The sequence below is a fragment of the Erithacus rubecula genome, assembly GCF_903797595.1.
Source record: "Erithacus rubecula genome assembly, chromosome: 1".
In the NCBI taxonomy this organism is placed as follows: Eukaryota; Metazoa; Chordata; class Aves; order Passeriformes; family Muscicapidae; genus Erithacus; species Erithacus rubecula.
In genome coordinates this window covers 11077703-11221881 of record NC_136658.1, presented here as the reverse complement: position 1 = coordinate 11221881, position 144179 = coordinate 11077703, and the positions used below count along the sequence as shown (strand labels likewise).

General features: G+C 37.3%; 2 protein-coding genes across 2 annotated transcripts; one reads left to right on the top strand and one right to left on the bottom strand.

The window, feature by feature from the left end:
• The first annotated feature begins 26389 nt into the window (after window positions 1-26389).
• Window positions 26390-72902, top strand: TMPRSS15 (transmembrane serine protease 15). The gene is made up of 25 exons (XM_079315813.1): window positions 26390-26466; window positions 28177-28319; window positions 29982-30026; window positions 32224-32265; window positions 32581-32622; window positions 34538-34657; window positions 40800-40908; window positions 43661-43770; window positions 44616-44753; window positions 45235-45387; window positions 47645-47747; window positions 48183-48333; window positions 49512-49653; window positions 52829-52918; window positions 54175-54300; window positions 54775-54906; window positions 57125-57235; window positions 60074-60206; window positions 63715-63810; window positions 66992-67041; window positions 67482-67656; window positions 69181-69362; window positions 69571-69666; window positions 70554-70693; window positions 72302-72902. The coding sequence occupies exons 2-25, from the start codon at window positions 28211-28213 to the stop codon at window positions 72455-72457; spliced, it is 2751 nt and encodes a 916-aa protein (XP_079171939.1). The 5' UTR covers window positions 26390-26466; window positions 28177-28210; the 3' UTR covers window positions 72458-72902.
• A 1250-nt stretch (window positions 72903-74152) lies between these two features.
• On the bottom strand, window positions 74153-102123 carry CHODL (chondrolectin). The gene is given in 8 exon segments (XM_079322810.1): window positions 74153-76696; window positions 80638-80740; window positions 82050-82133; window positions 82498-82545; window positions 86244-86401; window positions 87120-87319; window positions 87321-87433; window positions 101950-102123. Coding segments are annotated over 8 exon segments (882 nt in total). The 5' UTR covers window positions 102041-102123; the 3' UTR covers window positions 74153-76611.
• Window positions 102124-144179: the final 42056 nt, after the last annotated feature.

Sequence of the window (144179 nt, the reverse complement as noted above, 5' to 3'; positions counted from 1 at the left end):
ATAACTGCAAATTAACCCCAAAGTTTTTTTCATCTTCATTCTCCTACATGAGAGACTGAGAGAATTATCTCAGGATGTCCAGGAAGCGAAAACAAAAATCATGGTCCAACTATCACCCTCTAAAAGGACAATTCACTCACTTTTTTCTCCTGGAGATGGATCCAGGACTCTTGCTTTAATCATGTACAACATAAACCATTCTGGGATTGTGATTATGTCTTATTGCTGCTTACCCAGCAGATTTGGTTTCTCATTCATTTGATGAAATACTGTATTTGTTGAACTTACCTGTGACAGTTTGGCTGGGTGCTGAGGCTATAAAAACTGCTTACCTGCACTTAATAAATAGCATTTGCAGTCATTTTACAAGTATCTTGGCTATTTCAGTCTTGCCTTCTGAATATTGTGGATATGGAACAAACAAATCTGAATTTCCCTTTAAAATTTCATCAAAGGCATAGTTCTCAAAAGTCACTAGTTTTTTGACAGTCCAGGAGTGCCATCCACAGGATCAAATTCATATTTTATGCCACAATGCCTTTGATACTTTAGTTGGGAAAAAAATAGTTTAAAAGAAAATGAGAGAAATCTGCAATTTACTTTTGATACCTATGCAATTTACTTTTTTACCTTTTATATCTTTAAATATTTGCACTGTAAACAAATAGGAAAATCTTTCTTCCTGCTGAAATTGGATGACAAGCAAAGATGTGATTTAGATCTTTAGGTGGTTGATAATTGACTTATAACCATTTATTTTAAAAAAAATCATGATACAATAATAACCTAGCTGTGGTTTTGGGGTTTTTCTAAGACTATCCTGTTATATTGACACAGAACATATTTCTTCTGTATTCATTGAAATCTCTAGGGAAAATACTCCTTTGCCCAAGGAGAGCTCATTGGATAATAAAACCAGGAAGTTGTGCAGGTCTGGATTTTCTAGTTAAGGTGATAGTATTAAAGCAAATTTCCCAAACTAAGGTGACTTTCTGAGAAACAAATTATTTAATAGAAAACATTTCTTAATGTATATTCTGTTATTGAGTCTAACACTGCCTTGAGAAACTATAATGAGAATAAAGAAATCTTGGCAATTTTGTAATATATAGGAGGAAAAATTTCTCCTCTCAAGTAGAGGGGAATTTGCTACTAGAAAGGAGCACATTTATTAAAAATTAACTGCATAGAAACTATAAACCTTTCAAAACATCTGTGAATTTTTATTTCCTTGAATGCTTTCATAATGTGAGTCCACATAGAGAAATTATTTAAAACTACAATTGTTTCAACATGAGAAACCATTGAAATGCATCTTCATGATATCTTTGGCCAGTGTTAGTAGCCACAGTGACAAAATCATGTTTTGGTGGGGAGTAATAAGTTATTTTGAGTTGTCCTCTACAATCACTGGCATAGTTCTGGAATTTCTGGCCTATAATTTTTGTGAGCCTTCTGCCATTAGTTGCAATGAAACAAAAGATGGACAGCTGTTCAAGGTCTCCTTTATGGTCAGGAGGAGTTTTTCTTGTCTTTTTCTTTCCCTATTCTCTATCCCCAGCACTGTTTTCTCTGCCCACTCACTCCAACACACTTTCTTTCCTCCCCTCTGTGCCATTTGTCTACTTTACTGCCTTTCCTGTCCCTGCTGAACATAAGGCTGTGCTGCTATGATGTATGAAAAAATTATGAATGACCTCAAGTCAAAACCCACTGAATCTGTTAATTTCTTTGACCTTGAATGTACTTTATCTTGGTACAATTGCTAACACAGTAAGTGTAATTATCTCCTCTCTGTCAAAGTTTTTGCAATATTCTATGCTTTTTGTGTAGCTTGGTCAATCATATTTTCTTTCCAGTCTATAAAATGCAATCCAAAATGTTCCAAAGCAAAAGTGATTATGATCCACCTATCATTTTGCTTTAAGAAGAGATTTGGTTTGATTTGATATTTTTGGGAAAGATATACCAGGGAAGTTAAAGACCAATAAGCAGTTCAGATGCCCAGTACAGCTTGCAAAATTAACCTTCCATGATTAATTAACCTTCTGTGCTCTCAGCTGAAAGTAACATTGAATGGGTTGGGATTACTTAAGTGCAAGTAAGTCCACATACATATAGAAATAAAGTTATTAGGACTGATGCAGAAGAATACAGTCCAGACAGTTGGATTCCCAGCTGAAACTGCAGGAATGGGGTTTTCATATTGGTTTATTAGGCAGGAAGGGAGAAGAAATCCATATTGGACTCATAATCTTATTGTACAGAGCAGTATTCAGAATATCCTCCCTGAAAAGTGTGACCTAGAAAGTTATGCTATTTTTATTTGTCAGACTTCTGGTTACCATTGCACAGGTCAGTGCTTAAATAATGCATCACTTAAGGGCTATTCTCTCTCTTCATTTCTTTTGCAGAGTAAGTTCTGGTACTATGGGGGTTCTTTGTTTATGCTATTAATATCTTTAAAGTTCACACCTGAAAACTGAGAATAATCCAGAAGTGTGGAGAAAAAGATATCTCAACAGTTTCAAGTATATTTTTTTCTATGTTTCAGATACTTCAGCTTTTTATTCTTCCTTCAAAGAATCTCTATAATGTTTGCTTACTAAACTAATGATTCCTAATATCTAATTGTTTCTATTTACCCCTCTGCAACCTTATTCTTCCATACACCAATCTATGAGAAACTCAGGTTGTTTAGAAGTATCAAGATTTATGTCTTGTCATCAATATATTTTAAGAAACCAAAAATGTACCATTTTCTGTACATTTTCTTGTGTTTGTCATTATTGACAGTATCATAATTGGCCTGAAGTTTTTTACAGCTGTGGAGTTCATTCTGTATTACCACAGTATTCCTGCAATGGGACTTTTACCAATCACTAAAGATGAAAAAAACTCCAGTGATTTAAGTCACATTTAACAAAGATAAAACAACCATTTCCAGAAATAAGTGCCTCCTCCAGGATCAAAGTGGGAGGCAAGAAAAGGAAAAATATAACTTTTCATGGATGCAAGACTTAAATAGAAGGTGCTGTGAGGTACAAGAAAAGTTGTGGCTGCTCCATCCCTGGCATTGCTCAAGGCCAGAATATTGATCTAGTGGAAGGGGGTTGGAACTGGATTATTTATATGGTCCCTTCCAACCCAGGTCACTCTATGGAGATTGTGTAGGGGCTAAGAGAACAACATGGCTTCTACTGTGACACCAGTACCCTCTAAAATGGTTTGCTATCATTTTGACATCCAGAACATAAACACTGAGAATTCTGCCACCCTTGAGTTCCTAAGCAAGTCACATTTATTGCCTGATCAAATATTGATGTGATGAGAGGTCATGCTGCTTTCTGAAATCCCATTAGCAACCTGTGTACTGGGGGAGAGCTCTAACATTCTTTTTAAATTTGACTGCTTTAGAAATTCTTGTCTAAGATATCTATAAATAATACATACCTCAGGCCTGGCCTAAAAATATCAAATTCACTCTGAGCTGCTGGTCTTGACTGGAAACAGATTGCAAATGGTGGAGGAGGTATGATTTGTTCAGACTTCTTTTTCAGGACAGCTCACATTACAGAACAGAAGTGCTGATCACTTTTGGAAGTTCTCATTTGAGTGTTAATCTTCAAAACTGGCCTTCCCAAGCCTGACAGGGGAGATATGCCTATTGAATTTTCGGAAGTAAGGGCAGGGACTGCTGGTGGATGGTCTAAGGCTGCAAAGGATTGTCACCTTTGTTCACAGGCTTTGAACCTGAGTAAATGAGTAGGAAAAGCTTATTTTTTAAAAAAATAAGCCCACTAGACCAAGGACAGATTTATTTGCTCTACAGGCAGTACAGAGCACAGTGCATTATAAGCATGTTTAACAGGTTGCTTGGGAACCATCTCAGACTTTTATAACATGATATGACAACCTTTGCTCAAATTTGTGCAGTACCAGCCTGGATGCAGCTGTTCCAAGGGCTCCTTATCTTGCTTTTCCACCTGGTCTATGAATGCAGCAATCATTAACAACTTTACTGATCCCATGGCTAGCAATGATAATTAATAATTAAGTTAATATGAACATTCATAGTACTATTATTTGTCCTAATCACAATGCCATTTGTGCACCAGAGGCATGTGAGGTCCTCTTTCAGTGAACATAATTGTCACAGTCCATCTGAATATCTCAAATGTAGGGAACAATGGCCTCTGTAAATTAAGCTTTATTTTATGAACTCATTAGCCAAAATAAAACCAAACAAGACAAATATTGCCTCAAATTGCCTTTGTACAGACTCACATGTCTATGAGCAAAATGGTTCCCTAGACAATAGTGAGAACACTCATTCTTCATCTTCCTCCCCTGCATCACTCTGGGAAGCACAAAAGCCTTGGCATCCAGCTGCTTCTGGAACTGTTTCAAAAGCTTTTTTCAAAGAATCATGCCATCATTATGGTTGAAAAAGACCTCTGAGATCCCTGAGTTTAGCCTTTGACTGATCACCACCTTGTCACCCAGACCATGGCACCAAGTACCATGTTCAGTCGTTTCTTGAACACCTTCAGGGAATTGTGACTCCACTGTCTTGGGCAGCCCATTCCCATGTTTAACAACCCTTTCAGTGAAGAAATTCTTCCTTATGCCCAACCTGAATCTTCTTTGGCACTGCCTAAGGCTAAGCTTAAGGTAAGTCAATGTATTTACACTTTCCATCTTGGAAATTTGGTCTGTACCACATCCATTACTCACTGGATTCTGAAGACCCTTCCAGACAGTTGCTATGCATGAGGGCAGGAGGTGATATCTTCAGGAGAGGATGAGCTGATAATGTCTGCAGAGTGACCTCTACTCCTTCCCATGTATTGCATCCCAACAACACATTGTTCTGTTTTGATCAGAGGTCTCATCCATTAGGTCTCAGATCAGGCCAAAATTGGAGCAGGAGTTATGCAGGCATGAATTCAAAACTTCTACACATTAACTCTTGGGTATTATAAGGTTTTGGGGTTTTTTTTATGCAAAGAAAAATTCAACAGGATACTTTGTTCTTCTCTAGATCATGTTAGGGGTCCTGCATGGTCTGTTTTAGCCTCAAATGCTTTGTAAGTCTAAAGGAATGTGACATAATCACCAACCTCTTCAAAGTCAAAGACATTTAAATACACTATTCTATAACTGAGGTATCATGGCTGGCTAAGGAAATTCTGACCCAACAAAATTGGAATTACAGCTGCTGAATAACTGCTCAGAACTTCTGTGAGAGGAGCTGTAGGCATCTACTGATATGGACTATGACAACATGCATTTTCTTCATGGACTAATTACTTATCTTTATAAGAAAAGTCCATCTTTCATATTCCTTATTTGGAAGACTCTCTCAGAAAGAAAGATTTATTAGAGACAGTTTGTACCTGTTTGCATCCATAAGGATGAAAGATTACATGGATTACTTGGATTTCTTCATTGGATGATTTTGATGGGAGTAAAAAAGGAAGAGAAAAGGGAGCGAATGTTTTCCCAAGTTAAATAAGAGAACTGAAAATCAATATTCTTTTTTTCCAATCTGAGCTGATTTATTTTTCTGTATTCATTAATGATGCTATGTACTAAATTTTCTCTCCTGAAGACTTTCTTCAAAAAGATAATTTAACATAATTTTCTGCATGTACATCTTCTGGGTACACTTAGTCAGGAGAAGGCTGATTGTGGAAGCTGTCCCTGCTGCTTTGCTAAAGTTACAGTGTGACTTAGTAAAGGATATTTTTTCCCATTCTTTTATTACGTATTAGCTTTGGAAAAAAATCAACTTTCTAATATAAATTCAAGTGTTCTGGTATTGCCTTAATTTTTCTCCTAGTTCCTAGAAAACATCAGAGTCAGTTGGTATTATAATCATTACCCCAGGAACTAAAATGGGCATTATTTATAGATGGAAGAGATTGTTTTCTTCCTGAGGCTAAGAAAAATTTTTAGGACAGCCTCAGGTAACCTGCTTAGAGCTATCAGCAATATGTTTTTCTCGTGAGTGTTGTTTGCTCTGTCCTGGGCCTGAGAAGGGCTGAGCTGGGATCCCACTGCCCAACCTCTCTGAGCTCCAGCTCTGGAAGAGCCTCCAGGGAAAGGATGCAGCTCATGGCAGCTCCCCCCCTTTCTCTGGGAACAGAGGAAAGGCAGGTGAGGCAAAGGAAAATCCATCAGCACCATCAGCATCCTTCTCCTGAAAAGTCTTTGGTATGCTGATGTCACTCTACATCTCTCTGCTTTGAGAAAATTGTCACAACTGGTTGTAGCAGTGGTAGAAAAGATAAACATAACACTTCAGAGGCAGAGATAACTTGTAAGTCTTCCTGCACAGCTCTTAAGTTTTTATAGTCAGTGAGGTTTTTTTTTCTAATTTACTGTTTTGAACTATGTGTCAGTGTTTTGTAACTCTAATAACTACTGCTTCATTTGCATTTATGTTAAGATTTTTATTAGGCTAACAGGAAATTCTTGGCTCCATGTTTAATGCATATTCCCCTCCACCCATCACCTTATTTTTAATGGTGTTCAGTGCTATTCATGCACCAGGTCTGTGCAAGGCAACAAGCAAAAATTTTTTTAAGTCACCTATTTTTTTTGCAAACCCTGATGCAAAATCAAGGTGCAGCACAACATTCACAGTAAGCGATGAAGATGGGAAGATGAGTACATATGAAAATGCAGAAGAGCTTACATGTGGAACCTCCAACTATAACAACTATAGCAGACTTCACCAGCCTCCGTTACAAGAAAAATTAAACCCTAATTTAAATGAAGAGTTAGAAAAATGTGCAAGTAGATGCATTAGTTACAAAGAGGCTCTTTGTAAGCTGGCAGATATTTTTCTTCTTATTTTTCTCCAAATGCCCCTTTTGACCATGTCAACAACATCTGAGATATCAAGGTAATTTTCCAGGTGATTTGTGGCTATTTAGCTCTAAATGCTTATTCTTTAAAGGTTAAGAGAAGTGAGCTAAGTTTCCCTACTTACTGATTATTTGATTTGCAGTCTGTCAGTTTAAAACCATTTAGCAGTAAGAAAATGAAATAGAGTAATTATTTATGAATTTTCTTTCTCCTCATAGCTTCTGATGATGGTCCAGCATTATGAAAACATCCAAATGGAATTTGTTGTGGAGCTAAAAGTCAGTGAATTTCAGGACACAGGGATCTTATCAGAAGTGTGCTGTAGATGTGGAGAGGGGGCTGGAAGGTGACAATATAAAACTTCTGGACATGCACCAAGTTGAATTTTGAGCCTCATCATTACCATGCAAAACTTGTGCTAATTTAATATCAGATCAGATTTGTCTCTGCACTTGTGAGACATGCAAGTGGTGCCAACACAGAGTTGACAAATCTAGAGGGACTCTTTCTGTTATCCAACAGGAAAGTTACAGATTCCATACCCAAATTCTTTAAGAAATGGTGATGTGAGCAGGACTGAGAGAAAAACAAGAAACAGGCAGATGTAATCAGAGTAAAACTGGATTCACTGATCTTTATCTAAGAAAATGCTCCCTAGAAATGTTTTTTTCAAGAAGCAATCTAATTTGGCAATTAGACTGTAGAAACTAACTAAAAAGGACTATCACTTCACAGACAGGTCATCCTCATTCTTGTAATTAGTATCTTTTTTGAAACCCATGTGACTGCATGAGAGTTTCAGGACCATAATTCTTTACCCAAGACAGCTATCATTCTCTTCTGCCTAGAAATAATGATCCACACATAAATCTCCTTTGACATATCCAATCTTATTTCCCATCAACAAGCTGTTGAGCTTGGATGGACTTAGTTAAAAATCCTGCAGAAAAGACTACACTAAATTGTGCATAAAATCACCACCATGCTGGAGATGTACCACCCTAGAAATCCTGTGGGATATTTCTGGGTTCTGTAAACATGAAGAAAAGAATTTTGAAGCTTTATTTTTCTGTGCTGAAATCTTGAGTGATGCATTGTGCCCTCTTCACACAACTGAAATTGATTAAATACCAATATTTACATACGTACTGGTAAAGCAGAATCTAAGGAATGCTTATTTCATCTTAATGAGTGCAGTGCTGAGGGTAAGAATAATTGCTAATAAAAAAGCATCACTATTATCTGAGAAAAACTAGAAACAGCTTTTACTCCTTTTTTAAATCTTTTTTAAACTGAAAGTTTTCAACAAAAATAATCTAAATTAATTTTTGTTGTTCTGCTACTGTGTTTTCAAGGATTGGAATAAAGAATTTGTCATAAATGTGTGTGTTGTTGAAAGATCCATGCCTAAGGAGCTTGTGTAGCCATCTGGAATGCATTGTTTTTCCTGGTTTTTAGGAAGAGGCAATCTTTTTATCAAGAAGCAGAATTGTTCTAGCATAGTCTGTGTGATCATCAGTTCCCAAGTGAATAAAAGAAAGAACAAAATTACTTTGGTAATTACTCAGAGACCAAATTGTAGTGCTTGAAGAATAAGTAGAACAATTTCTGGTAACTGCAGCTTTTATTAGAAACAAAGTTTGTTTGCAATGATTTTCTAAAATTTCATAACTGTAACCATGATAACAAATCAGCAAAAATGTCTCTCTGGAGTAGGAAATCAAGGCTGCCATATTCAGAAATAGAGTTTAATGTTTTGTTTTGTTTTTTTTTATGTAAATCAACTGAGATCTATAACTTCTATCAAAGTTGTATAGGCTGGGTATTGTCAAACCAGGGTGAAACTAAATTGTGGAAGCATCAACACAAAGCTGTCATGTGTACATGATTTCAGTGGTTTGTTAACTCCATCAGAACATAACTCTGGGAATGTTTCGTGTGTTTCCCCTATCCTGAGCTGTCAGTGCAACACTAAGAGCAGCAGAACAGTTGCACCCTGCAGAGATGCACCCTGAAACCCTGGCTTCTAATTCGTGTCCTTTTTTCCTTCCAAATAAAGGAGGAAAAACATGGGATTTGGAAAGAGCAGCACTGCCCTCCGGTGGGCAGACTGGTCCTTCACAGAGGAAAGACTCGGTTTTCTTACAGATGTTGAAATACTTAAAAAACTGTGCCTGAAACTGTACCCCCAGCAAAACATATGTGCTTGGATTGAAACTTTCAAGGGAAGGTCCAAATATGCACAGTGAAAGCCCTTTTATTTTTGGAGGGTTTAGGGGAAGGTGTGCATTGTGGTTTTTTGTCCTGTTTTTTGCTTTAAAAAAAAATAAATAAATCTCTAAAATACTTCTATGCAAGATTAGAAATCACTGCAAAATAGAAGGGGAGTACATTTATCCTTTGTCAGGTTGTCAGTAAAGGCAAGTTTGCTTTCTTCATGTCTCATTTAGTGTTTTAAATTTTCAACCCCAAATGTGGACTTGTCATTAATCTGATTAGAATAAAATATTCTGCTTTTTAAGATCTTCATCTGTTTCTTATTGGACAGATCACAACAAAGACTAACTCAAATCAACGGCAAAAAATGTTTCTATTTGAATTTAATCAGAAACAGCAAGGGAATAAAATGTGTATATTTTAAATTTGCATAAATACAACTATGTTTGCATAGAAATAATGTTGGTAAGCAGTTGTTTCTGCTGAAATACAATTCTTATGAAACCCTTTCACAGGCTTGTTTCCAGGTACCAAACCACTGATAGCAGCTTTCTGAGAATAAGATTTTAAAAGCTTTGCACTCACCTTGCAAAGCTTCCTTGTGATAAATTTGTATATAAGACAGAATCAGAAGTCTGCTTAAGTCAAAACATTTGACTGAGCCAATATAAAACCTTTGCTATCATAAAATTCTGGACTGATTTGGGTTGAAAAGGACCTTAAAGATGCTTTTCACTATTCCAGGTTGCTCAGAGCTCCATCCAACCTGGCCTTGAACACTGCCAGGGATGGGGCAGCCACAGCTTCTCTGGGAAACCTGTGCCAGTGCCCTACCACCCTCACAGGGAATTCTTTTTTTAATGAGATTGTTCTGAGTTAATTGTTTATAAAATGTCCATGTTCTAGCTTCTTTGTTTTCCTAACATCCATGTGTCATTTGGAATGCTTACAATGACCTGGAATATTTTTTTCCATTCTTTTCCAGATATTTGGCCTGGGAATATGTAGCATACTTGTACTGGTGGATTTGGGGGTTTCAGCCAGCTATTTTTTATTTTTTTCTAAATGCATTACATGGTGAAAGTCCTTCTAAAGTCCTTTAATGCTAGTATTTTAAGATTAATTTAGAGAGATGCTTGGGGCTTTTAAGTACCTTAAGAAATACTTCCTCAGATCCAATTAGCTGAAAGCATGTGTTTAACACTAAGTACTCTCTAAACAGGAATTTTGCACCCATATTTGAGCTAAGGCCTTGACCCACTCTTGAAATATTCACTTCTCTAACCATATGAATACGGCTGAAATTTCTGATAAACAGCATTTGCTGCTTTGCTGGATTTATTGGCACATCTTTACTTAAAAATTTACCTTTCATGCTCCAACTAATTTTCTACCCTAGGATAATCTCTCTGGCTCAACAGGCATTCCTCAGAGGGAGGACTTTTTATTTCAGTTTGAGGCTGAGTTGACTTACCAGCTCTGTGTTAGCTTTAAGATGAGTTTCCATACATTACTGAATCAGTGTTAAAATTATGCATCAGGTTTAATTTTCTCCTGTTGATTTTCCAACTGCTGCAGCAATATGTTTCCCTCAACAATTAATTTGTTTAGTATTCATGAACATGCAAATTATTTTAAAACCATTCTCAAGATCATCACCGTCTCACCTAAACAATTATTAAAACATGAGGCTAAACTTCATTGGTTTTCTAGTGGAGTTATTAGTTGAAATAATGTAGGGACTTAAAATGTGGCTTTGATTCTTTTTGTATGCTGAAAAGAGTTTAAAACTAAGCTGACTCTGATAAATGCAATAACTCTATGAGATATATATATTACAGTTTGTTAGAAAATTACTTTTAAACATTGCTACTTAATTAAATATATCTTTTTTAAAGCTGTATTTGAATATAGATTTAAAATACTATTGGAATCTGAGATATTTACATTTAATTTCAGTTTTATTTAACCACTATAAATATGTAGTGCAGTAAGATTAAAATGCAAGTATGATTTTTCCTATATTTTTATAAATATAATCACTATTCTGTGATGTCCTGGGGCTTTCTCTACAACCAGTGGTGGCTGCAATGGTGATGTCAGTGAGAGTCTCCCAATTTGAGTGGGCTTTGGATCAGGCCTGTTGGCATCAACTTCCAACCATGAGCAGCTGGATTTATAAGAGTTAGTTGACACAATTCCTAAAAAAATGGTGGGCTGTTTCTGGAGAAACATGCACTACATCCCTAAGCTTAGCTGATACTTCCAGATATTAGAAGAGGCAGCTTAATGATCTGTATCTGTCCATTTTGGGTGATGAAAGGGACATATCTCCCTGCTATCTAAATTCCAATATAAGGAAAAAAAGACCTAATGAAGCTGAACTCACTGCTCCAGGAAAGAACATTTTAGTTCTATTATTCTCCAAAATTGCAAGAGGACTAATACAGCCTGGGGAAGATTGTAAAATGAATTATCCTTAGCTGCACTTTTCCTTATGGCCTGATTCCAAAGCAAAGCACTTTCCTTTCACTCCCTATGAATACCTTTGCTGTCATCCTTTGGTTTATTTTACTTTAGGGACATGATCAGCTTTTATCTCCCATTAAAGATCCATTTCTGACTGCAGGTAACAGCATTTGAAACCTTTTCCCTACACTATCACTTTAGACTCTTTGTGCCATGAAATTGGTACTTTTTTCTTTTTCTTCTTCTTAGTTTGCAGATAGTGAAAGTTGATGCATCAGCCACCTTGATGTTTCCCATTGGACACTAAGAAATGACCAGACAAAAACCCAAGACTGGATGAGAACAACACAGCAGCCAAAAAAAAAATCCACAAAAACACAAAAGCAAGAGCCTTTTTTTCTCAGCTTTTCATTTAGCTCATATTTTATATTGATTCCAAACCAGGAAACTGATTTTTTCTAAAACTCCCCCTTTTTTTAAGAATTGAAAGCTTTTCAGAACTGAAAGTTTCAGTTCTTAGCTAGAAAACTCTCTTTAAATTTTTAGAAAAAAAAAACCCCTCTAACTAGTTTAGTCACTTTGCCTACCTTGATGTCTAAGGTCAAGGAAGCAGAAAATGATTCAGAGTGTTGGCAGGGCTCCCAAACCCTAGTTACACATGTAGTCCACTCAATTGAGCTTGAAAATAGATCCTGAACTTGTCTCCCTTATCCATAGTACTTGACCTGGTGTGTCTTCATCAGCACCACAATCCTCTGGATCACCTGCCTGGATTTGCTTTGGTGTTTTTAGGCAGCATGAGGAGGCCACATGCCATTCCTGTGAGCAGTTCTGTGGAGTGCAGTGAAGGGTTAATGCTCTCTGCCCCCTCAGTCATGTCTGGCTTAGCTGAGCCAGCTCAAGGAGCACCATTTTAATCTGATAGAGCCTAATGGCAAAAAACCCCTCTCCTTTAGAGAACCCAGAATGTGCTTAGAAAGCATCAAAGGTTGTGTGACTCAGAAAAATCTGTTAGGGGTACAGATCATATGGGCTTTGCCTAAATGTGCACTTAGCCAATAGAAGGATGTCATACAGCTGGAAAGAAGGCATTTCCCACTCACATTGACATAGTCTGATATTCTATTACACATTATCACAGAATCAGAACGGCCTGGATTGGAATGGCCCTTGCAGTTCATCTAGTTCCAACTCTCTGCAGTGGACAGAGACACCTTCCACTAACTCAGAAACTTTCAGAAGTTCTTGAAAAAGTTATTTTGAGGTACCAGGAGCCTACAATCTGTGTACAGTAACCACTCCTTATGAAAGAGGACTTTTAGAAAGATATATCTTAAGGTATTTGAAAATAGACTGCTATTTTATTTCCAACAGGTCCCAAAATTATCACTGCTGGTATGCTGTTCACTGAGCCCAGTGGATATGCTACAAATGTCTGTTAAAAATTTCTAATATTGGCTTCAATGCACAGTGGAACATGACAGTGAAAGTTAAACAGAAGGGATGGTCTGTGTAAATCCTGCACAAAGCAGAAATCCCAGCGGTTCGTGCAGTAGTATAAAACCTGATCAATGAGAACTAAACCACTTGTTTTCTAACATAGAAAAAGAAAACTGTTTTATTTGTCTGTGTTAGAATAGGAACACTGTGCAGAGAAAAAGATTTAACAATAAACACAGTGGCTGCCTCCTGTTATTGAATATATTGCTTCTAAAAGGGTGGCAGATCAAGTAGGAAGTGTGATTTGTGACAATATTGGTCTGACTGTGAGTTTTGTTAATGCAGGGCTTCATATCTTCTTACAACTTTTCAGAATTGAGTGTTAGTTAAGAGTTTCTTTCCCTGGAGATTAAAATTCCCTGTTACCTAAATAGTGGTAAGTATTTGAAAAATCACCTTCACCTTTGCTTTTTCCTCTCTTTACCTTGTCATTTAGTGTCACCAACTGTGACCAATCTGAAAGCTTCATATCATCAAATGAGATGTAGTGGTTATCATATCTTCATTATGATTAATATTTATTTGCTCACTAAATTGTATCATTTGATTAAGTAATATTCTTTTTATCTATTGTACTGGGTCCAGCTAGGGTGTAGTTAATTTTCTTTATAGCAGCCTGTATAACATTGTTTTGTAATGGTGTCTGAAGCTATCTCATATTTTGGCTGTGGCTGAGCAGAGCCAAGGTTTCCTCTGTTTCCCATTCTGACTCCCACAGTGAGCAGGGTGGGGCTTGGCAGGGACAAAGTGAGGATATTCCATGCCATGCATCATGCTTAGCCATGAAAAACACTGCAAAGGCTCGTAGATAATTTTGTCAGGGAGATTTCATGGAACCTTTGGAATTGCTTGCCATGGTTTGGAGGCTGTGGTGTCAACACGAGACCAATGGCACCTCTGGGTGTGTGTTTGTCCCTATCCAGCTGTACTGCAGATACAGCTTTGATGTCAACAAAGTCACATTCAGGAGGGGAAATTTAGAGCACCCTTTCCCAGATGCCTGCAAGCAGGCTCCAGCATTGCAGGCAAATGCAGTGCTCTGACAGGTTTAATTTATATACAAGATTTTAGAGGTGAATGTGTTTCTCATTTTTCAGCAAGTCAGAATAAAATCATAGAATGTTCAAGGATTGGAAGAAACCTAAAGATTATCTCCTTCCAACTCCCCTGCCATGGGCAGGGACACCTTCCACCTGGACCAGGTTGCTCAGAGCTCCATCCAGCCTGACCTTGGACACTGCCAGGGATGGGGCAGGCACAGCTTCTCTGGAAACCTGTGCCAGGGCCTCAACACACTCACAGGGAAGAATTTCTTCCTAATATCTAACCTAAATTTCCCCTCCTTTCATTTGTGCCCATTATCCTATCACTACAGGTTCTGATGAAATGTCCCTCAGATTCCCAGTATATACTCACAGTTTATTTCAAGAGCTTAATAGTGTTTGACAGATACTTTCTTCATTGTAACATGCTAAATTTCATATTACTATAGAGTAAATAAGCAGTTTCTTTAGGAAAGAAAAATTTTAATAATTAATACCTGAATTACTCATAGTTGACAGAATTGTTCTTTACCACATTTTGTCATAGTTTAGTCTATGCATTGTGATGTTTCCAAAATTCATTATCTTTTTTTTTTTTTTTTTCCCCAATTTTACATTTTCTAATATTTCTGGTATTGATTCTACCTGTATTGTATTTTTCTAGTTTTCTGGCATAGCCTTCCAACACATTCCCTCTTTAACTTTCATCTTACCAAACCTCACTTTGGACAGAATGCCTCCTAATTCTCTGTATTTTTATTTTATCTCTGATGGTTGAGGATTTTAGTTATTAGAAATTAGGTAAAAATTCAGCTTTTGTCCTTTATTTAACAAAAGGTTTGTCTCCATTTCTGTGATTCCTGACTGACCAAGTATATTTTGTTGACTTTCCTAAGGGTAAATGCTATTATCTACCTCATCTGTTTCAAAAGTGTCAATTTTTTTGTGCATTTATATGAGATTGTTTAATAATATATTTTTAACAAAAATATCTCTAAACATTTTAATATCTCTAACATTTTTTTCACATAATTCCTACCCAATAGAGAACATATAAAACTATACAACAGAAATAAATTATATTTATAATTCCATGATCCTTTTGCTTCTCAAGTGTTTTGAATTTGTTTAAATATTATTGTTTGTAAACTTCTACCATTGCACCATTTCATAGGCATTTCACTAGCCTGCTTCCCCCTGAAAAATTGCCTTTTTTCTTTGTATTTCATTCTTCATGTGTTCTCATGTGACTGCAGTGGAAATCATTTTTGTGGGAGATTATTCTGTTTTCAGCCTCCACGTACTCTTTTTTTTTTTTTTTTTTTTTTTTTTTTAATGCTGCAAGAATACATGTAACTACACAATCTGAGTTTTTTATTAATGATTTCATTTTTCTCTTGGGTAAACTTGATCTCAAAGATAAAATCTCCAAGATAACCAGCAAGAACAAATATTACTGGAGGACAGAAGAAAAATTCAGGATATTAGTGTCCCCAAATGAAACTCTAAGCTCATTGAAGAAAATCAAACATGTTATAGTGTATGAAAAGATTTTACTTATGAAATAAGAAAAAAACCCAAGTTGAAATAAACCTAATTAAATTGTAAGTTTTGTTCATTTAGAAGCATTCATCTATCATGATTATTCTTTCTTACTTCTGGGAAAGAAATAGAAACTTGATAGATGTTATAAAATATGTGGGATTCATTCAGTATTTGCATATTCTGAATGTTGTATCTGTGTTGCTTTGTCAACTTAAATCTCTAAAAACTTGTTAGACATAAGAGTCCTTGTTCTTCCAGAGCAAAGACTTTCAGGTCAATTTACAGCAGGCTAGCAGACTGTGCTAAAAATTTTTATCCCCAAGACAATAAGTCTAATAACTAAATATATATGGATTTTTTTCCAGTTGGTTGTAACAAGGAAATCTTAAAATAGAGTTGTACACTAATAATGATTGCTAAAATTATGTTTTCTACTTAATATAATCTTATAATTTTAAATTCAAGTTTAGTGTTTTGTGAGTTAAACAATTTAATTTTCTATTTATACCTTGAAGAATTGACAGAGGTATGAGAGAGGGAACTGCAGCCTTTTTTAGCAATAGAATTTCCTACTTGGTTCCACTTCTGTAATCTTTCATCAATTCTACATGTAAATGAGAAAAAACAGAGATCTCAAATCCATCTTTTGGTCTTGTATTTAACAAGACATAATTTTAAATTAATTCCAAATGTATTATTTCTGCAAAATTATGGAAAAATCAGGGGGTGTATGAGCAATATAATGCTTGCAGGGTTTTGACTTTTCTATTGAAATAATTGATATATGTGTTAGCTGGAAATGTTAAAACTCTTGTGTAATTGTATAGTGATAGATGAATACAAGCTAAAATGCAGATATATTTGCAAGCTTTAAAATATTTTTGTAGAATTACACTGAATCATTTCATTCTCATTGCCTATCCCTTCCTTCCTACAAGAGTAAAAAATATATGAAATCTGAAATATTGGTCACTTCTCTAAGGGTTTTGTAAGGCTTGATTTTTGGCATCATTCTATTTGATCTATTTCTAATAATTTCTATGCTTTTCCATGTTTCAGACTGACTTAAAAGACCAAGTTTTTTCTCTTTATATTTTTATTTGCTTTTTTTCTTTTTCCTCCAAAGCATATGAAATCTGTCAGGGTTGATTTACATTAGGATATAAATCCTTCCATGCAGTCTAGTCCTGCGTCTCAGTTTTCCAGTTCTCATTGGTTTTTCAGTGGCAATTCCAGTTTTTAAATGAAGACAAATTGAGTCTGAAGCCATAAAATTTCAAATATCATTGTTAGTATTTCCTGTGTGCTGCTGAGTTTGATATCAGGCATTTTTTCCCAATTTAGATAGCCATTAAAATAAAGAAGTTGTTGTTAGATTCAACAACAGAGAGTTATAAAACATTCTTCCATTCAGTGTCTTGGGAACATTTAAAGAATTTTGAAATAAAATGTGTTCTCTTTGTCATACCTACAATGGGTAATGAGAAACTATTTGAACACAATGACCAAAATTTGAACTCCTGTTCAAATAGAGGAGCCCAGGTATTTGAATCTTTGAGAAAGTAATTACATGCTTAGTTGCTTTCAAAATCCAACAGCATTTCCCTCATTCTTCTGTGTTACTTGTCAGCTACTGCTAAAAGAATTATTGTGTTAAAAATAAAAATAAGAAACCAATTGTATATCACTTTGTCTATTTATCATCTTGTCAAACATCCAATTTAAAAGTAAATTTGGTTCAAGAAGTTAAATGAATTATCATAGAGGTCTGGCCTGAATATCACTCCACATGCATCTAAAAGAATATAAATTACCTTTAGCTATTTTGAGGGTCATGTAAGGAGGACAAAAAAATAGGAGTGACCAATCATTTAGTGCTCTACCTTGAGATACTTGTGTTTCCTGGTTTGGGGAATCTTTTAAGATCAAGTACTATAGTTTCCTTGTCACACCTTTCCTGGAAAACCCACACATAATTGTTGTCTTGCTGCTATGTAGGTGTAAAGGGATTTTTCAAAGGATTTTGCACTGATATAAATATTTTTCAAGTCAGGCTCAGCTTCTACTGAAAGCTGCACTACAGATTTCAAAAAGAAAGGAGCAAGGCTGAGGCTGAATGTTTTTGGAAGGATGTATAGAAAATTTTTCACATCAAAAAAATGTCATGCTGCCAATATGCTTTGGAATATGTGTATTTAGAGAGTAAGCTTATGCTCACACTTGACACACTGAGCACTGGGTAACTGCTTATCAGTTCTCTTTTGCAGCTTCTCTGGCCTCAGCTCTCACCTCATTTTGTGTGCTGTTTGGGAGTGAATTGCCAGGATTTCAGATTGTCTTCCTCCTAACTTCTCCCTTTATTTGACTAATGTGTTTCTGACCCACCTATCTGATTTTCCTTTGCTATGCCTGACATGGACAACAAAAAAGTAACCACATGAGGTGGCAATGAAAGGTATAATAATGGAGAAATTTGAGGGTTTATTTCTTATGATCTGCCCTTCAGAATCTCAGTTAACAAAGTTACATCCATAACACAGATACACATGAGAACAAATGTTTCATAAAACTAGATTGGAGTTCGCATACAGATTTCCAGAATAATTCCAAAGGATTATGGAAAGCTGCTTTTGTATTATTGATTGTATAAATTAGCATAGAGATAATTACTTCTGTTCTCCTTACTTCTGTTATGCATATATCTATGGTTAGGATTTTTCAGGGTCGTAAGAAAAGAGATCAGTTTAAATATGAGTTGGTCTATAAGAAACAGGTATTTAGTAAGAGGACCTGGGAATTTTAAAGTACTTAAATTTCAGAGAAACAGTAAAAAAGGAGACAAGAAAAGATGGAGAGAGACTATTTACAAGTACCTGGAGTGACAGGAAGAGGAGGAATGGCTTCAAACTGACAAAGAGTAGGTTTAGATTAGATATTTAGAAGAAATTCTTTTCTTTGGGGTGTGAGGCACTGGCACAGGTTGGATGGGGCTCTGAGCAGCCTGGTCTAGTGGAAGGTGTCCCTGTCCATGGCAGGAAGGTTGCAATGACATAATCTTTAAGTTCCTTTTCAACCCAGACCAGTCTATGATTCTATGAGTACTGAGAAGTTGTCCTTCTATATGATCTCCATTTTGAACTTCTTTTGATGCAGAAGTGAAAATAGCTCATAATCCATTTCTGCCCTTTCCCAGCAGATTTTTTCCTTCGGTTTTCTATCTCCCTCTCTAGAAGTCTGCATTGGGAAAAGGCAAAAGCACTCTAGACATCTGAAAAGACTTGCCATAAGAAAGCTGATTTTCATTTCATTTTGATAGGGCAGGGCAAGTCTGTAGGGGTGACAAAGTGTTTTCCCACAGAGAGCTAGTTATTAATGCAATGTCAGGGTTTAAGTATGTTTGTGATAGTCTGGGTATTAGATGAATTATCTGAGCACAACATTCCCTCTCCTCTTATGTCAGCAGTTTTTTCACTCTGTGCTGGAGACTGAACAAGCAAAGAAGTAAAGCTGCCCAATAAGGCTACAAAACCTGTGGAGCTGCAGATATGGATGCAGCATAAGTGACCTAAATTTTGAATCTGTTAGATTTCTGCCCTGTCAATGGCCTTAAAAATGTCTTTAAAAATTGCCTAACCTGATGTTTCACTTTTATGGCTATAGTTATAATCATAAAACCCTTGACTGTTGATATTAAATAAGTTGTCATCTTTCTCTGGGTTTTATCAGATTAATAGAGTGTTTGCCTTTATATAATTTAAAGTATTTTAAAATCGTGTCGTATTATTTTATCATATAGTTCATAAGTAGCATTATAAAACTAGAGTTTAGAAAATAACATGCAACTGATTTTATTAGTTTCAACTGAGTAATCTCATTTGTTACTTTTAATTTTGCATTATTTATTTTACTTAGGTGATTAATTTCTTTGCTGCAGGGTGCCCATGATGTAGTAATCTGTTAGTAAAAGTGGCTAATGCTCACTCTTTTCCTGAATCCTGGATCATACAATTTCATCAGTTTATTCATGTAGCAAACCAACCAAATTCAACTTTCAAAACTTCTATCAATCCAAAGAAAAAATTAAAGTGAAATTTTAGAATTATGCTGAAAAAAGAATAAGAAATCAACAGAAGAAGAATGAGAAAGAAAAGTAATTAAATGAGGAATAAAAGTAAAAGCAAGTGAAGTCAATGTCTAGAGGGCAGTTTGCAGTCACAGGACGTGCTTGTCATTAAGGGGCATAGAAACAGCCTGGAATGAACTTCATAATGTTCAACCAAGGTCAACAAGTCCAAAGTCCAGCATCTGGGCTGAAGTAACTCAGTGTCCCAGCACTGACTGAGGCTGACAAGCTGATAGGGATTGTCTAATTGCTGCCTTCAGATATCTGATGGATGACAGCAGAGAAGGCAAATGGACTCTTCTCAGAATTGCAAAGGGAAAGTCCAAGAGGCAGCAAACACAAATTGCAGCAGCTGATAGTCCAATAAGAGAATCACCATGCACAGTGTTTATGGAGTCTTGCACCTTGGCAGCATTCAGATCTTGCCTTGCCATGGCCCTGAACAGCCTGATCTCATTTCAATTTACTGTCTTGAGCAGGACATGGGACTAGACTCTTCCATAGGTCCCTTCCAGCATAAACCACTCTGCTTCTGTAATTCCTGGCTGATGGCAAGCAAGTATTTGCACACTGGTAAATTCTGCTCCCTTCAAATTGAAAGTTTACAAATGAAAAATGTGGAGACATGGGTCCTTATGTTGTTTTATAACCAGCTCATGCTAGTACAGACTATAATATTTTGTAAAGAGATTAATGCAGAAACTCACTTTTATTTACTGTCAGCTCAATGTCCAGGGCTTGCCAATTAATTATTGCTACCATGGCCTTATTGCCAGATAAAATTGTTTAACAAATGAGTTCAATTGTGGGAGTCCCAACTCCAACTTGAGACTACCCATGCTAAGTTATGTCTTTGGCCAGACTGCAATCAATGTGTGTGAACTGATCCCCTGGGCTAATCTTTTCACCATTAGAACACAAATTCAGAATTTAAAATGCAGTAGCATCTCTGGGTAATAGTGTTTGTCTTTTATTAGTGATATATAGTGTCGATTATACAAATAGGGAAATTATGCAAAATATGACAGAGGAACCCAAAGTCCATCGGCAAAAAACTCCTCAGATTTGTGATTAAAAATATTTGATTAGGAATAAGAGAGGAGTAAATTTGTATTCTTTCAGTAAGCATGGGCAATTGCAGTGACTTAACCTTGCCTGTCTGCCAGATGCCCACCCAGAAGATTCCTCATTGCCCTCCTCAACAGAGCAGGGTGAAAGTAATTTAGAACTATCTCCAAGTGGTGCAGGGAGATGGGGACTGAGGGTTTGGCCAGTCCATAACAGCTCTCTGTTATGGACTCTCTCTCACACATCCTTCCCCTACTCCCTGCAATGGCACAGCTCTGCTAGGTGTGGGGTAACCTCGTGTGTGCAGCTGAGCAAAGTGAGTTTTTAAAGGCATTGTCAATTTGTGTGATAGAGTCAGTGTTCAGAAAGATGTAGAAACCTAAACCCCTTGAAATGAGGGATACTAAAATTAATTCTGAGAAAGCACAAAAAGTTACAAAAACACTACAGTGCCACAGTTCAGCAGTGCTCAGCACTACAAAGGTGATCTGGTCATAAATATACATCTATATCTACACACATTTGTATTCATATATGTGTGTGTCTGTGATACACAATATATAAAGAAGCAATTCCTGCTCTATCTAGCATGATGACCCAGAGATCTCATCCATTTCCAAGATATTGTCTCAGTTTGCTCTTGCTCTGTAAGGGCAGTATGATTAAGCTGCAGTGAATTTTGTTTTAAAAACTTTGGTTTAAGTAAATAGTTATTTCTTTTTGGTAAGGTGAAATGCTAGCATATTGCTTTCATTGTGGTATGATATTACACTAAATGGAGGATCTTACTGTCAGGATAATATTTTGATTGTGATTTAGTGTTTTAAATCCAATGAGTTGTGTGGCAATCCTTTCAAATACCATGGTTCTCAAAGACTGGACAGAGAACTGCTATTTCATCCAAGAGGCTCATTTCAAGACTTTCTCATTTTTTCCCAATTTATATTACCTCAATTTCTGTCAATCAACGGACAGGTAGAGTTTTCTCTTCCAAGGATTGACTCAGAAATTTTCCTTTCCTTTGACAGGAAGGAATTTGACTGGTGTGCCAGCCATTCTCCACAAGGAAGAGTGACATACCACAAATCTGAGTTTAGCACTCTGATTGAGTCAAAAACAGTAACTCTCAGGGCACAAAACATAGAACTAGTATGACTTTACTTTTATGAAGCTCAAAAGTTTTGACAAATTAAATTTATTACCAAATGGTTGTACTCCCACAGTCATGTTTAATTCACTCTTGCTCTGCTAAGGCTGCAGCTCTGGCCATTCACAGTGCTTTAGCTTTATCAAGGACTTGCATCCCATGGCACATTTATGCCTGGCAAGAAAACACAAAACAAGCATGCATTTCATAATGTCTTCTCTGATTAGTTCTCCAGTTCTGTGGTCAAAGAACCATGCCTTACACAAAATTAAATTTGTGCTGCTGAATTACTGTTGCTGAGCTACGGCACACTGCTAAACAATTTGTTTCCCAGTACTTTCTTAATAAATAAAATTACTTATAAAGGAACTTTTTAAGCAGAATGAGGAGAGATACAGCTTTCACCATCCTTTTAATTGCCCTTGTGAGGAATTAGGAAAAGAAAATTATATAAATAATAAATTGGGCAACAATATTTTACGTTGTCACTTAAAAATATAAAATTACAATAAATAGTGTGAATCTAGTGACCAACCTTACATTTCTGTGGGTTTGCTTGCTCTTTATCCAACACACAATCTTCAGTGCTTCACCTCTGAGTGGATTTCTTTTCTTCTTATTTGCCTATCCTGTGCATGATTATGACTGTTCAGGAATGTTGTAAAAACCTGTGACAGTGAAGTTTTATGATGTAATTAATTTACAAGCATCTCCTATAAATATCTGCTCGTGTGGGTTATTAACCTGCTTCTCAGGCTGTGTGTTTTGTCAGTCCTTAATTCACAGAAGTCTTTGAGACAGAAATGAAGCTGAAAAAACCATCTGATAAGAAATATATTCCTCTTAGTAGCTATGAGATTTTCTTTGCTACTCTGCTTGCAGTTTTTGTGTGTGTTTGTCTTGGACTGCTTGTGCTTTCTTGGTTATCAGTCCGGGAGTTGGAACGAGGTAAGTGGCCAACCTTCAGCTACAGACCTTTAGGAATTCCTCAGACTTTGAAGGCAGTGCTCTTACAATTGCAATTTTATGTTTTTAATGCTTTTTCAATGCTGTGCTTTTAATGCTGAGGGCAGGAGAAGTGGTGTTTTAGGGCTTATTAAATGTGTTTTCCTCTCCAGAAAATTGATAAGAATTAAGTAGGGGGAAAAAAAAGGATTGGAATCATGTTCTGAAGCCATATAAAATAGTTTTTATGGTTTAGGCTTTGAGAAAGTCCCTAAGATCCAATCCAAGCTATAAAGCTTTGGTTACTCCAACATGTTCATCAACTAGGGAAGGTAATATGGAAAACTGTGAAATTTTGCCTTTTTCTCCATGTATGAATTTTGAGTCAGAAGACAAATAATCCACTGAAATATTAATAATTCCCTAGAGTCTGTGAAGCCCATCTCTTGACATCTATTAATTTTTTATTTAAAAATATTTTTAAGTCATTTATTGGTGTGAGAGAGCTCCTGCATCACACAGTCAGCTGCCAGCCCCATGCAAAGCTCAGGGAAAGTCACTCTTAGTCTTGATCCAGGGCTTGGAATGTGATAGAAGAAGCTACTGATACTCAAAGCAAACTAAATTAAAATATCAATGTTTCATGAATTTCAAATGGAATTAAATTTTGGTTAAGGAATCTTCTGGATATAAGTGAACTGGGAAGGCCACACCTGGAGGACTGCATCCAGTTTGGGGCTCCAACACATGAGGAGGGATCTGGAGCTACCAGAGAGAGTCTCAAAGTGATTTTTGTGACTGAAGAAATATTCTGCTATGTTGATGAATTTGCTGCTTTCATTAACCAAAAATCCATACTATTCCATTTTGATGACTAAATTTTCATGAAAACTAAATTTTCAGTAAGGCTTGTGTAAAAAAAAAAAAAAAAAAACAATCAGAAAACAAAACCAAAACCAAAGCAAAACAAAACAAAACCAAAAAACAAAAAAAAAGCAAAAAAAAACAAACAAAAAAAAACCAAAACCATTTTGTCAGAATATTGTTTGCTCCTTCAGTTGCCATTTTTTGTTTCCAGATTTTAAAAACTGCACCTCTTACAGACTTTCTTACCTTCTTACCAGAATGCTATCATGCTCCAGTAAAATAAAAAGGTGTATCATTGAATCTACAGACAGGCTTTAACTAAATTACTTTGTTTTCAGAAGATAAATAGGCAAAAATTTATCCATGTACAAATATAATTATAAATTATTCTAAATTATAGTTGATATAATTTTAAAAGGCTTTTGCTATTTAGAAATCTTTTTTGAACGGATTTGCAATTGTTTTAAAGACAAGCTTTCAACATATCCATACAACAGTATTTGCCTTCCTGTGTATCTCTGTCTCATGTTAGACATAATTTGGCATATAATTGTATCCTTTATGCACTTGCAGTGTTGCTGGAAAACAGCATCTAAAACAAAATTTAAAGTAATGAGAACTAAGAGCAAATAGTATTCATAAAAATATTATTACAGTTGTAAGTGTTGTAAACTTCAAAAAAGTCTGTATTTTCTTCAAATTCAGGACTAGGCAGAATATCTCTGATTGCAAAGTCATAAAAAAAAAAAACCTTAGAAGTAATTGTATTGAGGATCTGTGTGAAATAAAGTCTAATGTAATATTTTTTCATTTATTTCTATATAATTAAAACATCTTTATTTTTAATTATCCAGCTGAAGCAGATGTGAATACTCATGACTATACGGGAACATTTAAAATAGTCTCTGGCACATCTTTCACTCCAACCTTACAAAACAGTTCATCAGCTGATTTCAAAGTCCTTGCCTTTGATGTTGAAAAATTGGTAAGAACCTATCAGCTTGTGGTTAATTCAAGAGTATTTGTAGGTACATTAATTCCATAACATTAACTGTTGTTGATGTTTATTTTCTTTCCAAATAAAGAAATATTTCAGGTCCTAAGCCTGGTCAGAACTCAATATATTCTTTATTTGAGAAAATCAGTGAATCACCAAAGAAATGCTTTTCTTATGTAGTCTAGCAAAAGTTATTTAGTACTAAACCCATGATTATAGCATGAGAATGTGTGTATTTTTAATTCCTATGTTGGTTAAATATTTCTCCTTTTCATATAGATACAAAATATCTTTCATGAAAGTGATCTGAAATACAAATTCAAGAGATGTGAAATTTCCCAGTTCAGGTAAGTACAGCTTAATTTAACCTTGAAAATAAATGTTTAAACTCCTCATATAGCTATTTCTCCCAGAAGTACTTACCTTGATTTTCAAAACATCCTTGGGAGCCTCTTATATTATTCCTTTCACACCTTCCAAGTGTTACTGTGCTCAGTTTGACACCAGTGTATTTCCTTGGGCAAATTTCCTTCTCAAGCTGATGTGTGTCCATGCTTTGACCAAACCAGTGGGGCTGAGCCCCAAGACCCACTCACACAAATTCTGTATTTCAAAGAACTGAAGTATTTTTTTTTTGCCAAGGTGCTGTTTGCAGGGTTGCCAATCCTTGCCATCTGGAAGAAATTTCAGGTTAGAGATATCCTGGCACAAGCCTGGAGGCTCAGGAGCTCCTATGTCCTTATGGATCTGGACTCTCTTAATTCATCCTTAGGGCATTAACAACTGAGGCTGTCACCTGACACCAGGAAAAGCTGCAGCCACTCTGTCCTAAAGATTCCATAAAATTGAAAGTAATATCTTCTTCATTTATTAAAGCTTATTTGACCTCATTTTGATTATCCTGGGGCTGTTCTACTGAAGGCCAGCTGACAAAAATGCCCAGGTTACACAACCAGGTCTGTGGTGTTAATTTCATCTGCACTGTTCAGCAAAACACATGCAACACTATCTCTCACTATTAAACAGTTCCAGAATCCATCCTGTCCAAAACATTCTAATCAAAATGGGAGCTATGTAGTGGTGGTTGTGGTTTTCCTTTTCTTTTAATTATTGTTGATTTTTTTTTTTAACAGGAAATCTGAAGATGGCCATGGCAACTTGATGTCAGAGACTGGGTAATTGTTTATTAAAAAGTTTACTGAAAATATGGGCAAGAGGCAATGCTATTAATTTAAACAGATTTTCTGTGGACTGTAAATAGATTAAAACCAAAACAAAAACCCCAAACATTTTTAGAATTTTGATAAGGACCTCTAAACAGCATGAAGCTTCAATATGTATCTTTTCTCTAAAAACTGCCTTTAGGATTAGATGAAGAAAAAAAAAGATAATCTCTGGGACTGTCAATTTAGAAGGAAAAATGGAAGAGTGAGATAGGTAAGAAATTCTCTAGAAAGGAAAAGATATAGGTTTGTGCTGAGTTTGCTTGTGTAAAACGGCGTCAGCTGGGGTCAGATCTCGTGTCATTACCAGAAACTCATGTTTTAAATCAAGAGAGGTCTGATGACACACGATGATAAGCAAGGACAACACAGAGGGCAAAAGATTAAGACTCTAGCAGCACTAGAAGAACCCTGAGAAAGGAATGGTATAATTTGCTGTCTCATAGGTGAGTCCAGAAAATTAAAGTACACATTATATTAAAACAGATCAATAGTTCTGTGCTGCCACATGTTCTTGTGATACCAATGTAAATACATAAAGTTAATAAATATGCAGAGGAGTTTAGTTTCTTTGAATAATTGTCCTTGGAAAAAAAAAAAAAAAACAAACCACACAGCAAGATATTGGGATATTAGCTGACCATAAACAGATTTGAATTGAAGCAATCTTTTGATTGGAATAGTGAGGACATAACCCTAGCTAGCTAGAAAGCAGAGTATGATGACTGTATGAAGAATTACACAGCAGCAGGCATAAGCTGTTTCCAAAGTGTTGTCCTTTGAAGGTAGAACCTGCCAGGAGATTTGTTTTCTGCACTAAGAAAGGGACTATTCTCATCAAAATTTGGGCATTAAAGATGGAGACATCTCTGAGCAGTTTGCTCGACACTGTTTGTCAATTCTGGGTTTTCAGTTTTCTCATCTGGTCAATTTAGATGCCTTTTTTTTAGGAGAAGACCAATTATACCAAGAGCAGCTTGTCTTTTTCTATCAACCACAATGGGAATCTAGATATCTGCACTGTAAATAAGTGTGTTGGGCAAAACTCATTCCACTCCTGTATCTTGACACAGAAATCACAGAAAATGTGATGCTTGTGAACGTTGGATCTGGCTTTTAAGACTTCAGCAAGGATTTGTCTTCATTTGTGCTTTGAATAACTTTGTCTCAGACATTACTTCCTTTTCATTTAAAAAGTCTTTACCCCTTCAGGCAATCTGGTTGGTATTTCACCCTTGAAACGCTGCTGCTGAGTCACAAGGACAGCAATAAAAGCTTTTGTTTGCTCAGCATGGGCCAGAGGTTATCAGAAATACACAAGAAGGAGATTTTTTTCTGCATATTGCAAACTACAAACTATGCTCAGCAAAACGACAGGATTAATCATGCCTTACAAAGAGCACTACTGAATTAGTTGCAAATGGATAGTTTAAGGATAAAAAAGTTTACACCTAAATTTAAGTGAAAAGAGAAAAACCTTTATCTTTGGCAAGTCTCATACTTCAGTATTACCTCACTCTAGCTACAAACATAAAACTTCATAATAGGTCTAGAAGAGATGGGAGAGAGCAAACAGAAAACACACTGGATAAACTTCATAGGAGTTAAATGCAGTTTAACCACAATTTCTAAATGTCTCTGTTTTCAGCCATCACTGTTTCCTTGTAAGAATCCAGGCAATCACATAGCAGATCTGCAAAAATGCAGAATCTACAGATGTCATTTGCTTTATAGAACTGGCCACTTTGTATTATATTTTGCCATATGAAAGTATCATAAAATTTTCATAATACTTCAGGGTTCACCTTCAATATTTTAGGGCTAAAACTAATAGTCCTGTTGAACAACAGTAAAGCTACTTATTTAATTTTCCTCAAGATCAGATCCACTGCAGCAATTGAATGTTGTCTTTTTATTTTTTTCCTGACATTCAAGCAAGAGTAGATAAAGAAAGAACAAAGTTTCTCCAAGGTTCAAACTGGCCTGATGACTTAAGAAATGTTTCTTTATGTCATCTTTGCCAGCCAATATTTATAAAAGAATCTGCCTTTGCCAATAGAACCAGTGTTAGAATGAAATATTGTCTAGATGATAAGTCGTATAGCAGATTTATTTCATCAATGTGAATAACTAACTTCTCTGTTTTGTATTGCTAGTGTGGTTGTGATCCTCACCCTTTGTTTTAACCAGATGGTAACAGTTGAGAAAGTGAAAAATGAGCTGGTTTTGGGTGCCATTGCAAATAACCCTAATCCTACCAAGACTTTGAAAATCGATGTGAACAGCATACAAGTCACAGGTAATATTAGTAAGTTGTTTTGTTTGAGTTTTTTGTTGCTTTTTGATTCTACAAATCCTTGAGAACTACAGGTAGCAGGAATGAAAGCTTTGGCTCCCAGAGAGCAATTGGATTGTTACTTTTTCTCTTGGGTGTCCTCCCTCAACTTCACATAACTTTCAGTGGCAGCTGAAAGAGCAATTTACAACCTTTTCTACTAGAAAGTGTGAGCCAGCTTTGTGTACATTCCCTAAGGAGGGAGTAAAGGTCAAAGCAGTGATTTCCCACTGAAAACCACTCATTTTCACTTCTTATGAAGCATAATATTTGTAAATTTTTAGCCTTCTAATTAAAGCAATTAAGCACCAAAGGTGTTGTTTCATAAGTAAATACAGTTGTAATTTTGTTCTGTTAAAGAATAAGAAAAAGGCTCAGATTCACAGTGAGTAAAGACTGATTTATTGAAAATATGTCAGGAAGAAAAACAAACTGCCTGGGGAGAAGTGCACCCAGGGAACTGGGTCCATATTCCTGTAGAGCTTAGGTAAATGCAAGGGGAGGGGGGGGGAGGAAAAGGATTTTAAGGACAAGGTAGCTTTAAATTCTGCAAATATACAGATATTTCATGTAGGTACTAGAAAATTTATCAAAGCCTAAATGGAAGCCCTTCAAGATGAATGGGAATCCTTTTTTTTTTTTTTTTTACTTGAATAAAGCTTCAAAACAGCCCTTCACTGAGGATGAGGTTAAAAAACAATCTAAATTCTTTGAAGTAGAAGGTGATTAGCTGACATTTGAAGACCTGCTGGAGTTACTGTTAAGTAGAAACTGAGGAGTGGGAATCTGGTGTGCCATGTCTAAAAGCTGCATTTTTTGCTAAGTACTTCAAGTATTCAAAGGCAAAATTCAGAGTCTGGGCATATTTAGTTCCTTTTACTACTTGTTTATTCCAAATTACTGCACAACACTGTGAAAATTGATTGCTCATTATGCTTCAAAAGTGCCACCAAAAAATAATGAAGAGCCTCTTAAAAGGTTCATCCATTGATGAAATTTGTAGTCAAAATTTTACTTCTGTGGATCATTTAAATGCCTCTTTTCACATGAGATATCACTTGTCCATTCCACCAGGAGTGCTTCAATAAACTAATGGTAACTAATTAACAATCACAATCATATGTGGCACTTTTGCATGTGTATATCAATATGTTCTGCCAGAGATATTCCTATTTCAGAGAGGAAAAGAGGTGTCACACAGGTGTGACTTGCTTGAAATGTGTTTTCACAGTGATTAAAAGTAAACTATCCCAGGTTAATTTTAACTCATTCATCTCTTCTAAATACTGTTCTCTAAGACACAGGTGCTCTGAAAATCTCTATAAAATAAAAAGCCTGGAGAGAGATTTTCCAGCTGAAGATATTCTATATCAAATGCAATCAGTAGGGATCGAGGAACTGCAGTGGTTTTGGAGCCTCATAAACTCAACTCAGTTTTGGGATCTTTCCTCCTTGGGAAGATTATGGAATTTGAGAAAAAATTGGAATAGGATGAGGCAAGCAGGACACTGACAGTAATTCAATGAGAAATACTCACAGCTTATTTCTTTTTAATCTTTATTTCTGTCATCTAAAAGTAGATACTGTACTATAAAAGAAGATTACAATGAACTTTCTTTCTTCCAGTAGCTGCTGAAAATCCCACTACAGTGATGCCTTTAACCTCTTCAGGTCAGTATATTTCACAAAAAGGCACTGATTTTTGTTACCAGTGTAAGATCAAGGAAGATAAGACTTTCTGTTCAGCTCACATAGCTAAGTAAAGCTGCCCTGGCTGCAGCTGGGGCTTGATTGCCAGGTCCAATCAGTGATAATTAGCTGCTTTCACCATTTCTGACTGTTTGAGAAAGCAGCTGGTGATCTGAAGTCTGTACAAAATCCATAGGAGATTAATTAGGGCATTCAAACCAAAAGCTGAGTCCAGCTGAGCTGCAAGCTGAAGTTTTTGAAGGTTTAGGGGGGTAGATCAGGCTGGGGGATCCTGCTCTCATGCTGTGGTTATTGATTTACTAAGCAGTGTTGACAGACAGATTCTTCTTCCACTATCCCGGGAAGTTTTACAATGATAAGACATGAAACAGACAAAACTCCTTGGTCTTACAAACCTGCCAAAAGTCAGCCAGAGAGATAAACAATAGAGCAAGTGCTTTATAGCACTAGGTGCATATAGTCATATACAAACTGCATGCAAATTATCACATACAAACTCCCCAGGGCAGGGTGCCAGACCAGGAGCTGAACATCTGCCCTTATAAATAAAGGAGAAAAATATTTACTGATATTCTAATTACAGCCATAATGAAAGAGTTATTATTAATCTGGTTACAAGCTTGGTAAAGTGCATAGTCCAAAGTGTGAAAGTACTATAGTCTATTCCCAAATATAGAGTTTAAACTGACAACATCCAGGTTTTTTTTTCCTATCTGTCCCTTCTTCTGGTATTCTATCTTAATTCTCCCCTGATCCTAAGTTCAGTGTTGCTAATCATCCTCAAGCAAAAATTTGGAGATTGAGGGAAATTCATAAGGAAAGGATAAGAGAGTTGGGAATTGTTAGCACCCAAGGTTGGAATGACAATATTCCTGGTGTTAATTTCTTCTCCCTTGGTCTTGGGTCTGCTTGAGGTAATATTTGTATTTTTATTAATATTGTCTACTTCCTTATTCTTTCTGTTTCAGTCCAAATGTAATGATATGCCCAAATTTACACCTGCAGGATGCAGGGTTATGGCTCTGCCGACCCTAAAAACATCCTTTGCCCTCTCAGCCTGTTACTCTACTGAGATTTGCTACTAATTGTGCTTATATCACTGCTGTCAACTTGTGCATGCACTTTTGGAAACGTCTATAGCAACCACAATTTTTCAGCAGTCTTCAAGATGTAGTTGATAACTGTTTTCTTAGAACTGTTTGCTCCTGCATGCATCTATGTTTTATGTCTTGGAATGTTTAATTGCTTCTAAATTGGTTATCCTGTAGCAAATGTAGAGACAGATATGCTGGCACATGTGTGTGTGTGTACAACTCTTTGAAAACCTGTGATGGTATGAATTAAGCTTTTTTTCTCTGCAGTAGCTGTGAGAGCAGTCCATCTACTCCCTGCTCTTATCTCTCTCTGCCAAAGAAACTATGTCCCTAAATTTGCTGATACAAACCTGAACAGCCTAGTTTAGCTTAATTGTATTTGCTAAATAAGCATGCTTTGATCCAAAATTGGTGGGAAATCCTCCTCTGAGTCTGTGCACTAGATCTGGGAGAGCAGGAATTTCTAGCAAATGTAAGTTGATGATGGCCAGTGGTCAGCAACTTCTGCCCACAAAACTGGTGAGTGACAAACTACAGAGAAAGCCTTACTGCATCTTACACTTTATTCCTTCAGGCTCTCCATCTTATAAACTGAGGTACAGGATCCAGTACCTACAGTGACATGGGAATTGTTTTCATCTGAAGACATCATCATCCCACTCACATATTTGAGTCTTAATTTAGAAAGTAAAAATAGTAAACAGAGATGCTAAAGCAAATTCAAAGAGGAAAAGAAAAAAGACTTTTGGGAGCAGGAAATACCAGGTGCATCCTCAATGAAGTGGAACTTCTGTTGCAGCAATCACAAATACACATTCCAGTTTTCCAGAATGATTTGCAATTTACAATCCCTAATAAAAATCTGCTAATTTACCTGGGTATTTGCTCATGTGTAAATATGTACACATACAATTATACATGTATACATCTGTATGTAAATAGACAATTATTAGATAGATTTGAGGTACCTAATTGATTTGTAGAGCAATGCTATTTGTCAGAAAATGTACACTTACCTTTTAGTACAAATATTGAAATTGTCATAACTTTTCTTGTTTCAACAGATCCCACGACTTCAATTGCAAGCTCCCTGACACCAACTTCAGGTCAGAACTTTTGTAGGGGAAGACAAGAAAGCATTGCTCCTATTTAGTGGGGGGAAGGTGGAAGGAGGAAAGAAATCTTTTGAAGTTATTGAAACACTTGGGTGTTTCACATCATTCTTTCCTTATGTTATTGTGACACTTGGGCTTCAGGACCAAGCCACTCTAAGCTGGCACTACCACATCATTACTTGGAGTGTGGGGAGCAAATAATGCAGATATAAAAGATTGACTGCTGCTTAATTCTGCCCAATCAACCACAGGGGTGCTCCCAGAGAAAAAGAAGTAGACTTTTAACTCTGAGTTTTGTTTGTCCAGATTCAGGACTACTCACCACAAGCAAGTCCTCAAAAACAGTGGGTGAGTAACTCTGTGTGTGTGGAGGAGCAGGGAGGTTATATAGAACAATCTGGGACTGCAAAATTGCACTGCTCATGTGCCTCTCCTCACAGCATTCAATCCTTGTGTTCCATTCCTGAAAATTCAGGATATGAATGTTTGCCTTAGGCCAAAAAGACCTCTTCAAAGAGAAGAGAATTCTAAGCCTTTACATGCTACAAAAATTCAGCATTATGCATCATGATGCACACATTGACACTAACATTAGCTGCTCTTTTTTTTTTCCACATTATTTATTGACTTTTATAAGGGAAATAAAATAAGAAAATTGATAGCAAAGTATGAGTTCCAATGGACAGAAAGCTGAAGATGTTTGAATCTTTGAAAACATTCTCCAGCCTTCTTACATGGTGAAATACATATGATATCCACGAGCAGTCTAATATGTTCAAGTCTCATTTCATTGAATATTGCACCTAGAGAACACTTTAGGGTAAATTGCCATTTAAAAGAGAAATCAGAATGTTTTACTAGGAAAAGTTGATTTCTTGCAATCCAGGAGGTGGCAGTGCTGTTTAGTTTTCTGATTGAATAACCCAAGAATTGATCACATTGTATGTAAACAATGATTTCTTGCCTGATGGGCTTGTGCAAAATCTCTTCCTGGGTTATTGGCTGGAATTTTTGCTCTGGGTCTAGAATGCACAGTTTTGTCTCTGTTTGTCTGTAGAAATTCATTCACTGGCCACGAGTCACCTCCAGCATTTTACTGGAGTATGTTTGGTCCATTTTAATTTCCAGTTGGATGCAAAATGCCAAATTTTTTGGCTTTATAACATTTGCTCTGCCAACACTGAGAGTGTTTTGTAAAGCACTTTGAAATGCTACAATACATCCATACCAATGTCAGTCTGGGGCACACAATGCAATATCATACTTAATCTGATTACAGAACTAAAAGCTCTATGGAAAAAAAAAATTTAAAAAATGAAATTTTACACATTATTATTTTTCCTTCTTGCATCAGAAATGTTGGCCTTTTATTTGTAAGCATTTATTGAAATAGAGACAAGGAGCTGTATGAATAGTTCTATAGAGTTAATGCAATTTTAAGAATTTTTAAATTAGAAGTTCTCCAAAGCTTATTTTAGCTGCATGTTTCTGTTCATCTTAATGCAAGGACCTACTTGAATTAGGCAGATGTCTAAGACCAAAACCCTCTGAAGAATAAAAGTGTTTGTTTGCAATAGATGAACATTTATGCTCTAGGAAAAGACTATTAGTAAGATCTATAATTTCAAGGATCTTCCCATGTATTCTTCTAACAGAAATTTACTCTTCAGAAATTTACTCTAACAGAAATTTACACATTCAATTTGTAAATATAAAAATAATATGGTTTCTGATAATTCTGTTGTTTCAGAATCTAGTCTCAAAGGCTCTTTTTTTTTAGCATATGCTGGTTAAAAAATCAGATTCCCTAGCATGATGAGGTACAACAGTGTGATGTGTTAAAGTAATAAATTAAATTGTATTTACCTAAACCCAGAGATTTTTTTCGCTGTTATTTAAAGCAAACTACAGTTTTCTCACATTATTTGAACATAAGAAATTGGAAAATGTCATTTATTATATTGCATAAAGTAGTTTGTGTAAAGGCAAAAAAAAAAAGGAATTCACAGACATTTTCTTTCAGCCTTACTTCAAACTTAGCTTCAAAAAATATTTGACTTCTGAGAAGTCACTCTATTCTGTGCCAAATTTATCTTTTTAGTATGTGATATTTCATTCCAGACTTCTAAAAATGCAGTTTTGTAAAACACAATAGAGTAGTTGATTTGATTTGTGGTAAAGCAACCAGAGGTAAGTCAATTTTCCTTTGTAGTGAGACTGCATTATTGCTGTGCTGTTATTGCTCTCATCTTTATTATTCCAGCTGAGTGTTTGCCACCTGCTGAACTCTGTGCTGATGGTGTAACCTGCATTAGTGAAGATTTCTTTTGTGATGGAGTCTCAAACTGCCCTGATGGTTCAGATGAATCTGAAAAGAGATGTGGTAGGAATGTGTACTCCTGTAAATCAGTGGTTTTAAATATGCTTAACAGTGTCAGAAGTTTGTAAATAGTTTATGGGCAATAAACTGCACAGTGAAGTTCAAATTAATTCTACTAAAAATAATAAGAGTGATTTTTATAATCTTTATCTTGCAAGAGGAAATAATGTTTTGTAAAATTCTCCCTAATGAAGAGCATGCTTAACAAATAATGAAATGTTAGTCTTTCTGTTTTAATATAAAGTTACAGAATTTGTTGCTTACTATAGAAATATGAATAACATAATATGTAAATTACAAAATAATATAGACATTTAACATGAAGATTTGCATCAGTGATATCAAACAATGTTCAGACCAGATGACTTCCACAGGTCCCATTCAACCTCAGCCCATCTATGATTCTGTGAAACTCCTGACCTGGAATCCCATTGGAGTTTAACACAAAGAGTTTTTATCCTGCAGTGCAAGTCAGTTTGTTTGCCTTTGTCTTACCTTTGAGTACTGTGTCCATTCCTGGGCCCCTCACTACAAGGAGGACATTGAGGGGCTGGGAAGGGTCCAGAGAAAGGCAATGAAACTGGAGAACAAGCCATGTGAGGAGCTGGGAGGCCTCAGCAAGGAGAAAAGGATGCTCAGGGGCACCTCCTCACCCTGTGCATCTCCCTGGCAGCAGGGGGGAGCCAGGTGCAGGTCAGGCTCTTCTCCCAGGCAAACAGTGGCAGGATGAGAGAAAGGAGCCTCAAGCTGTGCTAGGGGACATTCAGGTTGAATCAGGGGGAATTTATTCACAGAAATGTTAGTCCAGCATTGGAATGGGCTGCCCAGGGAGATGGTGGAGTCACCATCCCTGGAGGTGTTCAAGAAACCACTGGCCATGCTCTGGTTGACAAGCTGAATTCAGTGACCTTGGAGGTCTTTTCTAACCTGAGTGATTCTATTCTATGATTTCATCTGACTTCCTGATTTCCCCAAGAAACTTTTTGTACCAAGTGCTCCATGCCAAACTCCTCTGCAATTTTGCTGGAGAGGCATGTAGGTTAATGCTGCCTGCATTGCTCTCCACAGCCTCAGCTCTCAGTTAAAAGTCTGTCAAGGTGTCGCACAAAGAGAACATTGGAAATATGTTAGGAGTACTGGGAGCAATTACCCCTCTGAGTTTTCTGTTTGCTTGTTTGGTTGTTTTTTTTAAATATAGAATTTGGTGCTAGAATTCTGGAAATCTTCTTTCCATTCTGCTGTGAGAAGAGGAAAACAGTGAGGGCAGTCTGTCTCAAGCTTTCAGAAACGTGAAATGATGGGTTCTAAAAACAAACAAGCAAGTAAAAGACCAATTATGTTTCCAAAGAACCTGAAAGCTTGATCAAGAAGGTTTGTGACAGGCTGAACCTCTCTGTCATGTGTAATTTTCTTCAGAAAAAAAAAGAAAATAGAATTGCAGATTCTCTGCCCATTAACTACATTTTTTTTTTCTGACTGCAGTCAGCTAGAAGGGAGACTTGGCTAAACATTTTGAGGAAAATATCCATCAGTAGTATACTTCAGTATACTACTGTAGTATATCCAGTGAAGTTCATCAAAATGTCTGCCTATCATAACAGCTGCATATGGCTAGATCATAATAATTATTGTCTCTCTTCTATAGCTGAGGAAATCAGAAGATTCTAAGGTTCAGCTAGACCTTAGTTCCATGGAAGGCATTAGGGAACCTAACCCCAAGAAGTTATTCAGTCATTGATTTCTACTAACATGTTTTTTGAGACAGTGATCTTATCAAGGATATTTCTTTCTTTTTTTTTTTTTTAAGTATTGTTAAGTAAGAAAAATGTAGACCCTTGTATTCATAAAATAATATTATAAATCTCATAACATGAATGCTTTTTACTTACCATCATAGAATCACAGAATGGACTGGGTTGGAAGGGACCTTAAAGATCATTTCATTCCAACCAGCTGCCAGGTACAGGGACACCTTCCATTAGATCAGGTTGCTCAGAACTCCATTCAGCCTAGCCTTGTACACTTCCAGGGATGGGACATCCATAGTCTCTGAGCAACCTGATCCAGAAGTCTTTCCTAATATCTGATCTAAACCTATTGTCTGTCAATTTGGATCCTTTTCTCCTTGTCCTGTCACTCCAGGCCCTTGTAAACAGAAAATCTCCATCTCTCTTGTAGGGACCCTTCAGAGAAAGGCCACAATTATGTCACCCCAAACCCTTCTTTTCTCCAAGCTAAATAATCCCAGCTCTCCCAGCCTTTCCTCCCAGCAGAACTGCTCCATCCCTCTGCTCCCCTTGGTGTCTCCTCTGGACTGGCTCCAGCAGGTCCCTGTCCTGACTAGGTCTGAATTTACAAGTTTCATCCACATTTTATCAAAGATATTACATTCATACCTGTTATATATTACAGAATTTAATTGATATTATGTATTGGCAGAAAAAGACAAAAATAAGCTCAAATACTTGAAATCAAAGCTGTGTAGACTCAGCTGTGGTCTTGGAGGCCACTCAGTGGTTTAGGTTGTGAATTGTGCTTGAGCAGAGCTTTTCAGCTGAGGCATAGACTCATGCACATGGCTTTTGGAGGTGATTTGTACATCTCCACAAATCTCTACCAAATATAGTTTGTGAATGTTTTTCCCTTTGTAAGAGAGGATTATTCCTCATTTCAGCACAAATGAGCTGAAAATTTCAAGAATGTGCATACTTAATAAAGGTAGTAAGTAAAATAAGTAAGTACAAATAATAAAGGTAAAATTAAAAGTATTAAATAAATATTAATAAGAGTAAAAATAGACAGTGTCATAGGGAAAACAGCTGTAGTTACACTCCAGAGAGCTGAATAATTTGTCCCTGTTCACTGATTCCTGGCATTTCCAACCAATTTGGTCAGTTACCCCTTGTGCAGCAGTTTTGGCTCCTAAACTTACAGAAGTTCTGGCTGGAGGACAAATTGTTGATCCATGCTTCTTATACTGCATTTTCAGTTTTTTCTATCCAAAACCTCAGAACTTCTCTAATTGTATGTCGTTAAGTTTCTTAGCAGATTTTAGCAGTGGAATGAGGAGTAAGAAACTGGATGCACCTTTGGGATACTTGCTAATTTTTCCACCTCTTTAATGTTTCAACTTTTGTCCCATTCCTAGAGAAACTTAATGTGATCACATGAAAGCTAAAATTGTTTAGGTTTTCAGAAGTTCTTCAGAGTTTCACAGTGAGATTCATGACCAGTTCATAATTTATGCTGCAAGTGCTCTTCCACACAAAAGAGTTTCTGCCCTCTAAAAAACTTAGCTTGTTTTTCATTTTGATTATTATTCTATTATTTCTGATTTTATAATGCAATTGGTCTAAAAATATAGGATTAAAAAGAATAGTCCTCTTCTTCCTGCATTAGAGAGAATTCAGTAAAATCTCAGATTCTCAGAAGAGATTCAGGCAACTGAACACCTTGGGTTTTTTTTGTTTGTTTTATTGATTAAAATTATCTTGAGAGGTTTCTTTCTGACTCTGCAATGCAGTGCAGTAACAAAAGGCTTCACAAAAGTACAGCTAGCAATTTCAGCAAAAGGGTCTCTAGAGAAATGTGAAGTCTGAACAACAGCTACTAATAATGACTGGCATTGCTGTAAAGCATCCACGTAGCACTTATGGTACAGGGAGGGAGACTGGAGGCTGGTCCCAGGAGGGGGTTCTGCAGACTCTTTGCAGTTATTACATGTCTAGACTATCATTTTGTGATTACCCACCTCCCAGCATCACTACAGCACTGAGAGAGATTAATCAGAAAGTAATGAACTGGCCTTTGGCAGAGAAAAGTCCTGTCAAGTGAAATATGTGGGCTTGGTTTGAGCAGCTTGGGGAGCTTCTCTCATATTCAAGGCTAGCAGGATGAAATCCCATGTATGGAACATTAGCAAATAGAAGTGGGCAGCAAGATACATGCTGGGGCAAGAGTGGAAGTGATTCCTACAAAGGATATGTCCTATCTCCTTAGGGGAACTGCAGCTTTCCTTTGGGCTCCAGGAAGAGGTCTGAATGGAGTAACTTCCATGTCCCTGCCCATCTCTGACCACAGCTGCTTTCTCCCTGCAAGGAGAAACCACTGGGATGTTCTCTAGGGAGAGGCCAGTCCCTGCTCTCTTCCTGCTCATTCCTGACACGTGGAGCACTGGCTGTTTCTAGAGTGTGGATGATACCCAAGGACCTTTTCCAGAGTTTTGCTGACCTGTTTGAATTTATTCACTGTCTCATAAGAGATAAGGAACAAGTATAAGAGAACAATAAGATAAGAATAATCATAATAATAGAGGGCTGGAGCATCTCTCTTATGAGGAAAGGCTGAGGGAGCTGGACCAAGCACTGGAACAGATCACCCAGAGAGGGTGTGGAGTCTCCCTCACTGCAGATATCCCAGAACAATCTGGATGCAATCCTGTGCCATGGGCTCTAAGTTGACCCTGCTTGAGCAGGGAGGTTGGATCCACTGTGGTCCCTTCCAACCTGACCCATTCTGTGATTCTAACAGAAATGAATTAGCAAACATTTGTAATTGATTTTATTAGAACAGTATCCTTATCTATTTTATAATCATAAATACTATAAGATTCCTTTTAGATCAGATTATGTCTTTCTTGTTAGCAGTACCACTTTTTCATAATCTTCATTGATAACAAGCTGAGTGCTTTCCTTCTCACACTGTTTTTCCTCTTCTCATTGGTAAGGACAGGAAATATGTGAATTAAAGTGGAGAGAAAAAGTACTTCTCTAACAATACTTGGCTCTAATGTTAATATAGAATAATAATTATAACTCCTGGACCTTTTCTCTCTATGTATTTAAAAACCATGTGTTCGGTTTTCCTCTCAAAGATTGCAAAAGGGAATATGTTTCTATTTTAGCCCATGCATTAGGCATGTTGGCAAAGTTCATTCTGCACAGTCTTTATTTACAGTGCACGGCTACCTGAAACAAAGCTTAATTTTTATCTTATGTTTTCTACAGTGAAGGCAGAAATAATTTTACACTTACAAAATGAACACACAAGGAACCCCAATTTATTCTTTTTAATATCTTTTTCCAGAGGAGAACTATGTTCAATAAAATTCCCAATTAATTTTCAGTATGATTGGTTATTTCTAATTTGGACCATCATTATAGGTGTGATTTCATTTCTGAAATTAAAAGTTCTCTATAATTTCTGCTCATCTGCTTCAAATCTATGAACTTGTCCTTACCTCTCCAGATAATTATGTGTGGTACTGATTTTTTCCTTATATGAAAGCTCTATGATACTTTTAGAACAATTGAAAACATCACTACACAAATTCTTAACAAAATATTCAAGAAATGAAGCAAAACCTTCAGCAGTTCTTCCATGACTTCTGAAATAAAAAATCCCTACATGAATTATCATTTCCAACTTGCTGAGGCTTAAATATACTTTTTTTTTTTCTTTTTTTTTTTTTTTTTTTTTTTTTAAGTGAAGAACTTTCATAGAATGAAATACCAACACCAAGGAAAAAAAACTAATAAAAGCCCTTTGAAAAAATAGATGATGATAAATGACATTTACCTCAGCTGAATGAATTCAATATCTGGCAGGAAACTTGGGAGATCCACTTATCTCTTTGAGCAGTCAGTAATATATAGGAAGCTCATAAAAGTAGAGACAACAATAGTCAACCATATTCCCTTTTGCATTTATTCACATGATATTAAATTGTCTCTGGTAGTACAAACACAGTTTTCTGATTTAAAGTAGTTGTAGATAAAAACTGATAAGGCAAGATCCTGTTTCCTCATAAAAGTATAGAGTAAAATGAAAGAAAGAATTGAATTAGCTAAATTCTGCTGCTGGTTTTGAATTATTTGGATTGGTTAAGACTGGTTTGGATTAGTTGGATTGTGTCTAATTTGAAAGTGTATTTTCTGTAGTACTTTTCTTCTGATATAGTACTTTGAGATCAAATAGTGATAAAAATTAGAAGTGGGAATAAGTTGAAGTGTATTTTACTTTGTCTTCCTATTGTTGCTTACAAAGCAGTTCCAAGGTAATCCATGTAAACCAATATCCACATTTTGACTCTAATTCTGTTTTTCAAATGTCATTCTGACAAATGTTCTTCATTATATCTTTACAGCTGCAGTTTGTGATGGAAAATTCATGTTGACTGGTTCCTCTGGGTTTTTTCACTCTATGAATTATCCAAAGCCATATAATGAAAACATTGTTTGCCAATGGATAATAGTGTAAGCCATTTTCTAATAATTTTATACCTAACATTTTTTGATTATGAGGTGATCTTGTTTCCTGTACAATAGTCTCATGCTGTTTGCTTTTATTCCCAAATGCACCAGCACAGAAAATATGTAATACCATTTTCTCCTTCATTTTTATGTAACCTTTCCTTAAAAACCTTCATGCATGAACTCCATAAATATATCAAGAATTTTTCTACTTAGAAAAGTTCTTAGGTACAATCTTGGGAAATCTTATGAGTTATATACATCCAAAGGAACATAAGTGTAAGTTCAAAATAAATCACATAACTCAACATAGTTAAATAATTGCAAGATTTTTTTCAAAATATTATATTAAATAGTATTCTTCAGGTAATGGCTTTATATGATGTAAGTCTTGCTTACCAGAAAGAATTTTCAAGAATTCCCTTGTCTTTTAGTTGTTAAGGTTTCATCTGTGAGTTGAGTACCTGTGTACCTATGTAATTTAGGAATATATTTTAGAATTGCATAGTTATAAATTAATATAATAGCACCAAATGCCTTTTAAGCCTTAGGAACAAGAGGTGAAATTTTAGTTGGTTTTTTTTTTAATCAGGAATATATATCTACAGACAGGGACTGATTTTGACTCTCTAGGTTCAGTTCTTAGGCCAGGGAAAAAAAAGACAGCCACACTGTATAATAAAACTCATCCAAAAGTATGTATCTAAAAAAATTAAATTTTTGTAAGTTAGACAATCCTAAAAATCCCTCCTATGACTGCCAATTCAGAGCTTACTGTTTAGAAAGGCAGTAATTTCATTATGGTACAATTCAGTGTAATAATACTTGTTCTTTGATTCTGAGAAGTAACAATTTGGCAGAAGATTCCAAAGGAGATTAAGAAATTGCCTTTAAAATTGGAAAAGGTTTGGACTTCTCATTCCAAAGGCTCCTTTGAAAGTGCTAGGCTTTGATTTTGTTTAGAACTTTCATCTTCACCTTGAAATCCTGGTTCTCCTTCTGTTTAGTACATTTTTTCCTTCTCATATTCAGTGGTACTGTACACCAGTAATTACTGACAACACCTGGCTTTAAAGTACAGGGGTGTCCCAGGAAAAGAAGAATTTTTTTTTTCCTTCAGAATGTGTCTGCCTTGTTCCTCATTTCATGGCATTGCAGAATGTGAGCACAGTAAATAAACATGGCCCAAGCAACCTCCTTCCTTCTAAACTGTTAATGTTCCTCCAAGTGCTGCTGTAGCTGCAAGAAGCATTGTGTTAGGTAGATTTCTATAGGTATGTAGCTGATAAAAACTTCATTTTGGAAAGAATCATGAGTAATTGCAAGTATTACAGTAGAGGTTCTGCAGATATTTGTAATTCCAGATTGAAAAATGAGAAAAACAACCATCTGAATTTATTCTTCACTTACCTGCTTTAAAAAAATCTGTCAACACTGAGACTAAAGGCCTAAGAAATTCAAAGTGGCACTGAAATTTTGTCTTTCTTTCAAACAGAGTTGTTTCCATGAAAGAACCTTTTGGGTTTTCCAGCAATCTACATTTTTTATCATCCCTATAAAAATGTGTTGAAAGGCAACCTATAATACATCAGAGATTAGATTTTTCTTGTGCCTGCCTTTGTCTAGAAATATTTCCCCATTACCTTTAGGAAGATCTTTTGCATTTTCATGCCATTTAACTCCAAATGAAGATCCAATCTCTTCTCCTTCTTAAAAGAAATATGTTCAATATTTCCCTGAAAGTTCAGCTTCCTGAACCTTTCAACTATATGTTTTACTATTTTCAAACCAAGAATATTTCTGCCCTCTAGGGAAATATAAACTAACATCAATTTAAAAGGCAAAATACGTAAGTTTTGCTTCTCTACTAATCATTACTGATAAGCATCAGCATATTGCTGTTGAAAGCCCATTTTCTTTGAGTCTCTCAATTAAAAGAACAAAAACACATAGTGGTAGCTGAGCTGATAGTGATAGTAGTGTTTTAGAATTTGGACTACCATATGCATCTAGTGGAAAGGAAATGGAAGAACAAATTAAATACAGATTACTCATAGAGCATAACTGCAACAAAATAAGGCCAAGAATTTTTGCACTTTATTTCAAGTGACTTCTGTCATTAATCTTTGTGTGTGATGGTTTGGATTTATAAAAATTTCCCATAGCATGGGTTTGAGATTAGCAAATCTGCATGCAAATCCTGTTTTTGTCATAAAAGACAGTGTTTTGGTCTTTTAGGAGAGAGAGATTTTGATATATTGCTGTTCATGTTGATGTCTTGATACTATTCCTCTGGCTTTGGGAAGTCCACGTGAGCAGTGAGATATCTAAGAGTGACATGCATGAAAAAGTGATTGCAGTTCAATGAGATGCAGAGAACAGCAAAACCCAGCCAAAAACATTTAAAAAAAAACAAAAAAACCCCAAAACAACAAAAACAAAACAAAAAAAACCCCACCCTTCTAGAACTGATTAACTGAATATCACATTCTAGAGCTCAGAATATTCAGTTTCTAGAATATACTTAACTCCAGTGCAAAAATGTGTGCACACACTGTTATAAAAGGTTTATCCCCAATTCCTTTGGCAATTTTGCAAGCTAAAAGTTAGACTAATAGATCATCTTGATTAATAATCTTGAGTAACACAATTTCGTGTTGTTTCTGAACTTATAATTCAAGCACTCAATTACTTCAATGACTTTACTGAAGTAAAAGAATAGATTTTCAGGTTTTTGTTTCTCTTGTTGCCTCAGAGTGCCTCAAGGGTTGTCCATTAAACTGAACTTCACTTCTTTTGAAACACAACAATATGCAGACATACTGGATATTTTTGAAGGATTAGGACAAAACAAGGTTTTAAGAGGTAAGTTTATTTTTCAGCTAATAATACTTTTCCATTAATAAAATCTAAGTGGTAAAATAAGCATTTTGAGTTATCAAAAGCTGCACATGTATGTCTAAGAGGAAGACTGAACCTGTGTAAAGTTACCCTCTTAGACAATTAATCTCAATATACTTGTCTGCCCTTTAATTTGATCAGATAAAACCCTTATATATTATGAAATTTATGCTTATTTTTTAAGATTTTATTTGAAAGATCTTGATAATTACATCAGCCTCGTGGTCTTGTGGGGTCCATGTTTCATTGGAAATATATTGTCAGTTTCTGTAATACCACACACAGTAATATAAAAGGAACTGGTGGGAGAAGTGCAACAAAACTTCCTGGAGAGCTTTACAAATATGGCATTGCTTTCCTCTTGGAATACTGCTGATACTTTATCTCAGTCTCTGTATTCTACTCTGAAAACTGAGATTGAACCCATTTTTCACAAGACTCAGCCTGTACAGCTGAATTCCATCAGAGGAGAAAAACGTACTGAAGATAGATTATAGCAAAATAAGATATATTATTATTTATCCTTATTTTTGGAAGTAGGTGGAGAATGGGAATGAGAAATGGCAAAAGACTAGTTAATGTCCATACTGGTGGATGTGAGAGATGAAATATGCAGAATATTTATATGTCAACCAAACAGCTAAATTCTTCAAGGGTTTGAAGCTATTGTAGCAGGATCACAGTAAAACAAGAGAGCCATTCCTTAAAACTCGATAAACTAATCCACTGTACTTTTGTGACAACACTGGAAATTTTAATGTGCATTTGATTATTTGCTTTCTGACTGTATGTTTTGTTTTTTTTTTCAGCTTCTCTATCAGGGACCAATCTTGAAACAATTTACATTTTTTCTCATGAGGCTACAGCACAGTTTGTGTCTGATTATGCAGAGAATTATAATGGCTTTAATGCAACATACACTGCATTTAATGCAAGTGAACTAAACAGTAAGTGTTCTCTGTGTGTATGTGTCTGCATCTGTTTGGTTTGTTTCTTTTTATCCCAAAATTTTTGTGAATTTACATTTTCAGTTTGAGGAAGCGGAGGTAGAAATTGAAGCAGCATTTTCTGGCCTCTGTCGAATAACTAGCTCCACTTTGAAAAATTCCATACTGGTTTAAAGATCAAATAAATTATTTTAATGAAGCCATTCACAGGTTTAGAAGCCTGTACCTAGCAGTAGGGTAAAAGTAGGAAAAGTCTGGATGAGGTGAATCTACAGTAACAAAATGCAGCACTACGACTCTATTTGGTAATTGGATAAGTGAGGTTTCTTTAGCTGCTAAATTTGGAGCATTGCATCAAGAGGAAATTCAGTCACTGTGGGCTGATTTGCAAACATATTTAAAAATTAGCATTCCTGTGTAATTCTGAGAAAATACTTACCATCTCTGTCATCTTTTATTTACTAGAAGTTCTTATTCACAGATTATGAAAAAATCAATTGCACTTTTGAAGATGGCTTTTGTTTCTGGATACAAGATGGTGATGATGATGATTCAGACTGGGAAAGAGTTCAGGGTCCTACCTTTCCCTTGATGAGTGGTCCTGAATTTGATCATACATTTGGCAACTTGTCAGGTAAGATCAAAAAAGTGGCTTGAAGATTAAAGAAAAAATTGAAAAACTTGATTTAGCTTATATCACTGCATTATGGATTCTTCATAGTGGTGTTACTAGGATGCCATATTATTCTGCCATAAAAATATCAGGGCTACCAGACAAAATGTTTTATGCTACTGATTGCCATCTTGTGAAATATACCAAAACTAAAAGAAAAAAAAAAAAAAAGTAAAATTATTTAAGTGTGAGGTACTAAAAATTTCAATGCTATTATTACACCAAAATGCCTTAACTGAGAAAAGAATTTGTATTGGACAAAAATGTTATAGGTCAAAACCTTGTTGTTGAACTTGAGGGGAAAAAAGTACAATTGCATTATTAGGCAAATAGCTTCTGTTTCATCCCTCTCTACTGCTGGCATACTCATGGTTGTCACAAAATAATTTTGATTTAAATAAAGCTGACCTACAGTTTACAGGGGATATCTGTGTCCCCAGTTACTGCACACAGACACACCAACTGTGCCAACACACAAACACTCCAGTAACTGTAACATTTAAATAACTTAATTGGAAGCGTGGTCCTATCAAAAGTGGAATTTATTTAAAGAGAAAATACTGATAGGAATTAGATTTTGAGTGTATCACAAGTCCTTATACCAGAATTAGACTCCATAAGTTTTTTTTTCTGCTTCAACAACAAAGGCAGCAATCACTTTTTCAGCTGATTTCTCAGTCCAGCTAAAACCAGATAAAATACAAACTGGATTTTGCATTGGCTATATGTATTTTATGCAAGATTTGCATAAAACTTATTCAGTGACAAATAAGTGGAAAAATTGCAAATTATTCTGAAAGAAGTTACTCCCGAGAAAAGAAAAATAGTATTCTGCACTTTATCAGAAAGAAATTATTCATACCTCTCTAAATGCACATTTTCTAAACAATCTTCAGAACAGTTTTGTCTTCCTACTTGGCTCCAAGAATGCAAATCAGATGAAATAATGCAAAATTTGTTCAAAAAAACATTTGACAATGATTTCTCACTCTCAAAAATATTAATCTATTTTAAGTATTCTCTGTTTCCAGTGCCAAATCTAAGCTGATATATGTAATGTTCCTATGTGCAATGCTACTATTGTGTTGCATATTTAAATTGCTGTGACCTGTATTTTGAGTAAATTGCATCATTAATATCAAGCTATTACATTCTGTGAAACTCTTCTTTTTTTGTTTTTTTGCGCTCTTGAAAAGCGAAGACCTTAATATACATTCAAAAATTGATTCTGAATTCTCAGGGAAGTGATGAAAAGCAAAACTGTCCCTTTCATTATATGAAGAACTTTTTTCCTTAAGTTAGACACCATGTATACTTTAGTGCATGCTCTCAAAGTCAATAGAGGAAATTGAAGACCTGGTTCAGATTTCAGAATATTTTTCAGGAATTTTAGCCTCCCACATGAAAAAAACTTGATAGTCTGGAAGTATAAATAACAGAGTACAGTGCATATAATTTATTTCATATCATTATAATTATATTGATTTTAAAATTATATTAATATATTTGCATATATATGTATTAGATTATAGATAGAAAGACAGATAGAAGAAAATGTGAGATTACACCCATTATTTGAATAGAGCAGCAATTTTATTTTAAAGCTTACCTAAGTTTGCATTTCTTATGACAAATCTCAGTGCTTCTGTGGCCTGGCCTCATACAGCAACAAGAAGTTCACCTTTCCAGCTGTAACGAATTTTTTCAGACAAAGCTACAAACTCAATTTCACAAATAAAGGGGAGTTTTGTTTGTTTATAATGCCTCACCTTGTTATAAAATATTCACATAGTCATTCTGTCACCCTCTCAGCACACAATCCATATTTCTCACTGTGGATACAAATAACAAAATGTCAGGAAATTCTTCTGCAAAATCACAAATTATATCAAACAGGAAGACATTTTTATAAACTCAGGAGAGTTGCTGCCTTTGCTGAATATAAGGCAGGGTTCCTGCTGACTTGAGATGGACTAGTTTGCCATTGCTCATCTAGTTCTGAGGAGTATCCAAGAAGCTTAAAAGCTCAATTTATGTCATTGAGTGATGAATATAACTTGGGGTAATTAATCACATTTATTGGGTCTGGAATCTTCCAAATCATGTAACACTATCTGTTTTTGATGTTATTTTAAATGTAAAAACTCTTATTCAATAAGTGAAAAAATAAAATAGAAAATTCTTCTGTCCTGGCTAAAGTGTGATCTTTACCTTGCAGGATTTTATATTTCCACACCCATCGGCCTAGGATTCATAGAAGAGCGAGTCCGAATTCTCAGTTTGCCTTTGGTCCCTTCAGATACATATTGTCTAAGCTTTTGGTATTGCTACACAGTTCCTAAACCTGTGTTTTGCTTAAGAATATACCCAAAGTGCTTTCTTTTATATAAAATATTAATCCCACTCAGCATGCCAGCCTGGTTCTGTTTGGATTTCAACAATCAGTCTCAGTTCTGGGCCTGAAATTTAACTCCTTCATAACTCTGCCTTTTGCAATTAAGTATAATGTATTTTCTTTTTCACCCTGTGACCAATATTAATTTCTGTATGGTATTAAGAATCCCTGAAATGTCTTTTGCTGTGGAGCTTAACTAGTTCTCTATAATTCTAGGTGTAATTTAAACATACAATTAATATTATTTTAATGCTCTCTTCGAATGAATCCTAATTTCATAAAACATTATAAATTAAAGAGTGACATTCTTTCATGGATTTGACTTTGTTGCAATAACACCAAAATGCTTTTCCCCTTGTAGGTATTTCATGTATGGGAGCAATGTTTACCGTTTGAGAGTCAGCATAAGTGATGAGCACGGTCAGGAAAAGATCATATTTGAGAAAGAAGGAAACTATGGAAACAACTGGAATTATGGACAAGTAACTTTAAATGAAACATCTGATTTTAAGGTTTGTTAAGCCACTTTTTTTCGTTTTTCATTTATTTTAGCTAAACTGATATCAGAGTTTTCTGTGAAATGAACCCAAAATTCCACTGTTCCAAAGATAATACTTATTATCATTTAACAATGCCTGCCATCAAATAAATGTTAGCATGTAGAAGATTGGAATCCCCATTTGAATTCTCACAGCCCCTTTTCCCTACTATGGAATTTAAAGTATTAATATTTCAGAAAACAGAAAACCTGATCATTGTCAAGGAACAAAGAATGGGAGTTTTCCACAGAACAAGAGTGCTCAAAGCTTATCAAAATCTGCTGTGGAATATAAAATCTCAATAGTGAGGGTGATGGGAAGCACTTAGCCATGAGGAGATTTAAATTTAAATTGCTTTAGATTGTGAATCAGTATTTTCACTAATTACTTACAGATTAACCCACTGAAAGCGTGTTGCCCATGGAAGTGGTTGTGACACCACATGATTAACAACTGACTTGGCTTATATGAAAACAAAAGGAGGGGATTTATTCCAGACAATTCTTTCAGCACCTCTCTTTTGAAAACAATTTCTTTTTATAGGTATTTGGCATGGTTGGCCCTGCTACAGTAGTTTTGATTGATTTCTGGCAAGCACTGCTAGAAAGATGCATTTAACATCTGAGGAAATAAATGCATCTGTGATCTGGCTTCATCAGATTTCCATGAAATATGTAACCACATATGATCTCAGGAAGATTGCTGTACCTGACTGTATTTCACCAGCACTAATTCTTTGTTTGCAGGATTACTTTAAATATGTAGATATTAAAGAACGGTAAAGAACAAATGAGAATAATTTTAGTTTTTTGTGCCATTAGTTCAGGAGAAGTTTAGGCTGATGAGCAATGCAGAATTGTTTCTATCATAACATATATTTTTATATAAAGCAAACTTATTGAATATTTTTAAATAATTTAATCATTTAAATAAAGAAGCTACTGCATTCCTTAAATGACGCACTCAGTTTGCATAGTGCTGTTCTGTTTTTTGAGGAATTCTGTCTCATCCCCAATGCCTTCCCCTGAGTGTAACACCAGCATAAATTACAATGAAAATAAGAGCATTCAAGGAAAGACAGACTGGTACAGTGTAGAAAGCTGAAAATGGTTTATGAAATTGCAAAATTCCAATTTTTTTTCTGAATTCAGGTAATTTTTGATGCCTTTAAAAGGCGTGGTCCCAGTGATATTGCCGTGGATGACATTGGCCTGACAAAGGGAAAGTGCAATGAAGACAATTATGTAGAACCAACTGTGAGGCCAACTGCTGCTACCACCCCTTTAGTTCCTAGTAAGTAAATACTAAATCCCTGCTGATTTCCTATTGCTGTATTTGTGTTTTCACAAATTTCCTCACAAATTTTCAGCCTCAGTTTTATAAAAACCTCTCATCAGCATTATAAAGTTATCTTTGGGCTAACACACTAAGATTGAGTTCCCTGCCTCTCCAGACAGGTTGATCCAGACCCTTCCAGCTGCAGAGTGTTTTAGAGGAGAGCACAGAGGTTTAAACTTCCTCAAAACATTCCAGTCTCACAAAGCTAAGCAGGAAAATCTCACAGCAAGAAACAGAGAAAATACCTGTAACTGTCCTTATAAATATGGATAACTTATATAAAAGAGAGAAGAAAGATTGTATATGATGTTAAACAACTCCAAGCACGTTTAAAGCAAAACCCAATAGAAATTTAAATAGAGCTTGTGGAAAAATCATTAAAATATCTGATGATATCTTTGCAATTTATTCTGAAAGAGGATGAAATTTTGGAAAAATATTTCTACAAAAGCCTTATTCAGGCATGTCTTCAAATCATTAAAACAAAGACTGAGTATTTTCCAGGAGTGCCTCTTATTATATTTACAATGCCTTTCAAAGCACATCTGGTTTCTCTCTTGGCAACTCTATAGTAAATAAAAATGGTCTAAAATTAAAATAATAGTAAGATTATTCTGACTGACAATATTTGCATTGTATTCATGTTGAAACACTGTACACTATTATTATTATTCTCTCAAATCTGTCACCTCCAAATCTACTGCATCAGGACAGATAAGAAAAAAAACTAAATGTAAGAGCAAATGTAGTTTTAGAACTCCATCATGAGACACAGGGAGGTAAAGTTCAGCAAGGTGTGTCTGTCAGCAAAATTAAATTTTAATAACAATAGTAATTTCAGTAATAGTTTCTCAAAATGAGTTTTGGAATTCAATAGCAGTTTTTATTAAAGTAATTTTGTGGAGAGATGCTGATGCCTGCCCCCTCCAGCTAACCTTCAGGTGCTGTGGGTAAACACACCTCACAAGTTGGCACCAGACTAATGGTTACTGGTAGAATAACCCCGTGGTAAATAGCAGCTGAGTGCTTCTGAAAAATACCAAAGGAATATCAAAATATAGATCTATAGATACCCAAAGCTTGGTCATAAAATTTTAGCATTCAAAAAAGGAACATGGTAATATGGCTTGTAATTCCTTATGATAGAGATTAAAGAGATGCATGATACAAAAGGACAACCTAAGCTGTTGCTGGGGAAAAAAATAACTTGTTTTCGTAATTTTGTTGGGACATGCTACAACATGCTATCTATAAACTGATTAAAAAAGAGTGAATATTATCCATCATCTTCAAAGAAGTATGAAATCACTTTGATGAATGTGTGCAAGCTTACTAACACTAATGTCACGTCCATAAACAAGACATAAAAGAATTTGAGCTGAGTCAATTTCTTTTACTAGAATTAGAGCTTCAGTACAAGTCACTGGCATCATTCACAGTGCCACAAAAACTCCTTGAAATGTAAAAAAGGATATTTTTGATGGTGGCTAGGTAAGCAGGATTTGCTTTTGTCTTTTGTAAAAGATTGTCATGTTATACTTTCATGTAAAACAAAGATTGCTTTCATCTTCATGTTAATTTATAATCTGTCCTTTAACAAAAACAACAGTGTGGAAAAGACAGTGCACTTTTCACACTTCAGGTATGTCAATAGGAAATGAAGTTTTGGCCAAAGAACAGAGATACAGCTCATGTATCATTCCTAAAGTGTTGAGAAAAATCATCTCTTGTGCTCAACCAAGATTGTTGGCAGTGATTATGATTTGATTCTGTAATGAATAACAGCTGTATGAATAACTCCATGACAATTTATGTTTAAAGATCACTAGAAATTTTTAAAACATTTTTAAACAATATTTCAAGACGTGACTAAATTCAATTTCTTCTCCCCTTTTTCCATGCTAGACAAAGATCACCACTAATGTATCTTACATGTATTAAACACCAGATCAAATTTCACATGCTATAATATTCCATTTTAAAAAAAGCAATATAATCTTTATCTGTTGTTCATCATAGTTATAGAAAACAATCCTTCTTGTGAGCCATATGGCTGAAGTATAATATAGTTATTAGTCAAGTGAGATTGTTAACAGTTCCTTTTCCTTCCTGAGAGTTCAACTTTTCTTGCCAGGAGTGATTCAGTGATATAGAAAGTTCTGGAAAACTTGTGAGGGAATTCAGGTTTTTCTTGGTTTGGGGGGTTTGGGGTTGGTTTGTTTTTGGGTTTTTTTTAACTTTCTCCCAGTGAGATTTAATAGGACTTGTAGATTATGGAGTCCCCAACCAAGGGGCTCAGAGTGTGAGATGCTGTCAGACATCATGAAATACAAATTTGATCCATAAGGGGTGGGGAGGAGAGAGTTAAAATTTAGCCAAAGTCTGAGTTTAAAAAAAAATATAAAAAAAAAAAAACAAAAACAAAAAACAAAAACAAAAAACAAACAAAAACAAAAACAAAAATCAAACCACCAAAATAACGAAGATAAAGCTGTTTTGCCTTAACTGCTATTTCCTGAAGCAAGTGGAGGGCCACTGTTCATTTTTGAATGAAGTAATTGTGAGCAACAAAAGCAGGAAATCTCCAAAGTTCATTCTCATGGTTCATTCAGTCATTCTGATGGCTAAAATGAAAATAAATAATATTTCTTAGCATCAAGTAAAGGTTTTTGAACACAAAGCTGACAAATTTGTGATGTAAACTGCCATCAAAATTATATATTGATACAGAATATTGAATATATAAAGTACAGTTTGCTGTGTTCATGTGTCCACGTTGTGAGTACATGTGTATGTGTGTACACGTATCTACAATATTGGCTTTTACAGAAATTTCATTAATTTTTACCTGTAAGTACATATACATCTTAATGACAAAGGTCTTTCCTACTGTCACACTTATTTTAAGGAAAAAGCAAATGACTGTTTTAGCCATTAGCCAGGTTTGGCTGTTAAAAATTTTGGGGTCCTGAAGGAAACAAACAGTAAAAGGGGTTTATGTTTTTTTTTGCTGAAAGTTTACGTGCTAGATGACAAAAAGAGCTTTAGATTTATCATTGTTACCACAGATTAAAAAATTAAGACAACAGGTGAATTATATTCTTGAAATGTTTTGTTTGTTTTTTTTCAGGTGACTGTGGTGGGCCAGTTGAACTCTGGGAGCCAAACAGTACATTCAGCTCTGCAAACTTCCCAAACAATTACCCTAATCTAGCTTCTTGTAAGTCATTCTTTTCCAAATCTTCAGGAGAAGTTTAACCATATAAAAATAGAGACACTAAATCTGCTTTCCCAACAGATGTTGTCAAGCAACAAAAAAAAAAAATCTAATGTTTATACAGTGGGATCTTCTAACTGCATTTTATACAGTACTGAGAAGAATCTAAGGAAACACATGCCAACTGATTAAAATGGGATGAAGACAATCATAATCAATGGAATGGCTCCAGACAGGCCAATTCCATCCTGCCTATTATGTCAAATGTCTTTATGTCAATGTAGCAGCACATAGGGTGATGAAAATCCCCATTTTACCATAACCTGGTGTATTTGCCAGGTTAATATCATCACTTCTGCTGTTAAATAGCTCAAGTTTTCTAGAGGCAAAGAATATGTGTATGCATTTTGTAACGAATCCTCTCTCTCTACTGGGTGTTTCTTAACATTCTAGTGAGAAGACATTGTTATTCTACTGACGTTACTCGATTTAGATTAAACGAGAGCTGGAAAAAGTGAATGCTTCAAGGTGGTCCAGTATGTCTTCTTGATGGATAAAGCAAGGAAGAGAGCTTTGTCATTACTTCTTAATGAAATTTTAATTTCTTATTCCCTCAGTCCTGGGAAATTGTACTGGGATTGCAATCATAAGAGTTGTCATTTCGTGTTTCTGTTCCGCTTGAGATATGGCTCACATTTCCAGGATTCATTCCACAAGTTCCCAAATGAGATTCCTACTAGTGAGAAAATACTTTTCACTCCATGAAAATATATTTTTTTTTTTCATTTTCTTGCCAGGATTTCCACAGCATCCACCCTTAGATTAAATATGAGATAGTATAGGCTAAACAGAAGCAAAGGGCTGTTTTAACTTGAAAGACAGGTTTCTATGACTGATTATAAAAGTTATCTTACTATCAAATGAGACTTAAGTGACAAGACTATTTGTCACATTGTCACAGCCAGAAAAGAATGAGCTTTACTGCTTTGGGGAAATTCACAGCTGACATGAATGATTAAAAACCTATGTATGTATATAGTAGAAGCCTAAAATTAGTTAAAAAAAATGTTTTAAGAGCGAAAAATTATAGAATTTTGGATCTTGACAGCTTTTAAATACAAGATGTAAACTTTTTAATTTCTTGGGTGTCTATTAACAATTTAGGGAAATTTTCCCCCCAAAGCCCTTCAATATGAAAATGGCACAGTAAATGTAATTACTGAAAAGGTGATTTTTGTGTGTGTGTTACTATTTTCCAGGTGTGTGGTACCTGAATGCTGAAAGTGGAAAAAACATCCAGCTTCATTTTCAGGATTTTGATCTGGAAAGTATTTATGATGTGGTTGAAGTCAGAGATGGCAGAGGACCAGATTCCTTACTTTTGGGCAAGTAGCAGCAGTGGGTACTAAAATGAATATAATCAGACAGCTGGAGCAAACTGATGGATACAATATCAGGGAAATTAAATTCCTCTCATTTCATTCACAATTTTTGGGCCTCTGAAATTCAGAGAAAAAATTGAGAAAGCATACTCTATGTGACATCAGGTTTCCAAAACATTTACACACACTCAGCTCTCCATGCAATCTGTGTGAAATTAACTTCTCAGTAAATCAGAATGTTTATATCTGTGGACAAGCAGATGGATAATCTCTTAGCTAAGCCTTATTATTGTTCTATGCTGATTAGTTTTGGGGTCAAATCTGGTGTTGGGGTCTGATCATTGCAGTCTGATATCAGTTAAGTTTGGGAGAGCAGCTACATCCCTAAGGTGGCAGTATTCACTTTTGAACCCAAAACATTTTGAAATGCAAATGAACAAAATAGGTTGAATGTACTCATGTTTTCCTGGTGAATAGCTGTCTACACAGGGAAAGGCCCACTGCCAGATGTCTTCTCTACAACAAACCAGATGACAGTGATCCTCCAGACAGACAAGTCTTCAACAGGAAAGGGGTTTCTTGCAAACTTTACTACTGGCTACCATCTAAGTAAGCATCTGAACTTTTGTATTTAAGAAGTTGTACCACAGGCCAAATATATTTCAGAAAATGTGGAAAGTGCACAGTGACTCTCAGCACTTGCTCAGTAAAAAAAGGCAAAGGTTAGAGAGAAAAAGGCAGGTTACTCATCTGTACTTTATATTTCCTGGCAAAAAAAAAGTGATGGATTTGTTCCTTAGCGTAATTGGGGCAATGTCTATATCATGTGCAACTCTATGATATTATGTGTAAAATTGACTCAGTACTTGGATCAAAATATTTTCAGATGTTAAGAGGGCAAATGCTAACTATTTCCTATAAAAACCTTAGGAAAAAATATCACTTTGTAAATCATTTCAGTGTGCCATTAAATCATGTTTAAATGCATTTGTAAAATATTTACTATTGATAACATACACTAGAAGAAAAAAGTATATGTGGTAACTCTGATCAATATTTGCAATATGGTTATTCTTGTATCTTTTAAAATTTGGTCTCTACTGTGTGAATCTGGAAAAACCAGTCTCTTAAATATTTAGACAGAAGTGATTTTGGTTCCAGCCAGATCCCTTCTGAAAGGCTCTTGATTTTCTTGGGGACTGCAATTAGACTTGTCACTCATAATTCAGCAATCAACTCTCCAAAATATGCAAAATGAAGCATAATGCATATTACATGAAAAAGTACTATGCTTAGCAGGACAAATAATTATACTATCACTAGGCCAAATCTTGACTGAATTAATTAGAGGCTTTGTATTGCTTTTATGGAAGTCTGACAGGAAAACAAAAAACAGAGAAAGAAAAAGCAGTATGTATTGAGAGATGTGTGAAGTACCATTCTCTTACCTGAAGAGGAAGTCAGCAAGGATCTATGTTCTTTTTCTTACTTTAACTCAGAAATGGCAGGTTTCTCCCAGCTTGTTCAATCAGGGGCAGATTTTTTATGGATTCACAGTAGTAATAATAATATTAGTTTCTTAATATTTTTAAAAATCTTCACCTTTGGTCTATGTTTGTAAAATTAACTCTGTTTAATCCCACTGTGCAAGACTGAGATGTTAGTTTATATGTCCATATGACAACTTTTCTGCTTCTTGTTCTGCTTTCTCTATCACATTCGTTCAGTCCAAAAACTCTCTGCCTTTTTTTTTTTTTTTAAGCTACTTCAGCATTTTTGCTGGGCCAGCCTTGCCCATATTTTGCAAAATGAAAATTAAGCTTAGCAAGGCAGAATTCTCAATTATGCTTCTTCATGATCTTGGCAGCCAAAGGACAAAGACTAATATCATTAGCATGAAGACCTAGGGATAAAAGAACTGTCAGTAAATAAATTAACTTTAGAAGAAAAGCAGATTTTTCTCTGTATTTTACTTTTTTTATGATTTTTTTTTTTTTAAAGTAAGAATTATTTGAACAGAAATAATTTTTGGCAATATACAATATAATAAAAACACAGTCAATTAAGAACTAAATTCTGTGGAATATCTGTCATTTGTTTTGGACATTGAATGTGTGAAAATCTAGTTCAAGCCTTTTAGAAGACTTCTAGATAATTAAGTATTTCTGTCAGTAAGTCCAGGAAGGTAAAAGAAACAAGTTTATGATGGAATTTAAATTTTGACTGTATATTTCCTGTAATACAAATGAAGCCATTAAAAATACACTTTGGTTACAGAGAGAATAGTAACTTTACATTTACTCTCTCCCTTATTTACTTTTATTGTATAACTGATTTTGAAGTAGCTGAATCCTTCTTTTATGAATGCTTTCCTCATTTATTCAATTTACTTTTGTCTCTTCCACCTTTCCTAACAAACAGGTTTCAGAAGGAGTCTCAGCTCTCATTGCCTCTTTGTTCATATGCTTGACTTGACAGAGTTTAAGGTCTCTAAAATTTGTGAAAAGTATGAACATATAAAAATTGAAATCATTAGTCCCTTTTGACAGAATTTGATTTTCACTGCCATGTTTATCACTTGCAATGGAAGAACAGTACTAACTGAGCAACTCTAACCAGTGCAGAAGCTACAAGACAGAGTACCACAGATTTTATTCTTAATTAGCTCCTATTTATCTGAAAATTATCTTTATTTTGAATGAAAGATGGATTAAAATGGAAATTCATACTATCTACACAGTTTTCTTCAGGTGAACTGCAAGATCTCCTGTGAACATCAACCTTCCTCACAACTACAGATTAATGTTCCTCTCTTGTTTCCCTTCAGGGGCTTGCAGAGTTGATGAGCATCAGTGTGGTGGTGGGAAATGCATCCCACTGCATAACCTGTGTGACAATGTACCTCATTGTGAAGATGGCTCTGATGAATCAAAGTGCAGTAAGCATTCCTTCATACAAAGAAATCATAGAATCATTTAGGTTGGGAAAAACTGTTGAGACCATCGAGTCCAACCATTAATCCAGCATTGCCAAGCTCGCTGATAAACCATGTCCCCCAGTGCTACTTCTGCATGTCTTTTAAATCCTTCCAGGGGATGGTGACTCCATCATTTTGCAGGTTGATATGCCTGACAGCCCTTTTGGTGAAGAAATCTTTCCTGGTATGGAGCCCAAGCCATGCACATTTGGCAGGAATTGCCAAGGAAAGCAGCCACAGGAGCTCAGCTAGTGTAGGATGCTGCAGATGCATGCACAGCAGAAACTCATTGGGTTTGTCAGGGCCAGCAAAACAGTCACTTTTCCCAGATAGTATATGTAATCTGGTGAAGAACTCAAAAAGGTAGGAAGCTCCTCTGTGCTGAAAACTGTAGTTGTTTATAATGGCTTCAAAATTAAATGGAAACTCAAAATACGCTTTTCTTCCGTACCCATTTCGTCTTTCCAAATTCAACTGGGTTTTGTTGTAATTAATGCTGTAATTAATCACAGCAGTATAAATTCTGCAGTGCAGGGTAGAGGATAAATGTGTTCTTGGTGGAAATTCCCAAATAGTTTTGTGGGTGCAAAGTCAAACAGTAACACCATGGGGTGAATGGACGGCACAGCTCCAAAAGCAACACCCACTGTTCACTGCTGTTCCTTACTTCTCTGGTAAAGTGGTTCTTTCCAAAATGCATGTGCACAGTTTATCAATTCATTTCACACAGCAGGGAAATGAGATTCTCTAAAACAATAATTTAAATGTAAGACTAATGCTAATATCGTGTTTGGCCTAGCACAGCTGTTAAACTGCTCTTTCTGACAACCTGCTTTGGAGAACCAACAGAAGATTTAAAAGTAGTCTTTAAGCTTAGCACAGTTCCTTTGTTTTAAAGAGCTCTGCTAGGCATCAGATACGTTTTTAGCTTTGTGCTGACAGTCCATTGATTTCAATATTTTTTTACATGCATATACATAAAAATATACATGGCAGAAATACATACAGATATATGGATGTTTGAAGACACAGATTCACTCCTCAAATTATGCCATTGGCTATTTTGTTGCAAACACATTCTTCCTTTAAAATGCATAGAATAAAACTCACTTCAGTTTCCTCTTAAGCAAAGAAAACTTGCATTTTTTCCATTCATTGCTGAAGAAGATCTAAACAAAACAACCATCACCTTGCGATTAACACGATGTATATTTTCCCAAAGATTTATTTTGCCACTGATTATTTATTACTTCATAAAAAATTACCTCACATGAAAAGCCTGGAAGATTTGTTTCCAAAACCACATTTAATCCAAATCAATCTATGTCTTAAAACAAAAGGAAAATTCCATTAGAAACTCTCACATTGAGTCTTTCCAGTGTCCAAGAGCTTTACTCATTTTCCTGAAACCAATTTATCAGAAGTTGCAATTTGAACTAGAAAAACTAGTTTTTCAAATCCCCCAATTTCTGAAACTTGCAGGGACTGCAAAGAAATGTCAGAATTCTAAACTATATGATATCTGAATTAAGCTGTCATTGAATCCCCAATGACTTTATTAATCCTTAGCAATAATGTATTTAGAGAAGAACACAGGTCTGATGAGGGAAAGGAAAAGGAGTTACAGTTCATGTTCTCTCAAAAAGAGAGTGTCAAAAGTAATATAGAGACACCTAGCAGTGCATATAATTACACAATGTTTAAGAAGTTCAAAAATTTAATTTAATTTAATCTAAGATTTGCCATTAATTAATCATTGTATATCACTTCTTTCATTCATGCACTCCAGATGTCACAGAGGCATTTCTAAAAGTCTAAATTTTTTTATTTTCTATTGTGGGTGCTCTTTGTGAAAGCATTTTGGTGGAAAAAAAGTTTTTTGCACAAGATCTTTTTTTTTAAATATTTTGGTAACCTATAAATGTCAATTCCTTGCATGCTTTTCTCTACTTCACCATGGCAATACTGTCATCTACCTGAAATGCAGCTGCAGCTGCTAAGACATATATGAGACTCTGTTGACATTATATTTAAATTTAATATTATATTAAAAAATTCTTATTTTATATATTTGTGCATACATGACAATCTGTTGGTTTTATAGCTAAACTTCCTTAGTCACTATGCAAATAGCATAGGGTTTTTTACCAGTATGTCAATGAGTTTCTGAATTTTTGTTCTGAATATTTTCTTTTGGGAAAAATTTTCATAGAAGGACTGGTTTTCAGTGAGCTTTTATTATTAGTGTGAATGTTTTAACTAAAACTGCAAAGAAAACAGTGAAAACTCATAGCAATTGGAACTGGAATTCTTTTGTTTGCTTGTTTGGTTGGGTTTGTTTGTTTGTTTGTTTGTTTGTTTGTTTGTTTGTTTTGGGTTTTTGTCAACACTCATTTTAATCTTATTTCCAGTCAAGTATTACTGAGCATCATGGAGCTAAAGCTTCATTCATTATTTGGGAATTATGTAATGCTGACTCAGAAAAAACTGAATTGTTTATAGTTTGTGAAAAATGTACTGTTTATTGTCTATTATTGTCTATTTCTGAAACATTTGCAAAATACAAGGTATGAAACTCTCCTGTAGCAGAAATATAGGAGATAATAATAGCATTTCCTTCCTGTAGAAAAAAATTAATGGAAATGCTGGGTTTATCACCTCTGTAATGCATTTTAACTCTTTTTGTGTTCTTCATTGTCAATAATAAATGTCTTTATATTACACTTCTGTTTTCTTGAGGTGGGGGAGGAAAGTGGTTTGCCACCCATCTAAAATGCTTCTGCCCTTTTCATTCTCCAGTGAGGTTACTCAATGGCTCTGTGAGCACTGAAGGGCTGGTGCAGGCCAGGATTGGGGAGTCGTGGCATCTGGCATGTGCTGATGGTTGGAGTGGAGAGATTTCAGACAGTGTTTGCCAGCTGTTGGGCTTGGGGTGAGTGATGAATATTCATCATCCTTTGTAACTTGTTTGCAGATTTGTTGAGTGTATATTGGCATGTTCCTCCTCATTTTACTGGTGTATTGTCCAAAAAAATGGCAAATGTATCTGTCTCTGTCAAGTGGAGTGCTTGGTGTGCCAACCAATTTGAACGTATGGCAAACCCTGTCTTGATGACATTCAGGACAGGATTGATGACTCTGAACATGGCAAGCTGGGCATGAGGATACATATTGGAGAACATTGGGAAAGTGTTGTGGATGCATCACTCTTTTATCACTTCATGTCATCATTTACATCTTCACTTGTAAGGAGGGCTCAAGAGTAAAGCTGGAGCCAGCAGCAGCCTTGGCTGTTCTGATTCTTAGTGCTGCTGCTCATTCCAATCAGAGATAACCAATTGGATATTCTGCTGCTGGGCTCCCAATACATTTCATACTCATGATTAGATCTGAGCTGTTGGGAGAGAAATGGAATTTCTCTCAAGGTAGACTTAGAACAGGGATGGAGTGGGGAAGGATATGACAAAAAAATAGACTTGGCTTTAGTCACCATTCAGAAGAAATTTCAGGGGACACATGGGTATTGTTGAGTACAGAGTGTTGCATTTCTCAATCTATTGTAACATTTATGGCCTAAATTTTGGCCTTACTCACATCATGTGCTACTCCACTGCCATCCACTGAATAATAATGAGCTTTCCTGCAGTGCTGAGGTTTTTAGGGAATGTCACTCATCCAACTAATAATCAAACTAAATTCTAAGCTTGCAATTCATTATTTTGGACTCTGACCAAAGAAAGATGCCTAAAAACCCACTGCTGATAAATTAATTATAGCAATCACAGAGTTAGAATGACTTAGAAAAATATACAAGTGCTATTTCAAAAATGCTTCTAATTGGATGAATGTGTGCTGGTTTCTTGGGTTTTTTACTTTTTTCCTTTGGGTGCATACTGAGTTTACATGAATACCAGCCACATTCACAAGTCCTGACTGTAATTTATCTATGCATGCATGCAAGAACATACAAACTGTTTAAATGTGCTCCTGGTTAAATACCTTGTTTTTTAGAGTGGCCAGTGATTCTTTCTCCCCCTGCCCTGCTTCCTTTCCCTTCTGGACAGAAGTAATTTTGTGGTCTACTGATTTAATTGACATATTTGATAGGTTTGAAGAAATTTTGCCTCCCATGGTGTTCTACCTTTAAAAATTACTTAATGCTTTTCCTATAACATTCTTCAGCAATATCTTTCATATTGTCTCTATAAACTACTCAGGTGCACTTGCTGAAAGAGTTCCTATTAAGCTTCCTAGTTATTTCTTATTAATTCAATTTATTGGTTTATTAAATATTCCCATTGTCAAGAACAAATATTTTTAAATCTCACTGGTATCACATTTTTGTAATGTGGGTGCTACTGCAGTTACAGCATAGGACAAAATTCTCATATATGAGTCTATATGTATGGATTGATATATTAATAGGTACATACATATATGTAACTCCTGTGAGCATCACACTATTCAGCTTTCCCCATAGCAATGTATTTGTTAATTAGTGTCACCATATTTGCTACTAAATGGATGCTTGCAATAACAGGTCCTGAGCAGGCTGTAGCTCATGCTCCTACACTGAATTACAACCTAGAATCATACTTTATTATAAAGACAGGCTAAAGTTCATCTAGGACAATTTAATTTTACCATTAATTGCTTATACATTTGCTAGTCTCACTTGTTGTTTAATTTATAAAAAGGGCTGAGCTGATCAGAGTCTTGTATCATATCCTGATTATTTATGCACCTGGGCTAAAAAGTGCAAAGTTCCTCACAGGTTCTAATAAATCTCATGTGTAAATCCTTTTGCCTCCATTTTTTAAATATGTGACTGTTGCATTTGTGATTTCTACCAATCAAGAAGCCAGTCTGGGGATGTGCTGATTGTGTATCTACAAAATACATTTTAGGCAAATAATTTAAAAATCTTCTTAATGAGTCTGGTGTGCAAGATGAACAAATTGATGCTTTGGAGAAACGTGAAAATAATCTTTTGATCAGCTTGCATCTGTAGCTTTGTGCATCTGACAGCACTGCTAATTCTATTTTTTTTCATGAACTTGCAACATTCTTCAGAAAGAAATGAGTTCCTGAGAATACTTTGCTGGTCTCAGCAAAGTTCTTCATCATATTTGACTCTGCCTACCTGGCCTGGCACTTTGCTGCTCTCTCAGATTGTCTAAAAGGCCCTTCCAGGCTGAGAAATGCAGCAGTAGTGACTTTTCCAGAAGGTGGATCATACAACTCTCCTGGTGGCACAGCAGCTTGTTGAACACCTCTTTATTTCACACACAGCAGATTTTCAGGCAGATTCCAGATTTCATCCTTCCCAGGAGAGTGAGGTTTACTGCATTTGAAGAGAAGACACAGTGCAGGTGCTCCTTGTGTATTAAACAAATGGTTTTCTTGCTCCTGAGATGTCTCAGGCTAAAGAGCCAGATGGGAGGCTGTCATCCTCCCAAAAAATTATGCAGTCTAACCACAGCTGTCTTTTTTCCTCATGCTTCCTCAAGGGAAAGCACATATGTTTCATAGATACATGTTCCAAACTGGTCATAGGAAGTATCACAAAGTACATGATGCAGAATGGAGTATAAAATAAATCTGGATATGGGTTCTAAATGTCAAAACAATTTGTCTCACCAATAGTACATAGAACTCTTAGTTCAAAAAGCCATTGCTACCAGAAAAAAATAAAAAAAACCCAAAAAAACATGCACAAAGCAAAACCAAAAAAATGAACCCCCTCCAAAAAAAGAACAAGAAAACCCCCAAAGTTTGTCAAAGAATAGACTAAATGATGCCTTTAAACTGACTACATGACCTTTAAAGGTCCTAGCCACCTAAACTGTTTTGTGATTCTGTGACTTTATGAATACACCCTACTCCTGCTCAATAGCAAACATGACACTATGGATTTATTCCCCAGCCACTCTGATTTCAACAGATCTATGAGATGAAAATTAACTTTTTTTTTACTCCATTAGATTCTTCATGATGCAAAATATAATTTCATTTCTTTCCCAGACAGTATAGCATAAGTGTAACTGCACCCCTCACCCCCCTGTTACTGCCCTGTTTGGCATTCTAAGTTCTAGTTCCATACATTTAAGAACTGGTATATCAAACCTTTCATTGTGACACAGAAAAGCTGAAATTAATATTTACTGCTGCCAAAAGGATTCATTAATATCTCAGTATATTGTAGCATTAGAAATCTTAAAATAAGACGTAAGACTGGAAATAAGTGACTCACATTTTAATCCAAATGAGTTTTTTCAAGCCTCAAAATTCTCCTTCTAAAGAGTCATTATTTGAGGAGAAGAAAAAAAAATTAAAAATCTGTTGTTTTTTTCTATCAGCATAATAATTTCCCAAGTATTGCTCCACTGGTGGAACAGGGTGTATATCTAACAAACATGCATGTCTTTTTTTTGTCCCAGGGATGCAAATATGTCATCACCTGTATCATTCACAGGAGATGGCCCATTTGTCACCATCACCAAAGGAAGTAACCACAGCCTCATTTTTACAGAAAGGTGGGTACAGTGAGGTTTCTTCCTTACACAAACCATGTCTTTAAGGATGGTGGTGATTATTTATGCAATAATATATAGCTCAAATCTTAACTGACATCTCTATCCCTTTACCGTGGAAATGATATGCTCTTTTAGCGAAATATTTCTTATCTAGAAATCTCTAAATTATGAGTACATACTATAGTAGAATTAAGACTACCTATATATAATATGGAAGAATTAGGATGGAGGGATATTCACCCATAGCTAGAGAGTAGTTGTCACAATTGGTTTGCTGTGTAATCAGGAGAAAAATAAATACTCTAAAATGTGATCCATCAAGGGATCTTTTGAAATATGAGTCACACTCTACAGTCCTTTGACTTTATTGGTATTGATATGATGACATTGGACTCACTGAGGATTGCTAATTTAAACCATCCACAGACAGGTATCTATATTTAAACAAACTATCCCCACTCAGAAAATGATTTCTGGATTTGTGTCCACGTGTACAAGTGAATTATTAGATGGCATGATCCTCAGAACACATTTGCTTGCATTCTAACCTTTCTCAGTCCAAGCTGAAGTGATTCTGAAGGGTGCTCCAAACTGGTATATTCTTGTAGATTAAATTAAAATGTGATATTAGCCCAGGATTACATCCTCAGGAAATGGTGGGATTTACAATACAACCCCCAAGGAAAAAGGCTTGCCAACATCCATTTAAAGATTTGTGATTACTTCAATTACTGTTTTCTGCTTAAGAGGGTTTATTGTATAAATTTTCTGGATTTCTACCAGAACACTGAGCCAGAAAATTACTGTCTAATTGCTAAAATGCTGAAACCATGTTGAGGACAGCAAGAGTCCATGTTCCTCCAGTTTCCCTTTATAAACATACTACATAGTAGTAAAGCAAGAGACACTTCCTAATTTTCTATGGTCTATTATTTTGTCTACAGGGGAAAAAAATAAGTGTTAGATTTTATGTTCTAATTATGCTCTGTTAACCCCAAACATTTATCATTCTCATGGATACTGAAAGTATCTTAAACTAATGGAGTATCATTGGAGGCTATTTTTCTTTTTGTCTTGAGTGAATGTCTAAACCAGCATTGCCACAAGACATCTTGAAGAGCAGTAATGATTTAAAGATGTCTTCTATTAATACCTCTTAAACACTAAAAGTGATTAAATGAGGAGGAAATGGAATAAATTCATTTATCTTAGCTGTATTTCTGTTGCAGAAATAGGTGTCTTCATGCTTCATCTGGACAGTTGATAGGAATCCTTTTGCAGGGTGACACTACTACAGATTCACACATGGTTTTTGTACAAATAATGAATGCTGGAAAGATCACACAGATTTGATAATTTAAGCAACTGAATTCATTAACTGGTAATCTAATTATAAAATGTATTTCTCACATTGTCTTTAGTTTTTACTCCAATGCACCCACCATTGAAAGAAAGGAGGGCACATATAATACAGCTTGAAAGCTGTAGTGACAGAGACAGCAAAGAAATTCTCTGGTGCCCTTAGGTAATGTGATTTTTGGCAGGATAGCTTTGTAAGAGCCCCAAATCCTGCCCCTCGGATATATGTGAACAGATTCCACAGGGACCAATTGTTTTTGCCAGTTCTAAGTGAAGATCATGCTCACAGATATCCTAACTGCTCCAGATTTCTGCCTGGCATGCTGCTGACAGCTGACACTCAGAGAGGCACAGGGGAGGATGCTCAGCACAAGCCTCTGGTGCCTTTTGGCTCCTCCTGTGCTGACCAAGAGGCAGCTGAGAGCTGCTGGGCTGAAGGGCAGGCAAGGAAATGCTTCTCCTGCTGGGAGCTAGCTCCACAGAGAAGAAAAAGCAGAGGCAAAGGAAATAATTTCTACTAAAGCAACCAGTAGGTACTTGTGGTGGAACAGGCAAACAAACCTGACATTTTGGTTGTTCATATGCATCTACATATGAGAAAACATAGAAACAGACCAAAGACCTAATATACAGCTCCCCTTTGAAAGCCTAGGAAGGCATTGTGGTAAAGGGTATTTAGTTGCTATGAAGTTTATGCAGAAGATTGTATTGGTTTCCTGGGGGTTTTCTGGTTGTCCCTGATGTTTGTCTGGTTACAGATTTGAATACAAGTCGCATAAATTGGTTTCCAGTTTTTAAATTACAGCTTTAAAATTAGGTACCTACCTTGAAATGGAAAATGGCCATGTGGGATTATTCAGGGCCAGAAGAATATTTCATTGCACCCCACTATAGTGAAGGTTTAACTGGGGAGGTGGTGGGTGGTGACAGGTCCCACTTTATTTCTTGTACCACTGTGGTGTTGGGAAATTACTGGGTAACATCTCACTCACAGCAGATACCAAATTTTAGAGCAAACAGTGAGGAATACAACATTCCCTATCATGTTTTAAGTATCCTATCACCTGTTCTGTTTAAAATGTAATGTGGAAATTTTCGCTGGAAACAAATTGTTGGCAGAGCTTGGTTTTCTATTTTCCTCTCATTCATCTTTCTGTGTGCATCAGATTTGAATTGCTAGCACATAGACTGTCCCAAGTGTTTCAGATTCATTACAGACTATGAACATAATATTAACACCTCTGGGTATTAGAAATGCTTGAGCAGTTTTGATCTGTGGTCTTGTACTCTTCAGATTCTGGCTTTATATCTCTGCTAAATAATTCCTAACCTAGCATATGCAACTATATATTTTACAGTAGCATTATTTTCTTAGTAAAATGACACAGGGATATAAAACTAACTTCTTAAATTCTTTGGCCACACTGATCTCTAGTGGTAAGGTATTGAAAATATTTCAAAAGGTAGGAAAAATACCATAGGCAGCTATAACTTTATTGCAAATCTGTCATGGATAGATGACCTGTTTTCCTAAAACCCATGAAGAATCTACATTTATTTTCATAATAAAAATTAATTAAATTCCCATTGAAGAGGAATATGTACATTTAAAGTTGCATAACAAATAAGGTTGTTTATTTATAATTAAAATATAATTTAAACATGTAGTATTAGTTATTATACTTAAGGGGCTGATACTGCTAAACTAATGTACTTGTATATATATGATTGCAGAAATTTCTCTGCGTGTGTATGCATATGTATGACAGTCAGAGTTACCTGGTGTGCAGATATTTCTGATTTAATTGCACTTTCATTCTAGAGAACACTGTTTGGAGAACCTGGTGGTTCATCTGCAATGTAACATTCAATGTAAGTACACAGAATCCAGGAATATTTCACAGAGAGGCCAAATTGTTCAGACCATAAAACCAAATGTTTATAGCTTGAATGGAAAGGTTAGGGAATGGACTATAAATGTTCTCATAATGATATAAACACAGGAAAATTTAGTCTTCACTCGATTTCAGTGTTAACTGTACACTAAAGATGGATCTGTAGTGAAAACATCCATAAAATAAATGTATAAAAATTCCAGAAGGTCTGAGGAAAGAAAACATCTAAATCCAAGTTAGACAGTTGCATCTTGATTTCAGCTATAAAAACCCAAACTTTTTTCCACAGTATTTTTGAACAGCAGTTCAGATTCTACAAAGCCTTTTTTTTTTTCCCTCCAAAAAAATTGACTAGTCTAATAAAATATGCTACATCCCTTTAATTTTTTATTTTATTTGATTCTATTTCACCCTTAGCTTGCGGAAAACACCTGGCAACTCAGAATAGTGGAACAAGAATTGTAGGTGGAAGTGATGCCAGAAGAGAGGCTTGGCCTTGGATAGTTTCACTCCAATTTAATTTACAACCCGTTTGTGGCGCTTCCCTTGTCAGTGATGAGTGGCTGGTGACAGCAGCACACTGTGTCTATGGGTAATGTTTTTATGTGCAAGTTCACTAAAGAGGAATCAGATTATCACCAAATTGTGACACTGATATGAAAAATTAACAACTCCTGGTTTAATAATTGTGTTTTGAATCACTTGTAGGCTCAGCTGAAGTTCCTTTATTTCCTGGTAAATCCTCAGTACTTACTTTAATGCAGAGAATTGTGAAAACTAAGCAGCACTTCCTGAACAATAAGAAATTGCACTTTAAATGTATTAATACTGAGCATTGGTACTTAATCCATAATTATTGTGGGTCTCCATAAATTAGGTGAATCCCTAATGGTGGTATAAAAAGGTGACATCATATCCCATAAATTAAACTCAACATTCCTCCTGTAAATTATCATGGATTGATCAAGATTTACTCTGCATCACTGAAATGAATCTTGATTTATGTGCATTGATTAAGAAATATTGGATATCCTCTCTATAGTGCTATTTGTACCATTCAAAGATGTGATGCATATTGAAATATTTTCTAGGGTTTGCTTTCATAATATCTGCAATAAAAACAAATGTTGTCAAAGACATATGAAAACTGGAATAGGAAAAAAAAATAAAAATTAGAGTAGAGCTTCCACTACAAATAGCTAAATAGTAAGGCAATGGAGACTGAGCCAAAATCCTAATGCTGCCTCATGGCATGACAGGAACTACTTTCCACACAAAGACATTAAAATGAAAAAGCTTCAGCCCTCTTAGTTTCCCCACAATAAATCCACAATTGTCTCCATATTTCCTTTTCACTTGAATCACCTGTTTTCAACTAAATCTATTTTATCATCTAGCCTTTGCTAGAATTTTCTTAAATTGAAGCTTGCAGTTTCTGAACATTTAACTTAGGCACTCCTAGTTTAGAACAAAAGAACCTCTTGATGTCAAACCAAAAATGAGAAGAAACCAATTCAGTCCAACAATCAGGCTGAAAATGCACTTTTTAAACTGTAAAGTGATTGATTAAAAACCAGCAAATATTTAAGATTTCTGATGAATACAGCCTCAAACCAGCATGTGTAGATTAGAAAAAAAATAAAAAGCAGATTGTGCCATATTTTGTCCTAGCATATCTTTTTTGATTGAGATTAAAAACTAAGAGATCAGTTTTCTGAGTCTACGAGCTGCAGCATTTCCAACAGCATCTCAGACCTCTTATTCTTTAGACATTCCATTACAATTTTCTAACTGGCACCAATATCAATTGCCTGCTGGTCAATTCTTCATGGTGTTTAAAAAGCCATGGTAATTTAGTTAATGTATTTTCCTCCTCTGCACCACCACTGATTAATTAATTATAAATAATGCATTATAAACTCACCATAAAATAATCAGCAACGCAGATCCACAGCGTGGATCTGAGACAGTGAAACTTTCATGGAATCCCAAGCACATCCACTCTGTTATATTTATTTGACAAAACATGCTATGGATTGCCATTCTATCTGACACATATATTTCAAAGCTTCCATTAACCATTCCTAACAGTGAATGCTCTGCTTGCCCCTTGCAGGAGGCACCTGAGGCCGTCCCGCTGGCAGGCGGCTCTCGGCGCGTACGACCAGTCGGAGCTGGCGCGGCCGCCGGCAGCGCTGCACAGCATCGACAGCATCATCATAAATCCTCACTACACGAAGCAAACAAAAGACAGTGATATTTCTCTGATGCACCTTCAGCACAAAGTGCAGTTTACAGGTGAGTTGTTTTCCCAAAGGATCCATTTATTCCCATTTTTTTCTATGGTTCAAAACATGCTAAGCATGCGAGGGTGGTGGGGAGGCTGCTCGGTACTTCATGGATATCTTGGCCAAAAAGTGGGTTTGAATTAATGAACATTTTCTGGTGTGCCTTCATAAAAAAACTGGGAAAAGGTTGATATTGTTTGTTTGTTTCTTGTTCACAGATTACATACAACCTATCTGCCTACCAGAAAAAAATCAACAATTCTTACCAGGAATTAACTGCTCCATTGCTGGCTGGGGAGATTTAAGTAGTGATGGTGGGTCATCTGCTTGGAAAATTCTGACATGTAGCTGTGAGGGAAAGCTTACTCCTATTCCACAGGAATTGCTAAGGTCAAACAGTTTAGAGAGCTACTCCTCCACATGGAAATTTAAACTCTATCCCATGCCACTATTCCTTCTCTGAAGGAATATTATAGTTATACTTATTAGAAGAAAATATGCATATCTAAGTTTATTAGGCTACGAAGAAAGCTTATTACATCCACTTGGAAGTTATGATGACTGCTTTTCTCAACAGGAAATGTGTTCATCTTGGTTCCAGATATTGGGTGGGGGAAGAGGAAGATTAGTCTTTCTGACAATGTGCAAATGATTTTCCCTAGAAGTCAAGGAAACTGACTGCAGTGTGAAATGTATGTTCTGTTTGTATGTCATATGCTCCAGATTTGGAGTCTCTCTGAAACAGTAAACATGCCATTTCACTTCCACAGTTGAATGCATTGACTTCTATATTAAATTGGATTTAAAATTTTGGGTAGGAATTAATAAAATGTATTTTTTCAAAAACTTCAAATAACCCAAGTTACACAATGAATAGTGAGGAGACACTGGACAACCCACGTTCCTAAGCCTTTAATCATCCCTTAGATCTCCCTACAGTAAGTTCATAGTCATTGATTTTAGTAATCTTGATTTAATTATAATCAAATTCAGTCCCATTACACAAATGAAAGGCAGGATTCAGTTAACCAGCCCTGTGTAATCAGTGACTGTGTTACAGGGGCATAGTACAGCAGCAAGGCAGGGATTCCTGATGCTCAGGAGCGTGCCAAGCATGCTGGAACAGGAACAAAACCATCAGTGTCCCAGCAGGATGCACGTATTTAATGCTGCAGGTAAATGTACTTTGTATTTTCATCAGGTCCCACTTCAAATATATTGCAAGAAGCAGAAGTCCCTCTCCTTTCCAATGAAAAATGCCAGCAATGGATGCCAAAATACAATATTACTGAGAATATGCTCTGTGCGGGATATGACATGGGAGGAATAGATTCCTGCCAGGTAAGTAGAAGAAATTCATTTCCACTGCTGGCATAAACCTCATCTAGTTACTGAATAAAATGCTCCCTGATCCTCCAGTCATGAAAACCAGAACAATCCCTGTCCATTAATGTAATTTCTACTCACAGGACTTTGACCATTTAATAATTTATCAGGATAGAAGTTTAATTTTTTTAATTTTTTTTTTTGTGTCATCTTGGCATAACAACCTCCCATAAAGGGAGATAAATATAAGGACTGGAAATTCTTTGCACTAGGCTTTGTATAATTCCTGCTGATTAATTCCATGAAGGAAAGAAGCATATGCTTAGAGAAATGCAGAGAACAGAGAAACAAATGCCAAATAGACCAAAGTCTCAGAAATCATTAAGAGAAAGAGGGAGAGCAAAGTTGCTTTTCCCCATAATCTGTAGACTCTGGAGACCTTTCCTAAGCAGACACCACAGTATTTCAGAGAGGCTGCCTTTCTGCACTGGTATGTGCTCCTGTGGTTTAGTTTTTATCCATTCCAGCTCACTTTATAACTTGCTGCTTCTCTTTGAAGATGTGCTCAGAGGTGGCTGCCACATGATTTTCCTTCCAGCAATATGGGGTCTGTGGCATGGAGACTGGCTGGCTTTCCCCCAGCCTGATGAGGAGCACTCATAATTCCTACTGCCTTGCCCTCCCAACCTAAGCCTCCACCACATGCCCTGACTTTAGTCTGGAGCAAGGACTGTGTTCAAGCCTAATGTCCTTCCCCCTCATGGTTTCCCTTTTTCTTTCTGAACCTTATACAGAACAAAAACCAGTGTAGCACCACAGGCTGACAGAGTGACCAGCACTGTGATCAGTGGTCAGTCAGCCATGAGCAAAGATGAACAATCCTGATAGAGCATCCCCTTTAGGCTGCTGTCACAGCCTTTAACATTCTGGGATGCCCTAGAGTTATGGGCAAAAGCATTTTAATGGCTGAGTCCTTGCAGAATTATCTGGTAAAGATCCATTCCCAGGGCCTAGAGAAGACACAATTAATACTGGTTCAGCTAACTCAATAGACAGTGAAAAAAAGTTATAGTTTTCTTTCTCATCCAAACAAGGTACTCATGGCTGACTCATCCCCACTGAAGCTAAATCAAATTCAGTCTCTGTTACAATCTGCTAAACTACTGAAAAGGAAGTGAGAGAAAAGGACACCTTCCCTTCTGGCAATCTTGTTATTTTGTTCTCTAAATTTGAAACTTCTTAAAACTCTGGGGTGACTGGAAATAGAACTGTGTTTTGGCTGAACATACTCAGCTGAAAAAAATTCTCCACATTTACCAAGGCTTTATGAAATATGAAGGGCTGAACATAAAAGGAATAAGATTTAAAAACAAAAAATCTCTTGATACAGATGTCCTGTATAGGAGGACTGATGTCAGCTAAAGCTCACATCATTAAAAAATAAAGAAAAAAGAAATAGGTTTTCTTTAAAGATTTTTTTTTTTCACATGGAAATATTCATATTGATCTCAGTTCCTGGCACTCAGGGCATACAGGGGTAGAGTATCTACGATTAAGGAACAAAATGAACAAACATCATAAACAGGCTCTGCTCACCTTTAACTTCTGCATTTGTTATTGCAGGGGGATTCAGGAGGCCCTCTGACATCTGAAGATGGGGACAAGTGGTTTTTGGTTGGTGTGACATCATTTGGTGAAGGGTGTGCCCTTCCCCAACGACCAGGAGTGTATGTTCGAGTCACCATGTTTGTGGACTGGATCAAAACCATCATCTCTTAGCTTGATATTTTTCAATTCAAGAAAGAGAATTTAGATGTTGAAAGACATTGCAAAATGATGTCAACTAGGCTGCCACTCCAATCTCACAGAGAAACTGAATAAATACATAAATCTTGGTGAGAAAAACATTGGTAACTTCTGTTTGTTAATAAGACCCATTTCCAAGTGAACACAATATTTCAAAAGAGATGCTGTGATTTTTTTGATAAATAGTTTTATCATTTTATTTTTGTTTTATACAGGATCTTAGGAAAACAGATTCTTTGAACATCAGTGCATTAACTGCACAGTGGAGGGCTTTACAAAGCATTGGCAGTAAAAAGAAGTTTGCAAACTGTAAATGTTGTAGTGGAAAAGAACAATTGTTAATATCAGGTGAAATATTATCTGGCTTATGTTTTTACATTGCATTTTTCAATGTGCAGTTTTATATTAATTTACATGAAGTTCTTTCTTTAAATGGGGCTCATGGGAGTTCCTCTGCTTGACTATTACAAAAGGCTCTGGAATGAGGTTTATGGATTGTGCAGAAAGGCTGACCATGGATCATGCTGCTTTCTAATGAATAAACTGAATGTCAGCCAAAAGTTCTCTCTTGTGTAATGTGTTTGGAATTAATAGAGTTTAAAAATGATTGAACAGAGCTTTTTAGTTTTCTTTCTAGGCAAGTGTTTGGCAATTATTCAAACAATTATAGAGAAGTGTGTTTGTCCACACCCAACCACAGACTCAAAATACAGCAACTTCTCAGAAAAAAGTGATGTTTTTAAAAACATTTGACAACAATGAGTATCAGCTTTCCCTCATGAATAATAGTGTTCTTATATTACATGCTTTTTCTGTACTGGTGAGTTTTAATACATATTTTGTGCTTTGTAAAAAAAAAACAGCAGGGTATCCCAGCATTCTATAGGGGAAAGAATATGAAAATCAAAATAAGGGGTTTATCTTCTTGAGCTCTTTTATAAATAAGTTTATATTAACCTACTTACTTGTTCAAATGCCTTAAATTCTATGGTGTCTTAGCATAATAGGATGCACTTCTTTATTCCTGTTTTCAGACCAGTGTAGGACTTTATTGTATTTATCATTCCACAGTACCAAACTACAAAATGCATTCTCATTTACTGTATAAGTGTATTTACCCATATACAGACACATGTACAATGGCTGTAAGCTCCTGGATTTAGTTCTTGCAATCCTAAATGCAGGCATAAAATGCTTGCATAGGTTGGAAGTCACTGATTAAAAAAAATCAAGTCCCAGACAGCTTTCAGGTCTTTTTAAGCATTAGAGAACTAGGTCCAGACCAAAATCTGTAGTTTTATCAAGACATCTGTGATCACAAAGAACACAGATAAATGTAATTATGACAGAGAGAAGGTAAGAAGGTGTTTTAGACACAGGCTCTCATATGAAAAACACAGGGTTTTTAACATTAAAATATTAAAGTTGCAAATTTTGTCTTTCATAGTGAACCATTGTTTGTCCTATTACTCTGGAAAGTAGAGCATTTTGCTATCAGTTTAAATTGATTTAGATGAAGCAATGACATTAAAATGCTTAAGTAAAATATGACCTGATTTTTTCATTATTTACCATGCATCACTATTGTACATTTGTTTTGGTCTGTTAATGAAATACAAAACCCAACTGAAAGCAGATCCAGTCACTAGAAAATGTGCTTCCCAGGAATACAGTAAGATACTTTTATTTGTGTGCATTTTCTTGCTTCCCAAAATGCAGAGCATAAATGTATTCTGAGATATATATTGATAAACCCCCTCATCAGACTGAAAAAATTCTATTATAAACCCTGGCATAAAAAGATATATAATATAAATTATTTTAATTTAAAAAGCCATTTTATTTCAACTAATTATGTCTAGACAAAACTAACATAACCTTAGTCAATCACATTCTAGCTTTTGGTCAATATCCACGGCCTCAGCTGACTGAAAATTAACCTGTGGAGAAACCAGTCAATACTATGTTAAAACACTTGGGCAGAACAGAGTATTTGCAATTGAGTCAGTTCCAAGATGCTTTGAAACAGAGAATGGATATGGTGATAAATATGGAAATATTTTGTCCTAATACACAATATTTCTTATTTCTACATAACATGTGAACAGAAGTAGTGGATGCCACTTCCCCATCTGCCTTTACACAGAGTTTGAGACAGTCTGTGCCAAAGTCTGCCCAGCCATCACTTTCACTCTGTAAAAGATAATCCTGAAGGTATTTTCATTCTCCTAATTGCTGCTTCCAAATCACTTCTGCTGCCACTAACCATGATATTGATAGTGACAACTTTACATGTCCTTTGGAAGTACAAAGAAATAGTTAATCCTTGAATTAAAGAGTGTTAATCCTTCAAGACCATAAAAATGGTCTTTTTACCACAACTCAAGAAAGAGATCTCTCTTCCCCTCAGCTGAATAAATCAATATTTGCATCAGTAATAAAACAATTCTGGTCTTGGTGATTGTGTAGGATCATAGTATTTTCTCAATGCAAAGGAAACTGAACTTGGAGATTGAGCAAAGAAAGAAGTTTTTACTCACTAGAAAACCCATTGCATATTATAAGTAGGAATAACAGTATTTAACCTGAACTACAGGAGGAGTTTTCTTTGAAAAGGAAGCAAAACCACTGCATAACAGCAGCTTTAAGATACTTCCAAAAGTGCTTCAGCAACTAGTTGCACAATTATTATTAATGGCACTGAACTTTCAAATATTTATTCTGCACTCAGAAAAATTGAGACACATTTGTCTCTGAAGTGATGTGGTCAACATCAGCCAGCACAGTGCAGGCAACCCTTCAGTTCTGCTTTGCTCAGTCTCTCCCCAGCATCCATCCAGTGGTAGTCATGAATCTCTGTTAAAGCCAGCAAGGTTGAACTCAGGCTCTTGAACTCTTGCTGCAATGGCAGTAAAACCCCTTAACTTTTCCTCTGACACCAGATTGTCACCAATAAGTGGACCAGAGTGCTGCTGCCACCACCCTGAACTGCTCCTAATGACTGGCACAACCATTCTTAAGGCACAGAGAGCTCTTAGGGAATCAAAGAGAATGGACAGTAATGATGTTAATCATAACTCTAAAAGACAGCTTTAAATGCATCACAGTTACCTCTAAATCTATCCATCAATTAATATAATTAATACATTTCTAGATAATAGCCTGAGTAATGTTGGAATCAATTTATGAGTGGCACTTCCAAGAAAAAGCCTTTGTCTTCTCTTTGTTCCAACATTATATTATTCCTAAGAAACTATTAGCTATATTTAAATGACCTTTAATATCTTTTTTTATGTAGACTTACTGAAACAGCAATTTTAGTCTTAAACTCTTGCCCACCATGATTTTTTTTTTTCCATCAGAAAAATATTTTACTCAAGTAACAAGTAATAGCTGCCTTTAAAAGACACAGCATTAATGAGGTATCACTTTCCAAATTATTTATGTTGACCTTGGGCCAATATGACAAAAATTTATAGTCATTCCCTGGCAAAATGAATTCATTCTATGACAGCAAAGGACTTTGATGAATCCTTGAATTTTGCCACATCAGGTTCAAATCACAACATGGTGGCTGTTTCTCTCAGCAACCATGTTAATATTTAATAAAATAGTATTTGTTTCCGAGGTTCAAAAACAGTGTTAAGTGTGCAAATAAATACTAAACAAATATTTCGTATCAAACTTTTATGCAAAGATAAATAATTGTTACACTGTAAAATTGTCAGTTCCATTTACTGTACATTGACTACAATACAAGGCATGAGAGACTAAAAGAAACAGAGGAAGTTTGTTTAACTACAAACAGTCTTAAAACTGACATACATTGTGGATATTTCCCCATAAAAACTTCAATTGCTCTGTTCATTTCATTGCTCACAACTAGCTAACTTACATCTCTTAGCAAAATAAACACATACCCTTTATTTAGCATGGCATATTTTGTTACTGAATTAACAAACATTATATAAAAATGATCTGAACATTTGCCTCAAGGGGGAGCTTACAGTTCATTCTTGTAGATCCTTTGCAATTTCAAGCCATTCCAAGCTAATGTTCTTTGACGACATTATAATACAGCCTCACTGCAAAATGTTATTTTTGCCTTGTTTTCAGTCAGTAAATCATTATACCTCCATGCTACTGTCCTTCCTAGGCGTCTTTGAAATCCATAATGTGGACTGGTTTGGACTGGTTTTTGTTCTTCCTTTACTGAAAAATAAGAATATAAGCTATTTTCAGTGCAAGTGTGTCTTTGCAGTTCTGCTTCTTGACCTGAGCATTTCACCCCCAGATCTCAAGGCCACATTTGGTGCTTTCACACACAGTGTGGGTTCCCCATCCACAGTGGCACTGTTACCAAAATTACCAGGCCACCCTGCTTAGCAGTGCTGCTCCCAGGAACTGTACTGAGTTGGCCTGTATGATTTGTAATTTATTTTTTTCCAGTTCCCATCCAACCACACCCCTTGTACAGAGTAGTTTTTTCAGAGAAGGACTCAGGTTGTCCCGGGCTGGTGGAAGCTGAGCACTTCCCTTGTCTGGAGAGCACACACCCCCCTAAAAATCCATTCCAAAGGTGCAGCCCACCCACCCAGTGGGTACCACACCCCTGCCCACCCTGGGCACCAACAGGGTCACTGAGCATCCCTGTGCCAGCAAGCCTCTTCCCCTCAGGGCTTGACCTGACATCTAATGAAGTGATGGCACATGAATCAGACTCCTAGCAATGAATGACTGGTAGAAAGCTTCCTTAGGGCTAGTTTTCAGTCAAATCTGTCAATAGTAGGTTTTGTGTTGGGTGTTTTTTTCCAACTAAAAATATAAAACTGGTTCAAAAAAATACTTTCTCTGCAATACTGCTAAAGTGTTCACTCTGATTTTTCCAGGGACTCCTGAGGCACCCTGAAAGTTTATGGCAGTCTTTCCACATGGCTACAAGTGCCACAATACACCACTTTTCCTCACTTGGATTGGCAGATGGCAGTGCACTGCAGACTACTGAAACAGGAGCCACTTCAGGAGCCAGTGCAGCTGCATTTCAATGAAAATGCTGCAATCTCTGGGTAGAATATTTCACACCATAGGGTCTTTTTCCTGATTAAGTAAAAACCAGTAGAGAAATAGCCCTACATAACTCTGTAAGGTGGAAACAAACCTAAGAGTCCCAAGTGTCCTGTACATTTAGTTTTGCTCCTTTCCTGGTGTGCAAATGCAAGCGAGTCTGAGTTGATTTAAAGTGTACTTCGAGGGTGCTGAATGCTACAGTAGTTTTCAATCCCTCCAGACTTACCTCTGAAGTCCTACAAAGTAATGCATTATGTACCTGAGCCCATTGGAGTAATTGAAAAGACTCCCTTTGGCTTCAGTGGACTTTAGATCAGGCCACAATGCTATAAACAAAGCAATTGCAATGAATCAAGGGTTCCAGCACTTCCTTCTTAAGTCACTGCTTCCTTCCAGACTAACCCAGCAAAGCTGTTATAAATTAATGATGAAAGGCTGTGAATGGAGAGTCCTTGCCACACAGCAGGAACAATTTCTAAACACCTGAGCTGTATCAAATGAGCTCATCTTCAGCAAACCTACGCTGATTTTCACAGCTGGTTCAGGAAACAGATTCTAGTGACAAGGGTAAGATGCAATAAATAGCTTAAGCATGTTGGTGTTCTGACCATCAAATGCAATCATAGAAACTGAAAAATATACCAGGTAGGAATTTAAACTTTCTGCAAGGCATTCAGATGATAATGGAGATGGGTCTTTGAAGCAGTTTCTCCTTGCTTCCCTGGAAGAAATGAAAGGGAGAGCATCTAAGCATGAATGAGCTGATCATTTCTGCTAGCTACAGGGACGAGGTGCTGCTTTGCCTTATTACTACCCTTCAAGAGCCCAACGCCAGGCAAAATTAGTCATGACCTTTCAAGCTAGGCATGTCCTGGTTGGCCATGGGTTGTGGCTTTCAGAGGAAAGGTCACCATGTTGTGGAAGCCTAAAAAAGAATGAGAAGTCAGGTTCATGTGGAAAGTTGGGGATCCCTCCTTCCCCAGCAGGACAGAATCCTTTTCCTAAAGCTCTACAGTGTCCAGATGATTAGTCCAAGTGATTGTATATTTGTGATGAACTAAAATGGTTTGCAAGGCAGGTCATGACTGGAAATTGAAAAAAGATAGGAAAATATTTTTTTAAAAAACAAAGTTTTGTTTCAACAGATAAAATACTTCATTTTTGGTGATAGCTTTTTTTGATTGGAATTATTTTTTAAAGTGGCTGAATTTCTTTAATTAAATGTTTTGATGTAACTCAAAATGGACAATCTGGGAACAAAAAAAAAAAATCAAACAATAAAAAAAAGACCCCTGTTTTGCATCAAAACCATTTTGTCCTCGATTTTTGTATCATTTCATCCATCAAATTAATCAGCTAACAGAAAAAAGGGCAAGCTTCCAAGGTGAATTTCCAATATCTGTGTCATGCAATTTTGAAGTCTTGGAAGTTCAGATGAATTACCTCTGGATGAACTGCTATAGCATCAAAGGCCTGATCAAAGCCCACTGAAGTCAACACTACTGTTTCTATTGATTTCAGTGGGCCGTGAATCTCTCATTGCTTTCCCAGGAGTATTGAAGGGCTGAATCTTTTCTCAGAAGAGAAAGACCTGCCAGAAAAGGTACAAAGATGTACCATACTTACCAAGAAATCCAGGGCCACTGTAATAAGGGTTCCAGAGTACCACTACTATATCATTGCTATTGTTATAGATATTATTCATTTGCTACTCTATTTTTTGTTTTAAGCTTCCAACCTTCTGCAGCCCCACTGGTGAGTTTTATATATAACATTTCACATTATATTTTCCTGTCACAAGACAGGTTGGAATTTTCCTTCTCTTTATAGAAAATGCATAAAATAAAAACACAATCAAGTTTGTTATGCAGATCTCATAACATTTGTTCTTTATGGCTACTTGTTTCAATGAGGCATGGTACCAAGGAGTACTGTAAATATCACTGTACACTCACTCATATAGACAGAAACAGCCTTCACATTTGGAGTCTTTTCTGACCTAAAATAAGTTGCTGCAGCTGTTGGCAGAAAACATTCAGTAAAAAACATGGGGAAAAATAAAGGCTAAAAATAAGGATGACTTTTTTTTAATTTCTTAAAACAGTGATATATTCCTTTTAGTTATTTCTGCTCTTCAAGAGGGACAACAGCTTATGAATTTGCTTATTATTCTTGATATTTTACCAAAATAGTATTTTTCTATAAAACATATTTCAGTTTACTTTTCTGGCTTGAAAACACTTCCTGAACTAAAGAATGAAAATTATATTTGAAAGTTTCAGAAATACTAGTTCAGAAAAAAAAATAAAACATATGCTGTCATATCTTTATGTATCTATAGCACATTTTGAGAAAAATGAAAAGTCCAAAGAATTTTAAAGCATGAAGCAAAGTTCATTGATTTCAAAGGCTGAAATATTTCCTTTTTGCACAGCAGTTCATCTGCTTGATGTACATAGTACACAGCTGTGAACACATATCTATTTATTTCATGCATCCTCTTTAGCACATACATGATGTACAAAGGATGTCACACTGGCATGAGGCACAAGGCAAGTTTTTGCTTTTCATTTTCAATTTTTGTGCTCCAGTGATCCATCTGTGGTTTGTATGGTATGTGCAGTGGAACAGGATTAAGCAGCTGCTGGCCCCTGGTTTGTCCTTGGAACAAATTTTTACTTTAGGTTAGAAAGTGAATCCTTGGGTTCACCCTGTATCTGTAAGGGACCCCTCTACTATTTCCCACAGCCCAGGTACTTTAGAGGTGGTAATCATAATAAAAGAGGTGAAGTAAAAGAGCTGAACAGCCCTGCCAACCAACTGGTCTGCAAAGAGACTTTCTTCAGAAACAGGTGGAGTCCCAACAGCAGCACACTTTGAGACCTGGAATTATTTCAGCATGTTGTGGAAAAGCCTGAAGGTGAATGTTGAGCTATGACAGCTGTAAACTACTTGCATTTTAATAGATGAAAAGGCACTTATTTGCATACTTGGGGACAGATGTAAGCAGTCATTCAGTAGAAAAAGCTTGCCAATGGAAATATGAATTCTGCATTATAAAACAACTATGGATGAGTATATTTTACCTTTTATGAAGCATCTGGAAACAGCAAGTCCCAAAAGCCACCAGTATCAACAGCAGTAGTGGTATAGTGGGTATTACAACATAAATTAAATTCGGAATTATACCTACAAGACAAAAGCTCTCATTAATGTCTTCCATGTTGAAATGCTTTTAACCATGTGAGTAAAAATCTGGAGTGAAATAACAGGAATACATTACTTACACAAAACAAGATACATATTCCTTCTATAGGAAGGGCTCCAAAGAGAACTCAGCAGTATCAAAAATAAAGCAACACTTGAGTTATGTGCAAAACATATCTTAAGGTCTTCAATTCTGGTATTTTCCAATTTCCATTTTCCAATGAATTTTTGCAAATCAAAATCAAGTATTTTAATGCAGGACATTTCACAGCCTCATTTTTTCAAAGTCCATTTTAACTGTGGACTCAGTTGTCTTTGTATGTGGATTCCCTGCCCACGCAGGACCACAGGAGGAATGAGACTGGCTTTCTCATTTTTCCTTTCCCCTTAAAAGACAAATATAGCCTCTCCCTGACTAATGAGGTGAGCTAAAGGTGTTGCTCTGCAGGTCCTTGCACAGAAGGAGTGGGAAATGGTACAGGCTCAGACTCCATTATCTGTCTACAGCAGAGGATGGTGTCTGCAACTTCCAGAAGGGTACAGTTTCCCAGTAAATATATGCCCATTTTTTATGCTAGTACATGTTTAATGTACCATTGTCCTATTTTGAAAATATTTTTCACTAGAAAGAATAAATGTGAATATTCAGGTCATGTTTGTTTCAGAGTCTTCAATGGTATCGTGGATTTCAAACCACAGTTCAAAATAATAATTCCCCTGGAGTTACAAATAATGGAAACACCAGTTAGGAAGCTGCAAATCCAGACAACCAGTAGGTAAACAAAGAACCCACTTTCCATAATCCCAGGTGCAATCCTGTAAAATCCAGAGCTGCTCCTTAGAGATGTTCAGTTCCTCAGACTAAAGCCAGGCTACAGCTCTTCCAGAGCCTTGGGACTCCATTCAGAAGATAAATTGCTGGATGAAGCAGGGGCATTGCAGAACTGGGCAGTAGGTATCCACTTCCCAAATATCAAGTGTCATCTCTACTGGGAATCTCAGCAAAGCACTGAACTCCTCTTACCATGTGGTTTTCCCAAAACACAGGGTACTTGGGGCAGCTATGGACATGGTGTTTATTCTAAGTTTGGTGAGACAAGGAAATAATTTGTTTCCACAGTAACTAAGAGGACTAAGACTCCTGAAATGTTATTCAAATACATGTATTTTCAGGGCACTTGCCAGGGAAACAGATTGTTTCTTCCTATTGACAAAAATGGAAACTGAAATATTTATTTAATTTCACTGTTAATATTTTTAGCAGAAGATTACTTTCATATGAACACATTACCTGTTTCAGTAGCAATAATATGATACTGATCTTCTGGTTTGCTTGTGTCATAAGGATTTCCTGCTGGCACTGTTGGAAAAATATCTGAAAAGGAGATCAGACACTTCAGGAAAATAGTAAAAAATAATGGCCATTTTGTTGTTAAATAAATTAATAGTAATTGCATTTTAATTTATACTGGGAAAATGAACACTTTAATGATTTGTTAAATATACATGTAAACAGGATTTTATTACAAAATTTGAAGTATATCTGGAAGAATTACAAGCAGTGTTATTCTAAACAACAGCCATATATTTGTAGCTGTTGCTCTCTGAATAATTCATTTTTGTATTCCAGTTCTTAACTGTGCCTGTTAAACTTGAGTAATTTTGAAGGTTCTTGTATGCTATCCTTATAATTATGTATTTACCAGTGCAATGGAATTTAATGTGTCAAAATTTCTTACCGTATTCTGGCTCTGCTCTGTCTCCTAATTCTTTTTCTAAGACATTATCTGTTAAATCAATATTTGAAATTGATTGTTGAAGAATGAAAAATGTGTGCATAACAAAACGTTTCCATTTTTTTTCATGCAGTATTACAGAAATAGATACATTCCCCCAAACAATAATTGCTTAATTCTTCAGCATTTCATCTTCTTGCCAAAGACTCTTTGCAAACTGGTGTCAAATCACCTCTGGTTCATACTTTTTGCTCCTTAGAAGGCTGCAGTTTAGTCCAGTTTCAATTCTTGGCGGCCTTTGATTTAATGTCTAATGGTTAAAGGCTAAGCCTCTGAACACCCTAATTTCTTGTGCTGAATAAAGTGCCTATAATATCCAAAGCTTTGGATATTTTTGCAGACAATTCTAAAACAGTAAATTCTCTGTATCATAAGGCTATACTAACTTAATAGTGCTATGAAACTACAGTTCTGAGTGTCTTGATAAATACAAACTGCTGGGAGAAATCAAACAGCAATAAAGCCAACTAGATAAAGGCAATTATTTCACCTGCTCTGGTAAAAAGCAGCTACATTTGGCCTTATATAAAGAAAGATGCCAAGATACCCCAAAGAACTGAGCTGCTGTCTCTTGACAGCAGAGGAGGAGATGAGTTTTTAATTTGATTGCATAATCAAACCCACAGAAGCTGGACAGGAACTAAATGTGGTCACAATTACCAACCTATAATTAAATTTTAGATTGGTGAATGATCAATATGATCCAAAGCCAGACTGAACATTGCAACAGTAAATGCTGTCAAGGGAGGGCTTGGGAAAATAAAAGTGTCTACCAGAAATGTAGCTGCTGCTTGAACAAGGCTGCCTAATGAGCACAGTCCTGGACTTCAGATCATAGAATTAGATGCAACTTCATCAAAGTCACCTGCAACCTGCTTTGGCCTATGGCTGGTATCACATACATTGAATACAGACAGGAGAGTTGTAAAAAACAACATACTCAGATAACAAACTGGAATTCAATATGCATGTGGCACTTAGCACTCCTGGTGAAGGGGATGTGTTTTGCATTGCTAAGAGCTGGCAGTGAAGCCTTTACTGTGATTTGAGGGAGGACAAGGTCATTTGTAAGTCTCACTTGGTTTGAGATAACAAATGCAATTTTCCTACAAACATTGTGTTACTTTCTTCAGGCAGTGAAAGTAATGTCATATATCTATTTATATACATTTTTGCATCTACTCCTTTCCTCCATGTGACAGAAAAATACATTTCTGTAGAATAGTCTGTTTTGCTAAAGAGCACAATTCCAACAGTTTGAAAATAAATAGCAACAATTCAGTAGTACTGTATTTAGTTGCATAACAATGTCAATACTAATAATAATCTACCTAGACATTGTTTGCCTTATATGCCTCATTATAAACTAATAACCCATTTCTACCTACAGAAAGAAATATAAATATATTTTCATTGTTACTGTTATCACTTTGTTCTCTGACAATCCAAGATACCTAGCATTTTCTCAGATGGTAAAAGCAATAGAAAAAACAATTCTTTATCACATCTCAACAAGAATGGTAAGTAGTTTGCTATTACAGGATAATTATCTAATTTAAATTTGTTTGCTTTTAAAGCTACAAAATACACCTGAAACCAAACCATTTTAATAAAGCCTGCAATTTTTGACATGAAAATGTTCAGTTTTTAACAACATAAAACACTTTTATTTTGTTACATTATTTCAAAATAATTTGAACAGTTCTAAAAGTGATAAAATTGCATATGTTGCACTTCCTTGAAGGGTCTATGATGACTACTGATTATCATAAAGTAGTGATGTTCACTGACAACTTCAGATTTCGGGAGTGACAGTATACATGTATACATATACAGAAAACATGTTGGTGCATCAACTCTGCCAAATATTTAATATTTGCTTGCAATGGCAATTGCCATTAATATCCTCTTTAAGAGACCAGAAAGTGAAAAAGTCATGTATGCACCAAAACCAGAAGAACAAAATAGCCTGGATCTCTACAAACAGATCTTTACAAAGAGAGTGATTACTGTTTGACCATCAGCATAAAGAAGGCAGGAAACTGCAGAATTATATAGATCAAACAGCTGCTAAGAGTAGGATTTCATAGAATCATAGAATGGTTTAAGTTGGAAGAGATCTTAAATGATAGCTTTCTTCCAACCCCTTTCCATGGGCAAGGACACCTTCCACTAGATCACGTTGCTCAGAGTCCATCCAACTTGGCCTTGAACATTCCCAGGGATGGAGCATCCACAGCTTCTCTGGGCAGCCTGTGCCAGGGCCTCACCACCCTCACAGTAAAGAATTTTTCCTAATATCCAATCTAAACCTACTGTCAGTGTGAAGCCATTGCCTCTTGTCCTGTCACTCCAGACCCTTGTAAATAGTCTCTCTACATCTTTGTTGTTGGCTCCCTTCAGGTGCTGAAAGGCCACAATTGGCTCACCCCAGCCCCTTCTCTGTTCCAGGCTGAGCAATCCCAGCTCTCCCAGCCTTTCCTCCCAGCAGAGCTGCTCCATCCCTCTGCTCCCCTCGGTGCCTCCTCTGGGCTGGCTCCAGCAGGTCCCTGTCCTTGCTGTGCTGAGCCCAGAGCTGGATGCAGCCCTGCAGGTGGGGTCTCAGCAGAGGGGCAGAGGGGCACAATCCCCTCCCTGCCCTGCTGCCCACGGGGCTCTGGCTCAGCCCAGCACACGGGGGGCTCTGGGCTCCCAGCACACGGCCAGGGCATGTCCAGCCCCTCACCCACAGCACCCCCAACTCCTTCCCCAGGGCCGCTCTGGCTCTGTTCATCCCCAGCCTGGATTGCTGACACAGGTGCAGCACCTTGGACTTGGTCTGTGAAACATCATGGGACTCCCATGGGCCACTTCTTGAGCTTTTATTAATTAATAAATGAAATAAACCCATAATTTCATATGCATTCTAACTTTTAGCTTAGTTTTGAAAAACAAACACACCAAAATTATTTGAAAACATTTGCATGATCCTGCTGAAAACCACGTTTTCATTCATTTTAAGAACTGCCAAGAACAGAAAATGTTACAGGCTCAAATTGGAAAGTTTGCTTTTCATGTCCTTTCTGGTTTTGCACCGTTTTCTGGTTTATAGTTCACTTTTCCTCTATTGACATATACAGAACTTATGTCATGTCTGAAAGTACAGCCAACTTGACTAAGATCTGTTTTTTCTGTCACCATCTCAACTAGCATGCATCTGCTTTTCATATCTCTAAGTCTACATGCATGAATGCAGAAATTTTTCATGCTGTTCTGGACTTCAGTCTCTAAGCCATAACTTTTTGAAACAACCACCACAAGTAAGTTGGTATAAAATATCAGGGCCGCAACACAATAATTTTTACAGAAGGACCAAGAGATGTCTTGGTCATGCTACCTAGAAAGTAGAAAATGTACAATTAAAATGCTTTGTGAAGCAAGGGAATGAATTAAATTAAAAAAAAAAAAACACCCTGGGAACTCATGATGGAGAAGCTAACTTTGAAAACATTCTTATCAGATATAACCAGATTTATTTAAATGTATCAAAAATGTATTTAATAGTTGTTACTGACATATTATATCCCCTGTTAGTGTCAGCTCAGGCACACACCAAAGGAATCAGAACAAAAGGCCAAAAGATACTAGAAGATTACCTCACAAATCAAGACAATGTCCCACCAGTGAAATATAACTTCAGTTTTACCTACCTGGGGCATATTTGCAGATAAAATTGTGCTTCATGTTGCATCTATCATCGTTCCATTGATAAAGGTATGGCCCTCCCAGACCAGGGTTTGCAGTTGGCTGATGATACATCACCACACAGGCTTCACTTCCACAGGAAGGCTCATCTGTGTACCAATTTCTAAATTTTGAAGATAAGGTTCATCAGGATGACAAAGAAAAGAGTTTGCATCAATGAAAAAATATCAACCCAAACAGTCCCATCCTCTTTAAAGACATCCTGAATTTCCCACAACCCTTCTGTGAAAGGAGTTTAAGGTCCAAGATGAATCTTTGAAAAATCTCCGAATTTTAGAAAAATTCTGATCAAAGCATCTCTGCAGAAATAACACCCTACTGCTCTGCTTTCCTCCCTATTAGACTCTTATCAGTTCCCATGTATTGAGTTTAGTGAATTGCTGCTACTCTGGGCTTTGGCTTCATCAGGAAATTAAAGGATTTTCAAAAAGGGTAGAAACAGATCAATTTGTGCTAAGCATCTCACAATAATTTTTTGGTGGCTGGCTCCCTGATTTGAGGTGGCCAGAGCCTTGCAGAATTTACCAGCCTGCTTTCAGACCACACCTGAAAGACTTTATGAGTGACAGAAGAACCTTCAAACATCATGCAGTCACAAACTCTGTGGGTGGGAGCAAATAAATTTGTAGGCTGAAGCCACAAATTTGTAGGCTGAAGCCACGCCATCCTGTCACAGGATTCAAAATTCAAAACCCGGATTGTCAGCTACCCTTCATCTGGAGAAGTCAAGGGGGAGATGCTACAAACTTCTTGCCTTCAAGCAAGGCTTGGCTGCCCTCCCTTCCCTGGAACCTCCCCAAAAAGCAGTTCCACACACTCACCTGAATGGTGACGTGCTTCCATCAGCCCACTGGTAGAGGTCAGGGCAAGCACTCGACGTGGCCAGTCCATCACCACTTCTCCACAGCCCAATCCAGAAATCACCATCAGAAACCCCAGAGCCTGATTTGGTGAGGTTTTGCAGCATGTTTTCTATTAGCTGCTGCTCAGCTTCGCTTTCCAAGCTCAGCAGAGCCCCCCCCATCCATCTCACAAGCCTGGCGAGCCTCCTGGAAGCCCACGCGTCTGGCCAGGTCCTGGAAATAGGCTAATTTGTAACAGGAATGCCTGAAGGCACCATAGCACACCTTCTGGCCTGAAAAACAAGAACAAGGCACTGCTCAGAGGACAGCAAAGTGCAAGAAAAGAGTACAGCACATCATGTCTATGCAGGTGGAGGACGGGAGATTTTTGTCTGGGAGGATTCATGGTGGTAACACTGGCACCACTGAAATGCTTTGCTCCCATTTAAATTTCAAATGGCACACAGGTCATGGGAATCTATGCCATCTTGCCTTGGCCTGTGAAATTCTCCAAGACATTGAAGTTTCCCAATAGGTTCTAAAAAAATATTCTCATCTTTAATGACTGTACCATCAGGCCTCTCTGTTATATCTATTTAGAGGGTATTTCCTTGACTGTTTCATATTAACGGACTAACTTCATTTTTATTGTGTAATCAAAGCTGTTCAATTTTTTAAAAAGCTTCAAATTCACATGTTTAGTGGCAAGAAGCAGCTGGATTTTTTTTTAATCTCCTAAGTAAACCTTGAGAGGCTGTATATGAGAGGAACTCATAATCCCTCTTCACTACAATGTCCTAAGTACAACATGTAAAGGTGTACAACAGGAGAGAGTCTGGTCCTTACAGTTCTTTGTCTGAGAAAGACATATGTCTGTTTCCTACAAAGGAAAAATAATTATCATTTTCAACTACTAAGACTCTCTAGCATTTATTCAAGATATACAAGATGATGAATTAACACACTCACTTATCAGCCACAACTGAACTCCAGTATGTTTATTTAGGGATGGGAGAAGGCTTCTAAATATAACAATCTCTTAAAAAAAAAAAAAAAAAAAAAAAAAAATCAAGTTTTACTAGTACATAAATTTATCGTTGGAAAAAAAAGGTAGCAAAATTTACCTTGTTAAGTAAGAATGACTGAAGGATACCAAAGTATTAAAAACTAGCAGGCATTATCTAGGCTGTTTAGAAATCAACAACACTATTTTACTGGAAAATCACAGAACACACTGAGCTGGAAGGGATCATTGAGGACCATGGAGTCCAACTCCCAGCCCTGTGAAAAACAGCGCAGGAGTCACACCATGTGTCTGAGAGCATTGTCCAAAAGCTTCTTGAGCTCTGTCTGGTTTGGGGCTGTGACCACTTCCCTGGGGAGCTGTTCCAGTGCCCAGCCACTCTCTGGGTGAGGAACATTTTCCTGATATCCAACCAAAACCTGCCCTGACTCAGCTTCAAACCATTCTCTCAGGGCCTGACACTGGTCACAGAGAGATCAGTGCCTGCCTCTCCACTTGTGAGGATGCTGAAGAGCAAAATGAGGTCTCCTCTCAGTCTGTTCTCTTCCAGGCTGAACAGCCCCAGTGCTCTGAGTGGGTGCTCACACAGCTCCCCCCAAGGCTCTTCACCACCCTCATAGCTCTCCTTTGGGCACTCTTTAAGGGCTTTATATCCTTCTTTTATTGAGGCACCCAAAACTGCTCACAGCACTTCAGGTAAAGCCACACCAGCACAAAGTACAGTAGTTTATTGCACTATATCAGGTTTGCATTTGAAAATCTTGTATTTAGTCTCACTTTTAAGAAAACCCAGATATGTGAATAACATGTGAATAACAATTGAACAAGATTTATGCTGTTTAACCTTAAAAAAAATATATTATTTGTCACTGGGAAACAGCAACATCCTCACATAACTTCAGCTATATTTAAATTTTCCCAGGCAATGTTTTTCTATACACAAAGAGTAAACATCAAAGAAAACAAAAACCTTAAAAACCACAATAAAGTTCATACTTTTTGCATTGGTGTTGCTTCATTTTCATATTTAATAAGTAGGATATTTGCAATAGCAGACAGCAAAAGCTCTGAGATAAAGACATCTCTATTTGCATAGAGCATAGTTTCAAGTATTTGCAGAAGATAAGCAGATTGCATCAAAGATGCATTAATATAGGAATGGAAAAGCAGGATCAGCTCTTGACTTTTAGCTAAGTCTGAAAGTAATTCTTATCTTTTGGGATCATTTATGTTGTAGAAAACTAATTTACAAGGGCAGTAGGGATATACTATGCTTAACTTTCCATGGTTTCCTACAATTCTTCTAATCTTTCTAGGAAAAAAAAAAAAAAGAAAACAAACTCTGAAACCTCCATTTTATAATACCCTAATAAATTTCATCTGGAGAAGGACTATCAGGAAAAAAAGCATCTTTTTAATCTCATTCTTACCTTGGCAGACAGACTTCTAAAAATGTAGTTGTTTATCAGTAATTAATCTACTAAAATAACACAAGAACAAGAACAGCCTAAAAAAAAGGACAGGCTTGTGGCAGACATGGAAAAAACCAGGCTCCAAGATTAGCAGAGAGGACCAATTTTTGCTTTCTCTGACAACGTCCTGACAACACAATGCATGCCCCAATTTCCTTCTGATATTTCTCTTTATTCATACAGGTTAAGAGCCTTGCTCCCAATAAATGTAGCAAGGGCCATTGTCCTTGCAGGGCAGGAGAGGGGAAGCAGCAAAGGACAGACCCTCTAACAGAGATGCATATGAAATAATGGAATAATAAGGATGTTTTTTAACAAAATATCTACTATTATCCAAGTAACAAAATTATAACAAAGTGGTAAGTCTAAATGTTGCAAAGTGGAAAGTGCAAGAATGAAAGCTGCATGTGAAATCCCTTCCTCTACAATGCTGAAATTCCAGTTTTGTTAACATGCTCATTTTCCCCAGGAACTCAGTCTCACTGACAGGGAAGGAGGAGCTGATCAACATTTTGACCCTCACTGCTGGGTGAGTGACAATGGCTTATGGCCAGAGTACACATGTGTACATAACAGCACAAACATCCAAAGCCTAGCACTGAATTATGCAGGACACCAATCACTTCCAAGGAAAAGTGACCACAGCTTTCCCTCTAGCTGAAGATTGGATCAAAATTATTAATTCAAGATATTAATGCAAATTTAGGAAGAGTGCTTTGTCCAGTGTCTTGTGCTTTTTATTTTCCCAGACAAATCTTTGAAATAAACTCTTCCATGATTCCTTTCATTCTGTGCACATGCTTTGCCTTGACATCAGGTAGCAAGTTTTGAGCAAATTCAGGTGTCAGATAATCCTGGTCACAATCTCAGTCATGCAGGAATGTTCAACCAGTTGTGCTGAGCAAGCTGACCACTATGGATCATAATTCCTGATCTGTTCCTCCCTCTCATAAAAAACAGCTAACTTTGCCTTTGTTACACACAATCCATTCCCCATCCCTGCATGTTTCTCAGGTGGCTGAAGTGCTCTCCTTGCTCTCTGTTCTCATGCACAGCCTCTGCTCTTTTATAACTCTCCCAAAATCTGAGTCAAACCTTCTAGCAGAAGAAATGAATCCTTCCTACTTAACTGAGCTGTCTCAGGATGCTCATCTGCCAGTCAGCTGCTTCATGGAGATCCAAGTAGAATCATAGAATCTTTTAGGCTGGCAAAGACCTTGAAGACACTGAGTTATGGCAAGTGCTGTCCCTGACCTGCTCCAAGGCTTGTGTCCATAAGCTGAGCTGTATTCTTGCCCAACACAGAGGCTGTATCAGTGCTCAGCTCCATCACACACCCCAAGGAAACCAGGTGGGACTGTATAGAACAGCAAGGAGGATGACAAGGATTTGTGATGCCCAATGGCAGAGAGCTACTGCAGGCCCTAACACATGCTCAGCTTTCCACCATTATGCACTCAAAGCCCTCTTGGAGCCATCAGAATACAGATGTGAAGGTCCAATTTCTATCCAAGGGTTATCTGAAAGGGTTTGCAAATTAAAATCTCAAAACTTTGTGGAAGACATTTTTTTTTCTTCCCTTAAACTGACCGGAATAATTTTTAAGGATACCATTGTTATTGCAGACATTTGGGCAGCATTAAGTAACTCTATAATCAAGTTTTAAAAAATGAAAGAACTTAACAAATGAAAATTTGCATGAAATCCAACTCCTAAATTACTGCTCTTTCATTTATTGCTCCCTGTACCTGTGGGTAAAAAAAAAAAAAAAAAAAATTCTTCTTTGCAGGCTGATCATTTCTGCAAAAATATACCTTCAGAAACCAACAGAGAAAACAGCAAGAAACAAAGAAATAATTGGCATTAAGACCTACAGACCCAACCAGTGTGAATGAAGTGTGTGAGGCAGAGCAGCATGTTTCCTGGAAGAAGCTGTGAATTTCTCTTGTTCTAGTTAATTTAATCCCTGTGTTTAGGCAGTGACCTACTCTGAATCTTTTCTTTCTTCTTTTGGAGCAGACTTTGAACCAGTTCCACGATGGCAGATAAATGTGTTAATGGAAATCTGCAGTTGTGCCTTAATAGCTGGCAAATCAGTTGACATTTTAGAGCTCTTCTCGGAACACACTGAGAATGTCAGGTTTTAAAGCTTCATTTTTTCTCTCACTACTAATTTCTGAACTACAAAGCAGAAATAATTTACCACTGAAAAATGACAGAATGGCCCACATTGTACAGGAGACAAGATAAGTATGGAAATATCAACTATGAGCTATTTTACCTTATTCTAACATCTTTCAGCAGACTCCACAGTTAGTTCTAAAGCAACATTTTGCTATTTCAGCTGTATAAATGGAGTTCTAATTTTCCTGTCACAGTTGAATAGAAGCTAGATTTGTAAGCAAGACTATTGGAATGAATCATACTAAGATACTATGCAACATAATTTTTTTTTTTTTTAGTCTTATCATCCCATTAGCTGATGAAAACAAGTGAACAGTATTTGCTCCAGAAAGTGCTAGCCACCATTTCCATCCATATGGATCAGTTTTCATCTTTGAGTGTTTCACAGAAGGTCCATAGTAGAATGTTTAGATAACAGCCTCAGAACAAAGATTTTTTTTTTTTTACTAAATTAATCATTAAAATATTTCTGCAGATAATTGTACAGGGTGAAAAAAAATCTCCTTCAAGAAAAAAGAAATAAGCAAATTGCAAGCTGTTATTTCAATCAGTTATGTCTCCATTATGTTTTAATAACCATGCTTCATTAAACAAATAATAGGTTCCTTGATTCTGTCATGACAGAAGTTACAGCAAAGTGTCATTCAGAAGCAAAACTGCTGAAAAAATACCCAGGTCAAGGCTCCTCTCCCTAAGAGCATCAGGCTTATTACTAAACTAAACCCCCACAGGCCCATGAGGGGCACAAAGGTCATTTTGAGTGACACACCTCTCTTAGCTGGAGTCTTTGAAGAAGTCAGGTAGAAGATAAGCTCCCTGCTGATAAATCCCATTCCTTTTCCTCTTGAACCTTACAAGCTAACCTTCAATCCAGGCTTAGATACCATTAGCATCCACCTAGATTAGTTCAACCACTGCATGTGCACAGCATGTGTGAAGAGACACAAAAATAAATGCACCAAGTCTGATGCACTAAACTCCATTATGTATTTGTATTTTGCCTTTTTTTTCTTCCCATGGAAATGGATTCAGCAAAAAAACACAGAAGAGCAGTTGGAAAAAAAGAAAATTTGAAATATTTAACATTAACCAGAGCAGCATGAGCCTGATGGAGACCTCTGAAAACAAAGTGACAAATAAAAACACAAGGACTTAAGTGAAAGTGATAATGAAATAGCAAAACAGAAATCTATGGTAATTAACCAAAATTCTCTTCCTGTGTTATGAAGACTAGTCTTGGTCTTGAGCTTGCATGAGCACAGGGATGACTAACCAGCATGCAGGACACTGGGTGCAATTTATTTTCACCTGTCCCTGTGTCACAGGACACTCCACACCAAGTCCCAGTGATGCACTCCAGATTGTGGCCAGAAAGAGACTAAGTGGTAATAAATTTTCCTAATCACATTTTGTTTCAAAGCTGATGCATCTTGTCAGATGGTCTTTGTATCATCCAGTCAGATTTTGACTGGGTTCAGCTGCTGGTCATATTTTGCTTTATTACGTTACTGCTGTTGATGTTTTACTGCATCATATTTGCGTCCATTCACCAAATATAATTTTTTTTATGATTCATATTACTTTTTTGAAAAAAAGCTGTGATAACATTGCATAATTACATTCTGTCTGCATTTATGATAAAAGCAAGTTTCCATCTTCTTTCCCAAAGTTTGTAACACAGAAGACACATCATTCTCTAGCTGAGTCACTGTTCAAGCCACTGATGTTTCTCAGCTCAAAGTCCCGAGCAGATTAAGGAATTTCATGTGCTCATAAATTTGACATTCACATAAAACCTGTTCTACAGATCACATGCCAGCCTGTATCTGTACTGATATCTTCATAGCTATCTCTTCCATACCTTAGCAGGTACTTTTTCCTCCAATTCTTCTAATAACCAAGCCTTCTGAGAAAAGATAAAATCATTACTGATTTATTCTGGATTAGGGATTATGCCCAAATTGTCATAATATAATTTTTTCTTAAGTGATTTCCCAGGGTGAAAATCTTCAAAGGCTCCAGGTCACTTTTAATGGTTTATATATGCCCCCCACCTCACATGCAAAACTCATCTATCAGCCATTCTTAAAGTTCTTCTTGTAATGGAGTATCTTTCTTGATAAATTCTTGGGCAAGTAAAAGTTATAGAGGCATTTATAGCCAGCAAGTCTAAAATGATGAATAGGACTTTTTTTCTATTCCCTCTCAAACACAGGCCATAAAATGCAACTTTAGCCATTAACCCTCCCATATCTTGTGAATTAGTAAAGATGATGGAAGAGGTTCTCAGACACCAGGCAAATCCTAGTTGTCTCTAGGATTCCTGCAACTTTTGCAAAGAGAAAAAATACAGGGATGATGAAGTTTAGGTAAAATCAAATTACTGTATTATACAATTTATACAGAGATTTAGTACAGTTATGCAGAATATGAAGCTACACAAGATGCATTTGTCCAGTCCGTCTTTATTTTTACTTTTGCCATGAAAAGTGATTTTCAGTAAATTTATTCCTGAAAACAAGGTTTCACCTGTATGTTAGCCTTTACCAGTTCAGCTATCATGTTTCTAAGAACTTTTGAAGAACATGGAGTGGGCTTATTTCTGCATGACAACTTCCTCAATAGACCCATAATAGCTACACCTTTTAAAAAATCAAGCAATCAAAAAGGAGACAGTGCAAAGGAGCACCTGGCAGTGCTTATTTACATATTAAATGTTACTCATTCCTAACACCTGGATTTTGCCATACCTGAATACAAGTGCCATTAAAATTGGATCTGAGAGCTTCCCTGCACAATGCAGCAAGGCTGCTGGTCACAAAAATGGGTAGTTAAGAGTATGCATATGACCCTTTATGAAAAGTATTGATCTAAGCAGGTAATTTTTAGGGAAGTTTGTCAAAATCTGTGTGCTCAGGACCTGCACTGCTCTAGGTCTTGGGAGGATGCAAGAGGATTCCTTGTTCTGCAAAATGTTCTTCATTGAGTTGAATAAATTGCTGGGAGAATTTGTCTTTTCCACAGCAGACTAAAAATTTGTCTGGATTTTCAAAATCCCTGATGTGATGCTTCATGCCTGTCCTTGATGTACTTGGAACTGGAATATCAGCCTGCATGAAAGCTGCCATCTTCACACAGCTATGATAGGCTTATTTACTCATTTCCCAAAGAAACAACACAAGTTTATTTATTACATTTAGCTTCTCAACCCTGGTGCACAAAGAAGGGATCTCAGACCATTGGTAAAAGAGCTGTAAAGAAGTAGCTTGGTGTCCAAATCTCATTAGAAGGTAATCAACACTTCACTCTCCATAATTACCATTGCAGGAAAACATATGATTACAGTTATGTGAATCAATACAGAGTAACTCTCTTCAACTGGAAAATTAATATCCATTTTTATGAAAATGTTTTAACCACTGATTCAGGTCATAACTCAGCATCAAAAAAAAAAAAAAAAAAAAAAAAAAAAAGAAAAAAAAATCTATAAAGTGTTTCCCAAAAAGTATTTCTTTTTCTCCCTCAGGTCAAATCATTAAAGCCCTGACAGCATTCCTTTCTTCTAAGTGAAACATACCTTGATTTTGGCATCAGCTGTGGTTTCAGCTATCTAACACATCATAAATTTAAAGCAAGTGATCCATTTAGCTTTTCCTGTAATAGCTACTTTCCTTTCTTCTGATCATGTGAACTTTACAGGTGTATTTCACAGGATGGGCCATGGCAGTCAGCCACTTCCTTCTCCAAGGGGCCAGCTCACAGCTGCACTGCTCTGAGGGTCCAAAAAAAGTGACAACATAGCTTCTAAAACAACCCCCTAAAGATGCCAACTCTCTTCCTTTTTTTTTTTTTTTTTAAGGAAAACCTTGGACAGAATCAAATCAGGCCAATAATAACACCCAAGTGTCAATGGCATCTATTAGAACCTATTCAAAACAAGAGGAAATACAGTGTGTTGGAAAGAATTAAATATCTACAAGTCTGCTCTGGTATGTGGATTATTTTACCTAGAGCTTCAAAACCTCAGAACAAAAAAAAAAAAAAAAAAAAACCAAACCAAATAAAATGCCCCCTTAATACTGAAGCTGTTAGCAGTGGGTTTGCTTTGTTTTGTTTTGTTTTTTTTTTTATTCTTATAAACACAGTAACCCAATAAATTTTTATGTATCATAGTGTAAAAACACACCAAGTACTCCTCAATTTCAACTGTTTATTAAAAAAGCATAAACACTGACAAGACTGGCCCAGAGAATCTGTGCCTGCCCCATCCCTGGAAATATTCAAGGCATGGATGGAGCTCTGAGCAATCTGGTCTAGTATAAGGTGTCCCTGCCCATGGCAGGGGGCTGGAATTAGATGATCTCTAAGGTCCCTTCCAACCCAAACAATTCTGTGATTCAAATTAAGTCTACTCATCAATAGTTTTTTTGTGTAGCCATGAAGCCCAGAACAGAATTCAGAGAAACTTTAAAGACAGACATACCATGGGAGTTAAGAAGCTGTTGTTAATTTGCTGTGGAATAGCCATAATAGACAAAAATTGTAGTCTGAATGCCTTAAGTGTGTGTGCCAGACTAAAGGAGTGGGGAATAGTCTGTTTCTCCTATCCCAAACCAGCAGATATTTTCACAAATAGCCAGTTTTATACTCATCAGTAGGTTCCCTCAACAGGTTTACTCCTCGCCATAAATGTGAGCACTTTTGACAGTTTCTGCTAATGGCTTACTTCTTATTTTTGTCTCTAGAAGGAAATAGTTCATAACTCTTTGATCACAGAATCACAGAGTATCAGTCAGTTGGAAGAAACCCCCAAGGATCATAAAGTCCAACTCCTTGTCCTGAACAGAACCATTCCCAAGAACCCACATTTTGTCCAAGGGTGTTGGCCAACTCTTCTTGAGCTCTGTCAGGTTTGGTGCTGTGACCACTTCCCTGGGGAGCTGTTCCAGTGCCCAACCACCCTCTGGGTGAAGATTCTCTTCCTGATATTCAATATGAATCTCCCCAGTCAACAGATCCACTCTAAGTCAATTAAATGAAGAAAAAAAAGGAGAAGAGAGAAAATTCACTCTTTCTCAATTATTTTTCATGGCAAGCACCACCCATTCCCAGTAATTTTCAGTGAAATTTGGATGCCTTTTTTCCAAGTCTTTTTTCATGAATTTGTTACCAAAGTATTTGCAATAGATTTAGGTAATACATATAGGTGCAAATTATATTAATTTCCTTGGTTTAAGATCTTCCTAGGGTGTAATACCCTTCATGCATTTCGATACAGCAGTGTAGAGTGATTTCTTTTTGCAGCAGTTCCACAATTAAAAGAGAAAGCAACAAGCAAAGCCTTGCTCATTCACGTGCTCCTAAGAAAGTAAGAAAAGCCAATCCACATGGAATCCTAAAACTGGTGACAGTTCACTTAATTGAGGGGAAGTTTGAGGGGAGGAGAAATCTGTTAGAATATTATAAAGGATAATTTACATTAGAAAATTCAGAGGTAAAGCATCCCTGGTTAATTCACATTATGTGTAGTCCTTGAGATACAGTGTGGGATCATCTCACCAAATTTTAGCTCTTCCCAATAACCTGTCCATATCTAAACTGGCTCACTGACCTCACTGTGTAGATAACTGAATTAAGCAAACACAGATAGCTGCATCTGTTAGCACAGATCTGCAGTATACTCAAAATCCAAATTTAAATGAAATTAATCCCACCCTTAAAATACCAATTTTTTCTTCCCTTCTTATAAAGTGAACCTAGAGTCATTAGCTGGATACTGCAAGTGCATTCAGATTTGCTTGGAGCCATGCCAGTTTTTGAATTAGAACTCAATATTTCTTAAGATTGCTTGGAATTGAAGGTCCCACTGTTTGTCAATGATGTGAGTGGGGACTGCTTCAGCAAGAGACTCAACTTCCAACTAGTGAGTGACCAGTAAGAATATGGGATTGGAGTGTAGAAATTGCTATCCAAGGATTGTTTCATTTCAGCATCTACCATCTTTTCTGAGCCATCAGAGATCTGCAAAAAGAAAGCCATTATGGGAATTAGTTTTAGAAAAATAATGTTGTGTAGAACCCTTTATAAACCAAAGCATGTTCCTCTGAAAACATCTTACAATTAAGAACTTTGATCTACAGAGGATCACACCTGAACTACACAGACTTAAAATCAAGGTACAGAACATGAGTTAAACCAGGGAAGAGACCAGACTCTTCTCTTGAAGATCAAGAAAAGCCATTTGAAAGCAAGCAGATTGTCCATACCATTCCACATGGTTTTTACCATAGCTCCCTCCAGGGTAGGTGTTTCCTCTTGGGCTCTTTAGGCAAGTGGAATACTGGGACTTGATAACCATGAGGTTGAGCTTTGCAATGCCTTTCTATTTTTGAACAAAATGCTGTGAGCAAAAATTTGTATTCCTGGGAAAGCAGCATGCTGGTCTGAGACACTTCACTAGGATTTTCCATGTCTCTTTCCTTATCCCTGAACAGAACTGCAGCCTGGCCAACCTGCACAACTCTTACCCATGGGAAAGATTAAGTTTTAGAGGGTTGGCAGAGGGGGAACACCTTTAATACAGAAACCTGACTCTTGAAACTGATTTAAGCACTTGAGTATTTCTATCCTGCTGCAGAAGGGCTCCTCCACCATCAGAGGTCTGACCAAAACTGGGTTCTCATTCCACAGGGTATTGTGGCATTTCTTGGTTTGTGGCAAGGTGTGTTTAGCAGAGACATGTATTACATCCAAAAGTCATCACCTCATTTCACTTCAGGAGCCTATCTCACTGATTTGCCCCCAAGCAGACAGTGCTCAGTACAGCTGGATAAGGAGAGGAAATAACAAAGGAGTCCATGTGAATTCAATGCCCAGCTTCTCCTGCACTTCTCCAAGTCTCAGCTTTAGTGATTACTGATACCTTCAACGGAGCAAAAGGATCTCATACTTTCTGGGCATGCCTATCCAAGAAAAGCTTTTCTATTATGGAATTAAATTCTGAATACTTCTAATAAAATGTCTTCAACACACAGCTGTTGCACATGTAGATGAGATGGCAGTGTTTTTATTAGGTTATATCTTTTCAAATTCTGAGCTGCAAATGTATCTTGAAATTTACAGTTCACACACACCAAAAAAAAAAAAAAAAAAACAAACAAACCCACTACTTTACATTAGAAGGCTTCATCAAGAGAAAACACATTTTGATAGACAAAACTCAGGTGTAATAAGCAGGCCAAGCAAATCCAGTTAAACTAAATTATGCATCTTTTGAGAAAGGGTTTGTTATCTCTAGTTAATCCAGTACCCATGAAGATGCTACTTTAATTCTCTTACTTTGCAGTACTTTGTGCAGAACTCAAATCTGATCATAAGCCATGTGAATGAACATATCACTTCCTTAAAGGCATCTGAAGCAACAAAGTCTATAGTTTAGGGGCAACTCTGGTAGTTTGCTGACCCACCAAGTGTTTTTCCTCATTTAGTGTTTTATATATCTAAATACTTTTGCACCAAAATAGATATATACTGCTTTAAAATACATCACTATTTAATCTGCTATTGATGCACAGCAATAGCAAAGAGCAAAACTTTAAAAGCCATAGAAATACAACTAGACAAACAACAGTCATTAAACTATAATATCTATGATTAATACATAGGCTGTTAAATGATTAGTAATAAGATTAGCTTGCATCTCTCCTGCCCAATAGATACTTAAAGTAATTGCATCTTTGCAAACTGCATTATCATCACTTCATGTTCTTTATGATGTCATGGAACAGCAAGGCAGACTCAGCACTTTCTCCTGAGCCTGCTTTGGCTTTTTTTCCTATAGGAATCAATTCTCTGGCAACAGTAGATAATTTCATATGGAGGCTGTGAGCACTGCTCACAAAACATCTGTCTAGCTATATTAAAAATTAAAAAGCATTTTGCATCACTGTTAAAAACTTCCCAAATTAAAGATGACAAAGAAATGACATAAAAATGCGAATTGTTTGATGCCAACAATAGTTTTTAATTATATCCTAGGAAAACTAACATTCTTGGAAAAGGTAACAGAAACTCTTTACTTAAAAAAAATAGCATTTTGAAAAGGCAGAAAAGGCCTTTCCTTCTCTGTCCTCTTGGCACTGTGATCAAAAGGCAGCAAATTTGCAATTATTGCTAGGTCTGCTGCAAACTTACTGCAGTCAATGGGATTCTTTCCACAAGGTCCAACCAGCACTCAAGCAGTCTCACAAACAGCTTAGGTGAGTGATAGGAACTATATATTTATTTGGAATCAGAACAGTGAAATTTCCTACTATGCTGAATTATTAATCATGACTGAAGCATAAATAAACTTTTTTTTTTTTTAAGAATAGGTCTGTTTAAGATATAGACTTTTCCATTTGAAACATAAGCTTGCTTAAGTCCAAATTGCTGATTCTTACACAAGAGAGAGGTAAGATAGATGGGAGTCAGATGACAGCACACAATTATTCAGTGGTACTGTTTCTTGCCTGAAATAAAGTCAACTACTGCTGGTACTACACCTATCCATGTGCCAGAATCTGGGTGTGGTCCTTCAGAGAGAGAAAGGGGGAAAAAAGTTCTTCCAGTACATAAGAATATCTGCAATCAGTATAAATAAATAAATGTGTTTGTTATTGTCTAGGAAACCTTTATCTAGTGAATACAACTTCAACAAATAAACTAATAGTACATAAATGGTTCTTTCTGTAAGTGACTTCAAACCCTGTCCTGTATTCTACCAGACAATAATAATCAGCATAATACAGTGATGTGAGGCTGATCATGTGCTTTGAGATGCTTCAGGGAAACAAGGGGCAGAGTCTGTGTCCTCTCAAAACCCCCAAAGCTTTATGTGCATCTAGGAACAGTTTGACAAAGCAGTATACACATATCACACACGGCTTTAAAAGCTGGACCTCAGTTTCCCATGACTCAGTTAAAGACAGAAACTGCAGCTAGAAGATTAAGGGACTGGGTTTTCTCAGTCACACACGGATTCTTGCACTGAAACTGCTAATGCCAAATGCATCTCGTAGATAATCTTCACTATTCCTTAAAAAGTTCAACATCCCATCTCGGTAGTAGCATTAGAACATGCTTCAAATAGAGCATGATCAAAATGGTCCAGTGACTGTCCTCCTTCAGCAACTAAGAAAGTTATCTGATTTAATCAATCAAATGTTTGCAACAACAGCAACAACAACAAAAAAAAAAACCTACAAAAAAAGTTTTGTTAATATGTTACTGTTACAGTCCCTGAAAAAATAGTGCACAAATAATTTGCATTGTTTATAAAGAGCCACTTTCTTACCCACATATACACACACACAACTTTGTTAACAAGCAGAGTGGAATGTGTAAATCTTTGTTTCCAGGCAAATGTATGGATATATAGGCACATGCAACACATCTCCAAAAGGCTGTCAGCTTTAGTCGGGCGGGTCTGAACCAAGTAAGCTTAGAAGGAGCCTTTTCATAAAATTTAGCAGCTTCTGAGCTTATGCACCTGTATACTGCAAATACGCAAGAGGAGTCTACAGCTCTTAAATTAAACCTAAGCTCCAATGCTAGACACAGATTTCTAAATTATTGCCTTCCTTTCAGTTCTGAGAGTTGTGGAAGCACCCACACACAATAAAACTATTTATGACACACGCTCTTAAAAGTTTGTCCTCTCCTAACAATATCGCAGACAAAGAAGAAGCACCGCAGTCCAGCTGCCAACAAAAAGCGCACAGACGGGAGGACGCTCCATCTTCAACAATTCGAACGCAGCCGGAGCGCTCCGGCCATCAACCAGCTCCAAGAAACCGGGGCAGGACAGGACCTCAGGCTGCCCAGGAGCCGCAGCCCCCGGTCTGGCGCTGTCCTGCCCGGCGGGATGAGCAGCCCGCAGCATCCCCGCAGCATCCCCGCGGTCCCCGCAGCATCCCCGCGTTCCCCGCAGCATCCCCGCAGCATCCCCGCTCCGCCGCGGGGCAGGTGCGCCCGGGAGCCGCTCCAGCGCCGATGCCAGGGTGGTTCGGCGAGCGGGCTGTGTCCCGGCTCTGTCCCGGCTCTGTCCCGGCTGTGTCCCGGCTCTGTCCCGCCCGCCCCGCGCACTCACCGCTGAGGACGCGCCCGCAGAGCGCCCCGGGTCCGCACAGCACCGCGGCCGCCAGCACGGCCGCCAGCCCCAGCCCTCCTCCGGCCCCCATGGCGCTGCCCCGCTGCCCGCTGGCTCCGAGAAGCGCTCAGAGCTCGGCGATGCCGGCCGGTGAGCGAGGGACACGCACACCCAACTCCGCTGCTGCCCTCCGCCAGCTCCCGCCGCCCTGCCTTTATCTGCTTGCCCAACGAGGCACCGCCCCCGCACCGCCCCCAGCCCCACCACCAGCCCCTGTCCCTGTCCCTGTTCCAGCCCCAGCCCCACCACCAGCCCCAACCCCTGTTCCAGCGCCAGCATCAGCGCCTGCCCCAGCCCCTGTCCCATCCCCTGATCCTGTGTTCCAGCCCCAGCCCCAACACGTCCCAATCCCATCACCAGCCCCTGTCCCTGTCTAACCCCTATCCCAGCCCCTGTTCCAGCCCTGTTCCAGCCTCTGTCCCTGTCCCAGCCCCTGTCCTTGTCGCTGTCCCAGCCCCTGATCCTGTCCCTGTCCCTGTCCCTGTCCCTGTCCCTGTCCCAGCCCCTGTCCCTGTCCCAGCCCCTGATCCTGTCCCTGTCCCTGTCCCAGTCTCAGCCCCTGTCCCAGCCCCAATCTCTGTCCCAGCCCCTGTCCCAGTCCCAGCCCCTGTCCCTGTCCCAGCCCCTGATCCTGTCCCTGTCCCTGTCCCAGTCTCAGCCCCTGTCCCTGTTCCAGCCCCTGATCCTGTCCCAGTCCCAGCCCCTGTCTCAGCCCCAATCCCTGTCCCAGTCCCAGCTCCTGTTCCTGTCCCAGTCCCAGCCCCTGTCCCAGTCCCAGCCCCTGTCCCTGTCCCTGTCCCAGCCCGTTCTCCGGAGCAGCACCGCACAGGTACCCGGTGTGTGCAGTCGCTTCCCGCTCCAGGTTGGAGGCTCCGGAGTGCCCAGTCCCTCCCAGGTCACTTAGGGCTAGTCACTGTCCCAGCGGCTTGGGAGAGTGATCCAAACCCAGGTCTGACAGTGTTTCATATCTGTTAAGGGCTTTGCAGAGCTTCCTGGTCCATGTTTTTCCTAAGAAGAATGGAAATGTCCTGTTGCCAGCTTGAAAATGTGGGTTCATATACATACAGGTGTATACCTCGAAAGCACATATGCACACTAGACTATGAGTGTGTATACTGGAAAGTCCCCTTTTCTCGTTGCCCCAGAAGACACTGTAGTAAAATCCACATTGTTGTTACACTGAGAATGCTCTGATCTCTTCAAAGGACACTTTCAAGACTTGTTTGTTCATCAGAGTCACACAGAGGTTTTATCTGCAAATACAGTCAACAAATTTCTGCAATTACTTGTGTACTTTGTGTACTTTGCTTTTAAATGGGATGGATCACTGCAGATGTGCTTAAGGGACATTTTGTATGCAAATTAGTAGATGGTTTGCCAGTTATTTTCATCTTTCTCAGAACTCAAAGATCAAATATGGTATATTGTTAAGCCATTTTCCCTTTGGATGTTTATAACCAGGTTTAGAAATTAATATATCTCAGATTTTTATGGATTTTAAAACATTTGATGGATTCCTAGCTGCCTTAAAGCTACCTGGGATCAGTTTTATTTTTAAAAGAAAAACAACAATCTCTTGAGGTTCATAAGTAGCACTGGAAAATTATTTCAAGCATTGCTGTGTTTTGCCACCAACTTTTTCAATTTAATAACAGTTATTTGTTTGTTTGACTGATACAGATCTTTTCCAAGTGAATTTATTTTTCCAGGCAATAGCTAATTTTTCTCTGAATCTATAGGTAAGTTGAGCTGTGATAACACTGAAAAACACATTCTGAAACTGAGAAGTTTTCTTGAATCTTCATCTGAGATTCAACCTCTCCTTCATGTAAAGTTAATGATATGCAGAAGGAGAAGAGCACAATCCAGACCTAGAATGAATACAATGAGAATTTTAAAACATTATTGGTAATCCATATGTTTTTAACCTTCTTCCATGTTGCAAATATGAGGGAGTTCAAGTTTCTTCAAACAGTCTGGGATCTCAAGTGATGTCTAGCCAAAAGAGGTGGGAAAATTTAGAAAGATGCTCCTAGTTTTCTGGAGTGTATGGTCTCCTACTGTCTCAGAAATGATGAATGGATAACAAGGGACAAAGCCCTCTAAATTGATGGGAATCATATGATCAATACCCATAGACACTGAAAAGGTGTTCTGTCTTTTTCTTACACCTTGGCAAATTTTCTTAGCTTACCAACCCCTAAAATCACTTTGAAATGCAGCAGTTGTAAATTTGCACAGCCAGAGAAAGGCTCCAGGCATCCACACCACCTATTTTCCAGAGAAATTAGCAGGATGCAAGGGAAACATAACAAATTCTGTCTTTAGTAAATTATGCATCACCCTTCTGACATGCTGCTGGTTTATTAGCCAAAATTGTATACACAGTGACAGCATTGTGAAGTGACTGGGTAATCTAGAATTTTGGTAAATACAGTAATTGCATTCTAACTCTGAAGCCTAACAATACATATTTCAAGATTCTAGTACCCAGAATATGAATAACATCCAGTGCATTAAAATTTTAGAACTATTTTGATTAAATCCTAGTAACTTGTGTGTCCATGAAATCACTCTTTGAAGGAGGACTGTGTTTTCTCTGGCTTCATTAATTTGCCATGTTGTAAACTTTTATTTCCTCATCTGGAGAATAAGGAATTGGAAAGAGAACAGTTTATCTGAACATAAAGCTTTCAAAATTTTACTGTTTCAAATCAGGGCTTGGTACTTTGCTAGGGTAATTTTATTCTGAGTGAAATTATTTAATAAATCAAAAAAGAAAATAGGCAAAATTGAGGAGTGTTGTCCCAAAAAGTAGGCAAATAATTTTTGAATAAATATAGTCATTAAATGCTTTTCATTGCTTTATGAACACTTGAAAGACCAGATTTGGGCAATTTTAAAAGATGGCTGCTATTCATTATCACTAATCAATGTTCAAATAAACCTAAAAGAGAAAAAAAGTACATAAAGTTGGAATAGTTGCTCTTTACAGCAACTTAAGGGTTCCTCTACTTTGTGACTCCCTAAAGTGGTAGTACTCTGTACTCTGCTTGCATAAAATGCTGTTCAAAATCTGAGTTACAGCTGTTGTCTGAGTTCATTTCTCAGCAACGAATATTTTCTTTCTAGTTGTCCCACGCATATGTAAAATCCTTCTGCCATTTGTCCATGAGTTTAGTCTTTGGAGCTGGTACACATCTGAGAGCAGGAGGAGAAAGCAGTGGCTTGTACGTGGGTAATTTATTAGATAACTTTGCTAGAACTCCATCAATCTCATATCTCATTGGCTTACAAAAATGGTTTAAGCTACTCAGCCTCTTCTGCCAAGTTTCTTGGGGTTATAATGGCATTATATTTTTAATGGGCTTTTTGATTCTGTAGTTATGGAAAAGGGTTCAATGCTGATATTAAAAAAATTTGAGAAAATATGAGATGTACTAGAGGGGGGAAAGGGGATGGAAAAAATTTTGAGCTTCCTTCACTCCTTTTAGTACTAACCTAGGTACCATCCACCCATAAATTTAATGCAGGTCAAAAGGAAAAAAAAAAAAAAAGAGGAACAGGAGAGAAGAATGCAAGTGTGCTATTATTTGGTATTCAAGTGTCTTAAAAATTTATGTCCACCCTGGACAATATGGTGTGGCTTAGAAATTCCCAAACTACCTGTGAATCAGTGGTTTGCATAGCTGGGGCCAGTGGTCCCCCAGTTCCCATGGCAGTGTTCCCACCTCATTCTGCCCAGCTCCCAAGCCAGCTAATTCAGCACTACCTTGGGTGTTTCTGCAGAGTGCTGCATTGCACAGCAGACAATGCCACTGTGGCTGTATGTGCAGTGCAGCAGGACTGACAGCTACAACAAGTTCTGCCAAGGAGGACCAAAGTAATTGAATTTCCTTCTATTATAATCCATTTAGATGTAACATATAGCAGAAGTAGCTTAAAAAAAAAAAAAAAAAAAAAAAAAAAAGAAGGAACAAAATGGTTTAGATCAACAGGATTTCTTAAAGGCCACAGGACTTTTTTTTATGTATCAGCACAGGAATTTTAAGTTCACAAATTTTTTATATTCTTTAACTGTGATATCTTGCATCTACTAAAATAGCATACTTCCCTTCACCCGTTAAAATCCTATTAAATCTAGTTCCTCAGCAAAATCTTCATGGCTAGAGACCCAGCTTATTAATATCTCTTGGGTTTGGACCAGACTAATCAGTAATGGAATTCTGAATGTTAATTAAGCTTGATTCTCAAACCAGCAGCAATTCTAAGTCAGCAGCAGTTCTGTCCCAAACTGAGATCCCAACTGAGATCCAGACAGATCCAGGCAGTTTCAAACTGCCAAAATGAGCATTTTGACAACTTTAAAGCTTTGTTGCAAAAATATATTCAAGGCAAGGAGATAAATGAGAACAACCATTGTTCAAAATTATATATTTCTGGGTAAAAGTATTGGTTCAGTAGAATTCACAGCTGAACCAAACTTCTAGCCCTTTCTTTCTCTTTCTTCTCAGTGGAAGTGACAAGTGTGTAGCAAGATGCTCTTAAGATATATGTTCAGCTTCAGAGTCCAGCTGGTCTCTACTGGAAGAGGTTAAGTTCTGTCTTTGGATGAAATATTTTGATATTTTTTTGAATATTTTTACTTGATATACCTTTATTTGATTTGAATAAGAACTCAAGTCCTGGCTATTGGTATTTGTCAAAGTCACACATAAAATTTGTGAGAGTAAAAGTATTAAAATTAGTATTCCTCTTTCACAGTGTTATCCTGTTTTCCCTGCATACCAGAGGTGATGACAGGACCTCATTTGGCTGCTGAGGTTTCTATATATTACAGCTACCAACAGTATTTACATAAGCCTTGTCCCCTGCATGAAAGATACACTGCACCTTTCCCTCTTGCTGTGACCCTTGTGATTGTTTAATCTGATTTTGTGCTTATTTTCTCTTTTCTGCTTCTTAAAACATGACTACCAGGGCAACACACCCATTCTTTCCTTCCAAACTGCTTTCAGGCATCTGAAAAGAAAATGTGATTTAAAGGAGATGTGGTGGCCAATAAAGATTGATGACTCAGGCCTGCTCAGCTGTAGAGATTACCTGACAGCCTCAGGATCTTCCCTTTCCATGTGGAACAGAGCTGTGGGTTGTGTTTTGCTGTCTCTTCTTTCCCCTGGAGGCATTTGTAGCTATCAACAGAAAGGGTTCAGGGCTATGGAGACAAAAGGAGTGTCATGTAGTTTTTTTTAGTTAGATGTTTTCTTTCTAGCACTTCATTGCAAAGCTTCTCTTTTCCTTGGCTCTACCAGTGCTTTTTCTGTTCCTCTACTCCTCACCCTGGTATTCCAATTTGATCATTCTGATGGTGTTTCTGCAAGAATCCTGCAATGTTACCCTGTCTGAACCCTCCTCCTTAAGCTGGTCTCCTGAACTCTGCAGATGCTGGTAAAACTGCAGCTCATTCTTGCTCCTCCTGATAAATCTGAACCTGCAATGTTCAGGTTCAATAATGTCCTGCAAGCCCCATAATACCATGAAAGGAACTCTGCAATGCTATTTAGTCCTGGTCTGCTAAACAGCAAGACCCTGTTGAGTCCTGATGCTCAGACACAGGATCTGCCCTCAGATGAAGAAGTGAGAGTACTCAGGCAGCTGTGGAGTGGAAGGGATGTCTTCTCTCTCTCCTCTTCTCTGGAAAGGACTTTGCATTTTTAAAGCAGAACAAGAAGCCCTGCTCATTCCTCTGTCTTTGTTTTTGTCAATGTCTAAACTTTTTAACAAATTAAGCTAAAATCAGCATTTGAGTAGCAGAGAAAATAAAACCTTTGTTTCACAACCTTGTCCTGTTTTCTGATATATTCTGATCAAATTCTGCAATTTGTTTGCAAAAACTCTCACCATGCATTGTGTTACGAGTTTGTGGCACGTGTTCCTCTCTCTTCCAAGCAGGAGGAGGGGCAATGTTGGTGCTGGCAGCATTACCCCAAGATCCTTCTCAGGAGGAGCTGCTGAGTCTGTTCCTCCCAGTTGGGATAGGTCAGCTCACATCTCTTAGCCAGCCTGACTGATGGGTTTTCACACAATGCAAAGGGAGTGAAAGAGAGTGTGTTGTGTGTTGTGTCAAACTGTGCTCAAACCAAACTGTGCTCAATATCAATCTGGATGCAGCCACAGTGCAATGGACAGTGTGCAGAGGTGGCTTCTGACACCTCTGCTGCCTGAGCTGTGTGGACTGTGAGCTAATGGAGCCTGGACCAACTGAGGCACAAATACAAGAGCAAAGCAAGAGACTCCAGAAACCCACAGGAGCAGGATTCTCTCATGTGGCTCCAGAAGCTGTTCTATTTGGATATCAGCAGCTAATGATTCAAGTTTTGCCTGCTGCCCTTCTGGTCAACTCTTACCAGCCATAACAATGCCACTTTAAAAATCTCAAGGAGAAATATGTTTCCTGAAAATAAAATATTTTTCCTTCTTGAAGAGCCACACCAAAATTCCACACAAGAGGCCTGACACCAGAAAGTCAGCTTACATTAGCACTATGTAGTCAGTGCTTCCCAACCTTGTGTGAACTTCCAGCCTGGCAAGCCTTATCTGCCTGAGACTGAAACAGAAGGAAGAAATCCCTGGGTCTCTGACCTGCATTTCCTTGCTGGCCTTGAAAAGGCTCATAGCTTGAAATTTTTATATTGCCTTCCAGCTCATGCCATCATCATGTGCAGACACCAAATCTAATCAACTTCTGTCACTTAAGTCCAGATTTCTACTAAGAAAGAGCTTCTTTTAGGCCTCTTTAGGCTTCTTTTTGGGAAAGGACAACCTGGATGATGATCTGGTGTATAATTCTTCAACTCAAATTTGATGGGACAGAGGCCAAGATCAGAGACCCTGCAGCTGTCTGTAGTGTAACAGCAGGCTAAAGCCTCAGAACACTAAAGGATTACTACAGACTTCACATCCAGTGGCATAGCTCTTTAATTCCTCTCTATGAAAAGGAATCATCCTAATTCTTAATCTTCACTGCTGAAGTGTAATGGTTAGGTGCTGCTGGTCTTGCTACCTTGGTCTTCTTCCCACACACAGCATGTTTCTTTCACAAAAGAGTCCTTCACAGATCTGGCTTTGTTTTAACCATAAGTTCTGCAAGTCAGAGGCTCCCCAAAGCTGCCCCTTGCTGGAAGCATAGGAGGTGATGGGCAGATTGCTGCCCTACCCTTTCTGGTCCAGCTGCTGATGACTGGGTCCCAAGGCAGCTGTATGTCAGCCTTTCTGTCTGACCAGTCAGTGCCTTAAGTTTGTATGTATTTGGGATTTTTTTGTGTATTGGGACAATTTAAAAGCTAAAGTTTTCTGTAATGAAGATGGGTAGCTTGTGTGAATACAACTTGTTAAAGAGGAAGAGGATAGGGTGGAGAAAAAATATATTCCAGCTACTACCTAGTTACAAATTAGTCAAAACCGACAAGTGTAAACTTGTTAGATCAAGCACATGTAACCTTTAAAATTCCAATTATGGAAAATGTTCAGCATAGCAAGATTATTGCCTTTCATTCATACCCTACATTGCCTTGTTTACTGGCCTTCTAGCATCTCATTTAAAGAAGAGAGAGTATGGCTCATTATTAATATGATCTGGTTCTCTGACTGGAAGCAAATGAGCTGTGATGCTGGAAGAAACTGTCCCAAATGTCATATTGCTGTTCTAACCTGACATGTAACACTAAACCAGTGACCTCCATGAAATTGTTGTCTTGAACAAATTGCGGGGTTTTCCACTTCAACACTACTTACAGCTCAGGGGATTTCTCCATCACAGACCTGCCTTCAGTAGGGAGCACAAGGCCCCACAAGTCTGAGTATTTCAGATGGTGGTGACAGTGGCAGCAACTCCTCACTGTTTCAGGATTTAATTCCTGGAGAGCTGGGCTTAATTCAGTTGCAGATGCCAATTGTTGCTAATTCAGCTCTGCAGCAATAAGATGGCTGATTCAGCAGGAAAGAGAATTAATTTTCTTCTAGACACATACTTGTATCTCTTTTCATGAGCTAAGCTATTTGTGATCCTCCCTACCTTGCAGAAGCAGGAGTGCCAGTTGGAACTACTGTTCTTGCATTCCTGATGAGGTTTGATCAATGTTAGGGATGCCAGGAACTCTGAAGACTCATGCTTCTGTCCAAAACTGAGCTTTGGCAGCTGACACCATCTGAACATGCTACTGCTCCTAAATTGTTCTGTTTTCCTCCTTTCTATCATTTCATCCATGTAATTTCTTGAAGTACACTTAGGAAAGGGGAAAGTTAACCCACATAAAATACTCTGCATCATCTAGTTGAATGGATAACAAGCATGAAGTAATAATAAAAAAACATCCTCTCTAGAAAGTCTAATCAGTAGATTTTACTTCATCTTTACAGAGAAGACTGAATAATCTCATGAGACGACATTATTGAAGTAAATCTTCCATTCTTTCAAAGGTTGAAGATTTTGTTCAAGGAAAGAAAATTGATGGAATCTGCATCACAAAAAGAAATCTAGAAATTAAAGACATAAAAATTCCTATACAAAAAGTTGGATTAGTAAAAGCCTAGAAGAAAATATATAGCTTTATAGAAGAGGAGAAGATTCTGTTCCTTAGGAACATTTGACAAAGCTTATTTTTATTGCAAGAGGATGTATTACCCAGGACACTACTCCAAAAACAAACATCTGAGGGACATTATCTTAAGTAAACCCAAGTAAAAACAAACACTGGCACTTCAAGAGTGCTGGCTGCACTTGGCACAACAAAAACTCTGTGTAATGAGCTTGTGCAATTCATTCTCTGAGTTTAAATATGTGGCATACCTTAAGGATATCTGCTCATTAAAATGATTCTTGTCAAACACTATATTGCACAAACTGACCCATGGCTTAATGAGTTTCCAAACTTGGAATGCCTTCAGCTCTCCAGAGCTGAACATCAAATGACAGGTAGTATCTATGGGGAGATGGGATGAAAATTGCTTCATGTCCTCTTGGAGGAAATTTGCTGCAGAAAACTGATTACAGTTCTTGTTATTTCTTTTGGAGGCACCAGGCCATTCTTCTGTATGTGGTGCAAACCCTTGCCTTCAGTTTTGCAAATGAGCTGTAGAACAACTCAGTTATTAGGGAGTGGATATAATGAAACTGCTGACTTTGTACTGCCAACAAAGCTTCCAGCATATGGACAGTTCCACAGGTGAGAAAATTAAGAATAACTCTTAACCTTTTTGGATCACCTTTCTAAGCAAAGGCCAGTGTCTCTGAATGTGTTTGAGTTCTCTTTTTATCAAAATACTGCTAACAAGGACTTTGGTGAGGTAAATATACTACTTAACTAACAAGAAAATCTAGTCACTTTTCATAGATCAGCAAAATAAAATTAAGTAGTAACAGTGAAATAGAAGAATAAAGGCTAAAAGTTTCTATGGAGTCAGCCTTTGGTGTCTATTAGCTTAGCTTTGGAACCATCAGCGTGGTAGAACTACTCATGAGATTTTAAGCTATATCTACAAGCAGCAACAGAAAACCTTTTCATTCATCTTTGAAAGCTTACAATACAGGCAAAATCTCTGTTCTTTTGGAGATGTTAATTAATTAGGATTAATTTCAGTAGGAGGAAATGCTTGAAAACTATTTTTTTAACATTTAGTTTCAGGGAGATGCAAATGTAACAAGTATCAGACAATATATATTATATATATATATAGTTGTATAGTCATATATGTTGGTGCATATTCTATATGTGTGTACATATTAGAGCATAATATTCCCCACAACTGAAATGGAGTGATGATATCTATAAAATAATCAAATGCTGTAAAAATTATTTTATCTGTCAAAAAGTAATGCAAAAACTTATGAATTCCAATGTTCTGTACAAGTTACTCCAGCCATAAAACTGGAAAGAACATTGGTCATGTCATTTGGTGCATGTATCCATCATTTTGCTGGAATTTAAAGAGTTCTAGAGACATATCTGATACCATCAAGAATGTTAGATTGCTATATCTTCCTAGCTTAACTTTAGCCAAGTGATCAAGTTTAGCTATTTGTGTCTTTTCTGAGTGTTAGGATTGTTTGGTTGGGTTGACTTGGGGTTTTCTGGGGGGAAATAAAAATAAACAAGTAATTAAAAGATTTTGAGTGTGCCTACTGGTGTCAGAGGAGTGGCAGGAAAGTGTCTTTGCACCTGTAAACCCACAACTGCTACTTTCTTATTCCTCCATATAGTTATTTTCCAAAAGATATTGATATCAGGCTATTTTCCTCTTATTCCTTTGTAGATTCTGCTTTCCCTTCTTTCTGGATTTTTGCATGAGGCCAGTCTCCTGTCTTGCACTCAAATTGAGCAATCCATCTCCCAAAAGAACCCTACTGTTTTATCCTCAATTTTTCTTCTTTTCATGTTTAAATATTTGTTATTCTTCATATTAGAAATGAATTTCCAATTCATGGAGATAACTCCAGAACATCATTATCTTTTACTAGATGAAAGTTTTCCTTTGGATGCTGCTTTACCTCTCTTTTATCCCTCTTTATTGCCCCAGCTTCTACTCCACCAATGTTTGCTGCACACAATTCGTCTCTGTAGTGAGCAGGGAGCAAAATTGATTAAAACATTAAATGCAAAACATCTTAGAATTTGTGGCTGTTCCAACTGCCTAATATGCAAAACCTGAGAGTGTTTTTTAGTAAGATGGACTATGGAATTGCAGCCAAGTAGTTGGATGGGGACTGATAGAATTAGTGGGCTTAGTCGGCTATGGGCATGTTGTGGTACTGAATTAACTCAGGAAATAATTGCTCTTGTCTAGTTGTTAAAAACATCAGAAAAAGGTACGAGATAAATTACATATGCTGTAAGGCACTTTATTTCTAACAGTCTCCTAAGCATGTTAAGGAAATTGATATAACCACAAGGTATCTTTGAGAACTTGCAACAGCTTTGCTGTAGGAATATCTGAGTGGAAATGAGTTTTTACTTTAAATTTTGGTTTTCCTGTCTCTCTTTAAGTGTCCTTTCTCTGTTTTCCATCCACATGAAAATTGTTTTCTGTCTTGAAACACAGAAACTAGGAATGGGAGGTTCTGTTGTCTGTTATAGGAGCTGCATTTCAAAAGTTTTGAGTATCTAAACACCTTAAATCCAGTTTTTCTGATCTAGATGTTTGAAAAAAAATCTGAAAAATCTCAAAGCATCTTATTCTCATCACGTGTGTCACAGAATTTGCCCTTCTTGCCTTGAGGCCCATGAGGTGCTTGCTGATGACTTGAATGACTCAAGACTTTGAAGTCCTCTTTCCACAAATAATACAAACTCAGCATCTCTTTGGGACTTTAAAAATCTTGATTGACATGATGCCACAGAAGTGTTCCCAAACAGCTACCATATGTTCCCAGGTTGCCATGACCTCTTGGAGGTGTTTCTGGGATGGTTTTGAGGCTCATGATATGCTCTTCTGGAGAGGGGTGGATTCCTTTGTAGTCAAGGTGAATAAGATCATGGACAAAATTCTGTTTACAAAATAAGACTAATGCCCACTACTTCTTCTTAGAGTGTCCCTACACTGCCATCCTCCTGGGGGTATGAAGGGAAAAGAACTAAAACAGTGAAACCTGAGCAATGAGCTTAAGGACAATATCCTCTATTTTGAAAGGCTTGGAAAGTTCCTCATTGACTTTTCAAACTAATTTGCCGAAATCAAGAAACGCAAGGTTGCTAAATTCCCTTTTACACCTTCTTGACCTCTGAACAATCTGCACAGTAGCATTTCTGATGATTCAGTACTCCTCTGTTTAATATTTTTTATCTGACCATGTGGTATACAGAAAAATAACCAAGAGGGTCTGCTTCCATCTTCAGGCCTTTACTAAACCAGATATTTTCACAGTTTCAATACAAGTTGGCAAAAGTTACTTAGGAAAAGTTCTTAACATTGGTTAAAATCTATTTGATTACAAGTTTGTGAAGTTTCCTTTCTGAGTTATGAAAAAGAAAATTGATTTTATAGGACTAAGTGTTTGCAGCATTAATGTGTGGAAGCATAATGGTTGAAATCCTAAGGAAAATATGTAGAAAATATCTGGTAATTTTTTTTTTCCTCATGATTCTAACCACAATTAATTTAGAAGGTGATTGTCAAATTCTCATTAAAAAACCAACAAAAACTTAGGTTTTCTTCATATTTCTTCATTCTGTGCTGTTGACTGAAGTTGCCCTTTTCACGTTGCTATTTTCCTCTTAATACTTTCCACTTTATGACAAACTAGGTATTTCACATTAGAGCTTTCTGCAGCTAGAGTCAAGGCTTTAGAGAGCCCCAATGGACACAAGAAGTTTGACAAACTGTATTAAAAAACATTAAAACAAACATATTGTGATAGTGTGTCAAAATAACCCTTTGTACTTTCTTCAAGTTATAGACTTCTCACTTGGTTATGAGATCATCACATATGGTCCATATTCCATAATTTATATTTCATCAAGTTTTCAGATTTCAGATCTACTTGCTCATCCATGAAAATCAATATGACTTCTGTATCCATTTATTAAGCTGTGGTGGAAAGGACATGAATCATCAGTGGCTGACTTTACTTTGTTCGATATGATGCAGCATTAACTTAATAGCCTCTGAAGATCACATTTAGCTCTATCCCAGCGCTGTGGCAGCCACTTTTCCTTTAACAATGATTTGTATGCCTTAGCCCATTCCAGTGCTGTTAATGTGCTTCAGGCATTCAGAGCTATAGAGCTCTTCAGGTGTGCAGTGTTCATGTGTATCACTGCAGATGCAAGGTGCAAAACAAAAGTGGTGAAGGAATATAAATGCTGGTTAACTTCAAGATTTTGTATTTTGACAAAGAAGAATATAATTCTCTAAATGATGCCATAGAGTCATCCCCATGGAATCATAGAATGGTTGGAAGGGACCTTAAAAAACCTTGTTCCAACTCCCCTGCCATGGGCAGGGACACTTTCCACTGGACCAGGATGCTCAGAGCTCCATCCAACCTGGCCTTGGACACTCCCAGGGATGGGGCAGCCACAGCTTCTCTGGGCAACCTGTGCCAGTGCTTCATCACCCTCACAATAAAGACCTTCCTAAACCTACTCCCTGTCAGTGTAAAGCCAATTCCCCTTGTGCTGTCACTAAGGACCTTGTAAATAGTCACTTTCCATCTTTTTTGTAAGCTCCCTTCATGTACTGCAAGGCTGCAATGAGGTTGTCCCAAAGTCAACTGTTTTCCACTTGGCTCCACCCACATGGCATTAAGTTCTGCCTCTGGAACCAGGACACTAAGGAATGCCATGGATTCCAGAATCTTGTGGTGTTCATAATTTTGTAGTGTTTGAGTACCTCAGATGCCCTTTTGAATCACTGATAATTTGAGAGGTCCAGTGAGGCTGTCGTAATAAAAAGGACTTGAGTCATCACTGGCTGACTTTTAGGGCATAGAGAGATTACACTGAGAGAAAACCCTTCAGCACTGACCTTGGCAATAAATTTAAAGAAATTTTGAGTGTGCTAGTAAGTTCTTGATGAATGCTGCTTTTGTTTGTGCACTAACAAGATCTGAGGTTTTCCTTTGTTGTGGAACAGACCAGGTAAAAGCGCATTATCAAAAATAAGCAGGACAAGATGAACATAAAGCACAGTTTTGCTGTTTGTAAGTGCAACTATCAAGTTACTTCTGTTGTGCATGCTGAGAAATGTTTACCAAACGGCAAACAAGTTGGTGAAGAAGTCTCCAGATACACTTTCACATGCCTTTTTTTTATTACCTTTGGATTATTTGAGGCAAGGGAATTGGATCAAAACTGTCTTAAGTCATTTGCAAAGGACTGTGTTGAAGACCAGACTATGTTGGGACAGGACACTGAGCACACCTGACATGTGGTGTCATGGAGCCAGTTAATGCTATTTCCTATTTCACTTGTCCCAACCCATTCTGTAGCTTTTTATCATCCTTTGCACTCACTGATATAACACTGATAGTTGCAGGGGAAATCAGATCTGATGAGGGAGAAGAATCTCACACAGAACCACACATTGTACCCTGGACTCCTCCTCACCTGAGAGCTGTGCTGCCCATTTGCAATATGCAAGTATCTGTCCCTATAACTGCTGGCAATTATACCATGTGGATGGCATCCTTGGAAATTATATCATAATGAGCTTTTTAAAACATACTTCCTGAATAGTATTATGTGAACATTAATTAATTCTGGTAGGCTCAGAACAGGATTATGAAACTACTGGCTAGTCCATCTAATCAATTTATTGCATCAAAACACCAAATAAAGAAACAGAAACAGGGAAAAAATATTCTGGCCACAGACTAGGTTTTCTTGTGCTGTGAATAAAAATATCAATTCCCTAAGGAGGAAGAGAATTATATTGTAAGTCTGCTGTAGCATTCATGGTACCAGAGATAATTTAATAAACATTACTGACGTCATCTTTGTGAAATACAGGATAAGAACAAAGGTGAACTAAATGGTCATAAAAAGTACTGGAGTTAGGGAAGGTGCTTTTCTGGAAGACAGGCTTCTCTGGATGCTGTGGATTTACTTTTGACAATTTGAATAGACTTGATCAGAGAGCAGAATTTTTCCTCTGGAGGAATAGTCTAATTTTTCTACCTGCAAGTCCTAAAATAAAATATAAATGAGAAGACTCAAGACCAATAATTACAGTAAGAGCATGGCAAATGTATAAATGAAGAGGTTTTTGTTTATTTCAGATCTGATCAGTAATGCCTTACTTCTAGTTCATAATGAAAGTATTTAACCTGAGAAAATGCTGCAGTGGAGTCACCTACTATGAAAATTAAAACTAGTGAAGCTTTTCCTCTCAGCATGACCATTTCTGAGCCTCTACTCTTGCCAGTGGCCAATTTCAGGTGACAGCAGTATGACAAAGACTAAACACTAAGACAGATGCAAGAAGATGGGAAGGACAAACCCTGTACTAAACTAAAATTTCACTGAGATTGATAAATAGCCCTTTTCTGGAAGACTTTGAGCTTTAGGTTTTTTCTAAGGGAACACAGCCATGAGCTTAAGGGTTGAAATGAGGCTTAAGATTGTGTTTCTGCTTCTCATAGATGTGTGCTGCAGCTCTTCAGAAGGTGCCCAGCCACAGGGCAGAATGTCCCATTGCTGGTGCTGGGTCAGACTGTACTTCACCTACAGTGAGGTGTGCCCTGGAACTGCAGCACAGGCTGATTTCCAGAGAGCCTGTTGCACATCTTTATTGTGCTCAGCAGAGAGATTTTGACTTCCTCTTCTTTTTATTGCTTTGCATTTGCTCAGACACACTGCCCAAAGCTCCTATTTCATTTCAACCCACTATAATTACTGATAATGCCTTGGGTTGGAAGGAACTTTAAAGATGCTCAAAGACCCATCCAGCTGCCTTGGGTTGGAAGGAACTTTAAAGATGCTCAAAGACCCATCCAGCCTAGCCTTGAACTCTTCTAGGGATGGGGCAGCTACAGCATCTCTGGGCAAACTGTGCCAGCGCCCTCACAGTAAATTTTTTTTTCCTGATATTTAATCTAAACCTAATCTCTTTAAGTTTGAAAACATTCCCCCTTGTCCTGTCCAATGATAAGAAAGAGTGAGTTTTGGCAACTTGGCCAAGCTTTTCTAGCTTTTTCAGCATCCTGGAATGTATCTAGCAGTACTTCTGATCCAAATCAGCAAAGCTGACAGCACTGCTTTTATACCACTTATCAGTGTTTTCTTTTGAAAGAAGCAACTGCTTTGAGGCAGGCAGGATTTCCTTCTGGATCAACCTAGCAAAGATGGTGCCAGCAATGATCAGAGCCTCTGAGCAGCTGAGCAGCACGAATAATGATGATGAGCACAAACCATTCCAGCAAAGATCTGATGAGTATCTGCTCCTATTTTGTCAGTAGTGTTTTGTCTGTTTTGTCTTTGCTAAGATGTTGTGCTTCACTGCTATAGTCAAAGCAGAATATCACAGCAGAACACTCTCTGTTGATAAATTTCTTCTGCAAATTAGTCAGCCTCATCTCTCCTCAAAGAGAAAAATATCTCCTTTCTTCTGCCTCTTGGGTTGGCTGGTAATTAGTCTTCTGAGCTCTGTCACTGTCATGAAGTACTTGGAAATCTTGATGATCTCTTCAACTGGTGGATAAGACAGTAAAAATAGTTCTGTTTGTCTATTGTCTTTGATACTACAAAATATCAATATTTAATAATTTGTAAGTTAGATGCTAAATATTTACACATTTAGTCAGTGCAGTACCTAAACTGCATAATGCTAACCAGTGAAAAGAATTTTATTTTTTTAAATAATTGCATAATGTAATTACAGGCTGTGTGCAGCATGCCACTTCACAAATAAGATCAATCTGAAAAAAAATGTTTGGTTCAGAAGAACTAGAAATTATAACAACAAAAAATACATTCAGTACTAAAAGAGGTGGTTGGTGTTAAACACTCTAGGAAAAAACCTGATGAATGTGCACAGATCACAGTCAAACTACATAAAATTGGTGTAGCTCTGAAATTGTCAGAAAAGTGATTAGGGAAAAAGACTTCTGATTTTACTTTATCTGACTGTTCTTGTTGTACCTCTAAATGGAGCAGGTGTTGCCAGGTATGTTGTTTCTTCTATATTTCCTGCTGTTGTGCCAATCCAAAAAGAGAAATATTTACATCTGGTTGTCAGTTCTTTTGCCATAACATATTTGCCTTTATATGTGTAATCTCCTCTTGCACCTTCTGCAAAATTGCACAGATTGAAGCCCTTATTAAGGACAAGACTAGTGCCAGTTTGAGCAGGGGTGAAATTAGGCCACCAGAGACCTCATTTCTACTGGAAAATACATGAGCTGGGAGGAAAAAAGTAGCTTGGCTTTCAGATTTAAGCATGCTCTGACAGAACTGCTAGTAATAAAATCCAAACAAAACACTGTTTTGCATGTGAACTGAGCAAATGTAATCTGAAAGTCACCGACTCGCAGCGCACCCAGAATCCTGAAATCAGTGTGGTGTGGCAGGGCCATATGGCCTGTCTGAGAGAGGCTGTGTGCAGTACCCAACTCTTGCATACCATTCCTTATCTTGAGAAAACTCTAAGGGTTTCTGCTGGTTTTGGCTGGGTGGGGTTAGTTTTCCCCACAGAGGCTGGTGTGGGGCTGTGTTTTGGGTTGGTGCTGAGGACAGAGCTGATAATATTGAGATTTTTTTTGTTGTTTCTGAGCAGGGTTTGCACAAAGCCAAGGCTTTTTCTGCTTTTCATACTGCCATGCAGTTTACTTCACAAATAAACACGTGTGCCTGTTCATCTGCCTATTTTTTAGTGCTCATAATGCCCACTACAGATGGCATTTTGTTCCCATGGATGGCTTGATAGTTCCGTCAAAATTTTTGACAGAAGCCAGCCTGAAGGTTGTCTAACCAAACACTCAGCCCACACACTGAGAGATAAGTCCACCAAATGGATCCCTTTGCTGTCTGGGTTTTTCAAATTCCCAGCAAAACATCTGAAAAAAAAAAAAGATAGAGTGGAACCTTCCTGCCAATTGCATTAGGTAGCCAAAGGATCACTCCATTAAGGTAAAGTTCTGGCCTGAGCAAGGATTTATGGTTTATGGTTTATGCTGAGCCATCCAGAAGAACAGGAGAAGAAACACATCTTAAGTGGCTGTAGATATCTATTTTACTTCTATAGCTCCCCTCCAGGTCATTATTTTATGTAATCATATAGTTTTAGTGAGTCTGGGGCTATTAGGATATAGAGGTCTTCATTACAGATTTTCTGCAGAAAACCTACTAACAATACAGATTTTTTTTTAAAATGTTTATGAAGGAAAAATTGATAAAATGTATTTTCTATTTAATTCAAAGGAGCAATTCTATAGGGATGAGGTTAAAATAGGCTAAGACATCCTTAGATATTTAAATCTGACATTTATTAGAACATAAAAGCACATTTTCATTGGTTCACTGTGGAATTTACAACTACAGTTAAGAATATTACCTTACAGTCTATTTCAAAGAATTCTATTTTCTGTAACATACTAGCTACTGTAGCTGGTAAAAAGTTTTTCTGATCTATGTACATTACTTTATTGACTTGCACTTTGCTCCATGATAGATTTATTCCTTTAAGTGACACCGAAAGTAATAAATATAAGACTTCAGATGAAAAACACTTTTATTGGCACACTGGAGAGAGAAAGTAAAAGCAGTGTATAAAAGCTTGGCACAAGCAGTCTGCATTTGTGAAATGAGGCCAAATTAATGAGGAAAACCAGTTAAAATGGAGCTTCAGCATGCTGTTCATTTCCCAAGAGTTAAAAAAAAAAAAAAAAGAAACACTGAAGGCCTGGTTGTGATTTTTTTGCTGAGGTGCACACAGTTGTGTATATCATTGTCTTATGGAAAATTGAGGGGTTTTCCCTGATTCCAAAAATATCCCAACCCAGTCCTTGCCACAGTTCCTTATTACTGTGAGTACTACTCAGAATTGGGCTATGGAGATGAAATTCACTGTCAGAACTCATCATGCTGTGTAGGAGGGCTGGAAAAAGATGCAGCCCATTTCAGTTGCAGTTAGATTAGTTCAGGGTACCAGCACAGAGCAGAGGTCAGCTCTTGTGTGCACAGCAAGGACATCAAGAGCTGCTTTGCCCCGAGGAGGTGCCAGTTCTTTTCACATCCCATAAGAAATGCACTCACAATGCAGATAACTATTCATTAGTAGCCCAAAAAAAGATGATGGCAATTATAAAATCTTGTATCTGGTGCTGAGAACACGGAGGTGAGAAGGATCTGTGGTCAGGGCACAGCTTGCAGTGCAGAACTCAGCCACAGTGAGGTTCACCAGCCCAAAGATCCCTGGAATTCTGACAGAGCCTTGGTCAAAATGCAGATTTCTCAATCAGTGACAGAAGTCAGGACTGGAATATGCACTTAGGTTTGAAGAGTCCCTTGGATGTGCAATTTAATATTCTCATTAATAAAGCTGCAGCTCCTGAGCAGGTGCATAGAATATTCCAATGGAACAAGACAGTATCATATACATTTACTCGAGATTGATGCTCTCTGACTGCAGGTACATCTACAAATTGTGACTGACTGTACAGATATTGACTAAATAGCAGTCACATGACATCCACGGAGGCATTCACCTAGATTAACCATTATGGGAATCACAGAGTCCTGTGATGTTCTTCCAGACTAACCAGTGCAGTTTGAGCTTTCTTGTTGAGATCTGAAACAAAGGCAAGCTGCTGTACATAGAAAAGAAGATTGGCAGGTTTTTGGAAAATTCAGTTGCCAATTAAAGTTAATATTATAATAATAATAATAATGTTAGAGTTTTCAATTTCCAGCCTTTAGTGATTTAGAATAATGAACCTCAAATTCAATTTTATCTGGGAATATCTATTACAAAGATACCTATATTATTTTACAAACCCATGAAGTGTCTTGAATTTCTGCTTTAAGCTTTACTGCTCTCTCCATACCTTACATACTGTGCTTATTTAACTCCTGCCTTCCCTCACTGTTTAACAAGTCTGCTGTACAAACCCCCAGAAGTCAGAAGAGGAGAACATGGTAGAGATCCACCTGCAGCCCATGAGGACCCCGAGCCTGTGAAGAAGGCAGGTGCTTTTTTAAAATTTGCTTTCATTTCTAATTAATCTACTCTAATTTGATTTGTAATAAATTAAATTTATTTCCCCAAGTCGAGTCTGTTTTGCCCATGACATTAATTAGTGAGTGATCTCTCCCTGTCATTTATCTAGACCCAAAAATTTATTCTTGCCTCTTATTAAATAATTTGTAAACTCCCTGTTTAACCTAAACCTCTCTTGATGGACCAATCAGTATCAGTGGGAGAGTAAAATCCATTACTACTGAGGCAGTGCAGGACCCTAACAGCACCTCTCCTTTGGAAGATCATAATCACAGAATGGCCTGGTTTGGAAAAAAACATTAAAGATTATTTAGTTTCACCCCCTACCATGGGCAGGGACACCTTCCTAGACCAGGTTTCCCAGAGCACTGTCACACCTTGAACACTTCAAAGGATGGGTCATCCTCCCAGTAAAGAATTTCTTTTCTAATATCTTTCCTGTAGCCTTAAGTAAATAACCTTTTCAGATGGGAATACATTGATCAGGGAACCTTTTCAGTTTTAACACCTCTGAGCACACCTGTATTTCCATTATTCTTAACTGATTTTCTGCCCACTAATATGTCATTACTTGTGGTCTGTCCAAACATAAGTCCATAATTCTGATGGACATGTAATGCTGACTGCTATATATAGTTATGGGAATAGGACATGCTGGGGAGCTGTAGCCAGAGTCAGCATTTAACATATCTGCAAAGAGGAAGGCAGGAATTTATGTTTATGGAATTGGAATTAAGCTTTGCAGGTGCCAACCCATAGAAGTTCACTGAAACTTCATGGCCAACAGCCACGGAAATTAAATATCTGCTGAATAGGGTGTTAAATTAGCAGGGCTGCTGAAGCAGGCTTGCTGATACAACCTTGTCATATTTTAGTGTCAGAACTGTTTTGTGCATGTTTCTGACAAAATAATAATAAAAAAAAAGGATTAATTTCACATGACAGATCTCTTGTTCAGAGGGAGCAGGGTGATTAAGCTGTTAATGCAGTTTTCTATTATTCCTATACAAGTATTCAAAGAGTATTTCTTTAAATACAGCTCGACGTTGTGTGGCAAAGGTTGAGGCACCTGTGCAGCAGTGAATGAAGGCTATCTAAATATGAATGACTAATTATCAGGGAACAGGAAAATACTAGTTTTCTTTCATGACTGAGATGGCTTCACCCTATTCAGAATAATCTGTTGGGAAAATAATTAGCATAAAGAAGATGGAGTTTTGATAAATAACTTTGATGTTCATAATTATAGTAATTTTTTGTACAATTTCTTTCCTTTATGCTCGTGTTTTATTTCAGTTTTTTTTCTTTCAGTCATAAAAGTTGGTATTAAATTTTAAAGCAAACCTATCTCACTGTAGACAGACTCTTTAGGAAAGACTCTTATCTTTGTATGATAACAGTGAACTTAGCATGAATTTGCTGTTGGGATTTCTTTCCATTTCTCTGAATCTCCCTTCCATAATAAATCAAACAGATTAATGTGTCGGAAGGATGTAGAATTATTAAATTTAACAATGCATTAAAGGATAACTTTTACACTTTGTTTGTATAATAGTTGATATTTTTAACTTTATTCTAGACAAAAAGTCAACCTCTGAAGTGTTGAGCAGAGTGAAAATACTTGGGTCATTGTGCCATCTGAATAATTTCCTAACTTAGCCCCAGACTCTGAAGGAGTAGTGACTCTCAGAGGGCTCTGAAGGTTGCCAGCTTGAATGGTGCTTGTTGTTGTGCTTAGTGGTGTAAAAAGATTCTTATTTTGTCCTAGCTTTCTTTAAGGCTCTATAGAACATCTCAGTGCACTGAAAAATTTAATTTCTTACAAAACATTTCTTTACACTAAAATGAAAAAAAAAATCACTTTAGACATTAGTAATGCTTTTCAGATCTATTTAAAGATGACTCTGTAGAATAATTGCTACATCGCCCCTCTCGTTCACTCACTAAGGAATTAACTACTGGGTACTTCTAGTAGCTACTTTGGTGATAAATTGCTAATTTTATTCTTCCTATCATAGAATAACACTGAACAGTTATTTCTTTCCTTTATAATTTATTCCAGTGTTTGTGTGCATGTATTTTTTAGTAGGAATGCTAGAAATTTTGAGCACTTGTGCTCTGAAACCCTGTCTAAAAACACTATGTTGTTGTGAAGGAGATTTTAATGCTTTTTCCTCCACAAACTCTATTATTTGAAAAAAAAAATCTATCAGCTTTCTTATAGCATATGTAGTTAAATCCCCTCCCTGTTATTCACAGCTCAGCCATTATGCTACAGGAAGAAGATGAATGAAATACAGGAGTGTTAAAGGATGGATTGTTGCATGTGTCCCATAAAAATCCAGGGAGACTTTAGTGCAATAAAATGGTTTTAGTGCAGCTGTGAAACAGCAGTGAGTGAAGATGAAATCAGGGATAACTGCAGGAATGGAATCATCCAAAGGTGATGACAGAGCTGGTCAAGGTCCCTGCAAAGCCACAGTTGTATTTGAAAGGGCATGGGGATCACAGGGATGCCTCTGATGGATGGGGGAAGGCAAATGTTACATTCATTGCAAAAAATGGCCAAGAAATCCACCCAGGGAACTGCAGGCTGGTCAGCTGCACTACAGTCCTGTGAAGAAATCCACTTTGGGATGTATTTATCTGTATATAGAACAGAATGTGGTGATGGGGAGCAATTATGGGTTTACAAAGGGTAAATCATGCCTAACCAGTCTGATTACCTTGTAAGGTAAAATGCCTTGGTCTGTGAATAAAGGAGGAGTAGTAGATATAGAATCATAGAATGCCCTGGGGTGGAAGGGACCTTAAAGATCACTTAGTTACAGTTTCCCTGCCATGGGCAGGAACACCTTCCACTAGACTAGAAAACTCAGAGCCCCATCCAGCCTGGCTTTGAGCACTCCCAGGGATGGAGCATCCCCAGGTTTTTTGAGCAGCCTGTGCAAGGGCCTCACCACCCTCACAGGGAAAAATTGTTTCCTAAAATCTAATCTAAACCTACTCTCTGTCAGGTTGAATCCATTCCCCCTTGTCCTGGCACTCCAAGCCCTTGTAAATACTCTCTCTCCATCTTCCTTGTTGGCGCCCTTCAGGCACTGGAAGGTCACAATCAGATCATCCCAAAAACTTCTCTGTTCCAGGCTGAACAATCCCAATTCTCTCAGCCTTTCCTCCCAGCAGAGGTGCTCAAAAATGCCATTTACCTTGACTTTATCAAAGCTTTTGAGACTTGCCTCCATAATATTTTTGTGTGCAAATCACAGTTTAAGGCCCAGATGATCATCCAAAACTGACTTGATGGCTCAGATAAGAGAGTGATGCAGTTTTTCCTCCCCTAACCATAGGCTATTAACAAGTGGAATATTGGTGAGGATTATCCTGAGATAATCTGTCCTGTTTGACCTGTACCTGATGCCTGAGGACAGGTAGACAATGGAGCAGCTTGTCCAGAGAGATTTCACAGTTCCCATCCCTGAGGTTTTCATGACTGCCCTGGACAAAGCTCTGAGCCACCTGCATGGCTTGCAGCTGACACTGCTCTGAGTAGAGGGGTGAATAACAAACCTCCAGAGGTCCTTTCTAAACTGTGAACTTAAATATGGGGTTTGAGATGCTCTCTTACAGGAAATCACTGGTGACTGATCTGTTAATAGGTGAACTCCATTAAATTCTGCTTTTCTGTGGTCTTGATTTGGTTTTATTAATTTAAAGTTGCATATTTCTCTAGAATATGATAGATATAACAAAAGGATAGAAAGACATGTGGCAAATGCACTGATACAGTCTCAAAAAGTTGATTTAATTCCAGTTCTTTTTTTTTGTTTTTCCTTTCTGATTCCTTAGTGCTTTGGACATAATAGATTAGGGAAAAAAACAAAACAAAAACACCAAAAAAAAGCGTATTTGGCTCCTTGAAGCCAGATTTCTTAACCTCATACAGTTTGCCTTCCAGAAACACACAAACATTTTCCTGCCCAACAGGGTGAAAGGAATTGCTGCTAACCACCACCACCAGAATCCTACGGCAAAAATTTATATAATTCAAATAAAATCGATGTCCTTAATAATTGAACACGTTCCCTTTTTAATTTTTTTTTTTTTAATTTTCATTCCATTTAAATCCAGTTCCTACTAGCACTATGCAGTGTCTTCTTAGGGACTTGCTACTACCCACTCTGTCTTCTCACTTTGCTGACATCTTAGTAATTTTTGGAGTCCTTTAAAATAGGAATATTCCTCCATTTCTATAGAAAATGCAGTTTTAACTGCTACTTGAGGTGTACTTGCTCAGAATAATTTCCCTGAACACTAAGTTCCAGTTTGGTATTTTTGATGTGTTTGAGACCTCTGTACAGGAATGCTTTGAGAGCACAGCTGTTCCCTAGTAGTTCCAGATTCTGGACCATGGGGATAAAGTTGAAAAGTCTGGAGAATATCATCAGGGAAGTGGCTTTTATTTCAGGGTCTCTTTAGCAAGAAGTAATAGGAGGGGTCTACACATGTTTTCCTGAAAATTATTTCCCAGTTTTATTTGTGTTGTGAGAGAACGAGATATCAAAATAAAGCAGATTTTATCTGATTACAATTTGAGCAACTGCAATTCAGTATTTTTTGTTAAAAAATTAGTAAGAAATCATGACCCACAGTATTATGCAATTCAAAATGATGAAGTTATTTATTTGACACCAGTGCAAAAGAAATGCCATGAAAGGAGTGAAGATTAAAAATTCTGCTTGTTTTCATCAGTTGTGGTGAAGAATGTAAATGTATGATAAAAAAACCTTAGGGCACAGCAAAGGCATGTTCAAAGCATCCAATTAGTGAGTCTGGCAAGGACATTAAAGAAATAATGATGAGACAAAATGTTTGAAATGTTGGCTGATAGCAATGGGACAATTAGAAACTGGTGAGAAAAAGGGTTTCAAGCCTTCACCAAAAGCTGTTTTACCAGTGATGAGAATCTGTTTTGTTAATGTAAACCAGCAACAGCATCCACAATTGCCATACAGCTGGGACCAGTGTGCAGGCACACAGTGCTGTGCTTGTCAGGAAATCCACGGGCAGAAAAGGGACTTCTCTTGTCTCTGTTCATTCCAGCTGTCAGATTCCTTACCCTTCCTCAGTATCCTAGCACTTAATCCTCCTATACAATTCCTCCTTCTTCCCTTGTGCTGTCTCCATATCCATGTGTTCATTTGTGTCTCCTTCTCTCTGCATATAAATCCCCAGTTCACCTAAAACACTTACACAAACACTACTTTAACACCTCATTTATCCATTGTCCTGATTTTCGTATTTTAACATTCCTCTATCATAATTTCCTCTGTCATTCAATTCCTTCTCCTCATCTGCATCCTGTCACAAGGTTTGTTTTCTCCAGTACCAGCTTCACAATTAAAATAAAAGCATTAAAATCCTTTTTACTCACATTTTTCAATTTTATTAGTGCTTGGATTTTTGAGCATTTTTTTATACACGCTTTTTTAAGGTTATTCTATATGTAATTTCCCTTAAATTACTTTGATAGCCCAAGATGCCCATGGTCTTCTATCTGAAAAAAAGAATAAAATAAAATAAAATAAAATAAAAAGTGAAGAAATGAGAAGGTTGAATAACATAGCTAGTTGTGGAGATTTGACCCCAGCTGGACATCAGGTACCCACCAAAGCCACTCTATCACTCCCCTTTTCAGCTGGACAGAGGAGCAAAAATACAGCAAAAGGCTCATAGGTCAAGCTAAAGACAGTGAGTGCCACTCACCTGTTACCAACAGGGGCAAAACAGACTTAACTAGGTGAAAATAGCTTCATTTTTTATCAATCAAATCATATCAGGACAATAAGGAGTAAACTCAACTCTTAAAAACCCCTTCCAAGCAGCCCTCTACCCTTCCCAGACTGAACTTTTTCCTGATTCTCCAACTCTCCCCCAACAGAACAGGGGGACAGGGAATAGGGATTGTGGTCATTTCATCACACATTATCTCTAATGTTCCTTCAGATATTTTAGGGCCAGGTAGGAAAAAATCATATGCAAATTACACAACTAAAAAAAAAAAAAACCCAAAATACCTATGCAGCAAAGCAGAGACTGTAGTATTTCAGATTTATCCTTCAGGTATTATTTGCTGGTACAAAACTGCAGCACATGATTCTGGAACAGATGCTTCTGGAATAGAGTGAGTTTAAAGCAAAGCACCAGTGCAGACATAAACACACATAGGCAGGAGAGATACTGTCCTTGATGGGAAGATTCTGAGGGAATTGCCAATCACGAATATTCTCAATTATCCATGCTGAATTTTTGATGTATTAAACCTCTGCACAATGCAACCAATGCTTTAGTCTTACAGTGAGCCATTATTTGTTCAGATAGAAAAAGAGATTATTCTGCCATGAGTATGAATGGAGATAATTTGTCATGCTAAAGCATCATTGATACTCAATCCTTAATATATCTGCTCTGAAAAAAATGGGTTTGAATTATCAAAAAAAAAAAACCAAAAAAAACCCTGTATCAGGTCATTATGATAAAACTGAGAGAACTCTTCCCCTAAAAGCAGCAGTATTTTTCAGTCTAAACAGTCTCCAAAAAGCCACTCCATTTTCTGTGTTTATCTTAGATTACTGTCACAGCCTGAATGCCATACCTGCTTTATTGCTTCATGAGTGTCCTTTCTCTGAGAGAGCCTCAGAATGCTTACATTTGAAAATTAGGGAGGCTCATTTAGCTAAACCCCTTTTCTATTTTTTCATATGTATATTCTATGTGTTTCAAACCAGAGTAAGATATCCTATTTAAGTTGTACCATGAATGAAATTCATGTTGCTGTAACTTGAACAATCCACAAATGACATCAGCCAGACAAAACTGGTGGTGTGAACTCCAGACTTGTATTATACACTTTGCCTCAGAAAATCTGTTGAGACACTCTCACAGTGACTTGTTCCCAAACAGAAACAGCAAAGGCACCCAGAGGTGTATTTCAAATTAGAATTTGACTCTACAGAAAATCATAACTATCACTCAAAGAAATCCTGAATACCATGTTGTCAGACTAAACGATCAACTCAAAATTCATGATTTAGTGTTTGTCTCTCTTCCCTGATACAGAATAAGCAATCTATTGATTTTCTTGAAGCCAATTTTTATTGTGGTGCAAGGCATCACAATTGCTATTAACTATAATATTGTATGGGCAGTGAAATAGTCAGTGCTATTAGTTAATGTGCAAGCAAATATCGACCAGTAATTTTGAACAGTAAATATAATGATACAAGACATGAATGTTTGTTCAGCATTTATTCTGACAATCCAACAACTGAAGAAAATCTCAGAGTTGGAATCCAGTTACCATTAAAAATTCTGCAGCGGTTTCTATTCATCTAGATTTGGAAAAACTGGCTGTGATCCAAAGGTCTGATGACTTTATCTTTAGAAGAAAATCAATGGTATGTAAATAGCTATTGAATTGTCCTAGACTAAGCAAAGCAGCTCAAAGATTTAAACAAAAGGGGGGGGGGGGGGATAATTCAAAGAACAAAGAATAGTTTGCTATTATTTGTAGTGCTTGTATTAGTGGGGATTTTTTTGTTTTGTTAGGAAAAAAATAATGGGATGCTGAGTGGAAGGCACATCTAACATTATAGCTACCAGGAACCTCATGACAGGAGGAGAAAGAATTTTAATTTTTGCATGTGAGATCACTCTTACAACAATCTCTCTGCCATGCCTCAGTGCAGCACTGAGTCTCCCCTGGTGCATCTTGGCTTCTGTAGAGCTGCATTCCCTTATCTTGGGTAGGCTGCACTTCTCAGGCTGCACCCCACTGATGTCACAAAGATGAATGCAGTTTGTTACCCAATAAATATGATTTTGCATCTGCTACTGGAAGGGCTGAGCTAGTTTTACCAGTTGTCTCATGGTCAAGTCAATGGGAGTGGCTTGTAAGGATAAAATAAATTTTAAATTTACAATTTAAAAGATAAATTAATATTACTCAGACTAAATTATTGTATAACTGGTTAATTTTTAATATTAGAAAAATTATTTATTTGGTAAGTTGATTTCAAGCATTAGTAAAGCCCCTTTTCAGGTATGAATATTGGAATTAGATAGACTTCAGCTGGAGACCTGCAGAAAAGTGAGAAATATTTACCATCTATTTTGTGTAGGGCAGGATGTGGTGAAATGAAACAGAAGAGTATCTGACCTCTTTATTGAAAACCAAATGATTTTTCTGTTAACATTAGCCTATACCACTAAAAGATGAAAGATTTATTATCAAATTACTAGGAAACACAAAGAATACAATTAAGATCTGAATCTGTGGCTGCATGTTTTTAATTCTTCATCACAGGCAGGTCTTTCATAAATCACTCATCTTTTATGAAATACATTATGAGAATATGCGTAATGTTCATTTTCTCAAAACGGGAATTAGAAGGAAGTCAATTATTTCAACAGACTATATTATTTTTAAAAACTGTTTTCCATCAGTTTTGTCAGTACAGAATAGTCATACTCAGTGTTGCTGCCCTTCATTTCTTTTGAATTAGGAATATTCCATTGTCACCCAGGAAGTGTCTCACATTTGTCACTGCTGGGAGATGTCCCAGGGTGGGTCCCAGGGGTGTCTGGAGGGCTCCCAGAGCCTTGCCCAGCTCCTGCTGTGGGAATGCTGCCAGGGAAGGGCTGGCAGCCCAGGCAGTCCCTGCACAATCCTGGGGGACTGTGGGGCAGTTTTCACTCCTTCCCTGGGAGCAGGGGCCAGGGAGAAAGCTGAGGGAATGAAGTGGAATGAGACACGAGATTTAGGACTACCACAGGTAAGGGGTCGGTGCTAAGAAGGTGGTTTTTTACATGTAATGACTGTATTATTGGTAAGGTTTCTTTGCTTTTCTTTTCTTTTCTTTTCTTTTTTTTTTTTTTTTTTTTTTTTGCAATAAATAATTTAGATTATTTGGCTGTGAAAATGCTAAGTGGACAAGCATACAGCACATTGCCTATTCCTACAACAGCATTTGGAGTGTAAGAGTATTTGCCACAGTGTCTCAGTTTAAAGACAGATTTAAAAGAAGACACTCTGGAATGAGTTGTCTCCTCTAAAAGGGCTCCCAGAATCACCTTCTACCAACACCAAATTAATGCTAGTGCAAGAAAATGGGAAAAAAAAAAAGAGTTTATAAACAAAGAAAATTCACACAAGACATGGCTAAAAGAAAGTAAATAAATGCTAGATATTAAACTGTCCTTACCCCTACACACAAATTAGAACAAAAACTCAGTATGCCAGGGAAAAACACTGGCTCATGCTATGCCATAGTAGATGATGGAGACCTCTCTCACAAAAAAAAGAAAAAACAGGAGCTTCACACAGCAGTTCAGGCCAGCAGATGAAAGCCCCTGGCACTGAGCTGCTCTCCACCAGCAGATGAAGCAGGTTGGCTTGGTTTGCTTTCTGTGCTGGCTCAGCTTTCCCGAGGTTTGGGGCTGAGATGGAGCAGCCCCTCTCCTGACCAACCCCCCTCCCTCAGGTCCCCAATTCTCTCCCTGGTCTCAGACTAAACAAGCTGTTCCAGTTCACCTTGAAAAATTGCCAAAGGATTGCTGCTGCAGCTTCTCCAAGGCCAGGGAAAGGAAAAACTTCTCACCTGGACTAACAAAACCAAACCAGCCAGGCAAACCCCAGACTGCACCACACCCTGACACCTGGGGAATGAGGCTTTGAAAAAATCCCACCAACGAGCCCAAGGCTCATCCCTGCCCTGGACACACCTCAAAGATACAGCAACTATTCTGGGGCATAAAGCAGAGGATCAGGGAATACACTGTTATAAAGCACCTCAAGACATACAGACAATACATCTAACTTGTGTTAGATGCTAATTATAATAACAAAAATTAAATTGTTAAAAAAAGTATGCTGGAAAGAGCACAAGTAATTAATTTTTCCCCTTGTATGATGAATAGTTAAAGCAACCTTGTCCCTCAGTTAATTTGTGCATTAAGGACTCTTTGGACATAATTTGCTCCCTGTTCTTGTTTCATATGAACTTCAGCAAGCCATATTTCAGTTCAGCATCTCAATTACCTGACTGTCTCACTGACTCCAGGGCAATATCCTTGTTAAATGCATGATAAACAGGAAAATTTCTGCTCAGCTTGCTACCCAAGGCACAGACAGTGACTTGGTTTTAGGAGTGGGGAATTAAACCTTGGCTCTGTAAGGCTCAGGGTTCAGGTACCTCCTGTCCCTAACAGCAAAGCTCATCCATAATGTTACTGATTCCTAAAAATATGAGTGACCATAACACTGATTCAGAGCTATGGAGAGCAACAGAGACAACTAATGGACCTTGCTTTGGGATTGCTGGCTTCTCGGGGGAACTCATGGTCTGGAATTGTGTCTGGTCATTTACAAACTCAAGATCTGTCTTCAGGAGCTCAGATGTGATGCTTCCTGTCTGAAGATTCACCTGCCTCTGGGCAGCAGGGTTTTGTGCACTCAACAGGAGTGGTTTTTGTAGTTAATGCTCTACAGAGCTGCAAAAAACACCTTGCACACACACAAGTGTTAAATCATTGTTGATAAGAGATCACAGAATCCTCACTCTGACAAGATCTGTGTTGGTTGTGCAAGACTTTACAGAGTCCAACTCCACAGTTTCCACAGCCACTCTTCTGCTGTTCACTGTATCACTCTCCCAATGGCACAGAAAAGAGTGGGTGCTTTCCTTCTCTTCCCCCTGACAGGGAGAGGTGCCCTGGCAGGGAAGAGAGCAGATTCCACAGGAATCACTGTCTCTTTAGCACCACCAAACACTAGAGAAACATCTGCAACATAAAGGGTGTCAGAGGTGATTTTTTTTACAGGACTCATAAGCAGAGGTGAAGATGGTGCTCTAGCAGAAAGTATTTGCTAATAAAATACTGCTTCTCTTTCAGCTTGAAAGCTCTTAAGTGGAGCAGATGGCAGCACTAGCAGCATAATGTAAGATAAGGGATATTGGCTCGTACTGGAATACCACTGATACTACTGACCTGCTTGATAATATTTATGCACTTGGAGATTTTTTTTCCTTTTTGATAACTTGATTCCCTTTATCAGGCAAGAGTTATTTCCAAAGAAGCAATGTTGTTGTCTGGAAGTCATCTGGAAACTATTTAAATATTGTAAAGGTCCAATTAAATGGCCTTATTTCCAGAATTATATACTTCAAAACATAAGATCCCTTCACAGTTGAAGCAATTATGAACCTTTTCTTACACAGAGAGTGGATTTTTGATAAGGAATTATTGGGATAGTCTTATAAAAAATCAGGTGAAAGCAAGCTAACAGAATTGGAAAACCCAGTCAGTGCAGACATGTATTCACTCACTTTGCCATCTTGATTTCAGTACTCATCACTCAAGCAGCCACAAATAAAAGCCAGTCATCCCAATTTTGGAGGTTTCCAGTGTTCACTGGAACTGGAAGCCATCATTTCTCAAAAAAAAAAAGAGTAATTACTACTGTGTATCTGAAACAGTGGAGCACATGGACTAATACTAACTAGATGTAAAATATTAGACTGAAGGCACAGTCCTACTTGACCTCTAGTTAATACCCATTGCCAAACTACTGTCTGAATTGTAATTGTTAAGTTTGGGTTTTCCAATTAACCTCTCTTGTTCATAGTGATTGATGGAGGACTGTAAGATCTTCAAATTTTGACAAGTAAATCAAATATCTTTGCTACAGAATCCAATCCAGAATCTAAACTTATTAGCTTTTTAGGATATCTCGCCAGTAGGAAATTATTTAATCTATTTATTTTAATTCTTTCGCCTGTGGGTCATCTCTCTATGTCTTGGAAATAACATTTGACAAGGACTTCAAGATTATATTGTTAAGATTATAATAATAATTAGATCCATTTGCAACATTTCCTAGTCATATTATAATATAACTGTACTGTGGAAGAAATATTCATTGTTTGGAAGAAAGACTCTGATTGTTGTCTTGTGGACAGTGCAGATTCTCAGGTGGTGTAAATCAATATTGCTTCCAAGAGCTAAATATCTTGGCTTCTATGCTTTAAACATACTTTGTTCACAAGGTTGTTTCAGAAGAATTGTGATGGTAATTTTTTCCCCTGGCAATTATCAGTTTTTCCATTTGCAGGTTTTCTTTCCTCAATCCTGTTTTCATTGAAATTGAAATGAAGGAAGGTTTTTTCACTTCAGCATTAGTTTGGTGATTTGGTAAGTGATGCTTAGTTAGCATAAATTTTACTGACAAGAGGAGAGGCCTTTTTAATTCTATGTTGTCCCAGGATAAATGGCATAGATCTTTCTTAAATAGTGGTGATTTTTAATTTCTCAGGTAAATAATAGGTGTTAGACATTATTTCCAGCTATTTCTGTATATATATTGATGTGGGCTCTGTGTTGCAATGACCTGTCTGAGATCTGACTGGTAGGGTTTGCTTTGTATTTATACACTCAAAATGAAATCTTCCTCAAGCAGCAGTAATTCCAATCACTGAACTTTGGTTCCCCATGTCCCAACCAAAGTCACTGTCAAATTTCTCTCCCTCTAAACTTTCTATGTCCATAACTTTTCTGTTGTCAGATCTATTATTAGCTGTTAGCCTCCTGTGCAAATATCATGTTTCTTGTCTCTCAGTTCATAAGCCTTTGCAGTTTTTACTCTGCTTACAATTCCACTTAGGTATTTTGTGCTGCAGGTACACCTGTTCCCTATATTCCTTTCTGAAGATCTTTTATGCCTTTTTTCATTCTTTCTAAAGAGCCACCTGGTCTCCAAGGTGATGGGGTGGCTGTTTTGCTCCACTCCTCCATTCTGCACTGATTTGCTCATTTGCTTCACAGTACCTGAATTTCTCTGGCACATTGATCTGCTCTTTGCTCAATCAGGTAAGTCTTTTCTCCTTTATTCAGGAAAAATCTTTAGTGATGAGCAATATTTGACCTAACATCAGAAGCCTTAAGGACCTTTCTTTTTCCCTCACAGGTGGTATTAAATTAATCCCAATCCCACAGTATGTTTTTACAGTATCAGGCTTCCAAAATTATGAACTGAGCCTACCTAACAAAGTCGTGATATTGACTGAAAAAAACCAGTATGTTTGACATGACAGCCACAACAGTACATTAATACTGATGAATTGTGTGGACTGCAGAAAATAAAATTTCTTAAATGCAGGAAGTAAGATTTGCTTCTGCATATTTGCCATGGATGGGAACATTTACATGGGTTTTGCTCTAGCCAAGGTCTAAGCCTGTGCTGAAGTCACACAACAGGACTGTTGTGAGCAGGATCTCATTGGGATAGAGTGTGGGTATAATTCTGTGTTGTACACTGTGAATGCTGTTTGGAGAAGGGTGATTTTGACTCTGAAATGGCTTTCCACATGAACAGCAGAATGTTTCAAACACTGTTGGTGCTCTTTTCACATACTGAAACTCTGCAGTAAACTATACAGGGTAATGTCACTGTCAAGAGCAGGTTGCAAGAATATATTATGAATGGAAGTGTTAGTTGGGTTTGGCATAGTAGTCTTTATTCTCTCCATTGGAATAGTAATTACTTCATCCAAAACTGTGTAAAATATCAGTACTTGAAGACTTGAGTAGATGTTTGCTGCTCCTTTTGGAAGCATTTGGTGCAGAAACAGGGCCATTTCTGGAGTACTATCATGTGCAGCACCATCAGCCTCCCTGTGATCAGACAAGAACCAAGGTTGTTAAGGCACACTTTCAAGCTGCTGGAATATTCTGGATAGTTTAACATGCCAAAGTAAACAACATCTGAAACAAAAATCTAATGAACTGGCTGGCCCCAAAGGACTTTTAAGTGCTTTTGATTTTCAGCAGTTCATTTTAACTGTTGGCCTCTGAGATACATTGTTTGTTGCTCCAAATAAAGAATGGCCTCAGTTAATGACAAACACTTTTCATTTAACTAAGTTGTCTTGAGATAATCATCCTGGTTCTTTGACCTCTTACACGGAAGACAATTTCTGACACCAAATCCATTTATCACTTTGTGCTTGCAAAATTTTATAGGACAAAGTCTGTAAATTTAGAAAAGCTGTAGGTCAAATACAAGTTCCTAATTCTCATCTGATGCAAAAACTGATGGATTGTCTTTTTCTGTTTTCCCCTTTTTGTTTTTTGTTGGGTCTGGGGTCCTTTGCTATAATTTGTTGTTGTTGTTGTTGTTTTGGCTGTGTGGTTTGCAAGCTGTAAAAATCATCATCATTTCAATGTACACACTTGCTGTGCAGTTTTGTTACTCAGTCACTTCAGGAGTTGATTGTGAATGCTTTTTGGTGCCTGGTCTTTATGAAGTAGAAGCCAGGTCACTTTACTAATTACTAGGGATAAGCAAGCCAAGCCAGACAGACAATATTCAATACAGAATTAATAGTAAAGTTTCTAAAAATAATCATAGTAAATTATGTAAATTTGAACAAGTTTTCTAGTATTAAACAGTCCTTCTAATGAGTGTATTGCAGTAACCCATGGTGTAAGACCAGAACTCTTTCCTGATTGTGTTTTTCTCTCATTTAATCCCTAACAGTCCATGGGAAATGTGCTGCTTGGAGTGACTACTAACCTGTCTCATTTTCATAACTATTTCTCTGTAATGTCCCTAAGACTTCTAATATGTCTTTTGTCTTATTTCCACAGGGAAAAATGCTGGAAATATCACTCATACACCCTTGTGGATGCAAGAAAAAGGTTGTTGGGTTCACAGATCAAGATGATGATGTGTGTTTTGAGCCCCTTGAGATACTTATGTGGAAATGCACTTAGCAAAATGTCTCACACTGAACAAGAGAAAAAGCAAGTTGCTGTCTTTGGACAGCAGGTATGATTTGGATGAGAAACTTTTGCACTGTGTTCTCTGTCTCCTTTTTTTCCCCTTGCATTGCCTGGGTTGGTGGGTGGGCAGTTAAGAACAAGCAAAACCAGTCACTGTGATGCCATTTTCCACCATTCCCAGCTGACTTCTAAATAGTTTCCTAGAATTGCCTGAGCATAGATCAATAAAGCTTCTTTAAAAAATAAGCACAGATTTCTATTGGCATTTCTGTCTAAGAAATCACAGAGAAATGCAAAGGAAACTTTAGCAACCATGGGGCCTAAAACAAACAAAAAGTATTGGAAACTGAGAGTAACAGCACAGTTCAGTTTGCTGGATTCTTTCTTCCCAGTTAATGAAAGGAAGAGGAAAACTGTGCATTGGAAGACATCCAGGAGAAGGATGATGCATGTTGTCTGTAGGGCAGGTGTGTGATGGAGCCAGACACTGATTCCTGGATCATGCAGCCTGGGAACACTGTGCTTGTCCTTCCCATGACTATCCACCTAGCATTCCCTTTTAGTGGAAACCTGAGTAGTGAGGTCTCCTTGCACTATAAATGACATTCAGCTTTTCAAACTCTTTTCCAGTTACAGAGATCCAGGCAGTATCTGCATAATTGCAGGCAGTGGTCGTGTTCCTCCACTGTTCTTCAACCTGTGAATGCACTGGAAGAAGTTTTTACAAGTGCTTGGGCCAAAAAATATGCTATTATAATGCATTTGTGTCACATGTGGCATAAAAGATCAAAGTTAATTTCCTGGCAATATGAAATAGTTTCACTGGATACAAGTCCTATTCCTGCATTCACAAAACCTTTGATGATGGCAGATATCTTAGATATTGCCACTCTATAATGATGTGTAAGAATGCAATAAGGCTTTGGTTTGTTTTTTTTTTGTGATTCCTTCCATGCTTGTAGAAGAGCAAGAGATTGCAGGGGTGGGATAAATGGCACCTTGTGTCTCTATCTGCACTTCCCATCCCTTCTTTCCTGCAGATATAAGGAGCTCAGCTTGAATATCCACACCACTCTTTCAGTGTGACAAATTCCCAGGTGAATGAACATGTTAACTAAAGCCTTGGGCATCACTATCTCAAAGAAAGGTGTTGAAGTTTGTAATTTAAAATCTGTCTTTTTCCTTCATACAGTGTGGTTGAACACAGTGAGACAAGAGACAGAAAGGAAATTTTATCTGTGCTTGACTTTGGGAAAGCTTTTCTGCTGAAGAGTTTTATTACTTTATTATTATTATTATTATTATTATGTCTCAAAGCCTGGTTAACCTACTAACTACAACTGTTAGTGAACCTGGTTACCTACATCATTAATATTCCCTGGTAACAATATCACTATTGTAACATTCTTATGGTAACAATGTGTATAAGAGCTCTTCTGGAGGGGAATGGGGAAAGAAGAAATAGATTTATACTAAGGAAATCAGGAAGGAAGGAAGAAAGGAAATTTGGAAGGGAGTATAATAACTGTACCTTTTATTGTACAGTATCAAAGAATCTTTGGAGTGTCACAGGACTGGTATCACCTGTAAGAGGGATACAGGAAATTCTGTCTTCCATTAATTGTGTCTACTAAGGAAGCAACCAGTGTCAGTAAAGCTACTGATAAACCAGGGCATTTCTGTTTCCTTAGCAAGGATATTCCAAGGCACACTCTAATGAAACACCTTGCCTGTCCTTGGCTATGCATTGCACATGGGCTATTGCTGTGGGAAAGAGCAGCAAAAAGCAAAATATGATACTACAAACAAACGATGGGAAATATAGTAATGGGAAATTGAACTTTTCATTCACCTTATGAGTAAAAGCATTTTTGCACAATGGGACACCTGGTATTCTGCCAGAGTGAATTAGCAAATCAGTATTGGTGGAACTTGAGAGAAAGAATAGGAAACTGCATGTTTTGTTTGCATTCTGCCAAAGGTGATTAGAATAGCTTGTTCTGTGCTAATGACTTAAGCAGACACAGAATATTCTCTTTAAAAAGCAAACAAATTCTTGACTTCCTAACTGAATAGCGTTTATGAGCTCTAGCATAAATATTATAAATAAAAATATTGTTTACTTTTACATCATTTATTTAGCATTTTCAGGGAATCTTCTCATGTATCAATTATAAGAATTTCTGTATCCTGCTTTCCATAAATGTTTCTGCTGATTCCCACAAGTCCTAGTTTCTCTGTCTTTCAGCAGAGATGGGGATAGCAATTCCATGCACTGAAGAAGAGGCTGGCAATTTGACAGAAATTAAAATGGCAGGAGGTGGGATCATTTCCATCCTCCAGCAGAGCCAGAAGCAATACAGCTGGATCAGGATTGCAGTGAGCCATGGGTGCTCAGTCCATCCCAGACCAGTGCAATATGGCAAGATGCTTAGGGAAACATGTGCCTCTGGATAGCATCAACCTGAAAAAGATTATTATCCCTGTCCCATTTGGTATCAACTTAGAGGTTTTCTGAACCCTTCTTTGCTCAGTATAGATGACCCTGTAAATCTTTGGAAGCACAAAGTTCATTGCCCTCTTTTGCAGCTCTTCAGCTTAGTAAAGCTGAACTTTGATAATGCATTTAAATACATCTTTAGAAATCTCGTGGTATTCATATATGATAAGTTCACTTGGCTTTATGCTTGATAGCAGACAATACCTGACTTTGGAAACCAAGGACTAGATTTTTAGTCTCCCTGTTCTATTATAGAATCTTTGCTTTTTAGCTAAGGAAGCCACAAGTGAAAACAATAAAACTATGAGATGAATTAATCAAACATTGGCCAAGTTTAACACTTTAAAGTAAAAGTATGGTTATTACAAACAATTCAAGTAGACATTGGCCAAAGCTGCATTTAAACATGGCAGACCCAGTTAGATTTCATGGAATCTTGTGATCAACTTATTCCATGGTATTTATTGGATTAATTTTCAGTCTTTATTGATCTTGATACATCAGTTTTATTTACAATTGAAGCAGATATTTTTTACATATAAGCCATGAGTTAATCAGAATATATTTTTGCAGTAGTCCAAGGTAATGTCATTATTTTCCAGATGTGTTTATTGCTATGTTTCTGTTTGAAAGCAGAATGCAAGATAGTCATCCATTTTACTCTAGCAAAGAAAATTGAAGGAACCCTGCTCATTTAATTCCTCTCTGAGTGGCCAACAGAAATGACATTCTCTGTATAAATGATTTCACAGCACAAGAAAAAGAGGTTCCATCTGCAATTTTTCATAAAAGTTCTCTGTGGACTATTTTGTTGATAAGTAATTGATTTGAGAAGCATCCATGTAAGGTAAAAATGAGCTAGTACTCCTACAATTATAATTTCTTCTTTTTGCCTGGCAGATATTTCTTCTCAAGACTTTTTATCAACCATTTAAAACCATCTAGAACACATGCCAATCTATTGCCTCTTCCCTCAAGCAACATCTTACCTTTCTTCTTTTAATCACACCTTCCTCATCCACAAGCCCATCACATCCAATTCTCATCACATCAATTCAATTGCATTATGTAGCTCAGAGTGGCTTTCAACATAATGGGAGTGGAATTCTTCTTAAAATTCCAGTAATGCTACCCAAACAATCCATGAGGTTCAAATTTAATTTAAATTTAAAGATCCCTGCAATTATCTTGAGTTTAATTTGTAATTTTGGAACACTAATGACTTAGGTTTTACAAATCTCTGAAAAAATAATAGATTCATTTTCAAATAATAGTATTTTTATGTGGTAGCACCTCTTGTTTTAATACACAAGAAGTATAATTCTGGATTAATAACAAAAGCAGCATTACTGTACTTTTGGGTCTTATTTCATTGAAATCTCTCTAAAAATCCACTGAGAAACCCAGGTGTCATTCATAACCTTTTTTTTTTTTTTTTTATGGGGGAATAAAAAGTCACTCTATTTTAACAATAAATTCATTGTACTTCTGGGATAAAATAGATTAGAAGCCATCATGCAGAAATGAAGGTCAAAATTCAAGGTGCATACATGTAGAGTATTCATAAATCCACAAAAAGGAGGTGATCTTTTCAAAATGGAGATAATGGAGGGAAAGCTGAGTCACAGAAAGATGACAGAGTAGCTCACATTTGCCTCCCAGAGCAAAAGGAGAGCAGAACATCAAATGCAAAATTAGGCAATATCCTGGGCTCTACTGAGTAGCTACTCCACTCATCTCTGCCCTACTGAGTGAAACTCTGAAAGAACTAAATAATATGCAAATGAAACATTTGGTCAAAACCACCCTGAATTTGATTCCACTGTTTTTACCTTGTCAAAATTACTCTGCAATTTGTATTTCTCTAAATCTATGCACTGCTGGTGAATCCATTTGCTCCTGCTAGACATCTTTTTTCAAAGAACAAAGTCAGCTTTAATCCTTAACCCTACTGGCAGGATTGTTTTGCTCTAGGACAATAACATATATATGATTATTAGAAAAATCAGAAAAGTCAAGTGTGTGTAAGGTGAAAACTTAAGCTTGATTCCTATGCCAGGAGCTGTCTTAAACTTACCTGTGATCAGCAGCTGAATAATTTGTGATCACCTGCATTACCAAAGATGCTTTATGAATACTAAAGCTAGATAAAATTAATTTTTCACAATCACCTTGACTGTCATTTTTAGGTAAAGGACTAGACTATATCAGCAATGAAGAAATGGGGGATGTTGAGGTAAGGTTAATAGGACTAAACCAAATAATTTTTCAGATAAAATGAAGTACTATAAGATTGAGCACAACCATGAGAAAAAGGAAGGTGACAACATTATTTCAGAGCAGAGATGTTCAGGTCCACTCTGTGATTCCCCCATTGGGCTGTTCCATTTCAGACACTTGCCCCACAGAGGGATAAGTTAAGGAGAATGCACAGAATGTGCTGCAAAGTTAATTGCTTAGGAAAGCTTTGGTTTATTTACAAGTTGCAAGATAGAACAGCAAGAGAAGAGGCCACAGCTCAGACAACTCTTGAAGGGTACACAAGAAATTATTTTCCACATCATTTGTCTCTTACTGATGGGGCTGAAAGACTGGGCTCATTTACTGCCCATATGGAATAAGAGCTTAAACAAATGTACAGCTTATTACCATTGCTTTACAGGCAGTTTTAGAAGCAGTTAGGAAAACTTCTGTCTTCAGATCAGTGTGTGACTTTGTCAAGGGCCAAGTTGTCCAGAGACCTGAAGTGCCACACAAAGTGTATGTAGCTGAAAGAGATACAAGAGGATTTGTTTTCCCCATATATCTCTGCTTCCAAGTCTCCATGCTCACTGGAATAGAGGCAGCACTGCCTCTATACTTCAAAACAGTTAAAAACTTCTGAACTCCAGAACCTAAAAGAAAAAGCTAGTCCATTCTTGACATAGTCATTTATATGAGTTCATGTAAAATGTGTGAACATGAACTCTTTCTCTATGGTCTTTCACTACACACTCCACTTGTCTTATTTAAACTCTCAAAAAAAAAAAAAAAAAAAAAAAAAAAAAAAAAAAAAAAAAAAAGCAAAACATAAAACAACCCAAGAAAATAAAACAAAACAACCCAGCTGTAAACTCTTTTCATGTACTATTGACAAAAGCATGTATCGACAGGACAAGGGGGAATGGCTTCAAACTCAAGGAGAGTAGGTTTAAGTTGGATATTAGAAAAAAATCTTTACTGAGATGCTGCTGAGACACTGGGACAGGTTTCCCAGAGAAATTGTGGCTGCTCTACTCCTGGAATTATTCACAACCTCTGACACAGGGGTTGTAGCAATAATCTATCAGTCATAGCTCAAACATCTGCCTGTTTAGGGAATGTATTTCAAACCATGGGAGGTGTGTAGTTAAAAAAAACAGCTCAGGAGGATGATGCTGCTGCAGGGAAGGTAAGCTGTGTACCTACATGATTCCTGGTGGACTCCTACTACCCCAACTGAAACTTAATGGGATAATCTGCCCATAAATCCAAACATCTGAAGGTTGAACAATTCCTTGAAAGAGTTCTCATGCAGCCACTGGATTCCTGTGCTGTGACCCTGGCAGGTCATTGCTCCAAGTGCTGCCCGAGTGTTTTTGGGGCAAAGGAACAAACCCAGGCCTTGACTGTGTGCCCCAGCTGCCCTTCTGTGCTGGGTCCTGTCCCACTGGAGCTTTCAAGCTCCACAGAGTGAACTGGCTCACAGACTTCTGTGAAACACAGCTTGCTTTGCAGCACAGGTTACTTTTGATTCAGTGCTCAGGTCAGTTCACCAGCTGCATTTATTCAGTGGCCACTAAATGCAGCTGTGTGCACAGCCAGTGAAGATAGAGGAAAATGAGGCAAAAGGCCTCAAAACAGAGGCTTCTTAAGATGATTTCACAGCTGAAGACAAGTTATTGTGAAACAACAAAATTAAGCCATGGTTAACAGGCAACACCTGAGGGCTTTGACTAAAAATCATAGGATCATTTAGATTAGAGAAGCACTCTAAGATCATCAAGTCAAATCACTAAGCCAGCACTGCCAAGTCCACCACTAAAACCATGTCCCTCAGTGCCACATTTACTCATCTAAATACATCCATGGCTGGTGACTCCACAAATTCCCTGGGCATTTCAAATGTTTGCCAGCCCTTTCAATGAAGAAATTTTTTGCTAACATCCAATCTCAACCTTCCCTGGTGCAACTTCAGGCTGTTTCCTCTTGTCCTGGCTCCTGTCTGGTATTGTAGAGAGTTATAAGGTCTTCCCTGAGCCTCCTTTTCCCCAGCTAAACACTCCCAGCTCCCATATCTTCTGTTCAACAGACTTGTGTTCCAGACCCTTTACCATATAATTATATAACCTTTATTACATTACCTATATTATATTACCTTTACCTGCTAATTACAGTAGACAAAATGCCAGTTGCCTTCAAGCAAATGTTAAGCCAACTGAAAGCTCCAAGTTTTGTGTGATCAGGAAGACTTCACATAATGCCTCATGTGGCCAATTTTTTCCAGGTACAAGTATTCATTTTTTGTCCTGGAATAGCTGTGCCTTTATCCTTGTGTGCCCTGTAGAAAATAAGGCTGGACCTGTCTAATGCAAAGACCATGACTAGTGAAAGTGCATATTTATACATACCAATGACACTTTGCACCATGCTAATTTGCATTTGTAAATTTGTGGCACTTGCAAAGGGGTTTTGGGCCTTTGTTTGTGGGGGTTTTTTATGTAATTCACCGTTCTGAAAACTTCTAGGATGACCTAGGTATTAGACTTGAAGTCAAATGTCCTCCACAAAGAGAGTTAAATTGGAGGAATGCAAGTTTAAAAATAAACTTTAACCCATCAAACGATTTATGACAGGATTCCACATGAAGTCTTTTTGATTAAACTCATTGAAAGTTGTTTGTTTGTTTTTTCATAAAATGGGGAAGTTATTTGATCCAGAAAAAAATTTGCTTAATAAATACACAATCTTTTCTCTGGCAAGTCATTAAATGTAGGTGTTTAAGTGTACATTGCCTTTCCAATTATTTCACACTGTTTTCAGTAAACAGGCAGAACTGAAATGAGAATACCAGGTATTTCTCTAAATTACTCCACTTTCA

What these genes read in the sequence shown, in the direction of transcription:
- TMPRSS15 (XM_079315813.1), top strand. Translation starts at nt 28,211, where the DNA reads ATGGTAACAGTTGAGAAAGTGAAAAATGAGCTGGTTTTGGGTGCCATT. An exon ending in TACATTTGGCAACTTGTCAG is followed by an intron (nt 45,388 to 47,644) that starts GTAAGATCAAAA and finishes TTTACCTTGCAG; the next exon opens with GATTTTATATTTCCACACCC. An exon ending in GCAGCACACTGTGTCTATGG is followed by an intron (nt 67,657 to 69,180) that starts GTAATGTTTTTA and finishes TGCCCCTTGCAG; the next exon opens with GAGGCACCTGAGGCCGTCCC.